Source organism: Budorcas taxicolor, chromosome 18 (assembly GCF_023091745.1).
Source record: "Budorcas taxicolor isolate Tak-1 chromosome 18, Takin1.1, whole genome shotgun sequence".
Taxonomy (NCBI): domain Eukaryota; kingdom Metazoa; phylum Chordata; class Mammalia; order Artiodactyla; family Bovidae; genus Budorcas; species Budorcas taxicolor.
The window spans coordinates 52936399-53076140 of NC_068927.1; the positions used below are offsets into that span (position 1 = coordinate 52936399).

Sequence of the window (139742 nt, forward strand, 5' to 3'; positions counted from 1 at the left end):
AGCCGGACATGACTGAGCGACTTTCACTTTAACCCCTAGGAAGTACCTGTGATGATCTTCATTTTACAAAATGAGGCACAGTGGCTCACAAAGGTAAAGTCACCTGCCCAAATCCACATAGGAAATAAACAAAGAATACAAACTAGATCTCTCCACCTCAAACTCCACATTCATCCTCTTCCTTTACCTAATCTAAAGGAAGGTTTCCCAGCTTGCGCTAGTGGTGAAGAACCGACCTGCCAATGCAGGACACCTGAGTTTGATCCCTGGGTCAGAAAGATCCCCTGGAAGGGGCATGGCAACCCACTCCAGTATTCTTGCCTGGAGAATTCCATGAACAGAGGATGCTAAGGTCACATAGAGATGGACACAAATGAAGCGACTTAGCATGCACGCAACCTAAAGCAAACCAAGGAGAGACACGATTCTAGCATAAAAATAATTCTGATTCAGCCCACTGGAAATCCCTCATGATATGGATCAAAGCAATTAGGATTACAATAGACTAATCACTGAATTTATGCTGATGATAGAAATGTCAGAGGGAGGGTGGAGAGTTGGAAAAAATAACAGGCGTATGGGGGCAGATGAAAAGCCTGCAAAAAAAAATAATAATAAAGATTAAAGCTAAGAGTGAGGAGAGGAAATGTCCAGCTGGCTAAATTTTTCCCCAGTCTGTTGCTGACACACCATCTAACTGGGTCCCAGTGCTCATCAACATCACCTCTGCCATGGGATTGAAATTATACACTTTTCCATCTTATCCACTAGGGTCCAGTGCTGTGATGGAAGAAATTTTCACATATTGAGATTCCAGGAACTCATTCTGGCTTATATATGAGCTAACAAACTTTCTCTTTTTTTGGCCTCGCTGCTCGACATGTGGAATCTTAGTTCCCCCACCAGGTATCAAACCCAGACCTTCAGCAGTGAAAGCGCAGAATTCTAACCACTGGACCACCAGGGAATTCCCAAGCTAACTTAAATTTTATGCTAATTAGAACAGCAAGTTTTGTGGCGTATCAGAAGAAGTTCATCTGCTTTAACCATGAAAGACAATGCATTTAAAAATTCAAATGGAAAAAAATAAATAAATAAAATAAAATAAAATAAAAATTCAAATGGGGTAACTTTGGTTCAGTCATTCAAAATGGAGCTGAGTGGCCATTGCGGATGTGGTTTCAGACACATTCCTGCATCACTTGAGAACTTGCGTTTTCTGAACTGTACCGGATTTGAGGATACCACCAGCCGTTTTCAAAACAATATCTGCTAGCAGCTGCCAGCTGCAACCTTATGGTCTCAAGAACTCCCGTTGTAACTAAGCAACCCACTGTGGATCCCAACCAATCCTTGCTTAAACAGCACCCTTACTTCTCGCCAGCTCCAGTCCTGACTCTTGACAAACAATTTATGTAATTTTGTGGTTTTTGCTTTTACAAGCCTCCCTCTTTTTGTAGTCTAGTGGAACACAATTCAAGTGCTTCTTGAATCTGTGTCTCCTGAGCTATTGCTCTGTTTGGCTCAAACAAAAACTCAAAATTTTCTATTCCTATTAACAGTTTGTTTATTGCTTATGTCCATTGACAGCTGTAATAATGGGAAGTTTTATGTCTGAAGCTGTTCATACAACGGCCACAGCACTCAAAGAGCACCGAGAAATTGAATTTACATTTTTTATTTAATTGTAATGATTTAAAGTTAAATGTAGGGACAGGACTTCCCTGAATCTGCCTGCCAATTTGTGGGTCACGGGTTCGATCCCTGGTCCATGAAGATCCCACATGCCTCACCACAACTAAGCCCAAGCGCCACAGCTACGGACCCCATGCTCTGCAACAGGAGAAGCTGCCGCAATCAGAAGCTGGAGCACAGGGGCTAGAGAGGAACTCCCGCTCAACCGCAACTAGAGAAAGCCCACTGGCCGCAATGAAGACCTGGCACAGCCAAAATAAAGTTTTAAAAGAACAGGAAGTGGAAACCAAAAAAAAGTTAGATATATGTAGCACATGTGGCTGGTGGCTACCGTCTTGAACAGCACAGCACTAAATGGCAAGATGCAGAAGTTAGGGCAGGGCTTTCCCATTTGCGTCCCCCAAAACCTAACGTGTGAACCATTTGTTTAAGGGGCACCGTCTGAGGTCAGACTCCCTGGGTCCAAATCTCTGTTCTGGGAAACTTTGAGGAAGCACTTAATCTTGTTTGTACCTCAGTGTTTGCATCTGTAACATATATATATATATAATGAAGTATTACTCAGCCATAAAAAGAATGAAATAATGCCATTTGCAGCAGCATGGATGGAGCTAGAAATTATCATATTAAAGTGAAGTAAGTTAGAGAAAGACAAATATCATATGATATCATATTCTGGCTATTGTAAATAGCCCCAGTGAATACTGGGGTGCATGTATCTTTTTGAATTATGATTTTTTCCGGATATATGCCCAGGAGTGAGATTGCTGGGTTATAGGATAGTTCTATTTTTAGCTCTTTAAGGAACCTCCATACTGTTCTCCACAGTGGCTGTACCAATTTAGAGTCCCACCAACAGTGTAGGAGGGTTAAATCCACTGGTTTAAACCCATATGTTTTTTCCCAACACTACAAGCAAGTAACTCAATTCTGACACTATCTACTGAGAGATAGCATCGGATTCCACAGGTTAAAAGCTCAGTCCAGGCCTCCCGCCACCCACTACAGATGTCAATCACAACTCCAGGTTGTCACCTGTGCTTCTGACTGATGGGCTATAGCTCAGAGGTTGCCACAACCCTCTCCTTGGTGTTGGTTAATTTGCTCGAGCAACTCAAGGAACTCAGAGAGGGACTTCCCTGGTGGTCCAGTGGTTAAGACTCCTCTATCCCAACGCAGGGAGCCTGAGTTTGATCCCTGGTAGGGGAACAAAGATCCTGCATGCTGTGTTGCCAAAATAGAAGAAGGGGGAGGGGGAGATAATGTCTTGAACTGAATAAAATGAAAATACAACATAATCAACTTTAAAAAAAATTTTTTAATAAATAACTCAGAAAGACATTTTACTTACTGGATTACTGCTGCTACTGCTGCTAAGTCGCTTCAGTCGTGTCGGACTCTGTGTGACCCCACAGACAGCAGCCCACTAGGCTCCTCTGTCTCTGGGATTCTCCAGGCAAGAATACTGGCGTGTGGTGCCATTGGCTTCTCCAATGCATGAAAGTGAAAAGCGAAAGTGAAGTTGCTCAGTCGTGTCCGACTCTTTGCGACCTCATGGACTGCAGCCTACCAGGCTCCTCCGTCCATGGAACTTTCCAGGCAAGAGTACTGGAGTGGGGTGCCATTGCCTTCTCCGACTGGATTACTGGTTTATTACAAAAAGATGTAACTCAGAAACAGCCAGAAGGAGGAGATGTACAAGGCAAGATACCAGGAGGGGGCAGGGGAGTTCCAGACACTCCATCCTCCTAGCACCTCTACAATTCATTGACCCAGAAGCTCTCTGAACCCCATCTTTTTGGGGGTTTTGGTGGAGGCTTTTGGGGTTTTGGGTGGATGCTTCATTACCTAGACATGACTGATTAAATCATTGGCCACTGGTGATTGATTTCAACCTCCAGCCCCTCTCTCTTCCTGGGAGGTGGGGGTTGGGAGGGCCTGAAAATTCCAACCTCTCTAATTACATGGTTGATTCCCCAGGTAACCAGCCCCCATCCTTAGGTGCTTTCCAAAAGTCACCTCATAAGCATAAACTCAGGTGTGGTTGAAAGGGGTTTATTATAAATATCAAGACTCTTTTACCACTCTTACCACTTAGGAATTTCCAAGCGTTTTAGGAGCTCTGTGTCAGAAACCAGGATGAAGACAAATATAGGTTTCTTATTATAAATCACAATATCACAGTATCTATGGTTGAATCTTGCTTGAATTGTCATTATAAAGGTTGTCAAATGGTGACCTTTACAATGATAATTATTCTTCTACATCATTCTTTAATTTGTAACTCTAAGAATGTGCTTTTGCTCCTTTTTATTTTAAATCAGTCTGTAGTCATGAATTCTTGTTTATTTAGTAGATTATAATCCTTTTTTTGTTGCTGTTGTTTAGTGGCTAAATTGTGTCCAGCTCTTTTGTGACCCCATGGACTGGAACCTGCTGGGCTCCTCTGTCCATGGGATTTCCCAGCCAAGAATACTGGAGTCGGTTGCCATTTCCTTCTCCAGGGGAAACTTCCCAACCCAAGGATCAACCTCAAGTCTCCTGCATTGGTAGGTGGATTCTTTACCACCACGCACCAGGGAAGCCCGATAATCCTTTACTATCTTTATTTAATCTGACGTTCAATTTGTTCCAGATTTGGTCATAAGAAGCCTCTTTAAGATGTCTTTCTGCGTCCTTCTGACATCCCCAACATTCTCTGAGTATTTCCTTACTTCTAGATTGCTTTTCTTTTAAAGATGGAGAAACTGAGGCACAGGGAAGTTGAATAATTTGCCCAAGTGGTCCTGATGTTAGTTGGCAGGACCAAGATTTAAACGCAAGCAGTGTGGTTCCAGAATCCAAGCTCTTAACCACTCAACCATATTCCACCTCACAGGGGCAGGAATCGTGACTTTTTCTTGTAGCTAGCTCCCTGACCAGGGACTGAACCCTGGATGCCAGCAGTGAGAGTGTGGTGCCCTAACCACTGGACAGCCAGGGAAGTCCCCTTAATATATACACAAAGTGGGCTTCCCAGGTGGCTCTGTGGTAAAGAATCCGCCTGCCAATGCAGGAGATGCGGGTTTGATCCCTGGGTCAGGAAGATCCCCTGAAGGAAGAAATGGCAACCTGCTCCAGTATTCTTGCTAGAGAAGAAAATCCCATGGACAGAGGAGCTTGGTGAGCTACAGTCCATGGGGTTGCAAAGAGTCAGATAATAGCAGAGCAACCAAGCACATACTCGCACATAGATGTTAAGTATGCATGCTTGGATTTATTCTGGTATTCTTTTTTTTTTAACTGAAGCATAGTCGATTTACAATGTTGTGATAGTTTCAAGTGTGCAGCGATGTGATTCAGATACATACATATCTATATCTATATTCTTTTTCAGGTAAACCATGACTTCTTGTTCAAAGCTATATCCACACCACTCAGCATGATGCCTTACCCATGGTAAGTATTAACTATAAATATGTTAAAAATGAAAGTGATGAAAGTGACAGAGAAGAGTGAAAAAGTTGGCTTAAAGCTCAACATTCAGAAAACGAAGATCATGGCATCTGGTCCCATCACTTCATGGGAAATAGATGGGGAAACAGTGTTAACAGTGTCAGACTTTATTTTTGGGGGCTCCAAAATCACTGCAGATGGTGACTGCAGCCATGAAATTAAAAGACACTCCTTGGAAGGAAAGTTATGACCAACCTAGATAGCATATTGAAAAGCAGAGCATTACTTTGCCAAAAAGGTGCGTCTTGTCAAGGCTATGGTTTTTCCTGTGGTCATGTATGGATGTGAGAGTTGGACTGTGAAGAAGGCTGAGCGCCGAAGAATTGATGCTTTTGAACTGTGGTGTTGGAGAAGACTCTTGAGAGTCCCTTGGACTGCAAGGAGATCCAACCAGTCCATTCTGAGGAGATCAGCCCTGGGATTTCTTTGGAAGGAATAATGCTAAAGCTGAAACTCCAGTACTTTGGCCACCTCATGCGAAGAGTTGACTCATTGGAAAAGACTCTGATGCTGGGAGGGATTGGGAGCAGGAGGAGAAGGGGACGACAGAGGATGAGATGGCTGGATGGCATCATTGACTCGATGGACGTGAGTCTGAGTGAACTCGGGAGTTGGTGATGGACAGGGAGGCCTGGCGTGCTGCGATTCATGGAGTTGCAAAGAGTCGGACACGACTGAGCGACTGAACTGAACTGAACTGAACTGATAGACCAGATAGAAGTATATTTAGTCAACAAAAGAAAGAATGCTGAAGTTTCTCTGGCAGTCCAGTGGTTAAGACTGTTCACCTTCCAGTGTAGGGGTTTGGGTTTCATCCCTGGTCGGGGAACTAAGAAACCACATGCCTAGTGGCAAAAAAAAAAAAAAAAAAAAGAAAAGAAAAACAGAAAACAGAAACAATATTGAAACAAATCGAATAAATACTTTTTAAAAAATGGTCCACATAAAAAGACTCTTTAAAAAATGAGATTCAGAATGAATTCTTCTCTTACAGAGTGATAAAACCTTACTCTCTGGGGCTTTATTGTTTCCTGGGCAGAAGTCATTCTGTCAGAAATTATTTTCTTTACCAAACAAAAATTATTTGCAATGGTCCGAACTGTGAGTCAATAAATTTCTGTTATCTTAATCACTAAAGGTCCAGTGGTTAAGGCTTTGCTTTTCAATGCATCAGGGGAGCAGGATGCAGTTCTTAGTCAAGGAACTAAGACCCACATGCCTTGCAGCCAAAACACTAAGACATAAAGCAGAAGCAATATTGCAACAAATTCAATAAAGACTTTAAAAATGGCCCACATCAAAACAACTGAAAAAAATTCAACTATGATAGTAATACTAAAATGATATAAACTGATAACAATGCAAATATTCCTGCCTGGCAGATTGTAGTTGACTATTTCTCTCTGGATACTGACCAGTTCTTTTAGCATTCCCGATCGCCTATATGCATGTGCTCTTGGAATTCTCCTTTGAACTGGTTGCAACATTTTACATAAGGGTCTCATTCATAAATGAGTTAAATAAAATCTTGGACATCCTGGATCTGTGTAAGAGCTGATTTTACTTTTTGAAAAATAGTATCCATCAGCACCCACTTCTCAAATTTGGAACTTCCTCCAAAAATTAGGAAACTCCCACCCCCACAGAATGAGAGGTGATAAAAGGATGATTTCCAGTCTCAACACCCTCAGAAACCCAGGAGTCCTCTGACTTATACCACTTAGATTGCAAAATACAGACTCAGAGTTACCTCTAAAGAGTGTAACACGCTGCTTAGCAGGTGTTGCTCATCAAAGCAAAAGTCACACAGGTTACATTAACAATCTTCATTCCAAGGTGTTCCAGGGCTTCCTTCTTGACTCAGCGGTAAACAATCCGCCTGCCAATGCAGAGGATGTGGGTTTCATCCCTGACCTGGGAAGATCTCACACGCCATGGAGCAACTGAGCCAGGGAGCTACAAATATCAATCCCGGGCTGGAGCCACAACTACTGAGCACACGTGCCCTAGAGCCCATGCTCAGCAACAAAAGAGGCCACAGCAACAGGAAGCCCAAGCCCTGCAATGAAGGATAGCCCCCTCTCGCGCAACTAGAGAAAGCCGACATTCAGCAACAGAGACCCAATGCAGCCAAATACAAAAATAAATAAAATCAGATAACAGTAACAAAAAAAAAAAAGATGTTCCAATAAGGTGGACTTCCCTGGTGGTCCAGTGGTTAAGACACAGTAAGGAACACGGTTTCCACTGCAAGGAACACGGTTTAAGCCCTGGTCCGGGAACAAAGATCCCACATGCCTCCCAGCATGGCCGAAAAATAGAAGGAAAAAAAAAAAAAAGGCATTCCAGTTAAGAGACAGGCTAGAATTCAGTCTGAACTCAACTTGGCTGAAACACAGGCAGTTGAGTTTTTAAGAACTGGGGTGGGAAGTCGGGGTGGCAGGTCATCTCTGTTTGCTAATTGTCTTCACCCAAGGGAAAAGGAAACGGTCTTGCAACATCAGGACGAGGAGCAGTGTCACAGCTTGGACTGAAGTCAGGAAACTGGGAGACAGACGTACTGTCTCCTGTGATGTTTATATTTCAAAGAGATAGATCCCAGCTCCTTTCGAATGACAGTTCCTGGGTTGTAAAACTGGCAAGAGGCTTTTAGAGATTTATATGCAAACCCACTCCAGTATTCTTGACTGGAGAATCCCTTGGACAGAGGAGCCTGGCAGGTTAAAGTCCATAGCGTTGCAAAGAGTCAGACTTGAATGAAGGGACTTAGCACGCACGCATACATCTCAAAAGGGCAAAGAATTTATGATGACAAGTCTTCTAAAGTACATGCTCTAAGAAACAGGAGGTCAGGGCATCTGTGGTTAGGCTGTCTGGATTCTGGAAGGGATGAGGGTGATAGGGAGTACAGTGGTTTAGAGGCAGGAAAAGTCTATCTAAAGTTTAGTTAAGCTGAGGGAAAATTTACAGTGCTTGTGATCATGCTCTATAAAGCTGATCAGCCTGGGTTCAAACTTGAACTCCATTGCTTATTAGCTGGGTGACATGAGGTAAGTTACTCAACCTCTCTGGGCCTAGTTTCCTCATCTTATAAAAAGCAGATGATTACTACTTAATTCATTAATATTTAGTTCAAAAAGCAGAGATATCACTTTGCCAATGAAGGTCCATATAGTCAAAGCTATGGTTTTTCCAGTAGTCATGTACAGATGTGAGAGTTGAACCATAAAGAAGGTTGAGCACCAATAAACTGATGCTTTCAAACTGTGCTGCTGGAGAAGACCCTTGAGAGTCCCTTGGACTGCAAGGAAATCAAACCAGTCAATCCTAAAGGAAATCAACCCTGAATATTCATTGGAAGGACTGATGTTGAAGCTGAAGCTCCAATACTTTGTCCACCTGATGTGAAGAGCCAACTCATTGAAAAAAGCCATTATTCTAGGGAAGATTGAAGGCAGGAGGAGAAGGGGATGACCAGAGGACGAGATGGTTAGATGGTGTCACGGAATCAATGGACATGAGTTTGAGCAAGCACTGGGAGATGGTGAGGGACAGGGAAACCTGGTGTGCTGCAATCCATGGGTTCACAAAGAGTTGGACATGACTTATCAACTGAATGACAACAATACTTAATTCACAGGATGGTTGGTTAGATTAAATATGTTAATCCGAGTACAACCCTTAAACCACTATCTGGTACATAATAAATATATGACTTGCTGTGGGTTAAATTACTTTGCCATTCTTAGGCTGCATTTCCCCAAACCATGCCATCTAAGAATTATATGGAAAATTAAATGAGAAAATGGATGCACACAACCTTAGCCCAAGCCTGGCATCTGGTAAGACTCTTTTAAAGGACCAGTATTCCCGTAACTATAGTTACCATTACTGATACTTGTATTATTTGTTGCTCAGGCTCTTATTCCCTGTTTTGTTGCAACAATCACTATTTACTATTATTATTATCTCGCATATTCCCTGTTATGAATGGTAATATCAGCAATATTACTTTTTTTTTTTTTTAGCCACCCCAAACTGCTTATGGGATCTTAATTCCCCCACCAGGGATTGAACCCTGGCCCTCTGTAGTGAAAGCACAGAGTCCTTAGGACTTCCCTCGGGGTCCAGTGATTAAGACTCTGCACTCCCAATGAGAGGGCACAGGTTCATTCCCCAGTGGGGGAACTAAGATCCCACATGCCATGCAGCGCAGTCAGAGAAAAGAAAGAAAGAAAGCACAGAGTTCTAACCGCAGGACTGCCAGCGAATTCCCAGTATTACTATCTCACTATTCCGCACATCTGGTCCCCCTCTTCAGGCAGTCCAGAAGCCTGCCAGGGTTTCTCCTTCCCAAGCCAGGCTTTCCCTCGCTGGCCCCTCAACCCTTCATCTGATGGGAGAAGGCGGTGGTGAGGCTCAGGCCCCAAGTTCCCAACAGGAAGCAAAGACTGACAGCAGCACCTGCCAGCCCTTCGGACACGTGGGATGCCATGACCGAGCCACTGAATGATTCTTTTTTTCTTTTCATCGTGAAGCTAGGCTATTTTTTCCTATATAATTTTTAAAGGTTACTTTCCATTTACAGTTACTAAAAAAACACTGGCTATAGTCCCCGTGCTGTGCAATAATTCTTAAGAAACCAGATAGATAGCAAGGCAGGTAAACCCATGAAACAAAACTCCCCTCTGCTCCCAAGCATTGCTAAGAGTCCCATTCACCCCTCCACATTGCTCAGAGGTCTCCCCTGGTCTCCCTCTCACCGGGTGGGACAGCCCACGTGCGCCGTTCAACTCAGGAGGTGAATGGTGTTCAAGTGCGACTTCCCCCGGGAGCTGTAACTCTGGATCTCAGTTTCTCTATCTCGGTCTTGGCATTCCCATCCTAGGTCTACTTCCCACGAGTCTGGTGTCAGCAGTGAACTAGGAATAACTCCTATAAAACACTACACAGGACTTCCCTGGTGGTCCAGTGGCTAAGACTCCACACACTTAGACTCCTTCAAGGCAGAGGGCCCAGGTTTGACCCTTGGTCAGGAAACTAGATTCCCACGTGCCGAAACTCAAACATCCCTCACAACTAAGACTGGGCACGGTCAAATAAAGAAATAAATATTTTTTTTAAATTTTAAAACAAAACACTATACAAAGTAATCAAACTTTTATTGAAGCCTTTATGTGCCAGACACGGCACAGGCCCTGCTCTTGAGGAGCTCACAGTCTAGAAAAGAGAAGATGCCAAAAAAATGATTCCCACAAAGATGGAGGGGCCTGGGGAGCGGGGGGCAAAGCCATCAACACCACCGCCTCTCCTATTCCAGGTTGGCTGGAACAGAGAACAGAGAGCTTATCAGCGTCTCTCCCTCCTTCCCTGGGACGGCTCTGACTTCCCACTGTCCTAAGTATCAGGAGGACACCAGGGAGAGACAAAGATGCGGGGGATACAGCTGCTGCCCTCAAAAAGCTAGAACATCCCGGCAGGATATATATATACATATACAACGGTAACTTTGTGTCCCAAAGCCGCAAACCAGTGCAGCAAAAGCTGGGGAGAACAGGGGCTGGGCCAGCCCAGTCCAGGGGGGTGGGAAAAGAAGTAATGGAAAGGCAGATATCCAGGGCCCAGGAAGTAGGGCAAGAGGTGGAGAAGCTCATAGTAGGGCACCAGCAGCCACAGCCAACAGAAGAGTCACCCATCCCGCCCAAGGAGCTGCAGAGCCTTTACTAGGGGTCACATATTTTACGGGGTACTGCCCCATATTTCTGCGGTCCTGGTGGCCACTAGCACCTCCAGCCAAGCTAGCTTCCTCTTCCTGGAAGGTCTCATGCCCCACCTCTTGCGGAGACGTCTGGTTGGTCCGAGCTGGGGTGATGGGTTTGGAGGTGGACCGGGTGGTGGTGGGGACTGGGGTAGCTTTGGTGGTGACGGTGGAGGATGGGGCTGAGGTGGAAGTACTGACAGATTTGGTTGGGGCCAGGGTGGTGGACCGAGGTGGGGGCAGCAAGATGAGAGGTGGGAATTGAGGGGAGAAGTAGGTCTTGTTGCGGAGGTCTGAGTTACAGCGGGACCCCTGGCAGCAGGAGCCGCTGAGCGTGAACCCTGGGCCTGTCGCCGAATCCCGGGTGCAGAACTCGTCTTGGACGCAGCCCCGGACAGGCAAGGACACGGTCACATTGGCTGCAGGAGAGAAACACGGGTAGGTCCATGGTTGGGGGTAGGCGGTAGGCACAGCCAGAACGAAACTTAGGGGCAACACGAGGTCAAGAACATCCAAAACAGGGGACGGAAGGGCTCTGCATCCATTAATCCCTATGTCTCCATTTGGGCCCCACTTTGAGAAACACTGTCCCGTTGTTTTTTGTATTCACTAGACCACATTTCCCATAGGACTTAAGAGGAAAAATGTGTAGAATGAACTACAAGTTCCACAATGCTTTGGAAGAAAGGTTTGAACTGGTATACACCACCTCTCAACAGGATGAAAGAGAAGAGCATTGCCTCCCTCTTCCTCCCGTGACTCCACCGTTGCCAAAATTCAGTCTTAGAGTCAGAACTCAGTTCAGTCACTCAGTAGTGTCTGACTCTTTGCAACCCCATGGACTGCAGCATGCCAGGCCTCCCTGTCCATCACCAACTCCCAGAGTGTACTCAAACTCATGTCCATTGAGTCGGTGATGCCATCTAACCATCTCATCCTCTGTTATCCCCTTCTCCCACCTTCAATCTTGTCCAGCATCAGGGTCTTCATCTCCCATAATACACCCCGCAGAGGATGGGATTTCAAGAACTCATGGTTCCCTGAGGCAGAGACCTGGAGGCTGAACCACATCTCTTCTAATACTTTGGGGTGGGACAAAGTATTAGGAGACACTAACCTTTGAGTTTTAAGGACCAGATTCCCCACGATGCCTGGGCAGAATCTTAGAGACTTAAATACATTTCCCGTTGCACATCCTCCCATTCTGCACCTGGCAAGCCTCTGTGAAAACATATTTCCTCCAAAACTCTGGGGCAAAAGTATTCCTATTCCCGTGCTATCCTGGGAATAGGACTGCATTTCTCATGACGCTCTAGGACAAGCCACCAACTTAGGCCTACGGTTCCCAGAGGGCACGGGAAGGTGAGGGAATCCTTTGGGTAAAGGGGTACTATTACCTACCACCCATGAGGCCTCAGAAAAGGCTACCAAGACCCGTGCAGGCCAGGTGCTTTGGAGCTCCTCTCACCTGCTGTCAAGGTGACATTGCCGTCGAAACAGCCCTTGTAGAAATGGTCGCTGGCGTTGTAGCAGCTCACGACGGGAGGCGCCCTGCCCTGGCACTCCTTGCGGCTCAGTCCCACGCAGCTGTAGCACTCGACGCCGTTGGGCTGGTAGGCACTCTCATTGCCTGCGAGGAGGGCGAGGAGGAAGGAAGCGGTCCAGGGGGTTCAAGAAGCCCTGACCTGCTCGTCGTCCCTCAAGTCCACGTCTCCGCCCCTCGACGGACACGCAGCTCCGCCTCTAACCCCGCCCCCAGGGTGTGACCCCGCCCCCAGCCCTTGAGGATTTTTCCCCGCCTCCGGCTGGCGGCCGCCCCAGGCCCAGGCGTGGCTCCGCCCTCCAGAGCTGTGGCTCCGCCCCCACCGACCTGCGGGGTTGAGCGCTCGCGAGGTGAGGTTGAGTTTCGCGTTGCAGCGGTCCTGGGGACACTGCTGCAGCTGGATGAAGGCCAGAATCCCGTAAAGGTCCAGTCCGCGGTCATTCTTGCCGGGGATTCCCGAACCGCAGCCCCGCACTGCCACCGAGAATTGCCCGTGGACTGCGAAGAGGGGAGGGGGCGGGGTCAGAGGGGCGTGGCATCTGGGCGGGGCCTCGAATAGATCGGCCCAGAAGATAGGCAGGCCAAGGTGGGAGCACCGGGGAGAGGGGGTTCAGAAAGAGCAGATCCGAGGGGAAAGAACAACAGACTTGAGAGATCTGAGTATGAGGGGACAGAGAAGCTGACAGGTACTGTACACAAAAGCTGGGACGGGGTAAGAGTGATAAGAAGGGGCACGACCACAGGGAGTCTCACCCGGAAAGCAACATCAGAAAGAACTGAGACTGACGAAGAAGGCACAGGCTCAGAGATAGATGGAGCCTCCTAGGAGCTGTGACCTCAGACAAGGGCGGGTCAGAGGGACCCGAAGCCTCAGCCTTGGGACCCTAGGGTGGGTCTCCATCACCAAAGGCCCCATTGGATGGGGGAGGCTTGGTTGGGTGGAGAGGATTTTGGAAGGGTCAGAAGGCGATAGCGAGATCTCAGTGAGCCAGGCTGTGCCCTTGAAGGAGACGAGGTCCCAGGTCTGGATTCTCCCAGGTCACCTCACCCCTGCGCAGCGCTCAGTCTTCACCTCTCTAAGCCCTAAGGGCGTGGGTGTGTTGAAAGGCCCAGGCCCTTGCAGACTGAAAGGGAAGAATGGGGATGCGTTGGAGTGAGTGTGGCCAAAGTCAGACGGAGGGGCTGGACTATAGGGAGGCGGGGCCCGGATGGAGAAGCTGGAAGCTAGTACGCGAGGGCCAGGAGGTTCCACTCACTAGTCTCCACGGCCCCCACAGCTTCTGTGCAGACTTCCACGCCTGGTGCACACTTCACCGTCTTCATCTTCTGCGGCGAGCACCCGTCATCTGCGTTCTGCACGCAGCTGTAACACTCCAGGGCCTTCGCTCCTGGGGGTGCAGAGGCATGTAGAACTGAGCGATCCCAACTGAAGTCTCCTCCCCAAAGAAGAAATAGTCCTTCCCACTCCCTCCACCCCTGTGCAACTAACTGTACCGCACATCCTTTTCCAGGGCAGGGAGATAAGGAAATGTGTGCGCGCTAAGTCGTTTCAGTCGTGTCCAACTCTTTGCTACCCTTTGGACTGTAGCCCGCCAGGCTCCTCTGTCCAAGGGATTCTCCAAGCAAGAATACTGGAGTGGATTGCATGCCCTCCTCAGGGACAAGGAAAACGTAGCCGCAAATCTGAGGCCAGGAGATACACTGTGTCCCTTTCATGCCTACAGTGGGAGTATCTTTTTCACAGACCCTTATGCCCAAGGTGGGGGATCCCTGACTTAAATGGGGGGACTCCTTCTTTCAGTTCTCCACTTAGGATGGGGGAATTTTACCCACAGTCAAGTCATTCGGTGAGACTTCCCTCCCCACCACTCACCCCCAGATGTCTACTCAGGATGGAAGAAAGTTTCCACAGTCCCTTCTGCCCAGGGTAGCAAATCCTTCCTAGAGCACCCCCTCCACCACCGAAGCAGGTGATCTTTCCCACAATCCCCCTGTTCCAAGTGGAAGAATTTTCCCCACAGCTCCTTCTGCTCTGGACAGGAGATTCTTCCCGCAGCCCTCTCCATTGAGGGGTGGCAGGGTGGGGGCAGATTCTTCCTTAGACCTCCCACTGTGCCCCCTCTGCTCCCTTCTGGCAACAGACTCACTTTCTGGAAGCAGCAGCGACAGCAGGAGCAGCCAGCCAATAGTCCAGATCGCTGCCCAGGAGCCTGCTCTCCTGGCGGGGTCCATGGTTCCGTCCTGCTCTCTCGGCTTCCCCCCTAGGTGTGCCGGCTCCCAACCCAGGCCCTCTTACCTGAGCCCAGGATGAGTAACCTCCCCCCAGGCAACCCTGGCCTTGCCCAACCGGGCCAAATCAGCGTCCGCTGTGGGGCGTGACACCCGCCCCTGGGTGCGTCGTCACCCACAGCTGCCAAGGAGGGAAAGGGCGGGAGTCATGGTTCCCTGGCAGTTCCCAGGAGAAAGTCTGTGTGTTTGGGGTCTGAGACGGGGGAGAGAGGGGAGGACTGAGGCTCACAGAAGGGGTCTACTCAACGCTCAGCATCCAGTAAATATTGAATGAGTGCAGGTTTGGGGTCGGGTGATGCTGGAGACTAAACAGAACCAGTGCTGGTCCTCCCAGAGGTCACTTTCTGATGGGGGAGAAAGATATGAATTAAATAATCATCCAAACTGTCATTTCCAGCCAAGACAATGAAGGAAGAAAAGGAGGGAGCCAAAGGGAGGTGTGGCGTCTAGAAGTAGGGGGCTGATCAGTGCAGCATCCCTGGAGATGCAGATCACTGAGTTGCCTGATAACCTTAAAGACTTGGAGGTTTAAACAGTGAAGCAGGTCGGGATGGGGGCAGAGCACAGGGCAAAGCCCTCGGTGGGAAGCAACACGGACCATTCAAACACAGAGAGGAGAGCAGTGCCCCTGGAGCTCAGAGGGTGAGGGGACTGAGAGGGAAACTGAGGCACAGGAGCCAGGCAGGGGTCACACTGTTCCAGGCATGCCAAGCCCTGCGGAGAGATCTGAACTAACTTTGAGAAAGATGGAGAATGTCTCTGGGGGTCTACATCTGGGGGACACAATCAGATTTGCTTTTTGATCTGTCAGTCTGGCACCTGATGCAAAAACTTCTCAAGAAACGAATTCACTAAACCCAAGGAATTATGCAGCAATGAAAATGGGCCAACTACTGGCCTGGGCAGCAACGTGAATCTCAAAACCTTTATGTGGAGCTCAAGAAGTCTTAAACAAATGAAAGATACCATGTGGCTCCATTTCTATGAAAGTTCTAGAACAGGCAAAGCTAATCAGTGGTGATAGAAATCGGGGTCATTTTAGCAAGGTATTGCCCCAAAAGAGTAATAGTAAGTAGCCCCTCCTGTCTTCATCTGGGTGGTAGTTACACATGTAACTACAAATATGTAAAAAATCACCAAACCATATGCTGTATATTTATGCACTTTACTGTATGTACACGATTCTTACAAAAAGAAAGGGGAGGGTCTTTTTTGACAGTACAGTGGTTAAGACTTTGCCTTCCTATGCAAGGAGTGTGGGTTCGATCCCTGATTGAGGAGCTAAGATCTCACACATCTCATGGCCAAAATACCAAAACAGAAAACAGAAACAATATTGTAACAAATTCAATAAAGACTTTAAAATGGTCCACATCGAAAAAATCTTAAAAAAAAAAAAACTGTATTAAAAAAAAGGTTAAAAAGAAAAGTGAAGTCACTCAGTCGTGTCCGACTGTTTGCAACCCCATTGACTGTCACCCACCAGGCTCCGCGGTCCATGGGATTCTCCAGGCATGAATACTGGAGTGGGTTGCCATTTCCTTCTCCAGTATTAAAAAAAAGAAAGGGATAAAGGCAGGGTGGAATGCCACTGTGGCCTCTGTAAAAAACGGAAAAGACTATAGCAGGGGCGAGAAAAGGAGGGCAGGAGACGAGGGAGGGAGCAGGGCAGTCTCCCGGGTGAGAAAGACAGCAACAAGCCTGATGACTGGGAGTTGGAGGCCTGTGTGCTCCATTCCACCCCTGCACCAACACAGATGAGGCCCGCACTGTGACCGTGATGGAGTGAGACACAGTCAGGACCACTGCCTCCCATGTCCGAACACAGAAACAAATAAGAACTCGGGGCAAACCACAAAGTGACTAAACATCCCCGTATATAAACTAATATAAGTGACTATGTATATTATATATTATTTATATTCTATTATTATTTAAAGCTACAGCTGTAATCTTACTTTGTTTCTCCTGACTAATAGATGATGAGATTTACCTGTGGCAGGAAAATAGCGGCTGTGTTCATAAAAATTTTATCCGTTCCCTGGACCCCATGGGGTACCTCCCCACACACACACTGCCAACAATGACTAGCACCTCAGTCACCTAGGCTGGGTCACTTGGCATCATGCCGCAGCTCAGAGAGAGAAAGTGAGTGACTGTGAAGTCATTCAACACTGCCTTCTACCTTCCTGCCTCTCAGCCTTGGAATCTCAGCCCCACTTATGGTTTGCTCTGTGACCCTACCTAAGCGTCTTCACCTCTCTGAGCCTCTGAGGTGTCTTATAATAAAGAGAGAAGAGTCTTTTGTGGTGGATTGAGGCAGTGGACAAAATTTCAAGTTTGGAGTCGGACAGACTAAAATTTTACCCCCGCCTCTGCCATCCTCTCGCTCTGTGACCTCCGGCCACACCTTCTCCCTCTCTGAATTTCAGCTGCCTCCTTTGCCAAATGGGTCTGAAACCCCCTATCTCCTGAGGGATGGAGTGAGGCAGGGTGACAATACAAGTATTATTGTGCGCTCCAGAGCAGGAGGCCCTACAGGCCCCAGCTGCGTGGGAGAGTTTCAGGGAGGAACCCCAACTGGCCAGACCAGAAGAGCTGGCGTCTTGGGAGGGAGTGGGACCCAGGGTGGGGAGTCTCCTCTTGCTCAGGCCTGCCCGCATCCTGGGTGCTGACAGCCTGCCCCCCCGCCCCACCACCCCTGCAACATGGCCTGTGACCGGAGAACACAGCGAGGTTTAAATGCAGGGTCTATGCTTATAACTACTCTATGACTCTCCCCACTGCCCTGCACAGGGGTCAATGCAAACAGGTTTAGAATCGGTTCCCCAGAGATGAACAGAGGGGTCAGTGTGGAGGCACCAGGTCCGCAGCCCCGGAGGTCGTGCCAGGGTGTCAGACAAGCCTGGGGCCATCTGCACTATGGATTTCCTGTCCCCTGGGGAAGGGTAGGCTCTGGGGCCGGTGATGTTCCCAGCCTCCCTCAGACCCACTCCCTCTGGGATGTGTCAGAGAAGGGGAGGGGTCAGAGCCAGGGCCAGCTACATAATTTGCTGGGCCCAGGGCAAAATGAAAATATGGGGACCTGATTCAAAGGGCAGGAAAGAGTGTAATGAAAGGTATTAGAGTAGAAATGCTGGGGACTTCCCTGGCAGTCCAGTCCAGACCCTGAGCTTCTACTGCAAGGGGTGTCGTGGGTTCCATCCTTGATCTGGGAACTAAGATCCCACATGACGCATCGCATGGCCAAAGAAAAAAATAATTTTAATAAATGCTACTTTCCTTTCTTTCTCCGTCTCTCCCAACCTCACATGTCATGTCCCCTTGGTCTAATGTCTAATGTCATGTTCCCTTGTGCACAGGGATACTCATGGGACAAGCACAGACCCTCACAGGTGTTCAGAGACCCTGCCCCACAACTAAACCATTCTGGTTGCTGGGTTCCCCTTCCATCAGTTGCCTGCTGTTGTGCCCACCTGAGATGCTAGGAGGCATAAGTATCTGACTCTCCTGTGGGCTTTCAGGCCCCTGCCAGGGCTTGTGGACGGCAGAGGTCACAGGGCAGGAGCGAGGAGGGGAAGGCAGACAGAACCTATCCCAGGGAGGTGGGAGATGACAGATGTGGGACTTTGTTTGAGCCGAGGCCCCAATCCCCCCAGATCAAGCTCCATGTCCCTTCAGACTTCACTTCCAAAATGCAAATTCAAATGCAAAATTAGGAATTTCCAGATGGCAATCGCAGATGATTAAATCCAAGAGGGCTCTTCTGAACGCAGGGACCTGTCAACCCCATGAGTCACATGCCTGGGAAGCTGGTTCCTGTAAGGAGACCCAGTTTGCAGAGGGGCTGAGGGATGAAATAATCCAAAGATCCAGATATCTCATACCTGGAGGTAGAGGCCAAGGAACAGTTGGGGTCCCCAAAGGCTTGGTGTTTGGGTTGTTTGCATTCTGGGGCTTCAGGAGGACAACTAGATCCTTAAGGAATCCTGGGACAGGACACCCAGGACTAGAGGTGATGGGAACCAGAGGAATTGAATGCCTAGTTCCAGAGAAGTTTAAGGGAGGAAAAGGCCTGTTCCACACAGAGACAGCTTAAAGGGGTCAAGGTTATATCTGGGAAGCTCAAGGGACTGTGGAAGCCCACCAGGGATCAAGGAGAGCCTCCTGGAGGAGGGGACACCTTGTTGCTGCTGTTGTAGTTGTTTACTCACTCAGTTGTGTCTGACTCTTTGCGTACCATGAACTGCAGCACACCAGGCTTCCCTGTCCTTCACTATCTCCTGGAGTTTGCTCAGACCCATTTCTATTGACTCGGTGACGACATCCAACCATTTCATCCTCTGTCGCTCCCTCCTCCTCCCACCCTCAATCTTTCCCAGCATCGGGGTCTTTTCCAAGGGGACACCTTGGGTGAGCCCTAAACGGTAAAAAGTTCTGTCTGTCCTGTTCACCACCACCCCATCCTCAGCATCTCTCTCATCAATTTATTCAACCATCAGACATTGCCTCAGCACCTACTTTGCAGACGGGCCCTTTGTTGTGTGCCAAGGACTCAGTAGTGATGGAAACAGTCCAACCTCTGCCTCCTGGAGCCCCCGCCCAGCACATAAAACACTCATCAGCACGGATGACCCAGAGTAGTCAAGGCTCCAGGGGGAAGCTGCAGGCAGAATGATCAGGGCTGGGACGGGAAGCCCTGAGGAAACAGCTGACTCAGAAGAATCAGGGAAGGCTTCCTAGAGAAGGAACCATCTAAGTTTTGACCTAAATGATGAGTAGGGTGGAGTGGGGAAAGGTAACTTAGCAAAGGGAACATTGGGTATATTATTTACCAAGACTGAGAGATGAAAGGATAACTTTTTTTCCCCTTTCATGGAATGAAATGTGCCCTATGGTGCTGGAAATACAGCCATGACCAGGCCAGCCCTGGCTCTGCCTTCTTGGAGCTCCCAGTCTGTCGGGACATTGATCCATCACCAATGATGACCCAGGATGCTCAGGAATGGACCATGTGTGCGTGACTGCTAAGTTGCTTCAGTCGTGTCCAACTCTTTGTGACCCAATGGACTGTAGCCCAGGGGAGCTCAAAGGAGAGGGTGTGTTTGATCCAGGTGGGGGAGTCAGGAAAGGTTGCCTGTAGGAGGCGACAATCCAAGAACAAGGAGCTAGCCGGTTAAGGGAAGGGCAGAGGGAATCACATGTGCCAAGGCCTGGAAGGCAGGAACCTAGGAGTTCCTAGAAATTGCCAATTGCCTAGAAATTGCCCAGTCAGGTCCCAAAGGGTGGAAGCAGGCGGACCCACAAAGTGAAAAAACAAAATTGCCACATGCCTCTCTACACCCACCCCCTGCTCCCATCCAAGACCATGGGGTTGAAGAAGACCTCCATTCCTTATGGGAAGAATCAGCTGAGGGATGGTTGGTTGGTTGTTTTGGGTACCCGTAACTCAGATGCCTTGCCTAGGGGTCGAGGGGTCCCGTACGTCTGTGCTGGGAACCTCAGAAAACTGTTTTCTTCCATGTTTAATTCGGTATCACAGGAGCAACAATAAATAGTTCCTTCCCGCCCCCGCAATTTTTCTCCAGCCGGGGGCAGAGCCCGAGGGGCTGGCTTCCCATCTGGAGAAGGCACCTGCAGCCCGGAAAAGTCGTGGCTCAGACCAGCCGAGCCATCAAACCCACAAAATTCCCTGGAGAGTTACAAAGGGGCGGGGCCAGGCTTCCCGACAGTGGGCGTGGCTTCGAGACTGCGCGGGGGCGGAGCTTCACTGAGATCCCCCCCTCAGAGAGTGTGGTCAATCAGGGGGCGTGGTTCTCATCAGCCGCTGTAACGATGACGTCCATCCAAATACGCACCGCCTCTGGGCTCGGAGCCACCATGTAGAAAAGGCGTTCGTAGGTTTTGACACAGAACGTTAGGCGAGGGTTCGGGCTCTGGAATAAGTAGTGGAGTGGAGGTGGTTAACAGAACAGATATGACTCCACCGTAGTTCAAATTCCAGCCTTGCTGTTTACAGGATGTGTAGAGTTGGGCAAGTAATTTAAACTCCCCGAATGTATGCGTATCTGTCCTCCTAAATGATGCTGCCTACTTCTATGGGTTATGAGGGTTAAATGAATTAACACAGGAAGGCGCCGAGAATTATGGGAGCAAGAGGAATTTAAAGGAAGGACCCATGTCCCAATCCCCCAGCTCTACCTTCTGCTGTATTAGAAATTGTTGCTGTTGTTCAGTCGCTAAGTTTTGTCTAACTCTTTTGTGATCCCACGGACTGTAGCCTGCCAGGCTCAGCTCCTCGTCCAGGGATTTCCCAGGCAAGAATATTGGAGTGGGTTGCCATTTCCTCCTCCAGGGAGTCTTCCCGACCCAGGAATCTGAACTTGTGTCTCCTGCGTCTCCTGCACTGCAGGCGGATCCTTTACCACTGAGAGCCCTGTGCCATGCTTAGTTGCTAAGTCATGTCCGACTGTTTGCCAGCCATTGACTGTAGCCTGCCAGGCTCCCTGTCCACGGGGATTCTCCAGGCAAGAATATTGAAGTGAGTGGCCATGCCCTCTTCTGGGGGATCTTCCCAACCCAGGGATCAAACCTAGGTCTCCTGCATTGCAGGCGGAGCCACAATGAGCCACAGGGAAGCCCTATTGAGTCCCCTAGGAAGTCCATATATTAGAAATACAAGCATTCAAATTTCCCCTCTTCCTAATCTAGGTCTCCCTGGTTTGTAACTGGGAAAAATTTAGTCTACAACCTATTTATTGAGTACCTACTTGCCAACCCCAAATTAAGCAAAGCCTTTATGTCCATTTTCTGTCTTTAACCTCAACTCTGGAGACATGGGTTTAAGAGTGCCCATTCTGCAGGTGAAAACACTGAGGCTGGAGACTGGAAGTCACTTTTCTGATGTCCCACACCTGGGATTCCAACCTAAGCTCTAGAGACACAGTTACTCTCCAGAGCTTTCTAAACATTGTATCAGTTTCTGGCACTGCACTTTTATAAATGTTCCAATTCCAGAATTCTCTGGGGAAAAATAAATCTGATATGACACCACAGGACCCATTCCCATTTGGCAACTGTGAGAAGATGCTAAGAAATGATCCTCTCCTTTTGATGCTCCCAGGCGGCCTCAGTCCCCACCTTGCCCAATTCAGTCATTCATTCTTGATTTGGCATCTGAGTTTCCCAAATTTCTGCTCTCAAACTTTTGTTCCAAGAAAAATAACTGTGGCTGAGAGCCGGAGACTGAACTCTTAATTTCTGGCCCCTGCAGTGAAATGACCTGTTTGGGTTTCGGGTGCTGGATGGAGTACCCTGACAATAGGGGCTGTGGGTGGCCCTTCCCCAGGGCATAAGCTAAGATTTGACTGGCGGGGCTCCAACCATGAGGGCAGGGCAGCACCCAACAGGGGCTTCACCTTGAAGGCACAGCGTAAGTGGTCGTAGTAGACTTCCTCGATAGCCTGGAAGTAGATGACACCTTTGAGCTTGGTCTCTTCCTTGTCTGATGGAGGGGGTGAGGGAGAAACAGAGCCAGTGAGAGATGGGTTGGGGTTGGAGGGGAGGGTACCAAGGGGGAGAGGAGTCTCTGAGCCCAAGTCCAGAGACTGGGATTGGGGTGAGGAGCATGGTGATAGAATCTGAAGGTCCCTAAAGTGCTGTGGTTAGGAGGTGAGTGAATGTCGATGGGAGACTGGTGTAGTGAATGGATAAGGCTGGGAGGTGGAGTCTGGGGAGCTGGAATCCTAGGTCCCCAAGTCTTTTGGCCCCTGAGAAGGGCAGAGACTCAAGGAGAGGTCCAGAATCATCGATTACCCTAGAGAGGAAGGAGGAGAGGCTTGGAACCCTAGATCTGGGGGCTAGGCACTGATAATGCTCCCCCTGGGTATGGGGAAACTGGGGTCTGGGCACACAAGTGATACCCAATGAGGGCTGGGTCGCTGAAGGAGGAAGCAAATAGGGGGTCCAGGCACATACATGGACCTAAGAGAGGAGAGACCTGGGGGTGGGGCTGCTATGTCTTTGGGGTGAAGGTCTGGAGTGGTCTCTTTCACAGACTTGGAGGCCCAGGCACCTCAGGCAGAGGGGCTGGGCTTACCTGCATAGTAGGCCAGGCGGCGGGCCTGGCGGTCAAAGCAGAACCATCGCTTCCTCCAGGTCTTGATACGGCCACCCATCTTCACCAGGGGTCCGCGGCAGCAGCCTCCGGAAACCTGTAAGTGTGGGCAGTTTTCCGGATTGTGGCCCCAGCGCTCCAGGTGCTGCCGGAGATCCAAGACCCGAGGGCCAGCAGGACTGGATGGCGGCATGGGCGGGGCCTGGGGAGGGAAGAGAAGGGGGCTGTGACATCACAGGGTCAAGAGCTGGGAGGGAAGTCTATAGCCTGGACCCGCGAGGGGAGCCCGTCGCAGTAGCTGAAGTGTAAGGACCAGCACAGCCTTTAACTTTGGCAATGACGATTAAGGTGGTATTTCTGACAGCTACTCCGATTGACTGACACACTGCCCAGGGCTTTACCAGCATCCATTCCTCAACTCCCCTCAATGGCCACTCTTGGCTCAAGGCTACTATAAGTCCCGTTTTTCAGATGAGCACACTGAGGTACAGAGAGAAATAATCCACCTGAGGTCACACAGAGCTTCTAAGTGACAGAGCAGGGATGTGAAGCCAGGTCTTCCTGACCTTAGTGCTCACCCTGAAACACCAGAGATGTGTTAGAAAAGTGATAAACCCCAGTAAGCCCTCATCTACTGTATCTGTAAAACAGGAACCAGATGGTGAGTGGTTATAATGAGAGTGCTGATTCCATTATTATTATTGTTGTAGATAGCATTCTTGCTGTGATGAAATTGGTGATCATTACCTGTGCTAAAACACACACACACTTTATAATCTCTTTGCCCCCCTTCTCCTCAGGAGGTGGGAACGTCATTGTCCCCATTTTACAGATGTGGAAACCAAGATTCAGAGAGGTTAAGTCACAGGCCCAAGTCACACAGCCAGAGCTGACGAGCCAGAACTCCCCAGGCAGAGTGGTCATCTCAGGTGGCCATAAAGTGGAGCACAATGGAGGCCATCAAAGCATCTACTGTTACAAGGTCTAGCCTGATCAAACCTATTCTTCCCGAAAGCTTCCTGCAAAGAATGGTATATGATCCCCAAGGTCACACTGAGGCCTCAGACTCCAGCATGCAAGCAGACCCCTAAGGGATTTTGCTAAAATGCAGACTAGGATTCAGTTCAGGGATGCTGATGCTGCTGGTCCATGGACCACTCTATGAGTACTGAGGGTTGAAAACACTGAAGTAAGGCCAAAGCAAGAAAGGATGAGAATAGAGGTGAGACTAACTGCATGGAGACAAGGGAGAGTGAGGAGGGGGTGGGGGGAGGAGCTGGGGAACGCACAGGAGGGGAAGGGGTGGTTAAAAGGGCACCCACTGGGCATCCTGCCAACTCCACACAGTAACACTAAGTGATCACCATGTACTGGAGGTCTGCTCTGCGGCCAGCACTGTGGCAAGTGATCACCTCTCTGCTTCTCCAAAGCAACCCATTGTTGTCCCCATTTCACAGAGGTGGAAACTGAGGCTCTTAAAGAGGAAGTGACTCACCAAGGTCGCCCAGGTAGGACACGGTGGAGCCAGGCCCCAGTCAAGGAGCGCAGGGATGGGCTTGGGACTGGCAACTCCCCCACTGCCCACCCGTGTCACCTCCAGGGAACGCCTGCCCCTCTCCAAGTCTTGGTTTTCCTCATCCCAGCACCCTCCTCACGGGGCTGTTTCCTGGATGAGCTTGCTGTTGTCACCTGGTGAGTCCACCCCCAGGCGCAAACCCCAGGGACATGCTTGGCTCACGGATGCGAGAAGGCAGCTCGAGGTGTGAGGGGGTGGGGATGGGGGACAATGCAGTCAGCAGGGGACTGGTTAATAAATGATGGTGCTACACAGCAGGTGTGTTTCATTTTTAATGAGGCAGAGCTTATGTCTGACAACCCGGAAGGCTCCACCAGCCTTCCTGCTTTAGTTTATTCCCGGCTCTTACCAGCACCTGACATGCTACTTATGTTACTTACTGATGCTGCTTTCTGTCTCTCTCCCCTGCTAAAGGCCAGCTTCCAAAAGGCAGGGATTGCCACTCTGCTGTCACCCAGGGTCTACCACACAGGGCGTGCTCAGTCACTCAGTCACGTCCGACTCTCTGCGGCCCCATGGACCGTAGCCCACCAGGCTCCTCTGTCCGTGGGATTCTCCAGGCAAGAATGCTGCCTGCCCTCCTCCAGGGGATCTTCCCCACCCAGTGATGGAGCCCGCATCTCCTCCATCCTCTGCATTGACAGGCGGATTCTTTATCACTGAGCCACTTGAGAAGGCCACCATAAATAGACACTCCATAAACACTGGGTTGAAATGAATAAGGAAAGGCCTAATGTTTGAGAGAACCAGAAATGGGTTGGGAACCATGTACTTGTTTGTGAGGAACATAAACTCACCAAATGCAGGCTGATCGGTGAATGTGGAAAAGCATAAACACAGATTTGAAGTCTCCTCCACGACAGAAAACACTTGCGCCTCCAGGCTGGGAGAACTTCACTTTCCCAAATTCTAAAGTGTTTGCTCTAGGGGCTTCCCTGGTGGTCTAGGGGCTGGCACTCTGCACTCCCTCTGCAGAGGGCATGGGTTCAATACCTGGCTGGGGAACTAAAATCCCACAGGCCACATGGGGAGGCCACAAAGATAAATAAATACAGTGTATGTTGTAACAAAAAAGTATTCATATTCTTAGTATAGGTAGAAATAAAAGCTTAATGAGGAGCTGTCAGCTAAACTCAGAGTAGGAGAAATTCTACAAGATAAAGGACTTTTCCACCCAATAAATGGCTTTTTTTTTTTTTAAGCAGGGAGGGAGGACTCAATCTGAGAGATTTAAGACATTTTTACTAAAGGCGCTGTGTGTGCTTTGTTTGGATCCAGATTTGAATAACCAACTATCAAAATCTATTTTGGAGACAATTGGAAGACAATTAGGGATTTTGTTAAAATGCAGACTGGGATTCAGTCATTCCAGGGTGGGGGTCTGGAGGGGAATGAAGTTCACGGATCCGATGCTGCTGGTCCATGGACCACACTATGAGTATTGAGGGTTGAAAACATTGAAGTAAGGCCAAAGCAAGAAAGGATGAGAAATAGAGGTGAGACGAATTGCATGGAGACAAGGAAGAGTGAGGAGGGGGTTGGGGGAGGAGCTGGGGAACGCACAGGAGGGGGAGGGGTGGTTAAAAGGGCAGCCACTGGGTCATCCTGCCAACTCCACACAGTAACACTAAGTGATCACCATGTACTGGAGGTCTGCTCTGCCGCCAGCACTGTGCCAAATGATCAACTCCCTGCCTCTCCAAAATAGCCCATTATTGTCCCCATTTCACAGAGGAGGCAACTGAGGCTTCTAGAGAGGAAGTGCTCACCAGATGTTAATATGGACCATGTATTAGAATGCTACAAAATTAGTAATAATTTCATAAGCTATGACAGTGGAACTTATGTTAATATATATACAGATAGAAGGTACATAGTGATGTATGGAGGGAATGATAAACTATGTGGAATTGGCTTTAAAATGTTCTGCTGCAGAATGGGAAGTAGGTGCGGGTCCAGAACAACAAAGTCAGTAAGTAAAATAAGATTCAATATTGATAACCAGCGGAGCAACATGGAGGGCTTCCCTGGTAGCTCAGCGGTAAAGAACCTGCCTGCGAATGCAGGAGTCGAGGGTTCAGTCCCTGTGTCGGGAAGATCCCCTGGAGAAGGAAATGGCAACCCACTGCAGGATTCTTGCCTGGAGAATCCCGTGGACAGAGGAGCCTGGCGGGCTACAGTCCATGGGGTCACAAAAGAGCCGGACATGACCAACCAATGAAACAACGGTCATGAGCTGCATGGTGGGCACATGGGAGGTTATTAATCTAGTCAACCTTTGAACAATATGTTTGAATATTTCTTAAGCAAAAAGATTGTTTTTATTTTTTTTAAGAATCAAACAAATAAAATTTTAAATACTATTTAAAAGCCCCAGCTTGTGGTTACCCTCATACTGCAGTAACTGCTGACACCGGCACCCACTTACAGAAGAGGAAACCGAGGCACAGAGAACTGAGTGTGTCACATACCATGGATTCAGATGACCCTGATGGGAACAGAAACTAGGTCTTCAGAGTTCCCCTTCCCTTGCCAAGCCCAGGACACTTTGGAGAACAGGAGAGGGTGAGATGTCAAAGGGCAGAGGCCAGGGGAAGTGAGGGCAGGGGCGAGACTCACCATGATGGCAGGTACAGGGGGGCCTGAGGGACCTTCCTTGCTTCTTCTTGTCCCTTCCTGTGGGTGCAGAAAGAAAGTGTCAACAAGACTGGAAACCAATAAGAAGTGGGGGAAATGTACTGCGTTCCTGGGTCTGGGGGAGGAGGGGCTGGGGGTCTGGACTCCTGGGTCTGGGGGAGGAGGGGCTGGGTCTCACCCTGGCCCGAAGCAGGCGCTCCCTCTCCGCCACAGCCTGCTGCAGGAGCTGCTCCATTCGGGCGATGTCTGGGTAGAGGCCCCTGCAGCTGGGAGCAGGGAAGAGAGACGGGGCCGGTGAGAGGAGCCCAGTCTCTTCCCCCCATCTTCCCATTTCTCCCTGACATCTCACCTATTCCCGGGGCCGCAGTTTAGCAGCTGATAGAGAGGGTGCCTCCCGGAGTCTCTAGCTTCAGGCGGGAGGGCCGAGGCCTCCAGGGATCCTGGGGGGAGAAGGGCCAGGGCAATGGGCTGGGATGCTTCCTGGTCTAAGCCTCTCCCTCTCTCCCCCAATGAGGGCATCCAGGTTTCTCCATCCTGTGTGCAGGGAGAGTGGTGATGGGAGAAGAGGGTATGTGGTGTGAAGCTGGTACTCACCGGCACAATGGAGCGACAGAGGCCGGGGACATCCTCTCTGACTGGCTCTCTCTCCCCTCTTCCGGGACAGGCTTCCAGTCCTCTGGAGGCCAATGGAGCCCTGAAACACACACAGCCCAGGCACACAGGAAAAGATGCTCAGTCTCCACCATTAGATCGGAGAACCGCCAAGGAAAACCACCATCTTGAGACTGCCCAGGTGGTCCAAGGGTGAAGACTTGGAGCTCCCCATGCAAGGGGCCGGGGTTCGATCCCTGGTCAGGGATCCCACATGCTGCAACTAAGAGTTTGCAGGTGGCAACTAAAGATCCTGCATGCCCCAGTGAAGACTGAAGATCCCCGAGCCACCCGGCGCAGTCAAATAAACAAATATTTTTTTCAAAAAAAGAAACCACCATCTCATTGGCACAGATCAGAGAGCCACTGTAAACACAATGCTGAGTGAATGAGTAGTCATAAAGGGCCACACAGTGTACTGATCAGAATGGGCAAATCCAGAGAGACAGTGGTTGCCAGGGGCTGAGAGGAGAGGGGAATTGAGGGGTGATAGCTCAAGGGTAGAGGGTTTCTTTGTGCATGCGTGCTAAGTCACTTCAGTCGTGTCCGACTCTTTGCGACCTCATGGACTGTCACCCACCAGGCTCCTCTGTCCATGGGGATTCTCCAGGCGAGAACACTCGAGTGGGTGGTCATTCCCTCCTGAATATTCTCTAAAATTGCTGATGGTAATGTTTGCACAACTCTGTGACTACACTGAAAACCAATGAAAAACACTTAATGGGTGAATTGTAGGCTAGGTGAATTATAGACCTACATAAAACTGTTTTTTTAAAGCTCACTGTATTGGTAGAGAAGTGGGAAACCCAGACGTTCTCCCACAGGGCTGCTGCTGCTGCTAAGTCGCTTCAGTCGTGTCCAACTCTGTGCGACCCCATGGACTGCAGCCCACCAAGCTCCACCGTCCATGGGATTTTCCAGGCAAGAGTACTGGAGTGAAGTGCCATTGCCTTCTCCGCCCACAAGGCTGAGGGCTGTTTTATTGGAAAAAATTTATGGAGGTCCGTTTGGCTCTTATTAAAAGATTAAAATGGTAAAAAAGAAAAATAAAATGAATTTTAAAAAAGAAAGGAAATAAAATCAAAATGACAAATGTATAAACCTTTCGAGCCCCAACTCCATTTCTAGGACTTGTGGGTACACTCAGACATGTGCAAGATGGCCTGAGTTCAAGGTTAATTCCCACAGATGCCTGGAGGCCACCTAGTTAGTTAGTTAGTATTAGTCGCTCAGTTGTGTCCAACTCTTTGCAACCCCATGGACTGGAGCCCACCAGGCTCCTCTGTCCACGGGATTTCCCAGGCAAGAATCCTGGAGTGGGTAGCCATTCCCTTCTCCAGGGGATCTTCCCGACCCAGAAGTCAAACCTGAGTCTCTTGCACCTCCTGCACTGCAGGCAGATTCCCTACCTAAGTAAGGAAGAGACCACCTAGGAGACCGCCTAAGTGCCCATCAAAAGGAGACAGGCTCGATAACCCTGAGATCATCCACGTGGAGGAAAACCCCAAAGCAGATAAAAGGCAAAGGATGCTGTTTATATCAGCTAGAAAATAATGTTTAACGTATAAGCAAGTACAGAGAGTGCAAAGAGGATACCACCTACCCATAAAAAGAGGGGGAGAGTGTATACATGCCTGACTGTTTCAGTACAGAGTATTGGGACTTCCCTGGGGGTCCATTGGCTAAGACTCTGACCTCCCAATGGAGGCGGCCCGGGTTCCATCCCTGGTCAGGGAACCTGATCCCGAATGTGGCAACTAAGGCCATCATAGCCAGATAAGTAAATATCCAGTGTACAGTGAAAGCCGTTCAGTCGTGTTCGACTCTTTGCAACCCCATTGACTATACAGTCCATGGAATTCTCCAGGCCAAAATACCGGAGTGGGTAGCCTTTCCCTTCTCCAGGGGATCTTCCCAACCCAGGGATCGAACCCAGGTCTCCCGCATTGCAGGCAGATTCTTTACCAGCTGAGCTATCGGGGAAGCCCAAATAAGTAAAAATAAATACTTTTTAAAAAACACAGTACATCTCTGGGAAGACAGGAGACACTGGTAACCCTGGCTACCCCTGGGAAGTGAATTGAGTGGATGGAAACAGCGGCAAAGATCTTTTCTCTGAATGTCCTCCCTTTGAACTCAGAACAAGAGGAATATTCTTTTTTAAAATAATAAAATAAACATGACAACCAAGTGCAACCTGCGTTCCTGGACCAGAAAAAACAATTTTTTTGTTGTTGTTTTTTGCTAACAAAAAAACATTTGTGGGACAACTGACAAAAATATGAATAACAAGAGCTTCCCTGGTGGCTCAGTGGTAAAGAATCTGCCTGCTAATAATGCAGGAGACATGGGTTCCAGCCCTGGTCCAGGAAAACCCCACATGCCAGGGAACAACTAAGCCTGTGTGCCACCGTCATTGAGATCCAGAGCCCGGGAGCTGCAACTACGGAGCCCTCCGGCCACAGCTACTGAAGCCCATGTGCCCTAGAACCCGTGCTCTGCTGCAAGAGAAGCCACTGCAACGAGAAGACCGCAGCTGCAGAGCAACCCCCTCACCACGGCTAGAGAAAACCAAGAGCAGCCACGAAGACCCAGCACAGCCAAAATTAGATAATTTATATATGAATAACATTGTGGACTTGAATAGCATTGTCTCAATGTTAGCTTCCTGAATGTGACTGCTGTACTGTGGTTGCGTCTGGGAATGGCCTTGACCTCAGATGATAAAAAGTAGAAGCATTTAGGGATAAAGGGGAATCATGCTTCAGAAAAGAAGAATAAACGGTGTGTGTGCGTGTGGGTGTGTGTGTACAGAGAGTGATACAGCAAATGCCAAATGTGGTAAACTGTTAGTCACACAATCTGGGTGACAGGTAGACAGGAATTCTTTCTGCTCTTCCTGCAGTTTTCCTATAAGTCTTAAATCATTTCAAAATAAAATAATAAAAAAACTACCCCCAAAATGAAAATAAACTTATTTGAGAGTAACAAAGAAAGCAAACTAAAATCATTTCTTTTAAAAAAAAAACAGCAAAAACTCTGCTTGGATAACAAAAGATAATAAGAATAAATAAGTTGTATAATTTGAGCACCAACACATATCGTGCATGCCAAGCTGCTTCAGTCGAATAAGACTCTTTGGCAACCGCATGGTCTGTGGCCGCCAGCTCCTCTGCCCATGGGATTCTCCAGGCAAGAATACTAGAGTGAGTTGCCAGGCCCTCCTCCTGGCCCAGGGATCAAACCCAGGTCTCCTGCATATCCAGCATTTCCGGCAGATTCTGCACCAAGGAGCAACCAGGAAAGCCCATCAATATGTATGCTCACTGCTAAAGATCTTAACTCATCAAATATATGTAATTCAAAGAAAAATCGAATTGGTCACCAAAAGAACCAACTCTTTATTTTGAAGGTAGGTGAATGAAGTGAAATTGTCAAGCACTTTCTTTTCCTACAAAAACTATATCCCTGGGTAACCAAATAATCAATAAAGGCAAGTCCCTCTTTAGAAAAAATTGTCAATCAATAAACGAAGAAGGAGGACTTCCCTGGCAATCCAGCGGTTAAGACTCTGCACTTCCAGTGCAGGGGGTGGAGGTTCCATTTCTGGTCAGGGAAGTAAGACCCCACATGCTGAGCAGGCAGCCAAAAAATAATAACTGCTTTTTTTGTTTTAAGATTTCTTTAACTACATTAAAGAACAAAAAACAATAAAAATAAATGAAGTAATGACAGATGGGATTTTCCCACTCATGACCTCCAGGGAATCAATCAATGGATGCCGCAAAAAAAGAGACACATGCTCCCAGGATGACTCGCCAAAATGCCAATCATGCAACTGCTCAGCCTCCCACACCCAACTTTACAGGAAAAAGAGAGGCAGAGCAAGGTGGTGTTGACCCCCACAGATGCAATCAGCAAACCCTGCCTGCGAAACTACAGAGCAACTGCCTGGTTTCTTCAAACATATTTCAAGAGGGACAATAGAAAAATGGGAGTCTGTGGATTCTGCTGCTGCTAAGTCGCGTCAGTCGTGTCCTACTGGAGTGGTTTGTCATTTCCCTCTCCAGTGCACGAAAGTGAAAAGTGAAAGTGAAGTCGCTCAGTCGTGTCCGACTCTCCGACTCTTTGCGACCCAAGGACTGCAGCCTACCAGGCTCCTCCGTCCATGAGATTTCCCAGGCAAGAGTACTGGGGTGGGTTGCCATTGCTTTCTCTGTGGATTCTAGGAGATTTAAAAGAGATGTGCTGTGCTTAGTCGCTCAGTCTTATTCGACTCTTTGCGACCCCATGGACTGTAGCCCTCCAGGCTCCTCTGTCCATGGGGATTCTCCAGGCAAGAATACCGGAGTGGGTTGCCATGCCCTCCTTCAGGGGATTTTCCCAACCCAGTGGTCAGACCCAGGTCTCCCGCACTGCAGGTGGATTCTTTACCGTCTGAGCCACCAGGGAAGCCCGTAGGCACACATACACAAAGTTCAAACTATAGCGTTTAGCGATAGACACTGAACTGATGGAACTTGCAAATGTAAGAAGACTAGGATAAACGTCAGGCTAGTGGTCATTCTCCGGGAGACCGATAGGGGTCACCGTTGAGCGGGGGTATGTTGTGACCTGACACCTGGGGCCGTCACCCCGAGTGTTCCCATTAATAATTATTAAGCTGTGCGTGTGGTCGATGTGATTCTCTATATCCGTATTATTTTAAAACGTTTTTTAAAATAGTAACCATGGGACTCCTGGGCTTCCCAGGTTGCTCAGTGGTTAAGAACCTGCCTGTCAATGTAGGAGACGTGGGTTTGATCCCTGAGTCCCGAAGACCTCCTGAAGTAGGAAATGGCAACCCACTCCAGTATTATTACCTGGAAAATTCTATGAACAGAGGAGCGTGGCGGGCTACAGTCCATGGGGTCGCAAAGAGCCGGGCACAGCTAAGCGCGCGCGCGCACACACACACACACACACACACACACACACAAACACAAAACCATGGGACTCCCCTGGCGGTCTAGTGGTTAAGACTCCACACTTCCACTACAGGGGATGCAGGTTTAATCCCTGGTTTGAGAATAAGATTCTACATGCCACGCAGCTTCATTCAGAAGATTAAAAAAAATAAAAATAATAACCAGTATTTACCAAGTGCTCAGTCTTTGCCTAAGACTGTCTGTGGCACATCACAGACCCATTTAAGCTTCCAGAAGCCCTGGGAGTCAGGAAAAGTTCAAACCACTTCAAAAAGATGAAAATGAGCCCCAAGTTCCTGTGGCTCTTCACTCTTCCCTTCCCTCAACTGATATTCCCAGCACTTTCCAGCTGAGACATTGTTGGCGCTGAGGAAGCACGTAGGTAAGAGAGACTCGGTCTTTCCTGGTGGCTCAGACCATAAAGAATCTGCCTGCCAACGCAGGAGACCAGAGTTCCATCCCTGGTTTGGGAAGGTTCCCTGGAGAAGGGAATGGCAACCCACTCCAATATTCTTGCCTGGGAGAATTCCATGGACAGAGAAGCCTGGCAGGCTACTAACACACACTGGCAAGAGAGCTCCAAGTCTTGTCTGCATGGAGCTGACACTGTAGGGACTGAGTGACGTGTGTATGTGTGTGTGTTCAGTCGTGTCAGACTCTTTGCAACTCCATGGACTGTAGCCTGCCAGGCTCCTCTGTCTGTGGAATTTTCCAGGCAAGAATACAGGAGTGGGTTGCCATTTCCTACTCCAGGGGATCTTCCCAACCCAGGGGTTGAACCCAGGTCTCTTGCATCTCCTGAACTGGCAGGTGGATTCTTTACCACCTCACCACCTGGGAAGCCCCAAGGAACTGAACAAGTCATCATTCAAGATGCGTATCATCTGACATTGCTGTGAGTGAAGGGTGTTAAAAAGAGTGTTATAAACGGGTATTATAAAAAAGGCTCACCTGCAACTGGAAGACCAGGAACAGCCTTCTGGACACTGACCCTGAGGCCCAAAGGATGAGAGTTGGCCAGGGTTGCCTGAGGCGAAGGGTGTTCCGGGTGGCAGGATCGGCAAGTGCAAAGGCCCTGAGGCAGGAGCCAGCATGGTGTGCTGGGGGGGGGGGGGTTAGTGGGGGGCCCCTGCAGCTGAACAGAGTCAGTACAGGGAGGGGGATGGTGAGAGGTGGGCAGGGGTCAGGCCACACCAAGGAGCCTGGGGGAACCATGGAAGGCTTTTGGAGGGAAGAGCTGAAAAGTAGGAGGGATGAAGATCACTCTGGCTATTGTTTGGGAGCCAAAAACTAAGGTGGAGAAAGTCACTGAGGAGGGTGGTAGAAGGTCGAGAAAACCAGAAATGAGGGTGGTAAAAGGTCGAGAAAACCAGAAATGAGGGTGGCAGTGGGTGGAATAAGAATTATAATAATTATAACAATATCAATCAAGGACCGCCCTGGTGGTCCAATGGTTAAGAATCCACCTTCCAATACAGGGGACATGGATTCAATCCCTGGTCAGAGAGCTAAGATCCCACATGCTGCAGGGCAACTAAGCCTATAAGCCACAACTAGAGAGAAGCCAGCGTACTGTAACTAACTAGCCCGATGCAGCCAAAAATGAATTTTTTTTAAAAAAGCTAGTCTTCCCTCATTAAAAAATATAATACTAATCATTATATAACCAGAATAACAGGTGCCCACATTTACTAAGCAGCTGCTATGTGCCAGACATCACACCAAGCACTTTAATGCATTAGCCAATGAATGCTGCTATTATTCTCATTTCGCAGCTAAGTAAACTGAGGCACAGAGCTGTATTTCAGGTCAACCAGCTAGTAAGCGGCACAACAGGTACTGGAATCCGAGCAGAGTCAGTACTCTTAGGCATCACATGATCCTGGAAAGAAGGGGTGGGATTTGAGAAGGATTCAATAGGACCTGGAGGGAGAGACGGGCAGGGGCAAGGGGGAGTGATTTGATAATCCCTGCATTCATCTGCTTGTCTACTGTTTCTCTGGCTGCGTAAACAAAGACTCCCTGTGTTCTTTGTGGGGCTTTCCCCTATGGCTCAGGGGTTAAAGAACCTGCCTACAATACAGGAGACTCAGGAGATATAGGTTCGATCCCCTGGAGGAGGCCATAGCAACCTACTCCGTTATTTCTGCCTGGAGAATCCCATGGACTGAGGAGCCTGGCAGGCTACAGTCCATAGGGTTGAACAAAGTCAGACACAACTGAAGCAGCCTTAGCAAGCACGCACATACAACCTCATCCCTGAGGTCCCTCGTCACTGCTTATGCGCTCGTGTTAACCAGGTGCCCACTTGGGTTCTGAAGTTTCCTTGAGAAACTCTCGTCTCTGAAAGGCACAGGCTGAGGAATCGGGCAGCTTTGGTTCACACCAAGCTCTGCCACTTAGTTGGGTGTGTGACTTTAGCAAGTCACGGCTCTTCTCAGGGCAACTCCCCGTCTGTAAAGTGAGCAAGGTCCTGCCGCCCTGCCGTAGCTGATGCAAAGATTCATACACTGACCTCATGCAAAACACACAGAAGAGTGCCTGGCACGGCCACCAGTGTCCAAGGGCCAGACACTTGGTGACACCCGCATGCAAGGTGGGTGTGGGGTCCACGCTGGTGGGTACAGGGTCCACCTGGCCTTAGAGGCTCTGTGTCCACAGAAGCCACTAACTCAGGTAAGGACTCCATAGGAATGGCCCAGGCTTCCCACCAAGTCTTTACAGATATACAATTTAATTATAAGGGTCATATTTACCCGAAGGCACATTCGTTGCCTGGCAACAGAGCTGACAATCCACCTTTATCAGCCTTCTAGCTAGAAAGTTACAAAGGCTCTGCTAACCCTTTACCTGGACAATAATAGGACCCAATGCTACAGTTTCTTCTGACCAAAAATAAAATTTCATATTAGGTCCATTTGCAATTTCATACATATATAACATATATTATTGAATTATATATTCAAGAAACATAATTTTAATATAAAATATATTAAGTTGAAGCATGTCAAACTGTCAGTATTTGACTGTTTCTCACCTTCAAATGGGCTTTCCTGGTGACACAGATGGTAAAGAAGCCTGCAGTGTGGGAGATTGGGGTTTGATCCCTGGATCAGGAAGATCCCCTGGAGAGGGGAATGGTAACCCACTCCAGTATTCTTGCCTGGAGAATTCCATGGACAGAGGAGCCAGAAATTATATGTTTCATGAATATATAATTCAATAATATATGTTATATATGTATGAAATTGTATATGCACCTAATATAAAATTTTATTTTGGGGTAGAAGGAACTGGCTTTGCATCCATGGGGTCGCAAAGAGTCGGACACAACTGAGCGACTTTCACCCTCAAATAATAGCAATTCCAGGTGGTTCAAAGTGATAAGATGGCTTTGAGCAGATCCTGGACTATATTAAGCTCTTAAATATTAATATCAATTACTATTTTAGCAATAGTTAATAATATATTAATATCATATTGTTATTATTAAGATACGTTGTGTATAATATAATATAATCAACAGGTAAATATTATAATATACGATATAATTAATTTATTAATGTTAACTTTTGAGCTTCCCTGGTGGCTCAGACAGTAAAGAATCTGCCTGCACTGCAGGAGGCCCACGTTTGTTCAATCCCTGGGTTGGGAAGATCCCTTGGAGAAGGAAATGGCAACCCACTCCAGTACTCTTGCCTGGGAAATCCCATGGACAGAGGAACCTGGTGGGCTACCGTCCGTGGGTCACAAGGAGTTGGATATGACCAAGTAACTAACAACTGCAACAACAATATTATGTTATTATTGTGGGTACAAAGACAGACAGACATGGATCTTCATAACATCATTGCTTAAACCGCACGAAACTCCATCTGCCATCCTCAGAGAGAGGAGCTCCAGGCACCCACACAGAACTGTGTGCGCACAGAAGCTCAGAGTGGTTCAGAGTGTGGGCTCTGAACACAGAGTGCTGAGTTCAAATCCCAGCCTTGCTGTATATTCGCTGACTAAGAAACCTCAGCTGCCTCAGTTTCTTCCCTATAAAACGATAAGAAGAACCCAGCTTGTAGAGCTGTTGCAACGACTAAATGAGTAGACCCACATAAGCATTTAAAACAGTGCCTGGGGACTTCCCAGGTGGCCCAGTGGTTAAGAACCCACCTTCCAAGGCAGGGGACGAGGGGGGCCCGGCGCCTAAGATCCTACAGTCTTGGGGCAACTAAGCCCACACCCAGCAACTACTGAGCCTGTGGACCACAGGAAAGATCCAGCACAGCCAAAAGAAAAAAAAATTATTTTAATTGATAAAATAAAACAGTGCCTGGCACACTATAAAGACTCCACCAAAAAAAAAAAAAAAAAGGCTTCACAAATTTTAGCAGTCTTTATGATTCTTGCTGTTTATATCATTATTACAGAGCCATTGAAAAGGAAGAGGCACCTCTAAATGTATCGAAAGAAAAAATCTCCACCACAGTCTTGAGCTAGAAAAAAAAAAAAGCCAACTAGCAGCTAATACACATGTTTTTGAAAGAACATTTATGTGGTAGAACAACCGCTCACTCTTTCTAAGCGCTGACCCCATATCCATACAACAGCCCTACCTCCGGGTACAGCACGCTGCCACTGTCTACTCTATTTCATTTAAAGTTGCTAGCAACATATTCAATAAATGTTTTAACCCATTCATAAATTGGAACCCCCATTTTTCAGAAAATCTGGAAGAAAGAAACAAATAGCTACCAGGACCTCCCTGGTGGCCCACTGGCTAAGACTCCGCGCTCCCAATGCAGGGGGCCCCGGGTTTGATCCCTGGTCAGGGAACTAGATCCCACATGCTGCAACTAAGACCAGGTATAGCCAAATAAATAAATACAAGTACTAAAAAAGAAAAACAAATAGCTGCCCGGTTCGGAGGAAGAGGGCCAGGGCTCATTGGGCTGGGGAGAGAAGGACTGATTATCAATGTGCTCTGTTGGGTGGCTTTTAAAATTTACATCTGGGGGCCTCCCTGGTGGTTTAGTGGTTGAGAATCCACCCACCAGGGCAGGAGACACAGGTTCATTCCCTGGTCCAGGAAGATCCCACATGCCAAGGAGCAGCTGAGCCCACGTGCCACAACTGCTGAAGCGCATGCACCCTAGAGACGTTGGCCGGCAACAAGGGAAGCCACTGCGATGAGAAGCCCAGGCACCGCAGTGAAAGGCAGCCCCCGCTCACCGCAACTAGAGGAAAGCCCGAGCGCCACCATGGAGGCTCAGCACAGCCAAAAATTAATAAACAAACACGTCTTTTAAAAACTAACTAAATAAAATTAACACCTGGGCGGGCCCGGTTCCATTTCTCCAGGGGAGGGGAGGTAAGATGTTAGGCAGAAGAAAGAAAAAGAGTAATGAAGCTGGAGCTTGGTGAAAGTTAAAAATGCGGCTTGATCAGCCGCCCCTCTCCCTCCCTCCCTCCCCCATGCCCGAAGCAGAGAAAGCCACGGTGACCAGCGAGACCCCTGGGTGATGAGGTATTTGTGGGAGGGGAGGCACCTGGAGGGAGCTGTGAACAGAGAAGAGGCAGGAAGAGGTGGCGGCGGCTGTGTGGGCAGTGGGATCCTGGAGAACCAGCAACTGGTGGTCTGTCTTCTGGGTGAAGAGGAGCTGCAGGAGAAGGGGTGGGGTGGAGGGCCACTGCCAGGATGCTCTGGCCTCCAGAGCATGGGTGCCCACTGCCAGGATGCTCTGGCCCAGGCCTCCAGAGCATGGATGCCCGCTGCAAGGATGCTCTGGCTCAGGCCTCCAGAGCCAGCCCATTTCTTGGATGGAGAAGGAAAGGCTCAAGGCCCCAAGATAGTGGGGATGCGGTCTCAGGGAAGGAAGACTTCTGTGCAGAGACTGCTGGTTCTCTGAGGAGGAAGCTCTGGAGGTCTGCACTCCTGAGGCCCAGGGTGAAAAGGGATTAGGGGTTGAGAATGGTGGATCCCAAGGGAGAATGGAGGTGGCGGACCTAGATTCCTGGGTCTCAGGGAGAAGGGGGCTGAAAGACACACGAAATCTCCATACCTTGGTGAGAGCCTGGTTGGGCTCAGAGAAGTCCCCGCCAGGGGTTCCCTGAAGGCAGTTAAGCTCAAGCAGTCGGCTCCGTTCCTGGGGAGGGCAAGACATGAGCAACTCCTACACCTCAGGGGACATATGGGGTGCAGGCGAGGCAAGGGTATGCCCCAGCAGGAAGTGGGGATGTAAGACAGGTGTGGGCGGTGAACTGACCTGCGTCAGGGCCTGAAGGGCCTCCTCCTTCTTCCGGCTCAGCCCCCGGCTCTCAGCGGCCATCTGCTCCCCCAGCGACTTGAGCTGCTCCTCCAAGACCTGGATCCGGCGCTGCGGGGCACCCGCCAAGGCCCGGGTTACTCAGCTGCCCACAGGTCCCCAGCTGGTACCCCCAGAACCAGGCCCTCCTTGAGAGCCTGGGGTTTGCTCCACCCCATAACAGAGACCCTGGCATCTGGATGCCTGGGAGGGCATGGGGGACACAGAGTTAACCTTCGCTAGTGCCCTTCTCCCCTTTGAGGGCCTAGAAGAGACCTCGGGTGAGCTGGAGGGGTGGAGGTTCCCATATCCAGAGGCTGAGGAAGACAGAGACCCAGAGAAAGTCGACATTGCCAGAACAGAGAGAGAGAGGGACTTTCCTGGTGGTAGAATGGCTAAGACACTGGGTTCGCAATGCAAGGGGCCCGGGTTTGATCCCTGGTCAGGGAACTAGATCCCACATGCCAGAGCTAAAAAGATCTTACGTGCTGCAATGAAGATCGAAGATCCTGCATGCCCCCACTAAGACCCAGCACAGCCAACTAAATAATAAATATTAAAAAAAAAACAGAAAAAGGGAAAGACAAAGAGAGAAACTGGAAAAGATACAGAATAAAAGAGCCAAGACAGAAGGAGAACAGACACAGAGCCCGTGAGACAGGAATGGAAAAAGAGCGACAGGGAAAACGTCCAGAAATAGAGGTGGGGAAAGGAGGCCCACATCAGAACTTTCTAATTCAAAACTCTGGGAACCTTTGTATTAAATACAGTCAAAAGTTGAAAGTTAGTCACACAGTCGTGTCCAACTCTTTGCGATCCCATGGACTGTAGCCCATCCATGGAATTCTCCAGGCAAGAGTGCTGGAGTGGGTTGCCATTTCCTTCTCCAAAATACAGTCAAACTTGTGGCTTTTTCCAGCAGGACTTTCAGACCCTTGAAAGTGAAGCTCCCAGAAAGGACTGGTGGGAGCATCGTTTGAGATGAGGGCTGAGACATGGGGAGTGTAGCGGCGAAGACCTAGCAGGTTCAGATCCCAGTTCAATCCTTTGGGAACAAAGTGACCTTGGAAAAAATAACTTGAGCACCTTGACCTTGAGTTTCTTCATTTAGAAAATGTGGGAAAAGATATGAAGACCTGTCTCCCAGGACTGTTGTAAGGATTCGATCACTTAAGATTCATTAAATGTTTAGGATCGTGCCCGGCCCCTGGTCAATGCTCAATAAACATCAGCGACCATCATGACTGTTTTGAAGAACATGACAGGGAGGACACCAGGACAGAGAAGGGACGAGACAATGAGTGGAGGAGCCAGAGGGCAGCGGTGAGGGAGGCAGGCGAGCCCAGGCCGACTCACCCTGTGCTGCGCCACACTGGCCTGGAGCTCCTGAACCTGGCGGTCTGGCGCCCCAGCCCCAGGGCTGTCCCGATCTTCTTCCTCCTGCCGGCTCTCGCGCTCCAGCTGCTGGAACTCCAGGTCCTCATAGGCACGCTGGGCCACGTCCAGCTGTTCCCTCATCTGTGGAGGGGACACAAAAGGACTGGAGGCCTGGACCTCTAAGAACCAGGAGGGTGGAGGGCTGGAGCCACGACTCCTGGACAAGGAGGGAGGAGGGGCTGTGGGATCTAGACTCTGGCGTCCTGCGGGTTAGGGGCTTGGGGCCTGAGCTCCTAGGTGGGTGGGAGAGGAGGGGACTGAGGGCCCAGATGGCTGGGTCCTGAGTGGCCTGGATACCGGGTCCCCTTACCTCCTGCATTCCCTGCAGAAGCCGCTCACGCTGGTCTTCGGGCTGCGAGTCGAGCTGCTCCTGGGCCTCCTGGAGTCTTTGGCGAAGATCCTCCACACGATCCCGCTCCTGGCTCAGCCGCCTCTGTTCCTGCATCAACAGCAACCAGACTCTTAGCCTCAGCCTGAGCACAGGGAGGGAAACAGGCCAGCTGGGGCTAAGGCCAGCCAGATCTCAAGCTCCTTCTCGCCTGGGGAGTCGCCCCTCTCCAAGTCTGGGGTGTTGGCTCTATGAGGGCAGGGAGCCTGTCTCTCTGGTTCATGCTGTACAGGCCCACCCAGAGCAGACCAAGTAAACAGCTTTATAAGAAATGAAGGAGGGGACAGTTGAATGGATACAGATATGGTGCACATACACAATGGAATATTACTCGGCCATGGAAAAGAACGAAACAATGCCATCTGCAGCAACATGGATGGAATTGGAGATTAGCATACCAAGCGAAGTAAGTCAGAAGGAGAAAGATAAATACCATAGAATGATAATCATATGTGCCATCTAAGATTTGACACAAATTAACTAATCTATGTAACAAACAAACTCACAGTCATACAGAACAGGCTTGTTAGCACAGGGAACTATATTCAATATCCTGTGATAAACTGTAACGGAAAAGAATATGAGGGGTCTTCCCCTCGGTCCAGTGGTTAAGACAGTGTACTTCCACTGCAGGGGCCATGGGTTAGATCCCTGATCAGGGAACTAAGACCCCACATGCTGAGCTGCATGGCAAAAAAAAAAAGAATGTATATCTATATATAACTGAATCACTTTGCTGTACAGCAGAAGTTAACACAACATTGTAAATCAACTATTCTCCAATAAAGTTTTAAAAAAGAAACAAATGAGGGAATGAATGCTAAACATATCCAGACTTGGTGATTGATGCTGGGGTCCCAGAAGGGGGTCAGACCTGGGCCCTGTACTCCAGCAGGGGACACAGCCAGTTACAGCCTGGGACAATCAGGGCGGTGAAATGCAGATTCTGTGGGAACCAGAATGGGGGGAACAATTTCTACCAGGGTAAGCCTAGGCTTCCTGGATGTGAAGATTTTAAGGTGAGCCACAAAAACCAGGGAGCATTGAGACCTGGGGAGCTGTAGAGGGCTGGAAGGGCTTTCTGGACTGAGGAGACAGCATGGTGCAAATGAATGGAAGTTGGACAGTACAGGAGGGACTTTCCTGGTGGTCCACTGGCTAAGACTCTGAGCTCCCAATGTAGGGGACCTGGGCTTGATCCCTGCTCAGGACTCTAGATCCCGCATGCACGAGGGAGAGCCTGCAGGCCTGCTGCGTGCTCAGCTGCATCAGTCGTGTCCGACTCTTTGCAGCCCCGTGGACCGTTAGCCCGCCAGGCTCCTCTGTCCATGGGATTTCCCAGGCAAGAATACTGGAGTGGGTTGCCATTTCCTCCTCCAGGAGATCTCCCTGACCCAGGGATCAAACCAGTTTCTCCTGGGGCTCCTGCATTGCAGGCAGATTCTTTACCACTTGAGCCACCAGGGAAGCCCAAGAGTTTGCATATCACAACTGAAACATTCCGCATGCCACAATGAAGACTGAAAATCCCACGTGCCCCGACTAAGACTCAGCAGAGCCAAATAAATAAATAAAAATAAATACTTGATAAAAGAGAAGAGAAAAGTAAAGGAAGTGTAAGGGCAGACTGCGGTCAAGAAGAAAGAAGGTGGGATGGAGGGAAGAGAGGGGGAATACAGGTGAGAGATGACAGTGGAAAGGCAGACAAGACGGAGCTCGGGTGTGGTTTGGACCGCCGGGCTGAGGAACATGAATCCGGGGTCACTGGGGAGTCACGGCAAGATTGAGAGGCTGGGGTAGGATCTGGGTGTGGAACCATCCCTCTGGGAGACAGGTTCGAGGGGTTGAGACCAGCTCCTTCCTGAGTCCTCTGGGCAACAAGAAGGAGACCTTAGACTTCCCTGGTGGTCCTGTGGTTAAGAATCCACCTGCCAACACAGAGGACATGAGTTCAATCCCTGGTCTGGGGAGATCCCACATGCCACAGGCCAACTACTGAAGCCTGAACTCTGGAGCCCAAGTACCGCAACAAGAGAAGCCACAGCAACAAGAAGCCCCAGCACTACAACCAGAGAGCAGCCCCCGCCCACCGCAACTAGAGAAAGCCTGCACGCAGCAACGAAGACCGAGTCCAGCCAAAAATTAGTAACTAATGAAAATTAGAAAAAAGAATGTGACCTCACCCGAGGTCTAGCCAGGGCAGATATAAAGGAGATAAACTAGCAAGAGAGATTCAGGGCGCACAAAGAACAGGACGTGGTGACTGACAGACTTGGGGTGAGAGATAAGGAGGCGTGCAGAGCGAGGCTCAGGACTCTGGCCTGGTGACCAAAGGGACAGTGAGACAGGGACGGTGTGGAAAAGGGAGTTGCTGAGGTCAGCACAGGATATGGTGAATGAGAAGGGACCAGACTCCTGGATCTAAGGCAGGAGGGGCTGGGGACCTGGATTCCTGGGTCTCAGGGAGGAGGGGCTGGGGGTCTGGACTCCTGGATCCAAGGCAGGAGGGGCTGGGGACCTGGATTCCTGGGTCTGAGGGAGGAAGGGCTGGGGGTCTGGACTCCTGGATCCAAGGCAGGAGGGGCTGGGGACCTGGATTCTTGGATCTAACGCAGGAGGGGCTGGGGTCTGGAAACCCAGGTCCTAGGGGAAGAAGGAGCATCTAGGAACCAATGTCCTAGAAATCAGGACACATAGGTCTAGATTTTGAGAGGGAAATCAGGGCTGGGAGAAATACAGGCTCTTTGAGGTAACTGAAGACTCAGGATCCAATGCAAGGATATTCCAATATGTAAGATAAGGGCAAAGAGAGAGACTGATAGAATTACAAAGTTACCATTTTCCAACAGGCAGCACTCTCCCGTCAAGCAATGACCAACAATGGATGTTAAAGCCTTTAGGTAAGTAACTATTAGGAAGGGATCAGAGTGACCTCACTGAGGTCTGGAGAATCAGAGAGAACATCCCCCAGGCCCAGTGCCCCAAATGCACCACAGCACATCCGAATCTGATCCATCTTATACATTTAATCGACCACCTGCTTCCAGGAAGCGAAACGAGATAAAGGACACCCCCGGCGTCCAACTGGTCACATACTGACCATGGGACAGAGGACTTGGTTTCTTCAACAAAGAGGAGAAACAACACAGGCAAGACATTGCAACCCATTACGATAACCCGATTCAAACAGCCAACTGTTAGCCATTGTTTTTGAGACAGTCTGGGACCCATGGAAACTGACTGGAGATGAGACAGTAATTCTTCAGATGTGATAATGACATAGGGGTGATGTTTTCTTAAAAGAGTTCTTAAAGAACTGAAGTATTCACTGTCAACATGATGTCTGGTACTGGATTTCAAATCTAGGGACAGGGAAGCCAACTGGAGGACATGAAACAGGAACGGAGGATTCATCGCAGCTAAACTGGGGAGTACACCACATGGCAACAGTCTATTTTTTGTTGGTTTGACATTTTTCACAAAACGACATTTAGAGAGCACAGAGAAATGGGGCAAGGGAACACGCCCCAGTGAGTCAGGCCCCAAAGTCATACAGGAGAGAGGGAGGAGGGAAACAGACAGGCATAGGTCCCCGCTGCTGCCCACCCCCAGCCCCAGTATCATGGCTTGGGCAACAGGGGGTGCAACCCCGGCCCCAGGTCCCAGAAGCACCACAGGAATGTCTGTCCAACAAGGAAGAGAACCGACGATGAAGGTCCGGCCGGGCAAACACACCTGTTCCCGCTGCTCCTGGCCGCCCTTCTCTGAGTCCACCTGCTGCCCTAGCAGCTCGCGAAGCTGCTCCTCCTCCCGCCGAGCGGCCACTCGCTCCCCAGCCAGCTCACCCCGCAGCAGGGCCACCTCCACCTCCATCTGCAGAGAGAAGGCAAGAGCTGGGGCCCAGAGGCCTGGGTCTGAGAGCAAGGAAGGGGTGGTGGCGCGTGGACGCCTGCTTGGGTCTGATCGAAGGACCTGGGAATCCGAACTCCTGGATTCGAAGAGAATATGGGACAGGAGGCCCGAGACTCGGCTCCCACGGTTGTGAAGGACTGGGGGCCTGGCCTGACGGGGCTCCCCACGAGTTGGGGCCAGACTTCCCAAGGGGTCTGCAGCCTCACCTCGATCCTCAGTTCCTTCCTCTGACGCTGTAGCTCTTTCACTCGCTGCTCCATTAAAGCCACGCGAGTCAGGGCCTCCAGCTGCTGCGCGCGAAGCCGCCGCGCCGCCCCTCGCACCCCTTCTCCAGACAGAGCTGGTGCGGGGGGCGTGGCCGGGGTCTGAACTGGAGACGGAGCCTCCGCCTGAGGTTGAAGAGGGCTAGTCAGTTGGGGAGGACTCGCCCCCTGCCGTCACTAAATAGGTCCCTGGGGCGGGGGGTGGGGGTGGGAGTCTGAGTGAGCGACCCTCAGCCACCAAGCTCTTTTATCGGAGGCGGGGAGGGTGCAGGACCGATGACCGCTCGGCGCCAGGAGGTGGCTCAGGGACTCGCAGTCCGGGGAGGGGGCACAACGCTGACTCAAGGATGCTGTTTCCCATTGTCTTGGCCTCACGTCTTCGAAGGTTCTGCATCTCTTTCTCTCTCCCCGGGTCTCCGAGCCTTTCCCCCTTTTCTCTGGGCTTCATCTTCCTGACTCAGTAAGTCTTCTGTCTCTGAATCGCTGTTTCTTTCTCCCTCGGAGTATCTCCCTGTCTCAAGGTTTCTCTGTCTCTCTTTCTGCTTCTCTGAGCATCAGTTTCTGGGTTTCTGTCTGTGCCTATCCTCAACTCTCTGAGTCTCTAGTCTCTGCTCTCGCAGTGTCCCTTGACCCCTTTGGATCTTGGTCTCCCAGTGTCCCCGTCTCTCGGTCTCTATCTGGTCTCCCTATACCTGGCTCTCTGTGTCTCTGTCGCCCGCTTGGGTCTGCTCCTCTGGGTCCCCCCCACCCAGTGACTCTCGCCCCCCGGGTCCCTCACCGCATCGTGGCTGCTTTCGGTGCTGCTGCCTTCTCCCACTTCTTCCTCTTCCTTCGCCTGCTGCTCAGCTCCTTGGCCGCTCGGAAGCTCTGCCGGGGCCTCGGGCGCCTCCCGCTCGCGGGAGTCTTTGGGGTGCCCCCGGGGCTTGGAGGCCCCTTGAGATCGGACCTCTGTGTCGCACTCCGGGACCGCCGCCGGCGGGGTCCCCAGGTCCGGGCTGCTCCGCGTCCCCATGGCCGCTGAGAATTCCCGTCGCGTGGGCGGGGCCTGGGGTTACGGAGGAGGTGGGGGCGTGGCCCAGAGGGCTGGCGCTTCCCGCCCGAAAGCTCCGGAGAGCGCTCCAGAGGCGGGGCCTGAGAGTTCAAAGGATGGGACTGAACATTCCAGAGGCGGGGCCTGGAGCTTCTAGGGGCGGGGCTCGTGGCTCCTAGGGCGTCACGCCCCAAGAGGCGGGACCGGAATTTGAGTCCGGGTCCTAGTACGCCCCCTACCGGCGTCTCCCTGCTATCCAGGTGTCGAGCCTTGTACTTTCCCACCCGCCCCCAACTATCCCCTTGGACCACTTTAGAGCGACCCCATCACCATCTGCTTCGCGGACTCAGGAGCTGGGTTCCGCTCTGTCCTCTCTGGAGCCCCGTAGTCTCAGCTCTGACCCCCCTGTGTAAGGGAGCCGTGCCCCTGCCGCCTCACCCAGGGATCGGAGAGTCGGGTCTCCTGGTCTCCCTCTCCTGACAAACCAGGAGCCTTGAGTCCTCGGCTCCTCGAGAGCGAGATTCCAGAACTCCAGCCCCCGCGACCCCCACAGCCCCCGGCCCCCTCACCGGCTCAGGCTTCGGCGCGCTCCGTTCTGCGCTCCGGCGCAGCAGTTTCTGCCCACTGGACAGGTGGCTGGGGAAGAGGGAGGAGAGACAGGCTGCTCGGTCCCCCTCCCCAGCAGCCCGGAAGTGGAGTGGGGGACAGCAGGTCCAACAGCTCTCGAGGGAGGAGGGAGCGACCGGCTTGCCCCGCCCGCAGCCCCGGCATCGGGCCATCCTGGCCCCACCGGCCCCACCCTAGGAAAACCCAGCATGACGACCCCCCCCCCCCCCCCCCCCGGCTCTGCCTCCAGCGCCCCCAGTCCTGCCCCCGGGGGGCCAGGCGCCTTGGTCACCTGTGTAAAAGCGCCTCCCTAATGCCCAGACTCTGAGAATCCTGAGAGGAAGAGGGGAATGGAGGTAGGGGCCTCTCCCCTCTAATGAGCACTTTAGAAGGGCCCCAACCGGTTTGGGGAGCTGGACAAGAGGAGGGGGTGCCCTGAGCTGAGTCAGAGGCCCGCCCAGAGACAGCGGGAAGTGTGGCCCCCCCACCTTGCTATGGGTGGAGGGCAGAGGTTAAAGGTCTCAGCCAGACCCTTTCCTCTCTGAGCAAAAACAGGAAAATAACTGCTATGTGAGAAAGGATTTTTGGATGTCAGGAGCTGCCTATATAAAGTATAAACATTTTATACACATTAAATTATTTGATCTTTACAGCAGCTTACAGAGAAATTACTATCTCCATTTTATAGTCAGGAAACTGAGGCTGAGGGGGGCAAGCGTACCCAGAGTCTACACATGTTGTTAATGTGAGCAACATATCTGTTCTCTGGAAAATCCATAGTCTTTATCTATCTTTACTGTCATTCAAGCCAGGAAGTCCCTGAGAGATCATTCGAAAAGATAGTAACAACAATAGCTAACACTGATAGGAAATCTGCAGTGTAGGCAGTGTGCCAAGCACTTCATGTATATGAACTCATTGGATCATCACAAGACCCTATTATTATTTCTATTATTCCCATTTTACAGATGAGGAAACTGAGGCTGGGAGAATTGAAGCACTTTATTCTGGGTCTCACAGGGCAAGTGGTTTAAATTCAAGACTGTTCTAATCCAAGGAGCTGAGAAACCCTGCCCCACATATTTGCTTCTCTCTTATGAGTTACAAAAATCTCCTCCTTCCAGGCTCCCAGGACCTTTATCCTGCCTTGCTCCCTGACCTCTCCAGGGACCAGAACTAACCGCAGATACCTCAGCCCAGAAACTCACTGGTTCCCCAAGAAAACAGAAGTCAGATTCAGAGAAAAAAGATTTTTATTTAAGAAGCTTGAGGGGGCTAGTAAGGGAGGGGAAGAGGAGAGAGGCCCAGTGATGGCACGGCTCCCCTCACCCCACCTAGTGCATTCTTAACGGATATGAGCTGTGGCCTGAGAGGCAGGGTCGGTCAGGAAGGGGGTGTCTGGATCCCACAGCGCATGTTAGCTGGAACAGCAAAGTCTGAAACGAAGAAGCTAAGAGTGAAACAAAGGGGCCCAAGCAGACCATCTGTCTTCCCCTCTGCCCCACTGGGGACCCAGACATCCCAATAGCTCTTCTTCTTTGAGAAGAGTCCAGACCCTCAGCACCTCCTCCCTCAGACCCAGGTGTCCAGACCCCCAGCTCCTTCCCTCAGATCCAGGAGTCCAGATCCTCAGCCACTCACCTATCTGCTGAGGTTTAGGCAGGTTCAGTTTGTTCATGACCTTGACAAACTCCTCACAGCTGAGGGTGAGCCGAGGGTTCAGAGTCCGTTCCTCCTCCACAGTGGACACTGTAAGCCCTAATGGCCAAGGGCGTGGGGAGGAATGTCAAATTGTCTAGTGCGTCTGGCCTCCCAGAACTACATTTCCCAGGAGGCCTCAGGGTACATTTCTGGCCCAGGACTAACAGATTGCTTTCCCCCTAACCAATAGGCACTATGGGAAATGTAGTTTCCCAGTTCCTTACGTTCTATAAGGAAGTCCCAGGAAAGCCTATGCCTTCCGGAATTCTAGGCATTATATTTTCTACATCTACCCTCAGTATACCTCAGCACTTGATCTTTTTGGCCAGAGGAATTCCTGGGACTTGTAGTCCGAGAGCCACACGAGGATGACAGCAGTTCAGTGCTCCCTCTCAAAAGCTAAATTATGTACATCCCACAACTCCTCCAGGAAGCCCTCACCGTGGTAATCATGAGCAGGGTAGATCAGACAGTTTCCTGGAAGAGTGAAGATCTTTTCATGAACTGAGTGGTACAAGGTCTTAGCACAGCCTGGGGAAGGAAAAGTCAGAGGTCAGTGGAACAACAGGTTGAGAGAAGCTCCCAAACTGCTTCCCTTCAGGAAAAAGACAGGAGGATAAAAATCACTGTAGCTAAACCTTCTCCCTCATTTTCTGCCAGTAGCCCTTTGGGTAGAGAAGGAGAGGGAAGGGAATTCTAGGTCAGTGGAACAGCACATGCAAAGACTTGGGGAATGGTAAGAATTCAGCATGACTGTAAAGAAGGTTGGGATAGGACCCTGAAGCACCGAGTTCCCTCGCTCTGGGGGTGCTAAGGAAGGATTCTGGGCAGGGAAAGTGGACTAGAAGGTAAGACATTGAAGACATGAGGCAAAGGAGGATAGAGCCATAGTTTTGGCAAGAAGCTCTGAGTCCTAAATTAGGACAGGAGCAAACCTCTCAGAATGTTCTGCCATCTTTTCTTTCATCTTTTCTTTGATCTCATGACTGTGTTGGATGAATAAATGGAAGATTAGGAGCTTCAGAGAGAAAAAGACAGAGACCAAGATGGAAAGATAAGGAAAGAGGAAGCAAGAAGCAGCCTGGGGACGTGGCTACCCACAGCCAGCTCACTGAGGCTCTTTTCTCTCATCCAGCCTCACCCTGCAAGGTGGCTGAATCCTCCCAATCTAGTGTCCACCCCGTTCACACACATACTCAAAGGGCAGCTGACCCCTGACACTGTGAAACTAAACACCTTTCCCACAGTGAAACTCCTTAACGTAATTGCCCCCAGCAGCTAAACCCCAAATGTAACATTGTGCATGCTCAGTCACTCAGTGGTGTCCAACTCTTTGCAACCCCATGGACTGTAGCCTGTCAAGTTCCTCTGCCTATGGGATTTTTCAGGCAAGAATATTGGAGTGGATTGCAATTTCCTCCTCCAGGGGATCTTCCCGACCCAGGGATCAAACCAGCATCTCCTGAGTCTCCTGAATTGGCAGGAAGATTCTTTACTTACTTTCCCTCCAGGGAAGCCCAAGGTAACATCACACCTTAGCAATTAAACCACTGGACCTAACCACCTCCTAGCAGCTAAACTCCTTGAGTCTAATCCTGATCCCCTAAAAATCTAACATTCATTCATTCATTCGTACAATGGACACTTAAAATCCTGGCATTCACGTAACCATACTAAAATCTTGTGTCAGGGAAAAGGGCCTGTGACCTTGCTGGAAGTCTGTCCGCCCACACCCTCGGATAAGCAGGGCGTCTCCAGTGAAGGCCATGCTGTGGTCATTCAAGACGAAGGTGACACAGCCAGGGGTGTGGCCAGGGCTGGCCCGAGTCTCCAAGGCCTGGCAGAGAAGGAAAGTACAAAGAGTCACCAATAAGCCTATGGTTTTACACTCATGGTAAAACTGGCCTCAGATGCTCCCACCTCATCCCAGGGTCACATTTAGATAATGTGTACTTTTTTACTAAAAAAAAAAAAAAGTCAGTTAGATCCTAGACTCAGACATCACTCCAGAGTAAACCCCCAATGAATTACAAACTTAAAACAAGGAAATAAAATCATAAAACTAGAAAAACAACAAACATACAAAGAAATAATAGGTTGGCCAAGAAGTTCATTCATGAAGTTTTTAGCCAACCTGATATATGATCTCTGGTTAGAGAAGAACATTCATCTTAAAAGGCATAAATCATGAAGGGAAAGATCAGTGGTTTGAATTTTAATAAATTTGAGGTTTCAGAATGGCAACAACATCATAAACAAAATTTAAAGGAAATCAACACGCTGGCAAAATATTTTTGTAGCACATACATACCAGACGGTAGTCAGGATACTTTATGTACAAAAGGATCTTGCATATCAGTAAGAAAAAGATAAGCACACTAATAAATATGAAATACCAAACAGACATTTAAAATTATGTCATTGAAATAAAATTTAATGATGCTATACACGAATATTCAATGGCATGAAAAGATATTTACTAGCCAGTAAGTGCAAAAAAACAGGTTACAAAGCAACTAAAACAATGCCTATTTTAAAAAATGTATTAATTAGCTCAAAATATTTTTTCTTTAGACTCCTCCTATATTATCTTTCTGTTTTACAGTGAACATGCCATTTTGTAATCAAAAATAAAACAAAAAATTCAGGATAAACTAAATAAATACCAAAAAAAACACACCAAAATTCTAGAAGGAAATATAAAAAAATAGATCTATATTTACAGATACATATTATATTAATGTTTATATAACATTATGCATTTTATATATATAATATAATATATATGTATATACATAAAATCTTGAGATAGAAATCCTGAGGCCACAAGGAAAAACAGGGACCACACAGTTTAACTTCCTTATAGAAAAGGAAAATCAGAGTGACAAAACAAAAAAACTCAGAGACAATGTTAGCAGCATGTATAAGAAAGTGTTATAAAACCAGAATATCTGAACAGCTTCTAAACATCAAGAACCTCCAAAGAAAAATGGCCGAATAAAAGAACAGGCAATTCAGGGAAGAGGGAACAAACATCTGAAAAGATGTTTGATCCCCTTTAAAAAAGGGCAGGGAGAGAGAGATCTAAATTTTAAAACCTTTATTTTTCATTTATCAGATTGGCAACTGTCAGAGTTGCTCAGGGTGTTTGAGACAAACCCTTTCATCCTCTGGGATGTGAGTACAACTCAGAAAAGCCATTTTAGACGGCAGCTAAGCAGCGTCTCGGAGAAGGCGATGGCACCCCACTCCAGTACTCTTGCCTGGAAAATCCCATGGACGGAGGAGCCTGGTGGGCTGCAGTCCATGGGGTCGCTAAGAGTCGGACACGATTGAGTGACTTCACTTTCACTTTTCATTTTCATGCACTGGAGAAGGAAATGGCAATCCACTCCAGTGTTCTGGCCTGGAGAATCCCAGGGACGGGGGAGCCTGGTGGGCTGCCGTCTCTGGGGTCGCACAGAGTTGGACATGACTGAAGTGACTTAGCAGCAGCTGCAAGCAGCTTCTAGCAACATCTCAAAGGCACATATTTTCTGAGCTCTCAAAGCCACTACTAAGGCTCTGCTGTTAAGAACAACCGACACATGAGCACAAAAACACCACCCAGGGAGCCCTGATTATCTAAATTCCCACATTCAGTTCAGTGAAGCAACTGTCAGAAAAACAATTATTACCCCAGTGATCTAACAATCACTTATGAGATTAGTTTCCACTCAATATCACTCCTCCTCTCTTAATAGAGGCTCCTCCCACCAGTTAGCATCCTTGTCCAGGGCAGTCATCTGCTAATTATCAAAGGACACTATGTGCAGACTCTATATCCACAGCCGATACCTGTTTTAACCTTCCCCACTCACAGATCTTCAGTTTGGTTTGGGGCATCAGTGTGCCCAGCAGAAGCACTTTCCCAGTCTCCCTGACAGCTTGGGTGGCCTCTGGCACAGTTCTCTGGCCAATAAGACCTCAGCAAGTATCCTGAGAAATTCTGGGAAAGCTTTTCCCTTCCTGATAAAAAGGGACTGGCACTTGCCCTTTCCACTTCATCTGGCTCTGAACACAAGATGTGATGGCTGGAGTTGCAGCAGCTATCTTGCAACCATGAAGGAAAAAAAGCCAAGATAATCAACCCCACAAATGATGGTGATGCCAAATCAGAGAATAACTACCTTCTTCTAAATTTCCTGTTATAGGAAAAAGTGAAACTGTTAGTTCAAGCCACTGTATGGTTTTTTCAGTTACTATCTGCCAAACACCTTCTTAGCTCATCTGCACTAGGGTACATGGGCAATGCAAAACAAGTGCAAAGGGAAATCACAAATCTTGCAAAATCTTGTTGGAAAAATCACATCCCCTGACCCCTCAAATTAATATTGCCCTTTGGTAGTGGAGGGATGATATTTCACTTTTTATTTTGTATGTTTCCATACTCTCTGAATTTTTTAAACAAAAAGCATGGAAATTTTTGAACTAAAAAAGGGGACGGATATTCAGGAGAAATGTTCAAAATATTTAACTTTGGTTATAACAAAGCTATGACAAACCTAGACAGTGTGTTAAAAAGCAAAGACATTACTTTGCTGGAAAAGGTCCATATGGTCAAGGCTACGGTGTTTCCATTAGTCATGTACAGATGTGAGAGCTGAACAATAAAGAATTGATGCTTTTGAACTGTGGTGTCGGAGAACTCTTGAGAGTCCCTTGGACTGCAAGGAGATCAAACCAGTCAATCTTAAAGGAAATCAACCCTGAATACTCTTTGGAAGGTCTGATGCTGAAGCTGAAGCTTCAATACCTTGTCTACCTGATGCAAAGAGCTGACTTATTAGAAAAGACCCTGATGCTGGGAAAGATTGAAGGCAGAAGGAGGTGAGGGTGACAGAGGATGAGATAGCTCGATGGTATCACTGATTCAATGGACACGGACTTGAGTAAACTCTGGGAGATGGTGAGAGATAGGGAAGCCTGGCGTGCTGCAATCCGTGGGGCCACAAAGAGTCGTACATGACTTGGCAACTGAACAACAACAGCAAATAACATGGGTATTGGCCAATCAGAAGGGCGTCAGTTGTAAACAACCCGTAATTAGAGTATATAGGGGCTTCCCTGGTGGCTTAGCCGTAAAGAATCCGCCTGCAATGCAGCAGAACTGGGTTCAATCCCTGGGTCGGGAAGATTCCCTGGAGAAGGAAATGGCAACCCACTCCAGTATTCTTGCCTGGGAAAGCCCATGGACAGAGGAGCCTGGCTGGGTCCACAGGGTTGCAAAAGAATCAGAGCGACTAAACAACAGTTAGAGCGTGTACGGTTGACCCTTGAACAACTCAGATTTGAACTGTGCAAGTCCATATATAGGAGGATGTTTTTTCCGTAGTAAATACTACGGTACTACCCAACCTGGCTTAGTGAATCCATGGATGTGGAAAAAACACAGATAGAAGGACCGACTGTATCAAGATATACCCCGATTTTTGAATGTGGGGAGGGTCAGTGGCCCTAACTCCCTGAGTTGTTCAAGGGTCAACAGTATATGGCATATTAATTATGTGATGTGTATAAATTAAACAAAATTTTAATATAAATTGAACACAATCCTGCCTGCCACAGGGATCAAAACCTCCCAGGCCCTTAATGACTAAGTGTGTGTCACAGGTGGCTTTGCTAATGGTCTGCTGCTAAGTGCTAAGTCACTTCAGTCGTGTCCGACTCTGTGTGACCCCATAGATGGAAGCCTACCAGGCTCCCCTATCCCTGGGATTCTCCAGGCAAGAACACTGGAGTGGGTTGCCATTGCCTCCCTATTTATCTTTCCCTTCTCTGGAATATCTAGAATTTACCTTCTCTATCAACCCCCATAATCCTGTCCATCCCAGGCCTCACCTGCTTGGGCCAACCACCAGCCTCCTCCCTGGCCTACCAGCCTCCAGTCTACCTCCTACATGACCTGAGGGGGCTTTTCTACCACCCAGATCCCATTTTGTCCCTGCTCAAAACCCTTCCTAGGGGAGGGGGGTTCAAGAGGGAGGGGACACATATGTTCCTATGGCTGATTCATGTTGATATATGGCAGAAATGAATACCATATTGTAAAGCAATTATCCTCCAATTAAAAATAAATAATTTTTTTCAATCCAACAATTAAAAAAACAAAAAACCTTTCCCAGGCTCCCAGTGGCCCCAGGACAGTTCCAGCTCTCCAGCCCTGCTCTGGTGCCTGCTCACGTTTCCAGCCCCATGTCCTATGACATCCTCCTTTCTCCAGCTACTTTGAATCCCAGAGTTATTACCAGAAAACACCGGGCTTCGCCACACTTTTTTGCCCCTGCAATTCCCTCTTCTCCCATCAGTCTGGTCTGCCTACTTTTTACGGGCCTGATTGACTCCTTTTCCTTTGTCAAGACTCTCTTCTAAGGACTTGACATGACGGAACTCATTCAGACCTCCCTCACACATCCTTACTCCGTAAGTACCATTCCTGTCCCCACTCTACAGATGAGGAAACTGAGGCACAGGATGAGAATGAACGAACGACACATGACGATATGGATGAATCTCACAGACACAACCATGAGCCAAAACAAAGAAGTGGGGCAGACATAAAGAGTGACGCGGAGAGGGAGAGGATAAAGTGGGAAATTTCAGAGTGCCTGGTGCACAGGAAGGTAAGTGGTATTTCATGAAGCTGAGGTTTCAGTGCTGACCCCAGATGTAAAATATTTCTCTCTCAGTGAAAGCGCATGGCTTAGTGGTTAAGAGCAGTCCCTGGAGCCATATGACATGGGCTCTAAATCTGGTTCTGCTTTTACCAGCTGTGTGACCTTGGGCAAGGCTACTTCACCTCTCTGGGCTTCTCTGCTCATTTGTAAAATGCGGATAATAATTGTCCCCACTTCATAGGGCTATTATAAAGATTAAATTATTTCACGTGTGTAAAGCATTTTAAAAATGCTCAGGAAATTCCCTGACAGTCCTGTGGATAGGACCCCACGCCCTCACTGCCAAGGGCCGGGGTTTGACCCCTGGTCAGGGAACTAAGATCCTATAAGCCAAGTGGCACAGCCAAAAAATAAAAACGCCTGGCATACAATAATTCTGTATTATAAATAATAATAATGTTTTAAAATTCTAAAATACTGATCTAGCGAAACCACCAAGCCTCCTGGGTTCAAATCCTGGCTCGGACAACTTTCTCAGGATAACTTTTGGGCAAGTCACTTTTCCTCTCTGCACTCCCTTCTCTGTAAAATGGGAAAATACTTCTGATCTCACTACAGGGATGTTGTTGTTTAGTCACCAAGTTGTGTCTGTCTCTTTGCGACCCCATGGACTGTAGCCCCCACCAGGCTCCTCTGTCCATGGGATTTCCCAGGCAAGAATACTGAATTGGGTTGCCATTTCCTTCTCCTAGGGGATCTTCCTGACTCAGGGATCTAACTTGGATCTCCTGCATTGCAGGTGGCTTCTTTACCCCTGAGCCATCAGGGAATCCCTACTACGTGGTTAGGAAGGTTTAATGAGATTTATTTGTCAGAGAAGACACAGTGGAGGGTCAAGAACCAAGTTCAGCCATAGTAACGCTTCGTCTGGACTGCTCAGTATTTATTAAAAGTCTGAATTTGCTGTTGACTCTTATGTTTCGGAGGATTTCTCAAAAATGTATATTAATAGCTTCTAATTTTAAAAAAAGACTGAGAGAAGGGCTTCCCTGGTGGCCTCCTGCATCGGCGGGAGACATGAGTTCAATTCCTCATCCAGGAAGATCCCACAGGCCATGGACCCCTTGGGCCACAACTACTGAGCCTATGAGTCGCTCAGAGCCTGGGAGTCACAACCATTGAGCCCATGTGCAGCGACCACTGAAACCCTCGCGTCTAGAGCCCCTGCTCTGCAAACAAGAGAAGCCGCTGCAATGGGAAGCCGAGCGCTGAAACTAGAGGACGGCCCATGCGGCAACGAAGACCCAGCACAGCCAAAAATAAGTCAACTTTTCAAAAAAGAAGAAGGCTTGACAGTAGACAGACTACTGCCTGAAGCATGAATAATCAAGTTGATTATGCAGTGGGTATTCTCCATAAACAGAGCTGCTGCTGCAGCTGCTAAGTCACTTCAGTCATGTCTGACTCTGTGAGACACCATAGACGGCAGCTCACCAGGCTCCCCCGTCCCTGGGATTCTCCAGGCAAGAATGCTGGAGTGGGTTGCCATTGCCTTCTCCAATGCATGAAAGTGAAAAGTGAAAGTGAAGTCGCTCAGTCGTGTCCGACTCCCAGCGACCCCAGGGACTGCAGCCCACCAGGCTCCTCCATCCATAGGATTTTCCAGGCAAGAGTACTGGAGTGGGGTGCCATTGCCTTCTCCCTCAACACCTGCTTCCAGGAAGCGGAATATATGATTCCCAAAGTCTTGTGAGCTACACACTGAGAATGTACTTCCAGAGCTTAGCACAATGCTAAGTGAGAAACAAACACTCAATCTTTATTAACTATTATTAAGTTATTCATTATTATTACCATCCAGTTAGGACCTCCCTAGTGGCTCAGCTGGTAAAGAATCCACCTGCAACGTGGGAGACCCAGGTTCGATCCCTGGGTTGGGAAGACACCCTGGAGAAGGGAAAGGCTACCCACTTCAGTATTCTGGCCTGGAGAATTCCCTGAACTGTATAGTCCACGGGGTCGCAAAGAGTCCAACACAACTGAGCGACTTTCACTTCACTTCACATCATCCAATACAGAAATAATCTGCATTTAACTTCAGTTAATAGCAAAGGGAAGTTATTGAAGAACAAGTTAAATGACACCAGGAAGCAACAACCAGACACACCCAGAAAGTGGGCTATTCTGCAAGACAACACCCTGGGAGCTTCAGAAGTCAGTGTCCGGGGTTCCCCTGGGGGTCCAGTAGTTAAGAAGTCACCTGTCAATGCAGGGAATACAGGTTTGATCCCTGCTCTGGGGAGATTCCACATACCGAGGGCCAATTAAGCCTGTGATCCACAATTACTGAGCCCACACTCTAAAGCCCAAGTTTCGCAACTAGAGAGTAGCCCCTGCTCACTGCAACTAGAGAAAGTTCACGCCCAGCAAGGAAGACCCATTGCAGCCCAAACTAATTAATCAATTTATTTTAAAAGTCAATGTCATGGGGCAGAAAGGGTATTAAACTGTTCTAGACTTGTTCAGTCACTTAGTCGTGTCCACCTCTTTGAGACCCCATGGACTGCAGCACACCAGGCTTCCCTGTCCTTCACTATCTCATAGAGTTTGCTCAAACTCATGCACATTGAGTTCTAGACTAAAACAGACTAAATACACATACCAGCCAAATGCCATGTATGAACTTTGATTGGGTCCTATTTAATAAAAGGATAGCTATAAAAATAATGCTTTTGAACTGTGGTGTTGGAGCTCTTGAGAGTCCCTTGGACTACAAGGAGATCCAACCAGTCCATCCTAAAGATCAGTCCTGGGTGTTCACTGGAAGGACTGATGTTGAAGCTGAAACTCTAATACTTTGGCCACTTGATGCAAAGTGCTGACTGATTTGAAAAGACCCTGATGTTAGGAAAGATTGAGGGCAGGAGGAGAAGGGGACGACAGAGGATAAGATGGATGGATGGCATCACCGACTCAATGGATGTGGGTTTGGGTGGACTCCAGGAGTTGGTGATGGACAGGGAGGCCTGGTGTGCTGCAGTTCAGAGGGTCGCAAAAAGTCGGACATGACTGAGCGACTGAACTGAACTGATAAAAATGATTCCTGAGAAACTGGGGAAATTTGAACATGGGCTAGATTTCAGAACTATTTAAGAATTTAAGAACATGTCTATGTTGCTAGACATGACAGAGATTTTTTTTAAAAAGAATGGTTCTCAAGGTGGTGTCGTAGAGGGAACCCTGAGGGTCTGCAAGATCAAAACTATTAAACTATTTTCATAATGGTGTGAAGAGGCCTTCTGTCCTTTTTCACTCCCATGAGAATTCAGTGGAGTTTTCCAGAAGCTACATAACCTGTGATAATGTCATAACTCTGACAGCTGGATGCTTGTGCATTCTTGTGCTTTAAAAAAAGTCTCAGTTTCAACTTTTGATACAGTAAATGTTTTTTGCATATCAGAATACTTATGTTTTCTTTTTAAAACAGATATGATTGACATCTAACCAATACAGTAAATATTAACAGACAGAATCCAGGTAAACAAGAGCTTTTTAGGGTCCTCCATAAACCTCATGAACTGTAGCCCACCAGTCTCCTCTGACCACGAGATTTCCCAGGCAAGAATACTGGAGTGGGTAGCCATTCCCTTCTCCAGGGAGTCTTCCCAACCTAGGGATCAAACCCCCATCTCTCACAATGCAGGCAGATTTTTTACCATCTGAGCCACCAGGGAGGCCCTTTATAACTTTTAAGAGGGTTAAGGAATCCTCAGATCAAAACGTTTGAGTTTGAGAACTGCTGATATAGGAAAACAATCTTAGAAGTCTTTAGGGGGGAAAAGTCTGCAACTTAGTTTTTGACTACAAAAGGAGGAAAAAAGTATTAATATATACACAAGAGAGAGAAATAAAGCAAACGTAGTAAAAAATGTCAGCAACCGGTAAACATCAGAGAAAAGATATGAGACTGTTAACTGTACCATTCTTTTGATTTACTACAGTTTTGGAAACACTAAAAATAAAAAGTTGTGGGTGGGAGCAGCTAACATGGTGACCTAGCCCAGCCTCGCCTGTTCCTGAAACCTGAGTAATCCTCTGCAGGGATTCTGTGGGACCTGCCTAACCCCACATTCTTTTCAAAAATTTATTCTTCCCATTCATGATGCATCAAGGGCGTAATACAGCTCCACAGCTGCCCTCTCGCCTATTTCCTGCAGAAATGTGCCTGCTAAGTCGGCTTCAGGCATGTCTGACTCTTTGCGACCTTACGGACTGCAACCGCCAGGCTCCTCTGTCCATGGAATTCTCTAGGCAAGAAAACTGGAGTGGGTTGCCATGCCCTTCTCCAGGGGATCTTCTCCACCCAGGGATCCAATCCACATCTCTTATGCCTCCTGCACCAGCAGGCAGGTTCTTTACCATTGCGCCACCAACTGCCTGTTACGACCTAGCCTCTGAAGTCAGGCAGGATCACACCTGGGAAGTCCCCTTCAGCGAAACTCAACACAAGAGATGCACGCAAGCACGAGGCTCCTTCGCCGGGCAGTTCCCATGGCCCGCACTGCCCCCTGGTGGCAAGTAAACGCTAGCCTTTTCCCACTTCGTTCCCAAGTTCATGGCTCTGCTCCATTATTTAAAAAGCACTTGGACATGGTATAACTAACTGCTGTTTCTATACTCGCTAAACTTGAAGATCTAAAGTGTCATTTTCCACTGTAGCTAAATACTCTGAAATTTCATCAGCTAAACTTACTTTCTTTTGCGAAAAAAATTAAATTTATTTGTTCTGCTTAGGGGGACGAGGTACTTAAAAATGCATCAAAAAATAAGATGGACGCTGTGTTGTACCCATGAAACTAACAAGATACTGTAAACCAACTACACTTCAATTAAAAAAATAAGATTAAGTGATGCATAGATAGAGGTATATGCTGTCAATGTTTTTTCAACTTTTATGTATGCTGAGAGTTTTTCATAAAAATGTTGGTGGGGGGTTTAGACTTGTTCTGGGGCTTCCTGGTAGCTCAGCTGGTAAAGAATCCACCTGCAATGCAGGAGGCTCCAGTTTGATTCCTGGGTTGGGAAGATCCCCTGGAGAATACCCACTCCAGTATTCTTGGGCTTCCCTGATGGCTCAGAAGGTAGAGAATCCACCTGCAGTGTGGGAGACCTGGGTTTGATCTCTAGGTTGAGAAGTTCCCCTGGAGGAAGGCATGGCAACCCACTGAAGTATTCTTACCTGGAGAATCCCATGGACAGAGGAGCCTGGCAGGCTACAGTCCATGAGATCGCAGAGTCGGACACGACTGAGCGACTCAGCACAGAACACCACAGAGACTTGTTCTACAATATTTCATTCCAAATAGGAAGAACCACTGAAATCCTCAGGTGGGCCAAATGAGAATCGCCTGTGAGGTTTTAAAGTATACTGATTTCTGGTGTCTGCCTCAAACAATTAAATCAGAATCTCTTAAGTGGGACCTGGGGATTAGCATCTTGAGCAGCACCCTTTCTGCATCAATATGTGAAAGTCACTCAGTCGTGTCTGACTCTTTGCAACCCCATGGGCTTCTCCAAGCCAGAATCCTGGAGTGGGTAGTCTTTCCCTTCTCCAGGGAATCTTCCCAACTCAGGGATCAAACCCAGGTCTCCCACACTGCAGGCGGATTCTTTACCAGCTGACCCACCAGGGAAGCCCAAGAATACTGGAGTGGGTAGCCTACCCCTTCTCCAGCAGATCTTCCTGACCCAGGAATCAGACCGGGGTTTCCTGCATTGCAGGTGGATTCTCTACCAACTGAGCTACCAGGGAAGCTACATCAATATATGTAACAGGAAAGACTAACTTGGAATCTGCCACCCCTCATGGGAGCTGCTGGAAGGTTTACGTCTCAATCATTGCTTAATAAAACAGAAAGTCCATTCTACAATGAAACCATCCAAATGTGGTCCACTGTGAACACAAAATCTACAGCCAGTTCAAAAAAACTGGTGGTTTCTACTAAAGTTAAATATGTGTCAGTTCTAAGACCCAGCAAGTCCACTCCCTGGAATTGAGGGTAATGCCCACCATTACCATTGAGGGTGATGTTCAAGAATCTTCAAAGCACTGTTATACATAATAGGCCAAAACTGAAATCAACCATCCAAAGGATATATAAACTGTCATCAATTCACATGATAAAATGCTCTACAGCAAGGGCTGGCAAACTATGCGCCACATTTGGCCTGCCACTTGCTTTTATAAGCCCTGGGAACTAAGAATGGTTTTTCTTTTTGATGGTTGGAAAAAAAAAAAAATCAAAACAAGAATGGCATTTCATGACACTTGGAAATTATTGAAATCAAATTTTCAGGGGCCATAAATAAGGTTTTTGTGGAGCCCAGCCGTGCTCATTCACGCCTGCACTGTCTGCGACTGCTTTCACGGCAGCAGGAGAATTAAGTAGTTACAACAGGGATCATGTGGCCTGCAAAACCAAAAAGATTCACTATCTGGTCTTGGGCAGAAACAGTGTGCCGGCTACTGCTATACAACACAAAAGGAAAAAACTACAATTATATAGAAGCATATGCAGAGTGAAGGAAGCAGACACAAAGAGCACACACAGATCCCTGTTTATCAAGTCCAGCACAGACAGAACCAGTCTGATTAAATAAGTCAGAACGGTCCCTTCGTGTGACTGTCAATGGCCAGGAAGGGGGACACGGAAGACTTTTGGACCAGTGGGCATGATTTGGATCTGGGCGGTGGATACTCCAGTATAGACATATGTAAAAAATTACCAGGCTGCACGTGTATAATATGAGCCCTTGTTATTATAATATGCATGTTACAATGAAACTTTTTAAAGTGGAGGGGAGGGAAGTGAGAGGGGAAGAAAAGTGCCCATCTCCAAAGGTTTATAAAGAACTCAGATGAAAAACAAACAAAAATGCTGAATAATCATAAAGACAGATAATAAAAAGTGTTGGCGAGGATGTGGAGGAACTGCAACCTTCACACAGGTGATGGGAACATAAGATGGTACAGCCAGGACTTCCCCGGTGGTCCAGTGGTTAAGAATCTGCCTGCTGATGCAGAGCACGTGGGTTTGATCCCTGGTCGGGGAACTAAGCTCCCATATGCCTCCAGGCAGCTACGCTCGTGCACCACCGCTAGTGAGCCTGTGAGCTCCAGAGCACACACGCCACACCTAGAGAGAAGCCTGTGGCCATAATGAAAGACCCCACATGCCTCAACTAAGACCCAACACAGCCAAATAAACAAATATTTTTTAAAATGTTTATTTAAGGGCTTCCCTGGTGGCCCAGATGGCAAAGAACCTGCCTGAAACGCAGGCGACCCAGGTTCGGCTGTGGGTTGGGAAGATCCCCTGGAGAAGGGAACGGCAACCCACTCCAGTATTCTTGCCTGAAGAATTCCATGGAGCCAGGTGGGCTACTCAGTCCATGGGGTCGCAAAGAGTTGGACATGACTGCGAGACTAACACACACACACATTTTTTTTTAAAGATCAATTTGAAAAAAATAAAATTGTATAGACACTTTGGGTAACAGTTTTTTTGTTTTTTGGCTGCACTGGATCTTGGTTGAGGCGTGTGAACTCTTAGTTATGGCATGTGGGATTTAGGTCCTTGACTAGGGATCGAACCTGTGCCGTCTGCATTGGTAATGCAGAGTCTTAGCCAGTGGACCACCAGGGAAGCCCTAGGTAACAGTTTCTGATAAAAATTTCTCAAACTGTTAAACAAAGTTAGCATATGATCCAGCAATTACATCCCATGTATACACCCAAAAGAGATGAAAACACACATCCACACAAAACTTATACATGAATATTCATAGCAGCATTATTCATAATACCCTCAAAGTGGAAACAATTTAACTGCCCATCTACTGAGGAATAAATAAAATGTGATATATCCATACAATGGAATACTATTCAGTAAAAAAAAGAAATGAAACACTGGATACATGTTACAACACGGATGAACCCTGACAAATTATGGTAAGTGTTACAGTCACAAAGACCACATATTAGATGATACCATTTCTATGGAATATCCAGAATAAGCAAATCTATAGAGACTGAAAGGAGATTAGTGGTTGCCTACAGCCATGGGAGTGAAAGAAGGGCACACTGGGGTGACAGCTGAGGGGTGTAGAATCTTTCTGGAGTGAGGAAAATATTCTAAAATGAATTGTGGTGAAGGATGTGCAACTCTGAATATACTAAGTCACTGAATATGTATTTTAAATGGGTGAACTGGGTGGTATGTGAACTATATCAATAAAGCTGTTTAAAAAAACCAAGCACTGAGAGTTCCCTGGTGGCCCAGTGGACTGGACTCCATGCTTCCACTGCTGTGAAGGGTGAAAGTAAAACTGACTCAGTCATGTCCGATTCTCTGTGACCCCATGGGACTATACAGTCCTTGGAATTCTCCAGGTTAGAATACTGGAGCGGGTAGGTAGCCTTTCCCTTCTCCAGGGAATCTTCCCAACCCAGGGATGGAAACCCAGGTCTCCCACATTGCTGGTGGATTCTTTACCAGCTGAGCCACAAGGCAAGCCCAGTGCCGTGGCCCCAGTTTAATCCCTGATCAGGGAACTAAGACCCTGCAAGCTGCTCCACACAACCAAAAAAAGGAAAGCACTAAAACAATCTTCCATAGCTAAAGCCTTCCACACTGATTAACTGAAAACATCACTCATCCAATATAACCAAGGGCTCCCCTTGACACATAACTCCAACTGTTTCTAACACCTCTAATGCTTGTTAGAACCTGCCTATTAAACACAGTGTACATCAATGTCCAATGCATTTTCTTCTTACTTCCTTCCAGGAAAAGACTTGAGCTGTGACCAGTGGAGCTAAATCCTTTGATCCCAAATTAGGAGTCTGGGATTAACATATACACACCACTATACAGGGGTCGCAAAGAGTCGGACACGACTGAACGACTGAACTGAACTGAACTGATACAGAAAATAGATAACCAACAAAGACCTACTGCATAGCACAGGGAACCTTATTCAATATTTTGTCATAACTCGATACGGGAAAAGAATCTGGAAAGAATGGTTCACTGAGTCACTTTGCTGTACACCTGAAACTAACACAACATTGTAAATCAACGAAACGCCAATATAAAATAAAAATTAAATTTAAAAAGTAATGATAAACCTTCCGATCCCACACCCAGACCTCATGTCCACAAAATCTTCTGACTCAGATAAACTGATCTCGTTTAGCAAAACCTGGAGACAAAGTCCTCACCCTGTCATCTAACATTCTGTCTACAAAGCCAGCCAAACTCTCTTCTGTGTTTCGAAACTCTGATCAGAAATGAGTTCTGCCAGCTGTTTCCCCTTTCCCCTGAGGGCAACTCCCCCTAGCACCCTCCTCACCCATCATATTGCCCTGGGTTAAAATTCTGGCTGGAACCCTGCTGATATTGCTGGTTGCAAGAAAAAGGAGGTAGGAACCTTCAGACCGTTGCTGTGTGAGGCAACAGCGGGGCTGGAGTTAGGGTGAGGCAAGCAGGCTCCTAAAGGGGCGCAATATTTAAGGAGGCACCCACTCGAAGGTACCAGCCCTGTCGTTTCACCGACGTGAGAATGAGCGCCTCCTTAAGTGTTGCGCCCGAGGCACCTCACTTGCCTCACCCTAGTTAGTCCTTGCTCTGGGGCTACTGGATGCACCTTCTTCCATCTATGACCTTGGAATTCCAGCTCCCAGTCAAATATTATGAGACTCCAACGGCAAAGGAGTTGCCACAAGGTTACAGAAAACTCTTTTAAGTTTTGTTGACTTAAGGGGTTCGGTCAGAGACACACCTGCCAGAGACTCTTGGCCCACTTTTCCACCTGGGTTTATGGTGCCCTCCTCCCAGAGACAGAAACTCCTCCCAGAGACAGACAGGAACTCAGGCCTGGCCGCCCCTCCTACCCCAGGTCTCAGAAGCCCAGGCCTCCATCCCCCCTTCCCTTTAGCACAGGAAGTCCAGGCCACCTCCCTCTTAGGCCCAGCATCCAACTCACGAAGCGCCCGAACCGGATGGAGTCTCCATCCTCAATGTGCCAGTCAGCCTGGGCCCCGCTAAGGCGGGAGATGACAGACTGGCAGCCGGGAAGTAGGGACCGGAGCAGCCCGGAGCCGGTAATGTGGTCCGCATGGCAGTGGGTATTCACTGGGAGAGAGAGGAGGGCCAGGTCCAGGAGGGCACAGAGAGGACCCGGGATTCCAGCCCCCAGCGCCCGTCGCCGCCCGCCCTGAGACCCAGGAGTCCGGGTCTCCGGCTTCCCGCTCCAAGCTGCGGCCCCGCGCCCTCAGACCCTAGGAGCTCCGCACTGACCCGCATACAGCAGCCGCAGCCCCAGCTCCTTGACCAACTGGGCATCTCGTTGCGCTGTCTCCAGAACCGGGTCGATCAGAACCGCCTCTCGGGACTCTCGGTCCCCCAGAAGATAAGTATACGTGCAGCTCTTGGACTCAAACATCTGGGAAGCGGGGCGGGTACAGCTAAGAGCGCAGAATCGGACTTCCACTCATTGCAGGCCCAGGAGTCCAGGCCTCAACTCAAGTGTCTTCCTAAGATCTCGGCCCAGAAACTCCAGACCCGTTTTACTGTCTAAACCAAAGAATTCCAACATCCATCCGTCCCCAAATTTGGGTCCCCATCACCCATTCTGAAATAGAGGCAGGTTGCCGGCCCCAAGCCCGGGGGATTCCAGAACCAACCCCCCCACCCCCACCCCCCCACCACCTTTAAAGGGCTCAAGAGTCTAGCCCCACACCACTTCCTCCAAGATCTAGGATTGGGGCCAGGGTATCTTTCCGGATTTAAAGGACCCAGGAGTTCCGCCCTTGCACCCGCTCAGGACCCAGTAATCTTGCTCCCGGGTCCAGCCACAGCGAACCTGCCGTAGGAGAACGGGGGCTCCAGACCCTGTGTGTTGACTGAGCCGTCGGCCGGCGACCTTCAGTGCAGACCCCGCCATGGTGCCCGAGGCAGAGTAGGGACGGAGCGGAGGACGAATGCCGGCGGAAGCCGGCTGCTCCGCTGGCTGACCCCGGAGGGGCAGGGCGGGGGCGGGGCCGCCTTAAAGGAGCCGCGACTGCGCGGACCGAGGGCGGGGCTGAGCAGAGCGAGGCTGGCGAGTTTGGAAAGACTGAAGAGAGGAGACAGCAAGACCCGGAGAAACAAAGAACGGTCACCTCACACCGGCCTGAATGGCCATCATCAAAAGTCTGTGAACAATAAATGATAGAGAAGGTGGGAGAAAAGGGAACCCTCCTACACTGTTGGAAGAGTTACAACCGCTATGTGGAGAACAGTAAGCGGCTAAGTCGCTTCAGTCGTGTCCGCCTCTGTGCGACCCCACAGACGGCAGCCCACCAGGCTCCCCCGTCCCCGGGATTCTCCAGGCAAGAACACTGGAGTGGGTTGCCATTTCCTTCTCCAATGCATGAAAGTGAAAAGTGAAAGTGAAGTCGCTCAGTCGTGTCCGACTCCCAGCGACCCCATGGACTGCAGCCTTCCAGGCTCCTCCGTCCATGGGATCTTCCAGGCAAGAGTACTGGAGTGGGGTGCCATTGCCTTCTCCGGGAGAACAGTATAAAGGTTCCTTAGAAGAAAAAAAGCGTCTGCCTACAACGTGGAAGACCTGGATTCGATCCCTGGGTGGGGAAGATCCCCTGGAGAAGGAAATGGCAACCCACTCAAGTACTCTTGCCTGGAAAATCCCGTGGACGGAGGAGCCTGGTACGGTACAGTCCATGGGGTCACAAAGAGTGGGACACGACTGAGCGACTTCACTTCACTTCTTCACTTCAAAAAAATAAATAAGCAAAAATAGAACTACCATATGATCCAGCATTCCCCCTCCAGGGGCACATATCCAGAGAAAAGCACAATTTGAAAAGACGTATGCACTCCAGCATTCCCTGCAGCACTCTGGACCACAGCCAAAACAGGAAGTAATCTAAATGTCCATCAGCTGGGGGAATGGATAAAGAAAGTGTGGTACATAAATGAGAGGGAATATTACTCAACCATTAAAAATGAAATAATGCACCATGAATAGACCTGGAGATCATCCTACCACCTGAAGTAAGTCAGAGAGAAAGATGAATACCATGTGCTATCACTTATACGTGGAATCTTAAAAAATGATACAAATGAACTTATTTACAAAACAGAAACAGAGTCACAGACTTTGAAAAACAAATGTATGCTTACCAAAGGGGACAGGTTGAGGGGAGGGATAAATTAGGGATTAACATACACACACTGCTACATATAAAACAGAGAAACAACAAGGTCCTCCTGTACAGCACAGGGAACTCTACTCGGCATTCTGTAATAAGCTGTATAAGAGAAGAACCTGAAAAGAACGGACGTGTGTATACGCATAAATGAATCACTTTGCTGTACACCTGAAACTAACACAACATTGTAAATCAACGCTACTCCAATATAAAATAAAAAATGAATTTTTTAAAAAATCAGAAAAACAAAACACAGGAAGATACTCAAAGGTCAAGGGAGGTGCATTGGGAGAAGCACAGACTTCTTTCTCTGGAGAAGTAGAAATCCAATAAGAGACCCCAATACACTCATAGCTCTGGGCCCATTTTATAGGAAAACCAGGCAGTTGGACACTCATTTTTAGAAAAAAAAAAAGTTTGGTGCAATGTCATTAGTGTCTCGAGGGGCTGTTGGATGGGTGCCTGGTTCTAGAACAACATATTATCCAATTAAAGTTTATTTTAAATTCACTTAAATATTTTATCAGGAATGTTTATCTCTTCCCAGGAAAAAATCATTAAAAAAATAATTTTCCAGAATTCCCTGGGCGTTCAGTGGTTAAGACTTGGCACTTTCACTATTGACAGGTCTAAGATCCCACAAGCCATTAGGTGCAGCTAAATAAATAAATAAATGCTTGCTAAGTTTCTTCAGTCATGTCTGACTCTTTGCAACACTATGGACTGGCTCCTGTGTCCATGGGATTCTCCAGGCAAGAATACTGGAGTGGGTTGCCATTTCCTTCTCCAGGGGATCTTCCCCACCCAGGGATCAAATCCTCATCTCTTAGTCTCCTGCATTGGCAGGCAGGTTCTTTACCATTAGTGCCACCTGGAAAGCCCCACAGAAATAAATAATTTTCCATGATGCCTTGCAAAATCTGGTTTGGAATCATTTGGCTTCTTTTGGAATGTGAACCTCTAAAAATGGCTTTTGTTAATTTACACCAAGGACCTAGAGTTGAAACATGTCTAGTCATGGGCAGCCTGAAAGTTTACTCTTTGGAATCATATAAATAGCGAGAATAGGGCACCCCACCCTCACCTAGAGCGTCAGAGATTCAGAGGTCAACTGTATCACATCATTTTATATGAGATGCGTTAGCATTCCCCATTCTGTAGCCAAGAGGGGTCCTGAACTAACCACTCCCACCCCATCCCGTGGATACTGAATTCATGTTCACGCTCAGTAGTTTCAGTCCTGTCCTACGCTTCATGAGCCTGTGGACTGTAGCCCACCACGTTCCTCTATCAGTGGGATTCTCCAGGCAAGAATACTGAAGTGGGCTGCCATGCCCTCCTCCAGGGGAACTTCCCGACCTAGGGATCGAACCAGCATCTTCTGTGTCTCCAGGACTGCAGGCGGCTTCTTTAACTGCTGAGCCACTGGGAAAGCCTGTGGATGCTGAGGGATGACTGTAATTCTTCCTATGTTTGGGGAGACAGCCAGTGCTCCGTCTTTGGTCCTCTCCCCTTAGCCAGCTTTGCCAGACTCCCAGTGTGTTTCTGATGGACTTTATGAGGGGAGAGACTCAGAGACAAAGAAGATGCAGAGACTCAGTGATATTAAGAGATAGAGAGAGAGATCTGGAGAGTTTCAGGGATACATGGAGAGGCATAGAGTTGAAATGGGATGTGAGTCAAAAGGAATATGGTCACAAAGATATACCTGGAAGGACTTTACTGGCTGTCCAGGGGTTAAGACTCTGTGCTTTCACTGCACAGGTTTGATCCCTCGTCAGGCTCAGTTGGTAAAGAATCTGCCTGCAATGCAGGAGACCCCAGTTCGATTTCTGGGTTTGGAAGATCCCCTGGAGAAGGGATAGGCTACCCACTCCAGTATTCTTGGGCTTCCCTTGTTCCTCAGCTGTTAAAGAATCCACCTGCAATGTGGGAGACCTGGGTTTGATTCCTGGGTTGGGAAGATCCCCTGGAGAAAGAAAAGGCTACCCACGTCAGTATTCTGGCCTGGAGAATTCCATGGACTGTATAGTCCATGAGGTTGCAAAGAGTCAGACACAACTGAGCGACTTTCACTTTCTCTCAGGGAATAAGATCATGAATGCAACATGGCACAGCCAAAACAAAACAAAAAAAGATATGCTTGGAGATGCTAGAAGATTGTGGGGATGGAAAGAGATGTGGGGAGCAGGGAACATTAGAGCTGGGAGAGAGGTACAGGAAGGAGAGCCTGTCAGAACAGAGAAACACCCAGAGAATGGAGAAACAGGCAGAAAGACAGGCTCAGACTCAAGGAGAGAACTCGGTTCAGTTATCCTCACACTGAGGTGTCCTGAACGTTTGGCTCAAGCTGGGTGAAGTTGGAGACGCAGAGGTGAGTCCTCAGTCTGGTTGGTGGAGAAAGAGGAGCAGACATCAGGCCTAAAACAAGGAGAGGTACAGGGATGGCCAGGAGCTCAGGGGAGAGAGAGGCCAGGAAAGCAGGGACCCTCAGGCACTTGACTGTGAGGATCCCCCAAATAAAACCTCCTCAGCCCTAGGGTCCATTCCTAACTGTTCTGGCAGGATCTCTACCTGTCCCTTGAAGGCATGCACGCCCTCTGGGGGATTTGTAGAGTTAGCTGTGAGGCATCCTAAGAGTTAGAAACTACCATCATTCTTCCCAACTGTGTGACCTCAGGCTCAAAACTTAACCTCTTCTGGGCTTCTGTTTTCTCATCTGTAAATTGTGGCTGAAAATAGTTCCTCCCTCACTGTGAAGATCTAAGAAAAGATAACAAGCCTCCCAATGTTCACAGCAGCATTATTTACAATTGCCAAGATATGGAAGCCACATAAGTGAACAGCCACAGAGGAATGGCTAAGGAAGATGTGATGTATATATACAATGGAATACGATTCAGCCATAAAAAAAGAACAAAATTTTGCTGTTTGCAGCAACATGGATTGACTTGAAGGGCATTCTGCCAAGTGAAATAAATCAGACAGAAAAAGGCAAAAACTGCAATGATATCACTTGTATGTGGAATCTAAAAAATACAACAAGCTACTAACAAAACAGGAAACAAAAGCAGCAGCAGCAGACTCACAGAGAAGTACAAACTGGTGGTTACCAGTGGGGAGGGGCATTACATGGGTAGAGAATTAAGAGGTATAAACTATTAGGTGTAAAATAGGCTACAAGGATATACAGTGCAAATGGGGAATATAGCCAATATTTCATAACAACTCTAAATGGAATATTACCTTTATAGTCAATAAACTGAATCACTAGACTATACACTCGTGATTTATATACTATTGTCAGCAACTATATTTCCATTTAGAAAAAAATCAAATGAGTGCATGCTTGCAAAAAGTTTGGCAGATCACCTGGCTCAGAACCATTTCTAGGCGTTTTCCTCCCAGGGAGGTGGCTCTGCTTATTTCATCATCCTTGACTCCTTCCCCCTTTTACTACTACCTCTCCATTCGTGACTAAGCCCTGTTGAATTAACCTCTCCAATCAGATCACTTTTCCATTATCATGCCCTCTGCCCCAGTCACAGAGGCAGCAAAGCAAGAACATAAATGACATGAATTCCAGGGTTAGGCTGCAAGGGTTCAAATCCTGGCCCTGCTTCTTTCTGCTTGAGTCAGTCTTAGTGCCTCTTTTTTTCTTTCGGCTGTTCTGGGTCTTAGTTGCCGTATACACGATCTTCAGCTGTGGCTTGCAGACTCTTAGCTGTAGCATGTCGGATCTAGTTCCCTGACCGGGGTTTGATCCTGAGCCTCCTGCATTGGGAGCATGGTGTTTAAGCCACGGGATCACCAGGGAAGTCCCAGTGCCTCATTTTTTAAAAAGAAATTATTTTTATTTTTGGCTGTGCTGTATCTTCCTTGGGGTGCCTGAGGTCCTCGTTCCTGTGCACGGGCTTTCTGTAGTTGCAGCCAGTGGAGGCTACTTTCTAGTTGCCAGCGCACAGGCTCTAGCGGGCCTGCTTCCTAGTTGCGGCACATGGCCTTAGCTGTCTCACCGCAATGAAGAAAGATGTGAGGTCTTCCCGGACCAGGGATGGACACCATGCCCTCTGGATTGGCAGGCAGATTTTTAATCACTAGACCACTAGACCAGGGAAGTCCCATTGTGCATCATTTTTATCATAGTAGCGCCTCCTCTCGAGAAAACTGCTGTCAGGATTAAATGAATGAACATCTATAAAGCACTCAGGACAATTTCTGATATAAAAGATCAGATGCTGTAATGATAATATAACTATTACAAAATTATATTATTTTAATAGGTAATAATATAATTAATATATAACAGCCGCCTCATTGACTTGTCTTCCACTCTGCTTCCGATGATCCATTTTCCATGCAGTAACCTTTTAAATGAACCTTTAAAAATGTTAAAGAGGAGACTGAAGACTCACAGCAAACAAATCCAACGTGTGGATCTTGTTTAACTACTGATTCAAACAAACCAAGCATAATAAAAATATTTTTATGGAATAGGCCTGGTATATAGCTTCAAAAATCACCTGGGAGGAGTGGGTGGGGAAATGAGCCCAAATAATCCTTCCTTATAACTCCCGTGACTGCCAGGGCTTGCCAGATCTTGTGGATTATCAAACTGAAGACCCACCCATGCGGGGGTAGTTTATGGGCACTTCATGATCATTCCTGTGCGGGGCGGGAAGGTGCACCGTCACGCAATGGTGCCAAGCAAGCAGTGGGCCTAGGCATCAGGAGCTCCAGCCAGGAACGCGGGGGCCCGGGAAACGTGGACACTGTCGCCCTCCTTGCCCCAGGGCCTTAGCATTGGGGTTCGAGGGGCTAAGAATCCTGAATCACCCAACGGCGAAAAGTGCCGGGCGCTGTACAAATAACGTGACTTTCACTGGGCATCAGCTCCCTCTGCGCCTGGAGTCCCCCTTCCGTCCTCTCTCGAGGAAATGGCTACCCTTTCCTTGCCAATCCCTTGAACGGGAGAATAGGAGGCGGGTTCTTGAAACTGATTCGCGAGCCGGAACTCAAGCTCCCAGCGGAATTCTCGAAAAGCAGCAGAACAGAACAAGAGAAGGCTGTCTCAGTGATCTCCGAGTTAGGTTTCCCCGCGTTAACTCCTGCACGTGCTTGACCCCAGTCAGCCACCGTAGGCCCCGCAAGCCGCAGGACACTTTCCTCCGGTCCTTCGGCCTGTTTAGCTCTGCGCCTGCTCGCCAACTCGTTGGCCTGGCGCACCCACCCACTCCTTCCTTTCCATCTCCTCCGCAGCAGCCCCCGCGAGCCGCGACTGCGCATGCGAACTGACGCCCCCACCGGCTCGGCGTGGGAGGAGGGGATGGAAATAAGGCTGGGCCCAGCAGCTCGCGCGCGCTCCCTCCTTTTCCCTTCCGTCGCTGGGCGCGCGCCGGGTGGTGCAGCTCCCCAGCATCCGAAGGCAGGGCTGCAGTGGCCACGGCCGCCGAGGGAGGGGCCCGGAGCCCCGCCCCCAGGGAGGGGCCGTCCGCAGGTGAGGGGGCAGGGGTTCGGACCCAGACACCTGGGTCTTCGGGAAGTGGAGTGGGGCCTGGACGCCACAGTTCCCGGAGAAGGACCCATTGGGGTCCTGATGCATAGGTTCCGGAGGGGCTGCATTGGCGCCTGAGCCTTGGGAGGGTGCATTGATGCCCGAATGCCATGATCCCAAGGGTAGCGTGAAGGCTCGGACGCTTGGACCTCGAGGGAGAAGTCCATTATGGGTCTCTGGATCGCAACACACGAGCCACGCTCTATCTGTGTCTTCCTCCAGGTCTCCCCTCTCCTCTTCACGTCTCCAGCACCACTCCGGGGTTAAAAGGCAGTGCACGCGGCGTCAATGGACTGAGACTGAGCCAAGAGCCGGGTAAAGCTACCTATTGGGTGTGAATTCCAGCACACTGAGCTCGTAGGCCCCTCCCCTGGGACAGAGTTGCTGAGCAACCGACTTCGGGTCGTAACTGTATAGCTCCACCCATCCGCGGCCGGCCCCGCCCACCCTGGGCTTAGGCCCCGCCTGCTCCGCTCCCGGGGCGGCTGGGAGTTAAAGTTGTAGAGGCCCCGCCCACTTCGCTGGAAGGCTCAATCGCAGGGACTAGGTTCCAAACAGACTGCTTCTGGGTCGGGTTTGCGTAACCCCGCCCACTGCACCCTTAGGCTCCACCCACCCTCGCCTTCTAGGACCCGACGTGATAGCCCCTGCTCCTGAACAAATTAAGCCCTGAATATGGGCTCTCAGTCCTATCCCCAACAACCTGATAACCCCCGGCGTCGCCCCTCTCCCGGCTAGGTCCTCCCTCTAGGTTTCTGGGCCAGCAAGATGCTGGAGCGAGAGGCGGAGTCTGCGGCCGGGGGCGCCGAGCCTAGTCCCACTGACAAGGAGCCTGTGACCAAAGGAGAAGGTGAGGGCGTCTCCCCCGGGGTAGGGGGCGTTCTCCAGGAATTGGGGCCAAGAGAGTCACGTATTGTGGGAACCTTAGGGTGACAGTTTGAGGGCCCAGGGTGATAACCATTTCGGATCCCCAAAGTGCAACGTTCTGGGGAATCCTCCAGGTTGTCTTTGGGGGACCTCAGTGATCCTCTGTAAGGATTTCAGGGTTATCACTTGGGAGGATACTGGAAACGGACACTTCAGTGGCTTTGGGATAGCTTAGCTCTGGGGTTCCAGAGACGTAACTCTTTGGAGCCTGCCTTAGGAGGATGCATGGCAGTGGGTGAGGAGCAGGATCAAGCCATTTGGGGAACCTCAGTATGACCCTGGAGGTGTCCAGATATACTAGAATGTCAAGGTCTAGGGGGAGTCTGGTCTAGATTCAGGGCGTTGGCTGCTTTCTGGAGCCCACGAACCCTCCTGTCCCCTAGCTCCCGACCAGGGCCCGCCGCAGAAGCCCAGCCAGTCTGTTCCAGAGCCCGCTGCCTCCACGGGGGCGCCTTCCCGACCCCGCCGGCGACCCCCGCCCCAGCGCCCGCACCGCTGCCCCGACTGCGACAAGGCCTTCTCGTACCCGTCCAAGCTGGCCACACACCGGTTGGCACACGGCGGCGCCCGCCCCCACCCGTGTCCCGACTGCCCCAAAGCCTTCTCCTACCCCTCCAAGCTGGCCGCCCACCGCCTCACGCACAGCGGCGCCCGCCCGCACCCGTGCCCGCACTGCCCAAAGGCCTTCGGCCACCGCTCCAAGCTGGCAGCCCACCTCTGGACCCACGCGCCCACCCGCCCCTACCCATGCCCCGACTGCCCCAAGTCCTTCTGCTACCCCTCCAAGCTGGCGGCCCACCGCCACACGCACCATGCCACCGACGCCCGCCCCTATCCTTGCCCACACTGCCCCAAGGCTTTTTCATTCCCCTCCAAACTGGCGGCCCATCGCCTGTGCCACGACCCCCCGACCGCGCCGGGCAGCCAGGCCACGGCGCGGCACCGCTGCTCCAGCTGCAGTCAGGCGTTTGGCCAGAGACGCCTTCTACTCGTTCACCAGCGCAGCCACCAGGCGGAGAGCCCCGGGGAGCGGGAGTGAGCGCTCCTCTTGGCTCTGTGGCTCCTTCTTCTGCCAGCCCCGGTCAATAAAAAGGTGGCATCTCTAAGCCAGGCTGTATGGACTTGCCTCTTCCAGGTAGACAGAAGGGAAGTTGCCCCCGCATTGGGCTCAAACTTAGAGGCGGAGGAATCCTTTGTTTGGGGGAAAGGAAAGTGTCATCCATGAATTTGCACTGAGTCCCAAACCATGGACCTGGAGGTGTGGTTAGAAAGGTCTTGGCTCTAGTTTCCCCCCCACCTATTCATATGGCAAAGGTTAAACTGCTGCTAGCATCGTGTGCTGGTGAGGAGTGTGGAGACAAGCTCTCCTTGTTGTTGTGAGTTTAAATTAGTGCCTCCGCTTTGGCCATTGACTGTGTATGTGTGTGTTAGTCAGTCGTGTCCGACTCTTTTCGACCCCATGGATCCCTGTAGCCCCCCAAGCTCTTCTGTCTATGGAATTCTCCAGGCAAGAATACTAGAGTGGGTAGCCATTCCTTTCTCTAGGGGATCTTCTTGACCCAGAGATTGAACCCGGGTCTCCTGCACTGTGGGCAGATTCTTTACCATCTGAGCCACCAGGGAACCCCCGACTATAGGTATAAAGAACTTCAAATGCATCTATGTTCATGTCAGCTATTCCATGTCTAAGAATTTATCCTAGCACTTGGCGGGAGGGGGGGGGGGGGGGGGCAGGGAGGATGTAAGATTAAGGATGTTCACTGCAGTACAATGGCAGTGCCAAAGATGAGAAATAACCTGAGTGCCCATTGATAGGGGACCAACTAAGGAATTGCAGTACAGCCACAGAATGGAAGATGTAGCTGCAGGGGGGAAAGTCAGCTCTACATGTATTGACATGTAGAATTCCCAAGGCACACTAAATCATAAAAGCAAGCACAGAGGGTGTACCACCAGTAGCATAAAAATTTTTCTAAAGCCCAAGCTTTGGAGCCATCTTTGACCCACTACTTAAGAGCCTCAGGGGCTCAGACAAGTTTTGTGATTTTTCTGGACTCAGATGCGTTATCTATAAAATGGGTTTTTTTTTAATTTTGGCCACACTGCACAACTTTCGCAATCTTAGTTACCCAACCAGGGACTGAACCCAGGCTGCTGGAGTGAAGTGCTGAGTCCTAACCACTGGACTGCCAGAGAATTTCCAAATGGGAGTATTATAAGGCCTTTACAAGCACCTTTTCGGGCAAAGATGGTTCCCCTTTTGGAGCCCGTTTCTCCTGCTATAAAACAAGGATGACTGAGCTAACAGTGGACTGCTCTTCATTCTACAGACATGTATTAGGCAGGTACTGTGAGCTGGGCCCTGCACAGGGTGTTAGGAACAGGGCAGTGGATAAGACAGACCTGGTCTAGTGAGGGGGTGGACACCAGCCAGAGTTGCAAAAACAAGAGAAAGAAGCCAAGGAACTTCTCTGGTGCTCCGGTGGCTAAGACTCCATGTGTCCAATGCAGAGTGCCCAGGTTTGGTCCCTGGTCAGAGAACTAGATCCCACCAGCTGCAATGAAGATCAATGAAGATCCCATGTGCTGCAACTAAGACCTGGTTGTCCTTCAGTGGCTAAGTCGTATCCTACTCTTTGTGACCCTGTGGACTGCAGCACGCTAGGCTTCCCTGTCCTCCACTATCTCCTGGTGTAGCCAAATAAATATTGTCTAGAAATAGTACTGTACAACATATAGGTTAAAAAAAGATAAAGAAGCCAAGCCCACTTTAAACAAGTAGGGGAGCCTCACCTCCCCCCATTGGAAGAATTATTACACAGCTGTCATGAGGCTGGTGATGTTGGCTTGGGAACAGGCTGGAGGGCGGGCACTGGGAGCTCAGAAACAGACCTGTGCTTACAAGATCCTGTCAGGAGATGCTCCCCACTGTACACTCAGAGGCTGGCAAATTTCTTCTGTAAAGGGCCGGGCAGTAGATCTTATTAGGTTTTGCAGGCCATACAGGGTCTGCCACTACTACCCAGCTCTGCTGCTGTGCTGCAAAGGCAGACAAACACATTAGGATATAAGGATGGCCGTGTTCTGATAAAATGTTATTTACAAACAGCCGGTGGGCAGATTCAGCCCATGGACTGTAGTTTGCCAGTCCCAACCATAGACAAGCCGGGGCAGGATAGCTAATCAGCAAATGAGCTGAGAGAAAAGAGAAGAAAAATAAATGAGACCCTGTGGTCGGCAGAATAATGGTCCCCCAAAGACGTCCACGTCCTAATCCCTGGAACCTGGGTTTGTGTTGGCTTCCACATGGCAGAGGGGGCTTGGCATACATGACGAAGGATCTCATCTTGAGATGGGAGATTATTCTGATTATTCCAGTGGGCCCAGTGTAATCACAAGGGTCCTTACATGGGAAAGAGGGAGGCAGAGGAGCCAGAGATGTGGCAATGGAAGCAAAGACTGGAGAGAATGGGGGCCAGGAGTCAAGGAGCGCAGGCAGCTTCTCGAGGCTAGAAAAGGCGAGGAAATGGATTCTCCCCTAGAACTTCCAGAAGAAACACAACAAAATACAATTTTAAATACATAAATAAAATGAAAAATAAATTTTAAAAGACAGAAGGAACACAACCCAGACATCACCACGCTTTTACCCCAACTTAGACTGACTTTGGTTTACTGACCCCCAGAACTGTAAGAGAATAAAGTTGTATTGTTTAAATCCTGTGACCTTGGTAATTTGTTACAGCAGTGTAGAAATGAATACAGCTCTCCACCTTACAGCATACACAAAAATTAAGTTGCTAGTGATTTAAGATCTAAGTTTGAGACACAAGACTCTGGAGCATTTAGATGGGAATAAAAGAATATCTTAGTAACCTCAGAGACAGAGAAACTGACACAAAAAGTATAAATTGTAGAGGGAAAGACTGGTGACTCTGATCATAAGCAAACCAAGTTACAGCTATGATAAAGATACATAAGGGTTGGGTTTTTTTTTCTTTTGGGCCCCACCATATGGCGTGTGGGATTTTAGTTCCCTGTCCAGGGATCAAACCCATGCCCTCTGCTTTGGGGATGCAGTCCTAACTGCTGGACCAGGAGGGAAGTCCAAAGATACAGTATTATGAGTATATGCATGCTAAGTTGCTTCAGTCGTGTCTGACTCTTTGCAACCCCATGGACTGTTCCCTGCCTGGCTCCACTGTCTGTAGGATTCTCCAAGCAAGAATACTGGAGTGGGTTGCCATGCCCTTCTCCAAGGGATCTTCCCAGGGATCAAACCCACGTCTCTATGTCTCCTGCATTGCAGGCGCATTCTTTAGCAGCTGAACTATCAGGGAAGCTCATTATGAGTGTATACCTGGCATATGCTGTTAGATACAGAGAGTTAGGAAAGGTCTTCTTGAGGAGCTATTATTTGAGCTCAGATCTGAAAGGTGGGGAGGATGGAATGTGAGGTGGTTTGTGGAATCTCCAGCATCAGGCTCCAGACAAATGAAAACCAGAGGCCGCAGGATGGCAGGCTGCTCAGCAAGGCCCTGGGGGAGGGACAGCCAAGGGGCAGGATCTCTCCTCTGAAGTCAGCAGTATGGCCTGTGCCCAAGCTTACCATGGGGCTTGTCTTGGCAGATCTCCTCGGAAGCAACCACACCACTATCCGAGTCTCAAGGACACAAGCTCATTTGGGATGTGTCCATCTGGTCCAACCTTAGCTTGTCTAGATCAGAAAACTGACTCCTGGAGAGACGGGATTTGGCCGTACCCAGGCTTCCCAGGTAGTGCTAGTGGTGAAGAACCCGGCCTGCCAATTCAGGAGACGCAGGATAAGCGGGTTTGACCCCTGGGTGGGGAAGATCCCCTGGAGGAGGGCATGGCAACCCACTCCAGTATTCTTGCCTGGAAAATCCCATGGACAGAGGAGCCTGGCGGGCTACAGTCCATGGCATCAGAGAGTCGGAAAGGGCTCATGCCCCTGATGCTGGCGATTCCACAAACCACCTTGCATTCCATCCTCCCCACCTTTCAGATCTGAGCTCAAACAGTAGCTCCTCAAGGCCTAACTCTCAAACAGGACTGTATGCGCACACAAACCAGGGGACAGTGCTGAGTCTGGGTGGGCCCTGTTTCCCTGCCTTCCCGACGCCCTGCTGCTCCGTGCATGTGCTCCTGCCTTGCTTTTCCTCTGCCTGGGATGGTTCCCCCAGACCCTCCCTTGCTTCTCCCGAGTCCCTGCCGACAGGTGAGTGTTCTGAGATGCCTTCCCCATGACCTGTTGCTCTCATCACTGGATAACCCCTCCCAGCCTTTTCTGCTCACACAGGGCTTATCGCCACGCTGCAACACTCGCCGTCTCTGACCCCAGCAGAATGTCAGCGCCATGAGAGCAGGGACTCATGTCTCATTTGGCACACCAGAGCCCCGGTGTCTTACACATGGTGGGTGTGGCTGGCACAGTGATAACCCCTCAAAGACACCCACAGCCTAATCCCTGGAACCTCTGGATATGCTACATGGCAAAGGTGAATTAACAGTGCATGATGGGGCTTCCCTGATGGCTCAGTGGTAAAGAATCCACCTGCCAGTGCAGGAAACACAGGTTCGACCCCTGACCTGGGAAGATCCCACAGGCCTCAGAGCAACTAAGCCTGGGCACCACAGCTATTGAGCCCATGTGCCCCAGCTATTGAAGCCCGCCTGTGCTCAGCCATGAGAGAAGCCACCACAATGAGAAGGCCGGGCAACTCAACTAGAGTAGTCCCCGCTTGGTGCAACAAGGAAAGCCCACACAGCAACGAAGACCTAGCACAATCAGAAATAAATAAAACATTTAAAGACAGCATAAGGAAGGAAGGTTGCTAACTGGCTGACTTTAAAACCGGAAAATTATCCCAGGTTATCCAGGTGGGTGCAGCATAACCCCAAGAAGTCAGCGTCAGAGTGACACAGCGTGAGAAAGACTCCACCGGCCATTGCTGGCTTTGAAGACAGAAGGGGCATGGGTCGTGGGCTGCAAGTTGGGAAAGATAAGGACACAGACTCTCTCCCAGAGCCCCAGGAGGAGCAGAGCCCTGCCTGCGCCTTGATGGTTAGCCAGGCGAGACCCATTTTGGACCTCAAATCTAGGTTATAACCTTTAAGACACCAAGTTTGTGGTCATTTGCTCCCCAGCTCTGACCCTGCCCTTTGCCCTCCCTAGGATGAAGTTCGAGCTTCTAGGCTGCCGTCCACTGCACTGCAGGGCTGCCCTACCCGCTCTCCACAGTGAGGGAAGGCTCTCCGTCGGCACTGTGCAGACCAGCAGCCGGCGGGCACTGGGAGTGCGGCCACTGTGGCTGAGCAAGTGAATTGTTCGTTTCACTGTTGCTAAGTTTTGGTTTCGTTTTTGCCACACCGAATGGCATGCAGGACCTCAGTTCCCTGACCAGGGACTGAACCCATCTTCCCTGCAGTGGCACTGCGCAGTCCTAACCACTGGACCACGAGAGAAGTCCTAAAGGCGGTTGTTTATTTTGTTTAGTAATTTTTGGCTGTGCTACCTGGCATGCTGGATCTCCCCCAACCAGGGACTGAACCCATGCCCCTGCATTGGGAGCACGGAGTCTTAACCACTGGACCACCAGATAAGTCCCCTATCCCACCCCCACCTTCTACCCTGATTCTCTAACACCCAGGTCAGGTCCCACCTTAAATATGGTGGAGCCTTAAAAGGGGTCTGGGATTTGTGGAGGGTAATTTAAATGCCCCTTCCCTAGCTCTCCCTCCCAAATGAGGTGATGTCAAACCAGGCTGGGGATGGTTTCACAGCTACTTCTGAGCCCTGGAGAAAGGGAGATGTCCTTGGCCCAGGGGAGCTCAGACTTCGAGGGGGGCCACCCCATGAGCATCCCAACCCGCAGCCCAGGACCCCCAGAGGGACAACTGAGATACGGGAATGGGCTCCAGGGATCCAAACCAGCTGAGGGGTGTGTGCTGAGTGTCAGATTCCCAATCCCCTGCCACCTGCTGCCAAAGCGGGGAGGCACCAGGGAGAGTAACAAGGAGCTCCTTCCCAACCAGGCCCCGGACAGAGAGCCAGCCGGTCGTTCTTCCGCAGACCCCAGGACAGGAGTCATCAGGTGGCCCAAAGACCCGGCCTTCAGAGGCGAGTGGAACCAAACCTGAGACAGAAGGCAGGGAGCCTGCTGGGGGTTCTCAGAGACGCGAGCAGGAGGGGCAGCTGCTCCAAGCCAAGTCTCCTTTATTAAACTCGTGTGGGTGTGTGTATGCGTGCACGTGTGTGTATGCGTCCATGTGTGTCCACACACATTTCACGCCTGGGGCACCACCCCGTAGAGCTGGTGGGGAAGTAACTTCTGCTTCTCATTGCAACTGTAGATCCAGCGGGGGCGGACGAACACCAGGGAGGGGTTGTCCGTCAGGGCCTGCAAGGGGCGGGGGGCAGTGGGAAGGGTACGGGCAGGAACATGAGCCAGGAGGGGCTGGGGGATGTGCTGGGGCAGGCTGGGCCTCCCTCTCCTGCCCCTCCAGGACTCACCTCCTCAAAGCTGGGGTCCCACTCCTGCGCGGTGATCACAAACTGGACCCGCTCACTCATGTAGTCCTCAAGCTCCCTGGCGGGGGATGCGAAGAGGCGGAGAATTGGCGCCCCGTCTCTTGACGCCCTCCTCCCCAAGCACCCTCAGAGGCCGTACTCTCTTCACCCCCACCCACGTCCCCTGTGGGCCACCCGTGGGCCCCCCACTCCCACGTGCCAGGCTCGCCGTATCCATGAAACAGCCAGCTCCTGCCAGCACCAATCCTTTCAGAAGGGCGGTGAGGAGCCTCATTTTAGAGAAGAGGAAGTGGGGGGTGAAAGGGTCGGGGACGGGGAGTTTCGGGGTGTGGTGTGGGAAGCTATGCGTCCAGGGCCCTAGCACAGTTAGCAGGGCTGGCACGGAGCTCCACAGCCTGTCTCGACCCTCAGGGTACATCCCTTCTCCATCCTCCCCATGACCTTCCACCCCCACCTCCTGCCCCTGGAGACTGACCCGTTGAAGGCTGTGACATAGCGGCTGAGTGTCCGCCGCTCGTCTCCTGGGAACTCCCCGTAAAGGAAGAAGCGTTTGCCCTGGAAGAAGTCTGCAGGGGAGAGATGAGGCGGGGAGAGCCAACATGAACCCCTGGAGTCCCGGGGTGCCAGCCAGGAGCCACGGGACATTCGCAGACTGGACAAGAAGGCAGGCACAGCGGCTGGACAAGAAGGAAGGCACAGTTCCTTCACTTGGTCTGGGCTGGAAACTTCACATCCTGCCACTTCCTCCACTGGCTAGCCCACTCCTTTTAACCAGTGCCTTCTCTGGCGCTGACCTTCAGGGTGGCTCTTTGTTCCAGTTTAACATGATTTTCTGTTAAGTTGCCAAGGTCACATTTGGGGCTCTGGAGGATCAGAGTATGTTCCTGCCCATCACTTGTGAGGAACCGGGTGGAAATAGCTTTTTCCGGAGACCACAGACCCTCGCCTCCACTCAGAGCCTCTGACTGGTCCAGCTCGCCTTTCATTCTCTTTCGGCTGCGCCACGCCACAGGTGGGATCTTAGCTCCTTGACCAGGGATCAAACCTGAGCCCCCTGCACAGGGAGCCTGGAATCTTAACCACTGGACCACCCGGGGAGTCCCTCTCCTTTCATTCTTGACCAGAAGAGGCTCTGACGCCTGCCCCCATGTCTGGGGTGATGGATAGCAAGGCGGGTCCCAACGGAGATCGGCGCAGCTGTATTCCCTGAGCCCCACCTCCACCGACAAAGCTGAACCCGGGGGTGTAGCTGGGGTACCTGCAGATTCTTAAAGCCCCCGGGTCGGTCTCGAAGCCGAGGGAGTGGGAGGCCCCCGTCGTCAGGGGGTGAAAAGCTAAACGGGGTCTGGCAGGGGGCTGGGCTGTGAGGGAGGTGGTCACAGCGGAAGTCAGGACGGGACAGGCAAGGATGCTGACAGGAAGGGAACAGGCCTGAGAGGATACAGAGGTGGCAAAGGTCAGGGAGGAGGGTGAGGAGCCTGGGAGACAAGTCAGAGTGGGCAGCGGCCATCCGGGGGGGCCTGGGGCAAGTCACCTTAGACAAGTGACAGGGCAAACCCCACATTAGGAGGGAGGGGTTCCCACCTGGGAGCTCGGGAATTGGCAGGTCGGGAGACTCCGGGGGGCCCTCGTGGTCCGTGTTCTCATCTGTGGATCCTGCGTACGGGTCCTCGCCATTCTCCTCCTGACCAGGGGGCTGCCTTTCTTCCTTCTGCTCGGCCACCCTGGAGAGGCCAAGAAGGGTGGGGAAGGAGTGTGCAGACCGGCTTCCCCTCCACCCAAGGCTGGGGCCACCCTAGCCACCCAGCCCCACCCTACCTTCTCAGCTCGTCCTCGGTGTCCCCAGAGTCTTCTGCCCCGTTGTCCCGTCCTTCTGTGAGCAGACACTTAGTCAGCTCGAGGCCCCTACCTCCCAGCCTCACACCTGAGCATAGGTGGGGTGTCTCAACCCCCAACCCAATCGCTCCCCAGATCCAGTTGGGGGTGAGGGGGCAGCCTCCCTCCACCCCCTAGGTCCACTGTCTAGGATCCAGCCCCATCTCGCTGGACCCAGGAGCTCAGACTTGGAACTCCTTCCCCTTTTAGATGAGGGAGTCTGGGTCTTCAGCCGCTCTTCCCTCAGACTCTGACCTGACTGCTCCGCCTCAGTGTCGTCATTATCTTCCTGGGCCCCTGGTGAGGCTGGTTTGGTCTCTTCTGGGGTTGGGGGTCTCTGGGGTGAGCTAGGTCCTGCTGCCTGAGGGGGCTTGGCTTTGGTCTGGGGGCGCTGAGGAGGGAGGGTGGGTCAGGGAGGAGGGAAGGGGCAATGAGGGTGTGAATGTGTGCCCGCAGGAGACAGGAGTAGGGAGTTTGGGGTACCATGTCCCCCCGACTCCACCCTCCCCCGTGGCGGGCAGGGGGCATGGACCTTTCGGGGAGCCTTGGGGGCTTCATTCCCACTGCTGCCGCTGTGAGAGCCCCCCTCGTCCTCGCTGCTCGAGCCTGACCCAGCCATGAGGTACCTGGAGGAGGGATCGGGCCTCAGACCAACAGCAGACGCATCCTCCAGGGGAGGTGGGGAGGGGGCTTAAGAAGCAGCAGGCGCTTGCATTTACTATCAATAAATAAATCCTCAGGGTACAGACGTGGTCTCCCTCCTGGTCTACCCCTTCTCCCAGCTCCAGAAGGGCCCCGTGGACCTTCAGCCACCCACACCATAGACCACAGCAATCCCTGGCTTCCCCTCCAGGGGAAACAAACAAACAAAACAAACACCACCCCATTTCAGAAACAAACAAACAAAAAAAATCAGAAATAATTCTCTCCGGCAAGCATCAAAGTCAGTTTCTCATTAGGAGAATGCCTACTGATCAAGGGAAAAATCTCGAAAGCAAATTTCCTACGTGCCAGGCACTGCTGTGAACACTTGACAGGTTCAGAGTCGCTGAATCCTGAGGCGGGTGCTATTTTCAGCCCCGTTTTACAGAAGAGGAAATGGAGGCCCAGAGAGATGAATCAAGTGGCCCCAAAAGACAGGGCAGAGTGCGTACGCAGCAGAAGCGAGTGAACCTGCTGGGGATGCTGCCCTGGCCCCCACGTTAAGACCCTTCCGCACGTGATATGGTTGCTTCTAACCTGGTGACGCCCTTTTCGGGAAAGTCACTCTCACCGTAGAACCAGGGCTCGTGGGAAAACTCAGAAGGCTTAAAGTGCTGGGGGCCTTCCCCAGTGGTCCAGGGGCTCAGACTGCTAAAGGAGGCCCGCCTCCCAACAGACACCAGGCTGAGCCAGCCTCGGCTCCTCTGCCTCCGCTCAGCCTGGCGAACCTCTTCTCCTTGAAGAACCCTGGCTCACTGCAGTTCTCCCTGTGGGCCCTCCTCCAAAGTATTTCACAATAAGTCTGGCCCCTCATCAAAGTCAGAGGCTCTCGAAAGGAGGGACTGATGTCTGGGGCCCAGCGGTGGGCAGCCCAGCCTGACACCACACAGGGGTTTCAGACGAATGAATGTCAACAGGTCGCAACACTTCATTCTCCGCCCTGAGCCTTTGTGAACGCTGTTTCTCCATCCTGCAGCCTTTTCCTTTGCTAAGCAGACTTCCCAGAGCCCTCCTGGGACCCCTGGGGACACCCTCCCTCTCCTCCCCATCTCCCAGCCCTGCCCCTCCTCCTCTGGGAAGTCGGCTGACTCCCGAGCTGGCAGGCCACAGCCTGATTTCTCCCCAGATCCCTGGCGCTGCCCGGCACGGGGATGAGGGGCAGGGTCGGGGTGGGGTGTGCATGTGTAAAGCACACGTGTGCAGAGAGGCCTCACCTCCGCGAGGGCAGCCGCCGCCGCATGCGGTGACAGTCCAGCACCCACTCTTTGCGCACGATTCGGCCTCCGAGCCCAAGGACCTGGCTGTACTTGGGGGTGTTGGCAAAGGCGCAGCTGGTGGGGAGCAGAACGGAGGGCGGACTGAGCGGCAAAGGCAAAGAGACAAGGGGCATGGGAGAGAGACAGAAGGGCGGAGGGAGGAAAAGAAAGGGAACGAGAGGCAGAGGATACGGAGAGGCGAGGTGACAGAGAGCGAGCAAGACGGAGCAGGTGGAAGAAGTCGGAGAAGGCGCAGCGGGGAGTGAGGGAGGGGACGCCGGCCTACATGAGGTGCGTGCTGTCTGGAGTCCAGTCCGGTCGATACTTGGCCCCCAGCTCGAGGGCCTTGTCCCGGAGCTCCGAGCGGAAGGGGTTCTGGAAGCCACTCAGCACCACCACCACACCCTGGAGGATCTTCCCCAGCTCCTGCGGGCCTGCGCGGGGGGCCTTGGGCTCAGCGCCTTCTCCTCGGAGCTTCTCTGGTGCCGCCCCTCGTGCTGGGGCAGGGGTGGGGGGAGTGGCTGGGGTACGGGGGGGAGCTGGCACTGGGGAAGCCAAGACAGTGGATTCAATTAGAAAATGTAGGGCTACACGCCCACCTCTCCTGTCTCAGAACCAGGAGTTCAGGCTCCCCAGCCCCTCCTCTCTCAGACCCAGGAGTTCAGACCCCCAGGCCCTCTTCCCTCAGACCCAGGATCCCTGCCCCTCCACCCCTGGACCCTCTGTGGGAACAAGGAATCCAGTTTGCTCACATTTGGGTCTTTTGAGGGCAGGTACTGAGGGCTGAGCTGATGGTTTGCTGGGGGTCTTCTTTTCTTCTTGGTTCAAATCCAGCTTCCTCTTGCCTTTGGGGGACTCCTGAGGCTGAGGGGGTGGGTTGTGCTGAGGCCTCCAGCTCCTCTCCTCCTTTTCTGCCCCCCCAGGGTCTGGTGATCTCACCTTGAAGGTGCTGCCTGCTGCCTTGGCGGCTGGGGAGGCGGCACTGGAGGCGGCACTGGAGGCCTGCAGCGTGGCCGCTGCATAGCTGGGTCCTGCCGGGTCACTGGCTGCCACTGCAGAGGGGGAGAGTGGATCCAGGATGAGGGGGCTGGACCCTCAGGCCTTCAGGCTCCTTTCTATCCATGGGTCACAAAGTGTTGTTCCCAAGACCCAGCAGTGACCCAGGGGTCCAGGCCCCAGCCCCCACTCCCTCAGGCCCAGGATCCAGGCCCCCAGCCTTTACTTGCTCAGGACCCAGGCTTTCTGTCCTCACCTGGGGGTGTCTTGTTGATACGACTGAAGAAGAGAGCCCCGGGTTTCAGGGAGCTGGCACTTTCATCCTCCTCCTTCACACGGAACTGGCCGAGCTTGGTCACCTTCTAAAGTCCCACAAGGTCAGTGCAGTGGGAGGGCTGTTGGCAGGTGAGGGTGAAGAGGTGGGGAGAAGGCTCGGGGCAAGGGCAGGGGCAGGCAGAGCTTACCTGGGATGAGGCCTCGGCCTCGTCTTTGTCTGGGGGGCTGTGAAACCGTACAAAACTCAGGCCATAGGGGGCATCCTGGGAGAGGAGAGGTGGGAATCAGGGAGTCTGGCCAAGGACAAAGGCTTGGCCCCATCCCTTTCGTTTAGAGAAACCCCTTCCTGACTCTTTCCCTCCAATGGATACACACATCTGGGGAGCTGCCCGGTTGATCATGACAAGAATAATAACCACACGCTGTCACTGAGCCCTAACTTGGGGTCAGGCTCGGCACAAAGCCCTTTATGTGCTCAGCCCTTGAGCCTCAGAGCAACTGGCAAAGGCTGCAGGGTCTAGGCAAATCCACTCTGCCTGCCAATTTTCTGCCCGTGGAATGCGAAGGGGGGCCGTGTGCCACTTCCGTGACTCAGAAATGCTCCCGGCTCTTTCCTCCTCTGCTAGGTGGATGCGGAACCATGAGATGGAAGGAACCTGGGTCCCAGGATGGCCAGAAAGGTGAAGTCACCAGCCCGAGATCACAGAGCTAAGGAGTGCAGCAGCCAGGCTTTAAACCAGTGTTCTGATTCCAGATCTCATGATACTAACTCTGAGGCCCCGCTGTAAGAAGCCACACATCTCCCACAAGTCAGCAGATCCCCCTCCCAATTCCCGTGAGATCCTGCAGGTCACCCTTCCCAATCTCCCTCCAGGAAACCAAGATTCCTATATGGGAAGGACGGAAAACCAATTTCAGAGAATGCAGGGGCCTAGCCTCCTTGTAATTCCCCGGGGAGGCGGACTGTCCGGCCCTCCCAGCCCTCGGGGACTCAATATCAGCCTCTCGCCTCTCCCGTGGCGCGGGACCAAGGACCCCGCTCCCACCCTGGGTACCTTGCTGTAGGGCTGGCTGCAGACAATTTTGACTCGGTCCCAGCGCTTCTCTGCTGCTGCCCGGACCAGCTTGTCAGGCCCAAAGATACGAACGCGGTTGGAGTTTGAGCCACTGCGACTCTCGGCAGGGGACATGAAAGACGAGGTGACCAGAAGGACCTGGGGAAAGGCAGAGTGGCTAAGGTCCAGGCCTGGCTGGTGGCAGTGACGCCTCCTAGGGACTGGAAGAGCGCAGGGGCCTGAGCAGAGTCTAAGGGTTCTCCAGATCCAGCTCTACCTCAGCGCTCCTCAAGGCTTCTAGACGCTTCTCTTCTTCCTGGGTGTCCTGTCAGTCCTTCCCTGACACAGGGCCCAGAGGGATCCTTCTACTCCCAGACCTGAACCACCCTTCTCTAAATTCTTCCAGAGTCTTCCATATCTGGACATGCAGAGGGCTGCACAGCCTTGGGAACCCTCCCAGATCGGTGGGCTCCCAGCAGAGGATATTTACAATTACTTTTCAGAAATTCACGACTGAGTGAGCAGAAGGGAAGTGTTAGGGCCCGAAGGAACAGCCCAGAAACCAAAGAGATAGGGGAGACACACCCACTGTTAATTGACTGTCTCTGGACTTCCCTGGCAGCCCAGAGGCTAAGACTGCATTCCCAATGCAGGGGGCCTGGGTTCGATCCCTGGTCAGGGAACTGGATCCCACATACTGTAATGAAGATTGAAGATCTTAGTGTGTCTCGACTAAGACCTGGCACAGCCGAATAAATAAATTAATTAATTAAAAAATTTTTTGACTGTTTCTCAGTTCAGACCCATCTTTGAAAAATAAAAAAGCAAATAAATAAAATAATAAAGGAATATAATGGAAAAAATAAAAAAGAAGAAAAAATTTTTAAAACTTTTATATATATATATATATATAAAATTCCACACTGGTGGCTCAGCTCTGGGATGCTGGGGACATTTCTAATTGCCAGCTGCTCCTTGTCAGGCTCCGCCAGCAGGGGGAGCTAGAGAGAGAGGCTGCAAGGCTGGAGAAGGGAGGCGGATTGTTGCAGATCAGGTCGGCAACATCTTAGGTGTGCTTTGCTGCCGCTTGGGCAGCAGTTCTTCCAAAGAGGAAGTAGGGGGCGGTGCGGGGAGTTGCGCAGGCGGATCCAGTTTGCAGTGTCCCAGGACCTGCAGAACTAGCCTCACCGCACGTTCTCAGGCTAAGACCAGAATCAGCTGCGGATCACCCCCTCCTTAGGATCTGAGTTTCAGCCCCAGGGGTTCACCTCCTAGCTTCAACACCCACATTTCAACAATTCCAACCTCTTCCTTTTGTTCCTCCAGCCCTAAGGGTGGTGGCTGCTCCCAGCAGGTGCTTCTGTGTTCTACCTGCGTCTTCTGTCCTCTTTAGTTCAATACTTAGTTACTAATTCTTTACATTAATTCTCTCTAATTATTTACATTAATTCTCTCTGTTAAACTAATTGGTGTGATTTCAGCCTCCGGCTGGGACCCTGACTGATACAGTGGGTGGCACTGATGTTGGTGTCTGCCTTGTTACCGACTTCAGGGGACACAGAGCCTGACTGAATCAAAGGGTTCTACGCGGCAGGAATACTTTGGCCACTTGATAGAAACCGCCAACTCAGTGGAAAAGACCTTGATGCTGGGAAAGACTGAGGGCAAGTGGAGAAGTGGGTGACAGAGGATGAGATGGTTGGATGGCATCACCAACTCAATGGACGAGAGTTTGAGCAATCTCTGGGAGACAGTGAAGGACAGGGAAGCCTGGCGTGCTGCAGTCCATAGGGTTGAAAAGAGACGGGCCTTAGTGACTGAACAACAACATGATGTAAGCAGGGAGAACGGGGAGTTCAAAGCGTGAGCTCCAACTCAGGAAGAAAGGCATCTCAGGAGACACCCCTGTGCAGAGAGCTGGACCTTCCTTCCATGAGTAAATTAGGGAGAAACATGTCTGGTGGGGAGAGTCAGTGGGAGCCCTTAGCTCTGGCCAGAGCTCTCTCCCAGCAGAGAAAAGATGAAAAATTATCTTTAGAGACTCCTATCCCCAGATGGGTTTCCCTGGTAGCTCTGAGGTAAAGAATCTGCCTGCAATGTAGGAGGCCTAGGTTCAATCCCCAGGTCGGGAAGACGCCCTGGAGAACAGAATGGCAACCCACTACAGTATTCTTGCCTGAGATCTCTACTCTCAAGGATTTGGAGCAAAAGTCCACACTAGTTATCGGAATGGGAAAACCCAAGTTGAAAATGTAAGTGGTCCCATGTATGTAGTATCACCTGGTGCTGGCTGGAGCAAATCCTCTTTGGAGGAATGTACTTCAAACCAGGCCCTCATAGAACTTCCACCTATATATTACCCAAGAGTGGAATTAACACACACACATACACATACACACACACCATTAGGCATGAGGAAATAGGCTGCCATGATTTAAGGTCAGCAAAAACCACACACTGCAGACTCAGACACACAAGGAGTGCATACATTGATGGGGAAATCCGGAAAGAGGGACAGACTGTATTTTCTTGGGCTCCAAAATCACTGTGGACGGTGACTGAAGCCATGAAACTAAAAGACACTTGCTCCTTGAAAGAAAAGCTATGACAAACCCACACATCGTATTCAAAAGCAGAGACATCACTTTGCTGACAAAGGTCTGTATAGTGAAAGCTATGGTTTTTCCAGTAGTCATTAATGAATGTGAGCATTGGACCAAAAAGAAGGCACTCAGCCAAAGAACTGATGCTTTCAAATTGTGGTGCTGGAGAAGACTCTTGAGAGTCCCTTGGACAGCAAGGAAATCAAACCAGTCAGTCCTAAAGGAAACCAACCCTGACTACTCACTGGAAGGACTGAGGCTGAAGGTGAAGCTCCAATACTTTGGCCAGCTGATGGGAAGAGCTGACTCATTGGAAGAGACCCTGCTGGGAAAGATTGAGGGCAGGAGAAGGAAGCGACAGAGGATGAGATGGTTGGATGGTATCACCTACTCAATGGACATGAGTTTGAGCAAACTCTGGGAGACAGTGAAGGACAGGGGAGCCTGGTGGGCTGCAGCCCATGGGATTACAAAGAGACAGACAGGACTTAGCAGCTGAACAACAACAAATTGATATTATCAAACACACAACACACAAGTAAGTGTGCACCTTCCCTGGTGGTCCAGTGGTTAAGAACCTACCTGCCAGTGCAGGGGTCATGGTTTCGATCCCAGGTCTGGGAAGATTCACACGTCTCAGGGCAACTGAGCCCCAGGAGCGCAATTACTGAGCCCGTGCACCAGTAGAGTAAACCCCACTCGGTGCAACTAGAGAAAGCCCACGCACAGCGATGAAGACACAGTGCCACCAAAACTGATGAATAAATTATAAAATTAAAAAAACCAAAAACCTCAAGGGAATGGGAGACTATTGATATATAGGTTTCCAGACTCTGCAGACATAAAGCCCTGAGCTGACCATTCTACTTTTCTAGGTAGATAAGAGGTTCACAATAAAGATCCACATGCCAGATTAGATACAGTTTTAGCAAAAAATGCACTGGCTCTTCTCATAATTAAAAAGTGGAATTTTGATCTGAATCTGTTTGCCAAGAAGAAGAGACAACTTTTTTTTTAATTGCCCCAAAGATGGTTGATTTTATGTAAAATTTTAAACAAGGAGGCCATTAGACTGGGTACTCTAAAGCCTTAGGTAGCTTCAGTAAATCAATCAAAATTTAAGCAAGAGTTGATGAACTCCAATCTAAGAAAATAAAATCAACTATTCAGGCACAGCCGAGTCCCTCGATTTTCCCAAGTAAGAAAATCGTTTCAGGTCCAGGGAGGTGGGATGGAGTGGGACACTGGAACTAACACGCATATACTCCTGACACCCTGTCAGGCAGAGATGGCTGATGAGAACCTGCTGTACAGCCCGGGGCGCTGCACTCCGGGCTCTGTGCTGACCTAAATGGGGAGGAAACCCAGGAGTGAGAGGACATGTGTGTACACGCAGCTGATTCACTTTGCTGCCCAGTGGCAACTAAGCTAACACAACATTGTAAAGCAACTATACTCTAAAAAAAACATTAGTTAAAAAAAAGTTCAAACTCTAGTCCATTAAATAACTGCTCTGCTCTGCTTTCCTGTTTCTCTCTAAACACCTCTGTCCTAGCCCACCCACAAAGCACCTCTAATCATTTTTCAGTTTTGGCTACCTAGTTTTGGATTCAAGTTGTCTGCTTAAATAAACTCTTTAAAACATAATGTGCCATCAATTTGCCTTTTCGCAACTTATGAAACCTTCATTTTATTATTATTATTTTTCGTCACACTGCACCACCTGTGGGATTTTAGTTCCCCAACCAGAGACTGATTGAATCTGGGCTCCTGGCAATGACAGTGGCGTCGTAAACACTGGACCGCCGTGTGTGCATGCTAGCTAAGGGACTTCAGTCATGTCCGACTCTTCCGTGATCCTATGGACTGTAGCCTTCAAGTCTCCTCTGTCCATCCACGGGACTCTCCAGGCAAGAATACTGGAGTGGGTTGCCATGCCCTCCTATCCTAACCACTGGACCACCAGGGAATCCCCTAGAACCTGTAGAATAAGAATGTGTGTTCAAGGAAAACCTCATTGGTTGGAATGCACCTTCTATGATGGAAAACGTACTTGATAAAATTCAACACACATATTCATTTAAAAGACTGGCAGGCCCTCACTGGTGATCCAGTGGCTAGGACTCTGCACTTCCAATGCGAGGAGCCTGGGTTTGATCCCTGGTCAAGGAACTAGATCCTGCATGCCGCATATGACTGGGAGCTGACTGTGGCTCAGACCATGAACCCCTTATTGCCAAATTCAGACTTGAATTGAAGAAAGTAGGGAAAACCACTAGACCATTCAGGTATGACCTAAATCAAATCCCTTATGATTATACAGTGGAAGTGAGAAATAGATTTAAGGGACCAGATCTGATAGATAGAGTGCCTGATGTACTATGGACTGAGAGTGCCTGATGTACTATGGACTGAGGTTCATGACATTGTACAGGAGACAGGGATCAAGACCATCCCCATGGAAAAGAAAAGCAAAAAAGCAATATGGCTGTCTGGGGAGGCCTTACAAATAGCTGTGAAAAGAAGAGAAGTGAAAAGCAAAGGAGAAAAGGAAAGATATAAGCATCTGAATGCAGAGTTCCAAAGAATACCAAGAAGAGATAAGAAAGCCTTCTTCAGTGATCAATGCAAAGAAATAGAGGAAAAGAACAGAATGGGAAAGACTAGAGATCTCTTTAAGAAAATTAGAGATACCAAGGGAACATTTCATGCAAAGATGGGCTCGATAAAGGACAGAAATGGTATGGATCTAACAGAAGCAGAAGATATTAAGAAGAGGTGGCAAGAATACACGGAAGAACTGTACAAAAAAGATCTTCATGACCCAGATAATCACAATGGTGTGATCACTCACCTAGAGCCAGACATCCTGGAATGTGAAGTCAAGTGGGCCTTAGAAACCATTACTACGAACAAAGCTAGTGGAGGTGATGGAATTCCAGTGGAGCTATTTCAAATCCTGAAAGATGATACTGTGAAAGTGCTGCACTCAATATGCCAGCAAATTTGGAAAACTCCGCAGTGGCCACAGGACTGGAAAAGGTCAGTTTTCATTCCAATCCCAAAGAAAGGCAATGCCAAAGAATGCTCAAACTACCGCACAATTGCACTCATCTCACATGCTAGTAAAGTAATGCTCAAAATTCTCCAAGCCAGGCTTCAGCAATACGTGAACTGTGAACTTCCAGATGTTCAAGCTGGTTTTAGAAAAGGCAGAGGAACCAGAGATCAAATTGCCAACATCCGCTGGATCATGGAAAAAGCAAGAGAGTTCCAGAAACACATCTATTTCTGCTTTATTGACTATGCCAAAGCCTTTGACTGTGTGGATCACAATCAACTGTGGAAAATTATGAAAGAGATGGGCATACCAGACCACCTGACCTGCCTCTTGAGAAACCTATATGCAGGTCAGGAAGCAACAGTTAGAACTGGACATGGAACATCAGACTGGTTCGAAATAGGAAAAGGAGTATGTCAAAGCTCTATATTTCACCCTGCTTATTTAACTTATATGCAGAGTACATCATGAGAAATGCTGGGCTGGAAGAAGCACAAGCTGGAATCAAGATTGCCAGGAGAAATATCAATAACTTCAGATATGCAGATGACACCACCCTTATGGCAGAAAGTGAACTAAAAAGCCTCCTGATGAAAGTGAAAGAGGAGAATGAAAAAGCTGGCTTAAAGCTCAACATTCAGAAAACAGAGATCATGGCATCTGGTCCCATGACTTCATGGGAAATAGATGGGGAAACAGTGGAAACAGGGGGTCAGACTTTATTTTTGGGGGTCCAAAATCACTACAGATGGTGACTGCAGCCATGAAATTAAAAGACGCCTACTCCTTGGAAGAAAAGTTATGACCAACCTAGACAGCATATTGAAAAGCAGAGACATTACTTTGCCGACTAAGGTCCGTCTAGTCAAGGCTATGGTTTTTCCAGTGGTCATGTATGGATGTGAGAGTTGGACTGTGAAGAAAGCTGAGTGCCGAAGAATTGATGCTTTTGAACTGTGGTGTTGGAGAAGACTCTTGAGAGTCCCTTGGACTGCAAGGAGATCCAACCAGTCCATTCTGAAGGAGATCAGCCCTGGGATTTCTTTGGAAGGAATGATGTTAAAGCTGAAACTCCAGTACTTTGGGCATGTCATGTGAAGAGTTGACTCATTGGAAAAGACTCTGATGCTGGGAGGGATTGGGGGCAGGAGGAGAAGGGGACAACCGAGGATGAGATGGCTGGATGGCATCACTGACTCGATGGACATGAGTGAACTCTGGGAGTTGGTGATGGACAGGGAGGCCTGGCGTGCTACAATTCATGGGGTTGCAAAGAGTCAGACACGACTGAGCAACTGAACTGAACTGAACTGAAGACCTGGCCCAGCGAAATAAATAAAGACTGGCAACATCAAGTATAATAACGGTGTGGAGCTCATATACTGCTGAAGGGAATGTAAAATGGAATAATCCACTCTGGAAAACTATCCATTTCTAATCAGGCTGGAGAAGGAAATGGCAACCCACTCCAGTATTCTTGCCTGGAAAATCCCATGGACAGAGGAACCTAGCAGGCTACAGTCCATAGGGTAGCAAGAGTTCAGACAAGACTTTAGTGACTAAACCACCACAATACTAGAAACTCTAGTTTGGGCTTCCCTGGTGGCTCAGACGGTAAAGTGTCTGTCTGCAATGCAGGAGACTGGCTTCGATTCTTGGGTCGGGAAGATCCCCTGGAGAAGGAAATGGCAGCCCACTCCAGTATTCTTGCCTGGAAAATCCAATGGACTGCGGAGCCTGGTAGGCTACCGTCCATGGGGTCACAAAGAGTCGGACACAACTGAGCGACTTCACTTTTGCTTTTCTAAAAAGGTTAAAACAGAGATCTACCTGAAGACACTGCAATTCAACTCTTTTAAGTATTTACCCCAAAGAGATCTCTATACAGAGGCTTGTACAAGAAGGTTCTCAGCAGTTGTGTTCATAATAATCAAAAAGCGGCGGGGAGTTCCCTGGCACTCTAGTGTTGAGAGGACTTTGCACTTTCACTCCCTTGCACTTTGACTGCTGGGGTCTGCGTTCAATCCCTCCTTGGAGAACTAAGATCCTGAAAGCCTCGAGGTGCGGACAAAAACAGCCACCGAAAAGTGGCAACAGTCCAGAGGCCCGTCAACAAGAGAATGGAGGAACACGTTGAGATCTCCACTTCCAGTGAAGCTTCCTAGCAACAAGGTGGAACAGACCGCTAACGCACACACAGTATGTTAGACCCTCAAAACCCAGTGTAGAGTAAAAGAAGCCAGCCACACACACAGCCACACACACGCTGAAAACCGCATACTGTAACACCATTTATATGTAATTCTAGGAAAGGCAAAACTAGTCTGTAGTGACAGAAAAGGGGTAGTGCTGGCCTGAGCTGAGGGTGACCCCAAGTGACATGAGGGAGCTTGCAGGGAGGCCAGTGATGCTCTATGTCATTTTTTTTCCTTTTTTTGGGGCCACACTCTAAAGTATGTGGGGCCTTAGTTCCCCTACCAGGGATCGAACCCAGGACTTCCGCATTGGAAGGCAGAGCCTGAACAACTGAACACCAGGGAAGTCCAGTGTTTTATGCCTCGATCTGGGGGATGGTTACCCAGGTATGCGCAACTGTCAGAACGATGACCTGTGCGTTTTACTACACGTAAAATATACCTCAATTAAAAACAATTTCTCACTGTGAGGAAAAAACCATTTCTTGTAGAAAACAGATTCATTCACTTAAAATTATAAACTCTTTTCCACAATATGTTTATTTTTCACCAAAACATTTGGCTGACTCACCAGCTGGCTCACTATGATCTCCCCAGTCCTGCTTGCATTAATTCAACTGGTTTTTAAAAAACGGATTGGGTCAACATTTAAAATATTTGTATTACAGCAAGAGACTCATACACATCTGTCACAAATCAAATAGCTCACAGAGGCGCCCCAAGCAATTTGGAATGTCAATTTTCCGGGACATCTTGAAGTTCTGGGACCAGATAAAAGCAGTTTTGCTCTCAAGCAGGGAAAGGCAAAGTGTTAGTTGCTCGGTCCTGTCCGACTCTCTGCGACCCCATGGACTGTAACCCGCCAGGCTCCTCTGTCCATGGGATTCTCCAGGCAGGAATACTGGAGTGGGTTGCCATGCCCTCCTCCAGGGTATCTTCCCAATCCAGGGATTTAACCTGGGTCTCCTGCATTGCAGGCAGATTCTTTACCACTGAGCCCCCTGGGAAGCCCAATACTGGAGTGGGTTGCCATTCCCTTCTCCAGGGGATCTTCTCGACCCAGGAATTGAACCTGGGTCTCCTGCATTGCAGACATACTCTTTACCACTGAGCCCCCTGGGAAGCCCAAGAATACTGGAGTGGGCTGCCATGCCCTCCTCCAGGGGATCTTCTCAACCCAGGGACTGAACCTGGGCCTCCTGCATTGCAGGCAGATTCTTTACCAGCTGAGCCACTAAGACGCCCGAGTCGTAAAACACAGAGGTGCCTTCTGTCCTTTCTGCAACTGTGATGCTGTTTCGGCACACAGCTTATCACCTGGGTCAGCTCTTCATCTCTTCGAGCCCTGGGCTCCTCTGAAGGGCTGAGGTGGCCCAGGGGCTAGGAAACCCTGGGGCGGCAATGGGGGCATCTGGGCAGGGATCAGCAGGGGGCCCAGCTCACCTCATAGTCCTGCTCCCCGGCCCCTCCGGCCGAGCTGCCCACCAGCACCTCCACGAAGGCCGAGCCGTCATTCCCGATGTCCACGCTGTGGATCTGTTCCTCCTTCTCCAACTGCAGGGGAGGCAAGGCCCAGGTCAGTGCTGCTCTGCCCTGTGCCCCACCTGGCTTCCTTGTGGGACCTCAGAAGGCAGACGACCCCCATCCGGGCCACCTCGTCTCGTTGCCAAGTGAACTCGGTAACAGAGCGGGCAGGGCGGCAGGCTGCCACCGTGTCCCCTGTACACCGCACAGGATGTGGAGTCAGAGTTGGAAAACAGACACTGACCGATCGCCTACGCCCCGGCACCCACGTTCCCGGCTCCACCAGACTCTGCCTGACTGGCTTCTAACCCGGCGCTCTAACCACGGAGCTCTCCTTGGCGGCGCTATGCAGACAAAAGGCACACCTGCCCGCAATCACACAGGATCCCATGGATGCTCCCTGAGGGTAGGGGCCTGGTCTGGTTTGGCTCACCACGGACTCTGGGTTTGAGTCCCATCTCTGCCACTCCCTAGCTACAGGGCCTTGTCAGCTCAGCTCTTGGAGCCTCAGTTTCCTCATCTGTAAAGTGGGGATGATCACCCTATGTAGGATAATGCACATAAATACCACGTTCACAGGGCATGACATGCAGCAGGCACCCTGTGGCTACCAGTCAGGAAGTGTTATTAGTTACCACTCGATGATTATTTGTTGAAAGAAGGAAAGAGCTGAATTTCCCTGGTGGCTCGGGGGATAAGAGTCCGCCTGCCAGTGCAGGGGACAGGGGTTTGACCCCTGGTTCGGGAAGATTCCACATGCCACCGAGCAACTAAGCCCACGAGCCAGAACTGCTGAGCCTGTGCTCTAGAGCCTTTGAGCTGCAACTACTGACCCACGTGCCGTAACTACGGAAGCCTGTGTCCCGTGCTGCGGAACAGAAGCCACTGCACTGAGAAGCCCACAACTGCAATCAGAGGTGGCCCCTGCTCGACGCAACTAGAGGAAGCCCACGCTAAAGCAACGAGGACCCAGCACGGCCAAAAATAAGAACTGGCCGCAGGAAGTCTTCCCCCAAAGTCTCTGACGTAAACGTAGAAAGTCATGCGGGGGTGGTAGGCAGCTGCGGGGGCTAAAGCAATCTCCTACTTTCCATCCTGGGGCTTTTATTATGATGATTTATTTATCTGGCTAACTCGGGTCTCAGTTGCGACACTGGGGATCTTCGTTGCAGGATCCTTTGTTTGGATGACTGAGCTTAGTTACCCCAGGCACGTGGGATCTCAGATCCCTGACTAGGGATCACACCTGAAGCCCCTGTATCGCAAGAAGGATTCTTAACCACTGGACCACCTGGAAAGTTTCTGGGGTTGTTTGATTTGGCTCACAGAATGACAAGTGACTGTGACCCCCAAAGGTTTCTAGTCCGCCACCCCACACAGCCTGGAACATCTGATGGCCCAATTTGCAATGTCACCTCCCGGCTGGGAGGTGGCCTGGAGACTCTGCTGGCACACTGCTACAGACAAGAAGGTCCCCACAGCGGAGGAAGGAGCCTGGGCTTGTGAGGAAACCAGCCCAAGTCCAAATCCAGCCCTGCCAGTGCCAAGCTGTGCAGCCCTGGGTGACATAAAACCTCTCTGAGCCGCAGTATCCTCATGCTCTGCACTTCTGAAAGGAGCTGACGGGACACAGAATGCTAACCATGGCAACGCACAGCCACTGTGGCGGCGCCCAAGTGTAAAGAGTGCGGCAGACCTGTAACTCCTGTAAGACCACCGACACCTCTGGGAGCCGGGGACTATCTTTATCTCCACTTCACAGGCGAGCCATTGAGACAGGAAGCAGCTGTGTAACTTCCCAGAGGTCACGAGGCTGGGCTAAAGCCAGCGACAGCTGGGCTGCGTTCCTTCTAGACGTTCTGGGGGAGAATCGTTCCCTCATCTTGTCTGCAGCTTCGAGAGCCCCCTGCCCTCCTGGGCGGCGGCCCCTTCCTCCAGCTCCAGAGCCAGCAGTGGCACCGCTCCAGCCTCTGCTTCCATGCCCACAGCTCCTCTCTGGTTCTCCAGTCGCCCTCCTTCCCTGATAAGGACCCTTGTGATGACACTGTTTCCCCCCAAATCATCCAGGCCCATCTCCCCTCCTCGAGATCCTTACAGGGACTTCCCTGGTGGTGCAGTGGCTAAGACTCTGCCCTCCCAACGCAGAGGGCTTGGATTTGAACCCTGGTCGGGGAACCTGATCCCACAGGCTGCCGCTAAGAGTTCACATGCTCCAGCTAAAGGACTGCGCACACCACAACGAAGAAGGAAGATCCCGCATGCCCCAGCTAAGACTCAGTGCCGCCAGGTAAGTAAGTATTTTTAAAATCCTCACAAAGTCCCCTTCTCCACGTAAAGGACACATGCACAGGCTCTGGGGATTAGGATGCAGACAACTTGTGTGTGTGTGCGCACTCAGCTGGCCAGTCATGTCCAGCTCTTTGCCACCCCAGGGACTGGAGCCCACTGGGCTGCTCTGTCCATGCAACATTCCTGGCAAGAATACTGGAGCGGGTTGCTCTTTCCTTCTCCAGGGGATCTTCCCGACCCAGGGATGGAACCTGTTTCCTGCATCAGCAGGCAGATTCTTCACCACTGAGTCACCAGCGAAGGCTGTGACACCTTTAGGGGCTGCTATTCTGTCTACCACGCTGAGCAAAGCTCTTCCTGGGCTGGGCATCACTGAATCCTCACCACCACACTGGGAGGAAGGGTCTGTTAACTCCCCCAGCCTTACAGATGGGGAAACCCAGATGCAGGCAGGAAAATCAATGGCTCACGTGTCACACACAGGTAATGCCTGGCACAGAAACTCAGACCAACTGCCAGACTACACGCCACCAGTACTCTCCAACTCCACAATTTCAATCCTTCTGGTAAAACCTCAACATCTTGGGACTTCCTTGGTGGTCCAGGGGCTGAGGCTCCACATTCCCAAGAGAGGGGACCCAAGTTCTATCCCTGGTCAGGGAACTAGATCCCACATCCCACAACTAAAGGACACTGCACGCCACCACTAAGACCCAACTCAGCCAAATAAATAAATGAATGTATCTATTTTTAAAGTCAAAACACTCCTTGCCCCTGCCTCCTCTCCCACTGGAGACACTCCTCCTTCCTCCTGACTGTGTAATATCCTCCCCAGCACTCGTCATCTGACATACGTTTGACTTATTGGTCTGTCAGTCTTTCCTTGCAAATATCAAGTCTCCACAGGTCACATATGTTTGTCTTGTGATGTCTGCGGCACTGTGTGCCTGCAACAGCACTGGGCCTACAGAAGGTGCTGCGATGCAGGAAGGAACAAATGAATCCACCTAATCTCAAGTCTCCAGGGCCTGTCTCTGTGCTGACAACTCCTACAGCTCTGTCTCCGGCTCCAGGCCCAATCCCTACCGGTCCCTTGGAAACTGTTCCTCGTGTGTCCCACGGCAAAGCTGGCATCCCAACCAGCTGGCCCCCCGCTCTAAGTCCTGTGATTTCCTGACAGTTGCCATGTCCCCGTCAGTCTCCCAGGCCAGAGAAGCCTGAGCCTCCGCTGGCTCCTCTGGCTCTCTCACTCCCCACTTCCGGTCGTTCTTGGCCCCACTCCAACAGCGGTGCAGAATTAAACAGGATGCCCCAGATCATAAAAGAGCCCAGCAAGACCATCCAGTAACACACACGTGAGTCCCCGCTTTACACACACACCTGCGTGCTGACACGGCACTTCTGCAAACACTGTCACCGGATTGTCACGGTGACCCTGGGCGCCCAGCACATTATCCTCCATGGACAGGTGAGAAGACAGCTTCTGAGACATGGAACCATTGCCTGAGGTCACAGGGAGAGTGAGAGCGGGAGATGGCCCTTGAGTTCCACCTGAGGCTGACCTGTCAGCCACCTGCACCTCTCTCTCAGCTGGGAATACTGCCTCTAGGCAATGTCTGCTCGCTCTGGGCCTCGTTTCTGCATCACACAGGGGACAGTAATAGTGAGGTGCTGGGATTTTTATGAGGATTCAATGAACTAACCCATAGGAGGCATTCAGAATGGTAACTGGCAGGGCTTTTTTTTTTCTGAGGTGGGGGGCATTTTCCCAAGTTGGGCATTAAACCTGGGCCTCGTGGCATGGAGTGGAATCCTAACCACTGGCCCACCAGGCTATTCCCAAACAGTTGTAACTGTGAATAAACTCTTAGCTCTCATTATTCTGACTATACTACCTTAGGGAACTATGAAACAGTAAAAGTTCAAAAATCATTCACAAAATCCTGAGACTTTGTGTATAATTCCTGGGAGAAGAATTCTTAGCTTCTCTCTAATTTGCAAAAAGGTCTATGAAACAAAACATTTAAGAACCACTGGGTAAGACAGACAATAATAAATTTAACACAATCCGGCAGGCCTTGCCCCAGCATCCCTCCCCAAACACCCTTACATTGGACGGATGAATGTGGCCAAAATCCAGAAGTGGAGGACTTCCCTGGTGGTCCAGTGGTTAAGAATCCGTGCCGCCAATGGGGCAGGGGGCTGGGGGCAGGTTCAATCCCTGGCTGAGGAACTAACGCCCCAAAGTGTCATCTGGTGTGGCCAAAAATTAAAAATAAAACAGACAGAGACTTCTCAGGAGATCCATGAGCTACAACTCCATGCTCCCAGTGCAGGGTGCCCAGGTTCCCAACACTGGCCAGGTAACTAGATCCCACATGCTGCAACTAAGACCCAATGCAGCCAAATATGAATCAATGTAAAAAAAAAAGTTAAGTCAACATATAGACACAAAGAAAGAAGAAAGAGATGGCTAGAGCACCCACACTGGGTTCAACTCGCAGCACCGCCATGCATGAGGGGTGATAACAGCTCCACCACCATTCGACTCCCTGGAGAGCCAGATCACGCAGGGTAACACCCAGGCAGCCCTGGGAACTCACTAGCTCGCTTCTCCCACCAGTTCCTTGTGCCTGATGGGAACAGCCTGTTGGGAAGTCTGTCACCATCCTGGGTCAAACTGCCCTTTTCCCTTTGCTGCCTCCAACTTCACCAAGCATGTACCACAGCACTCTGCATTCCACAATGGTCACTAAGACTGGCCACTTCACTTTGGCCCTTCCTAGGCCTCAGTTTCTCCATCTTTAAAATGAGGTTGATTGGCTTAGATATGAGACACCTTCCAGTCCTAAGCCCAGGGCCTTCAGAAGGCAGAATGCGTGGCAATGGTTTACTCTCTCCCAAATGAGGATGATAAGGCTCTGAAAAGAGCAGCAACCTACCTGGACCACACACGAATTCATTCCTGGCCTAGTCTTTGCATCACCTCTCTCCTCTGCTAAGGGCACAGGGACCACACTGCTCATTGTCCAGGTGAGGTGGTGGGGACCAAAGAGAAAGTGCCTCAGCTCACTGCCAGTTAACTCCAGAGTAGAGTGTGGACCCTGGACCTACAGATTTCTATTAAGGAGATGGAGGGAGGGGGACTTCTCTGGGGGCCCAGAGGTTAAGACTCTGAGCTTCCAGAGCAAGGGGCTCCAGTTCCATTCATGGTCAGAGAACTAATATCCCACATGCCACCCAGCAGAGAGGGGAAAAAAAAAGATGGCGGGGGAGGAGGTGGCAGCTGGCAGAATCACCTGGAGCACCACAGAGATGGTCTTCTCACCCGCCTTGGCTGCTCGCCATTTACGGTAAGTGTCTGCCTTGAGAAGGTTTTCTGCACAGTAGGTCTGGAGAGAAGAGTAGAAAAGGAAATGTTAGGGTTCAGAGGTGAGGGCTATGTCCCCAGCTCTCATATTAGTCTGAGAGTTCTCTCAAGCCATCTGACATCACCCAGGTTTCAGTTTCCTTATCAATCCCCCCACACTCTGGGGTTTGAGGAAGAATGGAGACATGGATATGCATGTCTGAGTCCCTTTGCTGTTCACCTGAAACTATCCCAACATTGTTATCTGTCTATACCCCAATACAAAACCTTCTAGTGTTAAAATAATAAATCCCTCCACACTCTGCCTGGAGTCCCCTCCAACATTTTCCCCTAGAAATTCACCACTGCTCCTTCCCAGGAAGCAAAGCACCCTACTTTTTCTCGGCAAATTTCTCTATCCCACATCTCTCCAAAATTCCCTATGGCCTCCCAGAAATTCTCCCATGACCCTCCTAGAATTACACAAAGTCCCCTTTGTGAAAGGAAAACCAAAATGAAGTCCGCATTGCTAAAAGTGTTCTCAAAGATTGATTGGGGGGCTACGGAGGAATTCTGACCAAGCGGGCCGCAGCTACAGTGGAATCTGGCCTTTTGACCACATATTGTATTCACACAGGCATCCAGAATATGTGCCAGAAACTCAAGGTACTTATCAGACCCTTACCCTCCGGTAACTCAGAACAGCGTCTTCTTTAAAGCCAAATATTTCTTTCCGTGTATCACAATCAATTAGAATTCTCTCCACACGACTGTAATAACCTGCGACCTCTGTCCTCATAAGCGCCTGATTCCCGCTGCCAACACTCCGTTCAACGGAATCTGTCTCCCAAACTGCAATTCGTAAGAACCCCAAGCTCTTTCTTGGCACCCCGCATACGGATTATTTTTCAACACCTCTGAGACTCCAAAAGTTCCAGAGCCCGCTGACGAATTCCTTCACTTCTTCCACCCTCCCCCACGCCAGTCCCTCACCGAGTCCTGGCTACTGCAGGACACCACATGGCGGAGGCGGATCTCCGGCATGTCAACGTCGAGAGGGCTTCGCCCGACCCAAAAGATGCACGAAAGTCTGACTTTGGGGAGCTCACAGGGGGTGCGCCCCGTGCGGCCTTCACTGCGCAAGCGCACGAGGCTCGGGCCTTTCAAACCGCGGCGCGCCGGCGGTTACGTCACCACTGCGCATGCCTAGTGCGTCTCCCCGGAGAGCGCCGAGAGGCGCCGAGTTCCCTAGCAACGAGCTTTTCCCGCCTGGCTCTGGCCAAACGGCTCTCTCGCCCCTCCTCCCAGTCACTTTCACACCAGGCTTTCCTAGCAACCGGCTTGACCTGCAGGATTGGTCCCCAGCAGAAATTCGCCATCCTCAGCGCCCTAACTGAAGCCTGGAAAGCAAGAGGCCAGCAATCTTGAGTCGATTTTTTCAGGAAGCCGGGAGCCTACCGCAACAGGATCCCCTCCATGGCTGGCTGGCTGGCTACCCTCCCCACACCAACACACAGACACACATCCCCAAGAAAATCTCTGATCCCTGAAGATCAGGCCTGAGGCAGAGACAGTGTGTAAAGGACCTTAATAAACCACAAAGTATGTGCCCAAACCAGACACACACCCAGCCTTCCTTTTCCAATGGGAACTCGGCATCTGTCTACTACCATCCCCATGCCCTGAACAAGCAGCCCTCTGTTCCGTCTCCGAGAGACCCATGTGCATCCTGGGGTGGGGTCGGAGATGGAGACAGACCAAACACAGAAAAGGGAGCCAAGCATGCCTGGGCAAAACAAGCCTGGACTTGCTGGGTGCTCACAGGTAGGGCCTCACCCACACTGGGCACCTCCTTGGGGAAGGAGAGAAGGGGGACGGTACCTGATCCCTATCAGCTGCTCTACCCTACAGGAAACAAAATGACCTGATTCCGATCTTGGGCTTCACATTAGGAAAAAAGGTGGTGAGGGCCGGGGCGGTGGGACCTGATGGAAGAGAGTGTTGGAAGCCCAGACGCCTGGGGCTGCATGGAGGAGGGGGCTGGGCACAAGATGCCCCTGCTCCTTTTGGATTCTGGTTCCCTCTCCCCCACTCAGAGCTGGAGAGACCTACCCCCAGGGCTTACCTCATCATTTCTTAGCCTAGGGGTAACGTAGGTCCAGACCCGCCCCTTCCCAGCTTCCTATAAGAAGAGCTGGGGACCCAGGCCTGCAGGGTCACTCATCCAGCCATCATGAAGCCTTCCATGAAATCCGAGACCTTCCTGCTGGCCTCCGCTCTGCTCTGCACCCTCCTGGGTCTGGGTAAGTGACTAGGGCTCTGCAGTCCTGGAACCCTTAATACAAGGGGTATGAGAGAACATTCTGCCAGGTCCTCAAGGGAGAAGGGAAAGAGAAGGTGTCCTGGGAATTGAAATTCATGGAGAAGGCAGAGGGTAAAGGAGAGAAAGCCTGGGTCCCCAAGGGAGGAAAGCTAAAAAACATATGTGGGTTTAAATCTCTGAGAAAAGAAGGGTTTGGATGGGTTCTGCTCCCTGTATCCCAGACAGTGTCTCAAAATAGACACCTGAATTCTAGAAAATCAGATGAGAGTATGATTAGTATTTTTCATTAGTATGAAAAAAATGAGGCGACGTCGAGAGACTTCCTTTCTCCCAGGACTCTCAGCAGTTCAGGTCCCCGGTGTCCTCCTCCCTTCGATGTAGGGGTTCAGGCAGCTCCACTTTCCCCAGGACCCGGGTGCCTTGTGTCTGGGCCCCTCCTCTGAGGGGCCGCTCCTCTGGCCCCTGAGTTGCCTCTTCTCTCAGGACCAAGGAGTCCAGGTGCTTATCCTCTTAGTCCTCAATCTTTCTTCTTGACCTGGGATGCAGATCTCCTCTCAGGGACCCCTGCCTGAGCACCCACTGCCTACCGGACTTAGACAGCCCGGTACCCACAAGGAAGTTGATCCCACTTCCAAAACCAGCTGGACATGAAGGTTCACGCAGGCCCATGAAGGAGTTCCCTAGTGGTTCAGTGCAGAATCTGCCTGCCAAAGCTGGGGACATGGGTGCAATCCCTGGTCCAGGAAGCATCTACAGGCACTGGGTCAACTAAGACCCTTCACCACAACTACTGAGCTCAGGCTCTAGAGCCTGTGCTCTGCAAGCGGAGAAACCAGCACAAATGAGAAACCGCAAACCGCAAGTAGGAAGCAGCATCTACTCGCTACAGCTAGACAAAAACCAACAGGAAGCAGGAACCCAGCACAGCCAACAATAGAAAAAAGAAAATTAATAATATAAAAAGTATTTTTAAAGTTCATGGTATCTTCAGCAGGATCCCTCAAGGTTTATCAGGGGATCTACCATCCAAAGTCCCCAGCCTTGTAATTTGATAAACTTGCTCCCTGATCGGAGTTGCTTTCTGCCCTGCCCCAGAGAGCAGCTTTGCTCCCAGCACCATGGCATCCCTGCTGAGCTTCAGACAGATCTCTGTTCAGCAGCCAGTGTCCTCCCCCTGAATAATTAGGGAGAAACCAGTCCTTCTTCCTTCAGACCCCTCCACCCCATCCCCGTCTGGATTGGGGAGTCATGGCCCACAGACTACAGCACCATTCACTAGAGCCCCGCTCTCTAACTGCAGGGTATCCACTGAGCTGTGAGGTGTGTGTCAGTGACGGTCCCAGTTGCACTGGGAAACTGCAGCCTTGTGCCCCAGATGAGGACTCCTGCGTCGTTGTCGTGACCGAGACCAACAGAAGTAAGAGGGCAGGGGCTGGAATCACATGCTGGGGAGGCGGGGGGGCGGGGGGTGCCTTCAGGATGGCAGAATCCGCCACGGGCTGGGTGAACCTTTGAGTGATGATTATCAGGAAGGAGGGAAAGGCAACCTCGAGGTGGGTGGTGGAGGGAGAATCCGGTGCAACGACAGGAACCACTGTTGCCAAGGGTTTCTGAAGATGAGACTCCAAAGAGAGGGTGGGGAAGCGCAGACACAGACTCTCTCGCCAAAGAAGGGATTAGCAAGCAACGGACACAGGGGAAGAGTGGGATCCAGAGAAGGGGGAAATCTAATAGGTACAAGGTGAAGGGGTGGGCGTAAAAAGGACTTGGGTGACTTGCAAAGAAAGTGATCAGGTTGATTCTCTGGAGCTGGGAGGGGTCTCCCAGAGATGCGGTCTGCAAGAGACTGTTCCTGACATGAGAAAGCGGGAGATACTGGCGCTGGTTGAGTTGGGTGAGAGCTCAGTTGTGTCTCAGTCTTTGCGACCCCATGGAGTGTAACCCTTCAGGCTCCTCTGTCCTGGGATTTTCCAGGCAAGAATACTGGAGAGGCTTGCCATTGCCTCCTCCAGGGGATCTTCCCCACCCAGGGATGGAACCCGCGTCTCTTGCATCTCCTACATTGGCACGGGGGTTCTTTACCACTGCACCACCTGGGAAGTCCCAATACTGTCATAGAGAGAGAGACGTCTAAGGACAGATGATCACCAGGCTTGCTCCATTAAGTCGCAAAGAATCAGGCACAACTGAGCACCCACACACCCAAGCACGGGGGGTAAAGAGCAGAAACCCTAGGCCTGGAGGAGCCCACCCCGGCTATGGTGGGGAAGGGGAAGGCCAGGGAGACTGGAAGACACCACTTTAGGAAGACCTGAGAGAAGCCAAGGAGGGCAGCAAGAGACCACAGCCAGGAAGTCTGGGGAGTGATCCTGGGAAATCTGGAAGCCTCTACCTTAGGTGGAGAAGGAAGTGGGTGTTACAGCAGGTGGGGATGGCAGCCCCATCCCAGCATTTGGTGAAAGGAATTCCAGGGGTGAGGGGAAGGCTGAAGACTGGAAGAGACCATTCACACAGGCATAGGGGTAGTCACAGGTGGTCTGGAAAAGACCACTGCAGGTGGGAGCCCTGCAGGATGGCAGTGGGGTGGCCCAGGGGCTGAAAGGGCTACCCTGGAGAGTCCAGCACAGCCTGGGGGCTGCAGGAGGATGGGTTGCATACGTAATGAACCATTCAGAGATGCCCCAGGCAGAATAGAGGTCTAAACTGGGGAGGTGGAAGAGACCTGTCTAGACAGCAGTGGGCTGGGGCAACTCTAAGGTGGGGGAGACACCCCAGGGCAAGGGTCCAGACTGGGGCCAATGAGCCCCCTGCCCACGGTCATCCTGCAGAGGCCTCCTTGGTGGTGACCAGCTACAAGGGGTGTGTGAAATCCAGCGAGTGTGATTCCAGATTCTTCGGCATCACCGTGAACCCTGAGAACTACATGGGTTCCAAGAGGCGCTGCTGCCAGAAGGATGGCTGCAACCAGGACCCCCTGCCTGGTAAGCCCCAGCTGAGCCCGATGGCTGGAGTCCCGCCCTGCCCACCCCTCCCCCCCAGAGCCAGCTCTGAGCGCCTGTCTCTGACCTGCGCTGTCACGGGGCAAGCGTCTTCCTGGCGCTGAGCCTTGGTCTCTTCTCCTGTAAACTGCAGTGTCCAGGGACGTCCCTGGTGGTCCACTGACTAAGCCTCCATGCTCTCTCTGCAGGGGTTGGATCTCTGGTCAGGGAACTCGATTCCACAGGCCGCAACTAAGATCCAACACAGCCAAATAGACATTGTTTTCTGAAAATGCAGTGTCTGTTACCAACTGCTGTCCCCTGACGGATTGGGAGGTTGGGAAAGGGACTCGCGTCTCCGATTACCTGACCCTCCACCCTCCCCTTCAGCGTTCGTGAGAAACCAAACAGAGAATGGCCTTCGCTGTCCTTCCTGCATCGCTGCCTTTACGGAAACATGCACTGCCAGTGAGGAAGCGCTCTGCGTTGGCGAGGAAACCCGCTGTGTCATCGTGTCTGGCCTCATGCAACCTGGTAAGGGGCACCTGGAATTCGGGAGGAGGGACAGGGGTTCCAGACAGTCCCAGAACTGGAGCCTCATGCTTCCAGATTCTAAGGGAGAGAGTGGCTCCAAAGATCTGGGGGAGAAGGTGGCTGGGGCCTATGACCCTGGACTAGGAGGAGGGAGGCTGGCGATCCTGACTGTGGTCTAAAATCCCTTGCAGCAGGTGTCAGATTTGCTGCCCGGGGCTGTGGTATGGAGACCGCCTGCCACACCAAGCCCGGAACCCTGGTGCCCTCAGGCGCTCGTTTGTTCACCATCAAGAAGACCAGCTGTCTTTGAACCCCCAGGCTTATGGCAAGGCTGAGTGAAGAACTGAGGCCCATGTGGTGTTTGTTGTCCATTCCTTCTCAGCTACGGTTCTAGAAATTGCTACGGTTCCCATGTGTCTATAAATTAAACAAGTTAACAATCCTGAGTCTGTGATGTGCTGTATTTCGGGGAGATGGGATGCAAGAAGCAGGCCTCTGAACCCTTGGGAACCGTCTCTTTGCAAGAAAGAAAGGGAAGTTGCTACCTTTTCTTAAGGGCTTACTTCCTGCCTGGTCCCCATGCTAAGTGTTTTCCATGCGGTACCTCATTTCATAATCACAACTCAGTGACGCTGAAAGTATTGCCCCCATTTTACAGAGGAACACACTGAGGCACGGATTGTGGTGTCACTTGCCTTCGGTCAAACAGTTGGGAGGGTCAGACTCCAGAGTCCATGATCAGCTCTCCTAGTTAACCTGTTTTTGCCCCAGAGTTCATGTTCATCAATGTGGATATAATAGCTATAACTTCAAAGGGCTGTCTTAAGAGTCAAATGAAAGAAAACGAGAAAAGGACTTAGTGCAGTGCCTAGCACCTTTCAGGGGCTTCCCTGCTGTCTCAGACAGGAATCTGCCTTCCAATGTGGGAGTCACGGGTTCGAGGCCTGGGTGTGTAAGATCCTCTGGAGAAGGGCCTGGCAACCCACTCCATTATTTTTGCCTGGAGCATCCCCCGGACAGAGGAGTCTGACAGGCTGCAGTCCATGGAGTCACAAAGAGTCAGAGCCCACTCAGTGGCTGAGCGCACTGCACTAGCGCCTTTAAGACAGTGTCAGTTCTGGAGACAATGTGTCTGGCCAATACTTACCACCCTAATAGCTACTACTTACTCAGTAGTCATGTGTGGCAGATGCTGCTGTTGCTGCTGCCAAGTTGCTTCAGTCGTGTCCGACTCTGTGCGACACCATAGACGGCAGGCCACCAGGCTCCCCTGTCCCTGGAATTCTCCAGGCAAGAACCCTGGAGTGGGTTGCCATTTCCTTCTCCAATGAATGAAAGTGAAAAGTGAAAGTGAAGTTGCTCAGTCGTATCCAACTCTTAGCGTCCCCATGGACTGCAGCCTGGCAGTCTCCTCCGTCCATGGGATTTTCCAGGCAAGAGTACTGGAGTGGGTTGCCATTGCCTTCTCCGGTGGCAGATGCTAGACCTCGGCACCTATCAGGATACTCCGGATTATGCTACAGTAACGAGCAAGTCCCTAAACTCAGTCTTTAAAACAACAAAGTTGTATTAGTCTGTTGATGCTGTAGTAATGTTGTGTAACAAACCACGCCCAAATTGAGACTTGTAAAAAGAAACATTCTGCTTCCTAAGGGTTTGTAGGTATCTGGGGCGGCTCTGTTTCTGGCTGTGCACTGGTGGGTTTGCCTCCAGTTTGGTAGGGGTCTCTAGTTCTCCTCCGTGGGGTTCCAGAGCCTTCTGGGATTGTGACTCCCTGGTTAACGTCCTTCTCATGACAGATGACAGGGGCACAGAACCCAAGTGCACCAAAGGTCCCTGCGTAGGTTTGGGGGTGACCAGGAGACCATCCTGCACACGACCCCAGCATCCCTCCTCTCCAGGGACACTGGAGTCCTCACCCTGGATCCCTCCTCCCTCAGACCCAGAAGTCTAGGCTTCCAGCTCACAGAGTCCCAAGCATCTTCCACCCCCCTGAAACCTCAAACAACAGACACACAACAGAATTTCTACTTTTTTATTCACTCCTCTTAAAAACACCACAGGCAAACCGCCCCTGGGGCTTCATGGTTCCCTACCTCAGTGGACACACATGCATCGTTATCCAGACTGGAAGAAATTCAGCTAAGCTGATGAGGCTTTTGGACCTCCTCTGCTTCTGCCAGTGGCAACACTGAATTTCTTTCCTTGAATTTCTGCCTTCAAGGGCCTGCCAGCCTGCAGATGCCACGTAGATTCAACCTGAGGTCAGCCAGTGATCCCTCCACAAGGGAGTCTTCGGTCTTTTCTGTTTGGACGCTCCCAGAGACAGATGCCTCCCTAGCAACTTGCAGACGGAATTCCTATTCCCCAAGAGGGACCAAAGGGTCTCCAGTTCTCTCACACAGACCCCAGTTCCCTCCTCTCCATGGAGACCTTTCACCAGCCATGAATTACGAAGCAAGGACCACAGCCCTCTGGGAAGCCAGGAGTTCTGAGACTCCAAGAACTGTCCTTCTCCCAAAGAAGATTTAAAGCCCTCTTTGGATGCAGGCCTATCCCCAACCCCGGAAACCTACATCGTATACCCTATGTGGCTCAGAAGCCTAAGGATTCCAGCTCCCTGGGGAACCCAGAGCCCCCTCCTTCATGTCAGAATCCCCAGTGTGAAGGAGACCACCTTTGTCAGGAATCGGGGTGTCCAATTCCTGCTCTGCAGGGGGACTAGACACCTATTAGATCTACTTTCTACTCTTAGAGACCAAGATAGCCTCATTCCAGGAGTCCAACCCCTCAACTCCCTTGAGGAGTTCCATAGTCTAATGTCCCCAGAGAAATAAGGAATTCCATCCCTAAAACTCTTATTTCCCTTCAGGACCTAGGAATCCTGGAGACTATATATCACCCACTCCAGCCCCTGGTCAGAACCCTCATTCCCTTCAAGCACCCAGGATTCTGACAGCCGACCCTTCAATCTGCGATCTCTCAGGCCCAGACATCCCATGTTAAGAGTCTGGACCCCGTGCCCTCTCCCTCTCACCGGGTCTTGAGTCCTCAGCCCCAGCCAGGCAGCTAGGGCCCTGGGCACACGCGGAAGCCCCGGCCCTCAGCCCAGCTCTCACTGCATGGGCACCTGCGGCGCCAGCACTGCTTTGGCGACCGCGCGCATCTCGACCAGCACCTGCTGCAGGGCCACGCCGCGCGCCGTGGATGCTGTGGGATGCTGCTGCTGCTAGGTCGCTTCAGTCGTGTGTGACTCTGCGCGACCCCATAGACGGCAGCCCATCAGGCTCTTCCGTCCCTGGGATTCTCCAGGCAAGAACACTGGAGTGGGTTGCCATTTCCTTCTCCAATGCAGGAATCTGAAAAGTGAAAGTGAAGTTGCTCAGTCGTGTCCGACTCTTAGCGACCCCATGGACTGCAGCCTGCCAGTCTCCTCCGTCCATGGGATTTTCCAGGCAAGAGTACTGTAGTGGGGTGCCATTGCCTTCTCTGGTGGGATGCTGGCACAACACTAATCTCCAGCTGCTCCTCGACAGGCTCCGCCAGCAGGGGGAGCCAGAGAGAGAGAGAGAGAGCACCTGGGCTGCTGCAAGGCTGGTGAAGGGAGGCAGGATCGTGCAGGTCACGTGTTCAGCACCCCAGATGTGCTTTGAGGCCGCTTTGGTAGGGGGAGGGGGGGTGGGTCTGGGAGGGGTCGCGCAGGTGAGTCCAGGTTGCAGTGTCCCAGGACCTGCAGAACTAGCCTCACCGCACGTTCTCAGGCTAAGACCAGAATCAGCTGGGGATCACCCCCTCCTCAGGATCTGAGTTTCGGCCCCAAGGGTTCACCTCCAAGCTTCCAAACACCCTCATTTCTGTAATTCCAACCTCTTCCTTTTCCTCCTCCAGCCCTAAGGGTGGCGGCTGCTCCCAGCACTTGCTTCTGTGTTCTACCCGCGTCTTCTGTCCTCTTTAGTCAATGGTGGTGCTTTAGTCACCAAGTCGCGTCCGGCTCTTTGCGACCCCGTGGAATGTAGCCCGCCAGGCTCCGCAGTCCATGCAGTTCTCCACGCAAGAATATTGGACCCCACTCAGTGGCTGCCCTTTCCTCCTCCTGGAGATCTTCCCGCACCAGGAATCCAACTTGTATCCCCTGCATTGAAGGCAGATTCTTCACTGACTGAGCCACCTCCTTACTAGTTCTTTATATTAATTCTCTGATAAACTAACTGCTGTGATTTCCGCCTGCTGGTGGGACCCTGACTGACACAATGGGTGGCACTGATGTTGGTGTCTGCCTTGTCAGTGATTCCAAGTGGCACAGAGCTTGCTTTTCAAAGGGCTCTAGGTGGCGGGAATACTTTGGCCATAGGATGTGAAGATCTGACTCACTGGGGAAGTCCCTGATGCTGGGATAGGTTGTGGCAAGAGGAGAAGGGGGTGACAGAGGATGAGATGGTTGGATGGAATCACCGACTCAACAGACATGAATTTGAGCAGACTCTGGGATATAGTGAAGAAGCGGGAAGCCTGGCGCGCTGCGGTCCATGGCGTCTCAAGGAGGTGGACAGGACTTAGCGACTGAAAGACAATGTGGCAGAAGCAGGACGGGAAGGGAAACAGAGCATGAGCGCCACTCAAGAAGACAGGCCTCTCAGGAGCTGCCCTGGACTCTCGGAGCGCAGAGCGGAGCTCTCCTGCTGCGGGTAAATGAAGGAGAAATGTGCCTTGTGGGGGAGTCCGTGGGCGGCCTTAGCTCTGCGGGGACAAGAGACAAAACATGAAAACTTCTCTCTGCCTCTCTGCAGACTCCTAGCCAATACTGGCTTCCCTTGGGCTCTGATGGTAAAGAATCTGCCTGCAATGCAGGAGACCTGGATTGGATCCCTAGGTCCGGAAGACCCCCTGGAGAAGGGAACGGCAACCCACTGCAGTATACTCATCCATGATCTCTACTGTCAACGATTTGGAGCAAAAATCCTAACTAGTTGTCAGTGCGGAAAGATCCAAGTTGAAAACTCTAAGTGGTGCTGTATACGTAGTACCACCTGGCGCCAGGGCAGATCCTCTTTAGAGGAATGTACTTCAAACCAGCCCCTCAAAGAATTTCCACCAATATATTACCCTAAGTGGAACTAACACACACACACACACACACACCCCATTCAGTTCAGTTCAGTTCAGTCACTCAGTCGTGTCTGACTCCTCGCGACCCCATGAATCGCAGCACGCCAGGCCTCCCTGTCCATCACCAACTCCCAGAGTTCACTCAGACTCACGTCCATCGAGTCCGTGATGCCATCCAGCCATCTCATCCTCGGTCGTCCCCTTCTCCTTCTGCCCCCAATCCCTCCCAGCATCAGAGTCTTTTCCAATGAGTCAACTCTTCACATGACATGCCCAAAGTACTGGAGTTTCAGCTTTAGCATCATTCCTTCCAAAGAAATCCCAGGGTTGATCTCCTTCAGAATGGACTGGTTGGATCTCCTTGCAGTCCAAGGAACTCTCAAGAGTCTTCTCCAACACCACAGTTCAAAAGCATCAATTCTTCGGCGCTCAGCCTTCTTCACAGTCCAACTCTCACATCCATACATGACCACAGGAAAAACCATAGCCTTGACTAGACAGACCTTAGTCGGCAAAGTAATGTCCCTGCTTTTGAATATGCTATCTAGGTTGGTCATAACTTTTCTTCCAAGGAGTAAGTGTCTTTTAATTTCATGGCTGCAGTCACCATCTGCAGTGATTTTGGAGTCCAAAAAAATAAAATCTGACACTGTTTCCATTGTTTCCCCATCTATTTCCCATGAAGTGATGGGACCGGATGCCATGATCTTCGTTTTCTGAATGTTGAGCTTTAAGCCAACTTTTTCACTCTCCTCTTTAACTGTCATCAAGAGGCTTTTTAGTTTCTCTTCACTTTCTGCCATAAGGGTGGTGTCATCTGCATATCTGAGGTTACTGATAGGCTGCCATGATTAACGGTCAGTAGAAACCACAAGAAGCAGACTCAGACACAGAAAGATCGCAGATATTGATTGTGGAAACCCGGAAAGAGTGACAGACTGTATTTTCTTGGGCTCCAAAATTGCTGGGACAGTGACTGCAGCCATGAAACTAAAAGACCCTTGCTCCTTGGAAGAAAAGCTAGGACAAACCTACACATTGTATTCAAAAGCAGAGACATCACTTTGCTGACAAAAGTCTGTATAGTGAAAGGTATGGTTTTTCCAGTAGTCATGTACGGACATGCTTTCAAAGTGTGGTGCTGGGAAGACTCCAAGGAGATCAATCCAGTCCATCCTAAAGTAAATCAACCCTGAATATTCATTGGAAGGACTGATGCTGAAGCCCCCATACTGTGGCCACCTGACGTGAAGAGCTGACTCATTCGAAAAGACCCTGATGTTAGGAGGGTGTCCTTGGTGGTCAGATGATAAAGCAACCACCTGCAACGTGGGAGACCTGGGTTCGATCTCTGGGGTGGGAAGATCCCCTGCAGAAGGGAATGGCTGCCCACTCCAGTATTCTGGCCTGGAGAGTTCCACAAGCAGTCAGCGGGCTTGGAAAGCATCAGACACACCTGAGCGACTTCCACTTTCACTGATGCTGGGAAAGAGTGACGGCAGAAGGCGAACAGGGCAGCAGAGGCTGAGAGTAGATGGCATCGTGGGCTCACTGACTCAATGGACATGATTCTGATTAAACTCCAGGAGGTGAAGCACAGGGAAGCCTGGCGTGCTGCAGTCCATGGGGTGGCAGAGCCGGCCACGACTAAGGTACTGAACAACAAACTGATATTATGAAACACACAACATACAAGTAAGTGGGTAAGAATCCCCCTCCAGTGCAGGGCTCTCAGTTTCCATCCCAGGTCTGGGAAGATTCCACATGCCTCAGGGCAACTGAGTCTAAGCCCCACAACTACTGACTCCAGGCACCAAAGGCCTGTGCTCCGCAGTAAGCAAAGCCTTTGTATGAGAAGCCTGTGCACAGCAATGAGAGTAAACTCCACTCGCTGCCACGAGAGAAAGCGCACGCTCAGCAATGAAGACCTGGTGCAGCCAAAAGTGATAAATAAAGTGTAGTAATTGGAAAGAATGACGCTGAAGCTGAAACGCCAGTACTTTGGCCACCTCATGCGAATAGTTGACTCACTGGAAAAGACTGATGCTGGGAGGGATTGGGGGCAGGAGGAAAAGGGGACGACAGAGGATGAGATGGTTGGATGGCACCAAACTCCATGGATGTGAGTTTGCGTGAACTCTGGGAGTTGGTGATGGACAGGGAGGCCTGGCGTGCTGCGATTCATGGGGTCCCAAAGAGTCGGACACGACTGAGCGACTGAACTGAGCTGAACTGAATAATAATTTTAAAAAACCTCAAGGGAATGAGGAACTACTGACATAAGCATTTCCAGCCTCTGCAAACGTAAAGTCCTGAGCTGACCATTCCACATTTTAGGTAGATAAGAGGTGAATAATAAAGATCCACATACCAGATTAGATACAGTTTTAGTCAAAAATGCATTGACTCTTCTCATAATTAAAAGGTGGAATTTTGATCTGAATCTCTTTGCCAGGAAGTTTTTTTTCTTTTTAATTGCCCCAAGACGGTTGATTTTATGTAAAATTTTAATCAAGGAGGCCATTAGACTGGGTGACTCTAAAGTCTTAGGTAGCTTTAGTAAACCAATCAAAATTTAAGCCAGAGTTGATGAACTCCAATCTAAGAAAATGAAATCAACTAGACATGAACAGCCAAGTCCCTTGATTTTCCCAAGTAAGAAATCGTTTCAGGTCCAGGGAGGTGGGATGGACTGGGACATTGGGACTGACACGTGTATACTCCTGATACCCTGTTGGGCAGAGATGGCTGATGAGAACCTGCTGTACGGCGCAGGGCGCTGCACTCAGGGCTTTGTGCTGACCTAAATGGGAAGGAAATCCAGGAGTGAGGGGATATGTGTGTACCAGCAGCTGATTCACCTTGCTGCCCAGTGGAGACCAACACAACACTGTAAAGGAACTATATCCCAATAAAATAGATTAATTTGAAAAGTTCAAGCTCAAGCCCATTAAATAACTGCTCCGCTTCCATGTTTTCTCTCTGAAATCTTCTGTCCTCCTACCCACAAAGCACCTCTAATCATTTTTCAGTTCTGGCTGTCTGATTTGAATTGTCTGCCTAAATGAACTCTTCAAAATATAATGTGCCGCAGTTTACCTTTTACAACTGATAGGACCTTTATTTTATTATTACCAATCTTTTTGGTCACACTGCACAGCTTGTGGGATTTTAGTTCCCCAATTAGGGACTGACTGAACCTGGGCCCCTGGCAATGAGAGAGTGGCGTCCTAACCACTGCACCGCCAGGGAATTCCCTAAGACCTTTAGAATAAGAATGTGCATTCAAGGAAAACCTCATTGGTTAGAATGTACTTTGTAAGGTGGAAAAAGGGCTGGTTAAAATTCAACGCACGTCATAACTGACTCGTGGGTGTTCCATGGGGGCCCAGTGGCTAGAGTCTGCACTTCCTTGCAGGGGCCTGGGCCCAATCCCTGGTCAGTGAACTAGACCCTGCTGCCATGTGCAGCTGCACCTAAGGCCTGGCCCAGCGAAATAAAGACATGAGGCCTGGCGATGCCAAGGGTCAGTGAGGGCGTGACGCTCACAGACTGCTGAAGGAAACATGACGTGGAACAACCACTTTGGAAACCAGTCCATTTCTAATAGGAAAGCAAATCTGCCTGCATGCTAAGTCAGTTCAGTTGTCTCCAACTCTTTGTGACCCTATGGACTGTAGCCCACCAGGCTCCTCTGTCCATGGGGCTCTCTAGGCAACAACACTGGAGTGGATAGCCATGCCCTCCTCCAGGGCATCTTCCCAACCCAGGGATCAAACCTGCCTCTCCTGTGTCTCCTGCCTTGCAGGCAGATTCTTTACCACTGAGCCAACAGGCAAGTAAGTCTTAGACCTAAGGACTGAAGACCCTGCAATTTGACTCTTTTAGACAGTTACCCCAAGGATATCTCTGTACAGAGCCTTTACAAGAAGGCTCACAGCAGCTGTGTTCATAGTAGTCAAAAAGTGGTGGGCAGTTCCCTGGCGGTCTAGTGGTGAGGGCTTTTCACTTGCACTGCTGGGGTCTGGGTTTAGTCCCTGCCTGGAGAACTAAGATCCTGAAAGCCGGGAGGTACGGACAGATACAGCCACCAAAACGTGGCAACAGTCCAGAGGCCTGACATCGAGATCTCCGCTTCCAGTGAAGCTTCTCAGCAACAAGGTGGAACAGACCACTAACGTACACACAATATGTGAGACCCCATGTTCCGAGCTCCACCAGACTCTGCTGAACAGGCTTCCAACCTGGCACCACAAGCTCTCCTTGATGGCGCTATGACAAATTGTATATCTGTCACCCCTGTCTGCAATCACATAGGACTCTGTGGACGTTCCCTAAGGGTCGGGGCCTGGTTTGGTTTTGTTCACTACTGGTTCCTGAGCTTGGGCCCAGCTCTGCTGTACACTGGCTATAGCACCTTGAAGGCTGAGCTTTCGGAGCCTCAGTTTCTTTGTCTGTAAATTGGGGATGATCATCCTATGTAGGATATGCTTTACAGATGGGGAACCGAGATGCAGACAGGAAAATCAACAGCTTGCATGTCACACACAGGTAATGACTGGCAGAGAAATTCAGACCAACTGCCGGACTACACGCCAACAGTGCTCTCCAACTCCACAACTTCAATCCTTGTGGTAAAACCTCCACATCTTGGCACTTCCCTGGTGGCCCAGGGTTAGGACTCCCAGCTTCCACCGCAGGGGGCCTGGGTTCAATCCCTGGTCAGGGAACTAAGATCCCACTGCCACATGGCACGTCCAAAAAAAATCAAGACTCAACACCTCTGCCTGGCCCAAAGTAAAAGCATGGGACCCTCCAACCAGTAGGACATATACCTTTGTATTTTAATGACTAATTCGGATTTCACATACGACTACTTCTACTTTTAACACACACAGATGCTCCCTTGTCTGTCTTTCTTATGAGAGACAAAAATTTCAGATTAAAAAATATGGAAACAACCCAAATGTCCATATGAATGGACATACAGTGCATATAGTGTATGTTCCCTACAATGGAACAGTGAAAAGGCAAGTATTAGTCACTCAGTCAGGTCCCACGCTTTGTGACCCCCATGGACTGTAGCCCGCCAGGCTCCTCTGTTCATGGGATCTCCAGGCAAGAATACTGGAATGGGGAGCTACTCCCTTGCCCAGGGGATCTTCCCGACCCAGGGAACGAACCCTGGTCTCCTGCATTGCAGGCAGATTGTTCACCATCTGAGCTAATGGAACGGTATTCTGCTATAAACAGGAATGAAGCTCTGATGCAAGTTACGACATGGAGGAAACCCGAAAACTACGTGAAAGGAGCCAGACACAACAGGGAGCATATTGCAGGGTCTTATTTATAGGAAACGTTCAGGACAGACAAATTCGGAGAGACAGAAAGCACATCAGCGGTACATACACACACTAGTATCAAGTAAATAACCAAAAGGACCTGCTGTGTAACACAGAGAATGACACGCAATATTTTGTAATAACCTATAAGGGAAGAGAATCGGAAAACAATATATAACACATACATGTATAAATACGAATCACTGCTATACACCTGAAAGTACCACCACACTGTAAACCAACTCTACCTCAAGCTTTTTACAAAATCAGAGAGAGAAGTTCAGAAAAATAATCATATAGTTTTTAAAATACAGGATGTAAATATTAGGATTTAAATATTAAAAATGTTAATATCAAATGTTGTTAAATATGCAACAGCAATGTTAAATTCAGATTACTTCAATAAATTCATTTGAGTGAAAAACAAAAAATTAACAACTGAATTTCATGTTTTTTGCTTTTTTAAAAACGTACATCAGCAGTTGCTAAGGGCAACTGCGGGAAGAGGGTAAGGGAATGACCATTTAATGGTTCTGGGTTTTTTTCTGGCGGGAGGTGATGAAACTGTTCTGGATTAGACGCTGTAATGAATGCTGCATGCTGTGAATATACCAAATCCCCTGAATCACACACTTTCAATGGTTAAAGTAATGAATTTATGTTACATGAATTTCATCTCACGAAGAAAGAAGAGAGTGTTGGGTAACTATCAGCCGTTAGGAGAAATGCCTAAGCGCAGGAGACTCATCTGGGCCCAGGTCTGTGTGCACCTGTCTCAGGAAGACAGGATTCACGACAGTGGCATAAATTAGACATGCAAGGTCTGCAGACACTGAGACATCTTGTTAAAACAACTTTTCCAAGACAAATATCATATGATATTGTCTCTATACGAAATCTAAAAAAAAAAAAATTATACAAAAGAACTTATCTACAAAACAGAAAAAGACACAGAGACTCAAGAGAAGGAATTTATGGTTATCAGGGCGAATGCAGAGGCGGGGGAGGAACAGATAGGGAGCTCAGGATCCACATGTACACAGAGTTATATTTAAAATAGATAACCAACAAGAACCTACTGTACAACACAGGGAACTCTACTCAGTATTCTGTGAGAACCTGGGTGGGAAATAACTTTGACAAAGCATAGATACATGTATATGCATCGCCGAATGACTTTGCTGTACACTTGAAATTAACACAACATCGTTAATCAACTCTAACTCTACCTCAACATAAAATAAAAATTAAAGGGCCTTCCCTGGTGATTCAGTGGTTAAGACTCTGAGTTTCCACTGCCGGAGGCACAGGGTCGATCCCTGGTTGGGGAACTAAGATCCTGCATGCCCCCCACTGTGGCCAACAAATTAAAAAATTAAATTAAAATTTTAAAACAAGGTTCCACATCCATGAAAGGCAATGTTATGCACCATTCCAAAGAATAAGGTAGAACTTGATGTCATGACAGTGGACCTCTAAGATATGGTTTCTTGGAAACAGCAAGGGTGATGACCATGTACATAATACGTACTTTAAAAAAGGGGGTTCAGGTGAATCTATATGCTTGTATGTGGACAGAGGGACCTGGGGAACCACATGGGAAACTGCTCACAACGACTGCCACAGGAAGGAAGACCTGGCAGCAGGCATGGGGGGATGGGGCAGGAGGGGCCGGAAGCAGGTGGCCTGTGATGAGGACTTCCTTTCCAGTGTGCACCCTCCCTTTTGTGCTTTTTTCAGTTATGGCCCACAAGAGCCTCCGCTGGCTCCTCTGGCTCTCTCACTCCCCACTTCCGGTCGTTCTTGGCCCCACTCCAACAGCGGTGCAGAATTAAACAGGATGCCCCAGATCATAAAAGAGCCCAGCAAGACCATCCAGTAACACACACGTGAGTCCCCGCTTTACACACACACCTGCGTGCTGACACGGCACTTCTGCAAACATGATGTCACCAGATTGTCACGGTGACCCTGGGCGCCCAGCACATTATCCTCCATGGACAGGTGAGAAGACAGCTTCTGAGACATGGAACCATTGCCTGAGGTCACAGGGAGAGTGAGAGCGGGAGATGGCCCTTGAGTTCCACCTGAGGCTGACCTGTCAGCCACCTGCACCTCTCTCTCAGCTGGGAATACTGCCTCTAGGCAATGTCTGCTCGCGCTGGGCCTCGTTTCTGCATCACACAGGGGACAGTAATAGTGAGGTGCTGGGATTTTTATGAGGATTCCATGAACTAACCCATAGGAGGCATTCAGAATGGTAACTGGCAGGGTTTTCTTTTCTGGGGTGGGGGGCATTTTCCCAAGTTGGGCATTGAACCTGGGCCTCGTGGCATGGAGTGGAATCCTAACCATGCCCTACCACAGTTTTCCCAAACAGTTGTAACTGTGAATAAACTGTTAGCTCTCATTATTCTGACTGTACTACCTTAGGGAACTATGAGATATGTAAAGTCCAAAAATCATTCACAAAATCTTGTGGCTTTGTGAATAATTCCCGGGAGGAGAATTCTCAGCTTCTCTCTAATTTGCAAAAAGGTCTATGAAACAAAACATTTTAAGAACCACTGGGTAAGACAGACAATAATAAATTTAACACAATCCGGCAGGCCTTGCCCCCAGCATCCCTCCCCAAACACCCTTACATTGGACGGATGAATGTGGCCAAAGTCCAGAAGTGGAGGACTTCCCTGGTGGTCCAGTGGTTAAGAATCCGTGCCTCCAACGGGGCAGGGGGCTGGGGGGCAGGTTCAATCCCTGGCTGAGGAACTAACGCCCCAAAGTGTCATGTGGTGTGGCCAAAAATTAAAAATAAAAAAAGACAGAGACTTCTCAGGAGATCCATGAGCTACAACTCCATGCTCCCAATGCAGGGTGCCCAGGTTCCCAACCCTGGCCAGGTAACTAGATCCCACATGCTGCAACTAAGACCCAATGCAGCCAAATATGAATCAATGTAAAAAACAAAGGAAGTCAACGTATGGACACAAAGAAGGAAGAAAAAGGCAGCTAGAGCACCCACACTGGGTTCAGCTCGCAGCACCGCCATGCATGAGGGGTGATAACAGCCCCACCACCATCCTACTCCCTGGAGAGCCGGATCATGCAGGGCAACACCCAGGCAGCCCTGGGAACTCACTAGCTCTCTTCTCTCACCAGTTCCTTGTGCCTGATGGGAACAGCCTGTTGGGAAGTCTGTCACCATCCTGGGTCAAACTGCCCTTTTCCCTTTGCTGCCTCCGACTTCACCAAGCATGTACCACAGCACTCTGCATTCCACAATGGCCACTAAGCTGGCCACTTCACTTTGGCCCTTCCTAGGCCTCAGCTTCCTCAACTTTAAAATGAGGTTGATTGGCTTAGATGGTATGAGACACCTTCCAGTCCTAAGCCCAGGGCCTTCAGAAGGCAGAATGCGTGGCAATGGTTTACTCTCTTCCAAATGAGGATGATAAGCCTCTGAAAAGAGCAGCAACCTACCTGGACCACACACGAATTCATTCCTGGCCTAGTCCCTGCATCACCTCCATCCTCTGCTAAGGGCACAGGGACCACACTGCTCATTGTCCAGGTGAGGTGGTGGGGACCAAAGAGAAAGTGCCTCAGCTCACTGCCAGTTAACTCCAGAGCAGAGTGTGGACCCTGGACCTACAGATTTCTATTAAGGAGATGGAGGGAGGGGGACTTCTCTGGGGGCCCAGAGGTTAAGACTCTGAGCTTCCAGGGCAGGGACTCCAGTTCCGTTCATGGTCAGAGAACTAAGATCCTTCAGGCCACCCAGAGACGGAGAATAAAACAAAGATGGCAGGGCGGGGGCGGGGGTGCCCGCTGGCAGAATCACCTGGAGTACTACAGAGATGGTCTTAGAGGCTGCCCACCATTTACGGTAAGTGTCTGCCTTGAGAAGGTTTTCTGCACAGTAGGTCTGGAGAGAAGAATAGAAAAGGGAATGTTAGGGTTCAGAGATGAGAGCTATGTCCCCAGCTCTCAGCTTAGTCTGAGAGTTCTCTCAAGCCCTCTGACATCACCCAGGTTTAACTTTCCTTATAATCCCCCCACACACTGGGGTGTGGGGAAGAATGGAGTCACGTATATGTATGTCTGAGTCCCCTGGCTGTTCATCTGAAACTATCCCAACTTTGTTATCTGGCTATGTTGCTGCTGCTGCTAAGTCCCTTCAGTCGTGTCCGACTCTGTGCGACCCCATAGACGGCAGCCCACCAGTCTCCCCTGTCCTTGGGATTCTCCAGGCAAGAACACTGGAGTGGGTTGCCATTGCCTTCTCTTTTCTGGCTATACCCCAATTCAAAAACCTTCTAGTGTTAAAATAATAACCCCACACACTACCTGGAGTCCACCCCAACATTTTCCCCTGGAAATTCACCTCTGCTCCTTCCCAGGAAGCAAAACACCCCCCTTTTCTCTCAGCAAATTCCTCTATCTCACATCTCTCCAGAATTCCCGAAGGCCTCCCAGAAATTCTCCCATGACCCTCCTTGCTGCTGCTGCTAAGTCCCTTCAGTCGTGTCCGACTCTGTGCGACCCGATAGACGGCAGCCCACCAGGCTCCCCCGTTCCTGGGACGACCCTCCTTAGAATTCCACAAAGTCCCCTTTGTGAAAGGAAAACCAAAACGAAGTGCGTATTGCTAAAAGTGTTCTCTAAGTCGACCGGGGGGCCACGGAGGAATTCTGACCAAGCGGGTCGCAGCTACAGTGGAATCTGACCTTTTGACCACATATTGTATTCACACAGGAATCCAGAATATATGCCAGGAACTCAAGGTACTTATCAGACCCTTATCCTTCAGTAACTCAGGACATCTTCTTCTTTAAAGCCAAATATTTCTTTCCGTGTATCACAGTCAATTAGAATTCTCTCCACACGACTTTAACAACCTGCTGACCTCTGTCCTCATAAGCCCCTGATTCCCTCTGCCATCACTGCGTTTACCGGAATCTGTGTCTCCCAAAGTGCAATTCTTAAGAACCCCAATAAAGCTCTTTCTTGGCACCCCGCATACGGATTAGCCTTCAACACCTCTGAGACTCCAGAAGTTCCAGAGCCCGCTGACGAATTCCTTCACTTCTTCCACCCTCCCCCACGCCAGTCCCTCACCGAGTCCTGCCTACTGCAGGACACCACAAGGCGGAGGCGGATCTCCGGCATGTCAACGCCGTGTGGGCTTCGCCCGACCCAAAAGATGCACAAAGCTCTGAGTTTGGGGGGCTCACAGTGGGTGCGCCCTGGGCGGCCTTCACTGCGCAAGCGCACGAGGCTGGGGCCTTTCAAACCCCGGCGCGCCGGCGGCTACGTCACCACTGCGCATGCCTACTGCGTCTCCCCGGAGACCTGCCAGACGCGCCGAGTTCCCTAGCAACGAGATTTTCCTGCCTGGCTCTGGCGAAACCGCTCTCTCGCCCCTCCTCCCAGTCACTTTCACACCAGGCTTGCCTAGCAACCGGCTTGGCCAGCAGGATTGGTCCCCAGCAGAAATTCGCCATCCTCAGCGCCCCAACTGAAAAAAGCAAGAGGCCAGCCAACTAGAGTCGTTTTTTTTTTCAGGAAGCCGGGAGCCTACCGCAACACGATCCCCTCCATAGCTGGCTGGCTGGCTACTCTCCTCACGCCCGACACACACAGACACACACATGGACACACACACGAGAAAATCTCTCATCCCTGAAGATCAGGCCTGAGGCAGAGCGAGTATGTAAAGGACCTCAATAAACCACAAAGTATATGCCCGAACCAGACACACACCCAGCCTTCCTTTTCCAGTGGGAACTCTGGGCATCTGTCCCCTACCATCCGCATGCCCTGAACAAGCAGCCCTCTGTTCAGTCTCCAAGAGACCCAAGTGAATCGTGGGGTGGGGTCGGAGATGGAGACAGACCAAACGCAGAAAAGGGAGTATGAGCCAAGCATGCCCCGGCAAAACCAGCCTGGATTTGCTGGGCGCTCACAGGTAGAGCCTCACCCACACTGGGCACCTCCTGGGGAAGGAGAGAAGGGGGAGGGTACCTGAGTCCTAGCAGCTGCTCTCCCCTACAGGAAGCAAAATGACCTGATTCTGATCTTGGGCTTCACGTTAGAAAAAAAGGGGGTGACGGCCAGTGCGGTGGGACCTGATGGAAGAGAGTGTTGGAAGCACAGACGCCTAGGGCTACATGGAGGAGGGGCGTGGGTACAAGATGCCACTGCTCCTTTTGGATTCTGGTTCCCTCTCCCCCACTCAGAGCTGTAGAGACCTACCCCCAGGGCTTACCTCATCATTTCTTAGCCTGGGGTAACGTAGGTCCAGACCCGCCCCTTCCCAGCTTCCTATAAGAACAGCTGGGGACCCGGGCCTGCAGGGTCACTCATCCAGCCATCATGAAGCCTTCCATGAAACCTGAGACCTTCCTGCTGGCCACAACGCTGCTCTGCACCCTCCTGGGTCTGGGTAAGTGACTAGGGCTCTGGAGTCCTGGGACCCTCAAAACAAGAAGTATGAGAGAACATTCTGCCAGGTCCTCAAGGAAGAAGCAAAAGAGGAGGTGTCCTGGGAATTGAAATTCATGGAGAAGGCAGAGGGTAAAGGAGAGAAAGCCTGGGTCCCCAAGGGAGAAAGTGCTAAAAAACCTGTGGGTTTAAATCTCTGAGATAGGAGGGGTTTGGATGGGCTCTGCTCCCTGTATCTCAGGAGGTGTCTCAAAATAAGACACCTGAATACTAGAAAGTCACATGAGAGTATGATTAGTATTTTTCATTAGTATGAAAAAAATGAGGCGAGGTCGAGAGACTTCCTTTCTCCCGGACTCTAAGCAGTTCAGGTCCCCCGTGTCCTCCTCCCTTAGCTGTAGGGGTTCAGGCAGCTCCACTTTCCCCAGGACCCAGGTGCCTTGTGTCTGGGCCCCCAGTTGCCTCCTCTCTCAGGACCAAGGAATCCAGGCCCTTATCCGCTTAGTCCTCGATCTTTCTTCCTGACCTGGGATGTAGATCTCCTCTCGGGTACCCCTGCCTGAGCGCCCACTGCCTACCAGACTTAGACAGCCTGGTACCCACAAGGAAGCTGATCCCACTTCCGAGAACCAGCTGCACTGAAGGTTCACAGAAGTCCGTGAAGGACTTCCCCGTGGTTCAGTGCACAATCTGCCTGCTGAAGCCGGGGACAGGGGTGCAATCCCTGGTCCAGGAAGCATCTACATGCACTGGGTCAACTAAGACCCTTCACCACAACTACTGAGCTCAGGCTCTAGAGCCTGTGCTCTGCAAGCGGAGAAACCAGCACAAATGAGAAACCCCACACCACAACTAGGGAGTAGCGTCTACTCACTACAGCTAGAGAAAACCAACAGGAAGCAGGAACCCAGCAGAGCCAACAATAGGAAAAAGAAAATTAAAACTATAAAAAAAACTTGGAAAGCTTCAGCAGGACCACTCAAGGTCCCCAAGATGTATCAGGGGGTCTAGCATCCAAAGTCCCCAGCCATGTGATTAGATAAACTTGCTCCCTGATTGGAGTTGCTTTCTGCCGCGCCCCAGAGAGCAGCTTAGCTCCCAGCCCCATGGCATCCCTGCCGAGCTTCAGACAGATCCCTGTTTAGCGGCCAGTGTCCCGCCCGTGAATATGCAGGGAGACCCCAGTCCTTCTTCCTTCAGACCCCTCCACCCCATCTCCATCCGGATTCGGGAGTCTCGACCAACAGACTACGGCACCTTTCACTAGAGCCCCGCTCTCTAACTGCAGGGTATCCACTGAGCTGTGAGGTGTGTGTCGGTGACGGTCCCAGCTGCACTGGGAAACTGCAGCCTTGTGCCCCGGATGAGGACTCCTGCGTCGTTGTCGTGACCGCGACCAACAGAAGTAAGAGGGCACGGGCTGGAATCACATGCTGGGGAGGCGGGGGGTGCCTTCAGGATGGCAGAATCCGCCACGGGCTGGGTGAACCTTTGAGTGATGATTATCAGGAAAGAGGGAAAGGCAACCTCGAGAGGTGGGTGGTGGAGAGAGAATCCGGTGGAATAACAGAAACCACTGTTGCCAAGGGTTTCTGAAGATGAGACTCCAAAGAGAGGATGGGGAAGCGCAGATACAGACTCTCTCACCAAAGAAGGAATTAGCAAGCAACGGACACAGGGGAAGAGTGAAATCCAGAGAAGGGGGAAATCTAATAGGTACAAGGTGAAGGGGTGGGTGTAAAGCGGACTTGGTTGAGTTGAAAGGAATGTGATCAGGTTGATTCTCGGGGGCTGCGAGGGGTCTCCCAGAGATGCGGTCTGCAAGAGACTGTTCCTGACAAGAGAAAGCGGGAGATACTGGCGCTGGTTGAGTTGGGTGAGAGCTCAGTTGTGTCTCAGTCTTTGCGACCCCATGGAGTGTAACCCTTCAGGCTCCTCTGTCCTGGGATTTTCGAGGCAAGAATACTGGAGAGGCTTGCCATTGCCTCCTCCAGGGGATCTTCCCCACCCAGGGATGGAACCCGCGTCTCTTGTATCTCCTACATTGGCAAGGGGGTTCTTTACCACTGCACCACCTGGGAAGTCCCAATACTGTCATAGAGAAAGAGACGTCTAAGGACAGATGATCCCCGGGCACACTCCATGAAGTCGCAAAGAATCAGGCACAACTGAGCACCCACACACCCAAGCACGGGGGGTAAAGAGCAGAAACCCTAGGCCTGGAGGAGCCCACCCCGGCTATGGTGGGGAAGGGGAAGGCCAGGGAGACTGGAAGACACCACTTTAGGAAGACCTGAGAGAAGCCAAGGAGGGCAGCAAGAGACCATAGCCAGGAAGTCTGGGGAGTGACCCTGGGAATCTGGAAGCCTCTACCTTAGGTGGAGAAGGAAATGGGTGTTACAGCAGGTGGGGATGGCAGCCCCATCCCAGCATTTGGTGAAAGGATTTCCAGGGGTGAGGGGAAGGCTGAAGACTGGAAGAGACCATTCACACAGGCATGGGGGTAGTCACAGGTGGTCTGGAAAAGACCACTGCAGGTGGGAGCCCTGCAGGACGGCAGTGGGGTGGCCCAGGGGCTGAAAGGGCTACCCTGGAGAGTCCAGCACAGCCTGGGGGCTGCGGGAGGATGGGTTGCATACGGAATGAACCATTCAGACGATGCTTCAGGCAGAAAAGGGGTCTAAATTTGGGGAGGTGGAAGAGACCTGTCTAGACAGCAGTGGGCTGGGGCAACTCTAAGGTGGGGGAGACACCCCAGGGCAAGGGTCCAGACTGAGCCCCCTGCCCATGGCCATACTGCAGAGGCCTCCTTGGCGGCGACCAGCTACAAGGGGTGTGCGAAATCCAGCGAGTGTGATTCTGGATTCTTCGGCATCACTGTGAACCCTGAGAACTACATGGGCTCCAGGAGGCGCTGCTGCCAGCAGGATGGCTGCAACCAGGACCCCCTGCCCGGTAAGCCCCAGCTGATCCCGAGCACCTGACCTGCGCTGTCACGGGGCAAGCGTCTTCCTGGCGCTGAGCCTTGGTTTCTTCTCCTCTAAACTGCAGTGTCCAGGGACATCCCTGGTGGTCCACTGACTAAGCCTCCATGCTCCCTATGCAGGCGTTGGATCCCTGGTCAGGGAACTCGATTCCACAGGCCGCAACTAAGATCCAACACAGCCAAATAGACATTGTTTTCTGAAAATGCAGTGTCTGTTACCAACAGCTGTCCGCTGAGGGGTTGGGAGGTTGGGAAAGGGACTCGCGTCTCTGATTACCTGACCCTCCACCCTCCTCTTCAGCGTTTGTGAGAAACCATACAGAGAATGGCCTTCGCTGTCCCTCCTGCATCGCTGCCTTTACGGAAACATGCACTGCGAGTGAGGAAGCGCTCTGCGTTGGCGAGGAAACCCACTGTGTTGCCGTGTCTGGCCTCGTGCAGCCTGGTAAGGGGCACCTGGAATTCGGGAGGAGGGACAGGGGTTCCAGACAGGCCCAGAACTAAAGCCTCATGCTTCCAGATTCTAAGGGAGAGAGTGGCTCCAATGATCTGGGGGAGAAGGTATTTGGGGCCTATGACCCTGGACTAGGAGGAGGGAGGCTGGCGATCCTGACTGTAGTCTAAAATCCCTTGCAGCAGGTGTCAAATTTGCTGTCCAGGGCTGTGGTATGGAGACCGCCTGCCACACCAAGCCTGGGACCCTGGTGCCCTCAGGCGCTCGTTTGTTCACCATCAAGAAGACCAGCTGTCTTTGAAGCCCCCAGGCTTCTGGCAAGTCTGGGTGAAGAACTGAGGCCCATGTGGTGTTTGGCATCCATTTCTTCTCAGCCACGGTTCTAGAAATTGCTACGGTTCCCATATGTCTATAAATTAAACAAGTTAACAATCCTGAGTCTGTGATGTGCTGTATTTTGGGGAGATGGGATGCAAGAAGCAGGGGTATGAACCCTTGGGAACCGTCTCTTTGGAAGAAAGAAAGGGAAGATGCTACCTTTTCTTAAGGGCTTACTTCCTGCCTGGTCCCCATGCTAAGTGTTTTCCATGTGGTACCTCATTTCATAATCACAACTCAGTGATGCAGAAAGTATTGCCCCCATTTTACAGAGCAACACACTGAGGCACGGATTGTGGTGTCACTTACCTTCGGTCAAACCGCTGGGAGGGTCAGACTCCAGAATCCATGATCACCTCTCCTAGTTAACCTGTTTTTGCCCCAGAGTTCATGTTCATCAATGTGGATATAATAGCTATAACTTCAAAGGGCTGTCTTAAGAGTCAAATGAAAGAAAAGAAAAAAATACTTAGTGCCGTGCCTAGCACCTTTCAGGGGCTTCCCTGGTGGCTCAGAGAGGGAAGTATCTTCCTGCCAATGTGGGAGACGTGGGTTCGATGCCTGGGTGTGTAAGATCCTCTGGAGAAGGGCCTGGCAACCCACTCCATTATTTTTGCCTGGAGCATCCCCCGGACAGAGGAGTCTGACAGGCTGCAGTCCATGGAGTCACAGAGAGTCAGAAACCACTCAGTGGCTGAGCACACTGCACTGGCGCGTTTAAGACAGTGTCAGTTCTGGAGACAATGTGTCTGGCCAAACAGTTACCACCCTAAGCCTACTACTTACTCAGTAGCCATGTGTGGCAGATGCTAGACCTTGGCATCTATCAGGATAATCCGGATTATGCTACAGTAACAAGCAAGTCCCTAAACTCAGTGGTTAAAACAACAAAGTTGTATTAGTCTGTTGATGCTGTAGTAATGTTGTGTAACAAACCACGCCCAAATTGAGACTTGTAAAAAGAAACATTCTGCTTCCTAAGGGTTTGTAGGTATCTGGGGCGGCTCTGTTTCTGGCTGTGCGCTGGTAGGTTTGGCTCCAGTTTGGGAGGGGTCTCTATTCTCCTCCGTCGGGTTCCAGAGCCTTCTGGGATCTGTGACTCCCTTGTTACCATCCTTCTCATGGCAGCTGACAGGGGCACAGAACCCAAGTGCACCAAAGGTCCCTGCGGAGGTTTGGGGGTGAGCAGGAGTTCTATCCTGCACACGACCCCAGCATCCCTCCTCTCCAGGGACACTGGAGTCCTCACCCTGGATCCCTCCTTCCTCAGACCCAGCAGTCTTGGCTTCCAGCTCACAGAATCCCAAGCATCTTCCACCCCCCTCAAACCCCAAAGACAGACCCACAACACAATTTCTTTTTTATTCAGTCTTGCAAAAACATCACAGGCAAACCCAACCTTGATTCCGGGGCTTCATGGTTCCCTACCTCAATGGACACAGATGTATCGTTATCCAGACAAGGAGGAAATACAGCTAAGCTGATGTGGCTTTTGGAACTCCTCTGCTTCTGCCAGCGGCAACACTGTATTTCTTTCGTGAAATTCTGCCTTCAAGGGCCTGCCAAGCCTGCAGGTGGCCCATAGACTCACTCTGAGGTCAGCCAGTGATCCCTCCACTAGGGAGTCTTCAGTCTTTTCTGTTTGGATGCTCCCAGAGACAGATGCCTCCCTACCAACTTGCTGCCTCCAGAGCCTAAAACTCAATCCTTTTAAAAGTCATGATTTAAAATGCAACCATTCCAAAATATTGTCGTGACACCCAAGAGTGTCAATATACAGCTGTGTGAACGAGATCAGCACAATGGACAGTGACACAGGAAAACAAAACTGGGTCTTGCTTTCTGAGATTTGATCCAGGCAGGAGGCCCCTTGGCAGGAGGGTAGACGGAATTTGGACCAGAAAAGTGCAGGGTGGAGATGTCAGATAGGGCCAAGTCAGAGATGGTGTCAGAGAGAAGGGCACCCTGAGCCAAGGCAAACGGTGAGACTAAAGTTTGAGCTCCCGAGTTCCGGGCTTCCATGAGGGGTTGCAAGTCTATTACTGTGCACGAGAGAGAATGCAGATACAAGTGAGCCTACATGGAATGTTCACGATAACTCTGCAGGTAGATGCCATTTTTAGGCCACTTGTAAAAGGCCACCCCTAATGTCAAAGGGCTGTCTGGCCCTAAGGCAACGCAGACGGAATTCCTATTCCCCAAGAGGGACCAAAGGGTCTCCAGTTCTCTCACACAGACCCCAGTTCCCTCGTCGCCATGGAGACCTTCCACCAGCCATGAATTAAGAAGCAAGGACCACAGCCCTCTGGGGAGCCAGGAGTTCTGAGACTCCAGAGAACCGTCCTTCCCGCAATGAAGATTCAAAGCCAACACTGCATGCAGATCTATCCCCCACCCCCAGAAACCTACATCTTATATCCTTTGTGGCTCAGAAGCCCAACAATTCCAGTTCCTTGGAGAACCCAGAGGCCCCTCCTTCATGTCAGAATCCCCAGTGTGAAGGAGACTGCCTTCATCAGCAATCAGGGCCTCCACCTCTTCCTCTGCAGGGGCACTAGACACCTATTACATCTAGTTTCTACTCTTGAGAGTCCACGATAGCCCCACTCCAGGAGTCCAAACCCTCAACTCCCTTGAGCAGTTCCATACTGTGATAGTCCCCAGAGAAATCAGGAATTCCGTCCCTAGAACTCGATTTCCCTTCAGGACCCAGGAATCCTAGAGACCAGAGGTCACCCACTCCAGGCCCTAGTCAGAGCCCTCAGCCCTTCAAGCTCTCAGGATTCTGACTGGTGGACCCCTCGCTCTGCGATCTCTCAGGCCCAGACATCCCATGCTAGAGTCTGGACCCCGTGCCCTCTCCCTCTAACTGGGTCTTGAGTCTTTGGCCCGTGGCAGAGCCAGGCAACTGGGACTGTAGGCACACGCGGCAGCCCCGGCCCTCAGCCCAGCTCTCACTGCGCGGGTACCTGCGGCGCCAGCACTGCCTCGGTGTCCGCGCGCATATCGACCAGCGTCTGCACCAGGACTGTGATCGCTGAGCGCCATGGATGCTGTGGGATGCCAGCACAACTCTAATCTCCAGCTGCTCCTCGACAGGCTCCGCCAGCAGGGGGAGCGAGCGAGCAAGAGTGTCCTGGTGGCTGCAAGAGGGAGGCGGGACCCTGCATGTCAGGTGAGCAGCACCTCAGGTGTGCTTTGAGGCCGCTTTGGTGGGGGGATGTTGCACAGGTGGATCCAGTTTGCAGTGTCCCAGGACCTGCAGAACTAGCCTCACCGAACGTTCTCAGGCTAAGACCAGAATCAGCTGGGGATCACCCCCTCCTCAGGATCTGAGTTTCGGCCCCAAGGGTTCACCTCCAAGCTTCCAAACACCCTCATTTCTGTAACTGCAACCTCTTCCTTTTCCTCCTCCAGCCCTAAGGGTGGCGGCTGCTCCCAGCACTTGCTTCTGTGTTCTACCCGCGTCTTCTCTCCTCTTTAGTCAATGGTGGTGCTTTAGTCACCAAGCCGTGTCCGACTCTTTGCGACCCCATGGAATGTAGCCCGCCAGGCTCCTCGGTCCATGGAATTCTCCACGCAAGAATACTGGACCCCACTCAGTGGCTGCCCTTTCCTCCTCCAGGATCTCTTCCCACACCAGGAATCCAACTGGTGTCCCCTGCACTGAAGGCAGATTCTTTACTGACTGAGCCACTTCCTTACTAGTTCTTTATATTAACTCTCTGGTAAACTAACTGCTGTGGTTTCAGCCTCCTGGTGGGACCCTGACTGATACAATGGATGGCACTGACGTTGGTATCTGCCTTGTCAACTGATTCCAGGTGGCACAGGGCTTGATTTTCAAAGGGCTCCAGGTGGTGGGAATACTCTGGCTATCGGATGTGAAGAGCTGACTCACTGGGAAAGCTCCTGATGCTGGGAAAGCCTTAGGTAGTTTCAGTAAACCAATTAAAATTTAAGCCAGAATTGATGAACTACAATCTAAGCAAATGAAATCAACTATTTGTGAACAGCCTAGTCCCTTGATTTTCCCAAGTTAGAAAATCCTTTAAGCTCCAGGGAGGTGGGGTGGACTGGACATCTGGACTGACAAGCGAATACTCCTGATGATACCCTGTCGGGCAGAGACGGCTGATGAGATCCTGCTGTACAGCAGGGGGCGCTGCACTCAGGGTTCTGTGCTGACCGAAATGGGGAGGAAATCCAGGAGTGAGAGGACATGTGTATACGTAGAGCTGATTCACCTTGCTACCCAGTGGAAACTAACACAACATTGTAAAGGAACTATACTCCCAATACAATTGATTAATTTAAATAGTTCAAGCTCAAGCCCATTAAATAATTGCTCTGCTTCCATATTTTCTCTCTAAAATCCTCTGTCCTCCTACCCACAAAGCACGTCTACTCATTTTTCAGTTTTCGCTGTCTGATTTGAATTGTCTGATAAATGAACTCTTCAAACTATAATGTGCCGCAGTTTACCTTTTACAACTGATAGGACCTTTATCTTATTATTATCATTCTTTTTGGTCACACTGCACAGCTTGTGGGATTCTAGTTCCCCAACCAGGGACTGATTGAATCTGGGCCCCTGGCAATGAGAGAGTGGCGTCCTAACCACAGCACCGCCAGGGGATTCCCTAGGACCTTTAGAATAAGAATGTGCATTCAAGGAAAACCTCATTGGTTAGAATGGACTTTGTAAGGTGGAACAAGCACTGTTTAATATTCAACGCACGTCAGTTAAAAGACTCGTGGGACCTCCCTGGCTGCCAGTGGCTGGGACTCCGCACCTCCAGTGTAGGGCCCCAGGCCCGATCCCTGGTCAGTGAACTAGACCCTGCTGCCAAGTGCAGCTGCACCTAAGGCCTGGCCCAGCGAAATCAACACATGAGGCCTGGTGATGTCAAGGGTCAGTGAGGGCGTGACGCTCACAGACTGCTGAAGGAAACGTGACGTGGAACAACCACTTTGGAAACCAGTCCATTTCTAATAGGAAAGCAAATCTGCCTGCATGCTAAGTCAGTTCAGTCGTCTCCAACTCTTTGTGACCCTATGGACTGTAGCCCACCAGGCTCCTCTGTCCATGGGGCTCTCTAGGCAAGAATACTGGAGTGGGTTGCCATGCCCTCCTCCAGGGGATCTTCCTAACCCAGGGATCGAACCCGCCTCTCCTGTGTCTCCTGCCTTGCAGGCAGATTCTTTACCATTAGCTAACAGGCAAGGCCTAGATCTAACTGAAGACCCTGCAATTTGACTCTTTTAGACAGTTACCCCAAAGAGAGCTCTATACAGGGGCTTGTACAAGAAGGCTCACAGCAGCTGTGTTCGTAATAGTCAAAAAGTGGTGGGCAGTTCCCTGGCTGTCTAGTGATGAGGGCTTTTCACTTTCGCTGCTGGGGTCTGGGTTCAGTCCCTGTTTGGAGAACTAAGATCCTGAAAGCTGTGAGGTGTGGACAGAAACAGCCACCAAAACGTGGCAACAGTCCAGGGGCCCGTCAACAAGAGAATGGAGGAACACATCGAGATCTCTGCTTCCGGTGAAGCTTCTCAGCGACAAAGTGGAACAGACCGCTAACACACATGCAATATGTTAGACCCTGTGTTCCCGGCTCCACCAGGCTCTGCTGGACGGGCTTCCAACCTGGCACCACAAGCTCTCCTTGATGGCACTATGACAAATTGCCTATCTGTCTCCCCTGCCTGCAATCACATAGGACTCTGTGGACGCTCCCTGAGGGTGGGCCTGGTTTGGTTTTGTTCACTACTGGTTCCTGAGGTTGAGCCCAGCTCTGCTCCATACTAGCTTTAGCACCTTGTGGGCTCAACTTTTGGAGCCTCAGTTTCCTCATCTGTAAATTGGGGATGCTCACCCTATGTAGGATTTATGCACATAAATACCACGGCCACAGGGCACAGCTCATGGAGGGCACCCGGTCACTGCCAGTCAGGAGGTCGCTGCTCAATTACTGTGTTGAAAGAAGAAAAGAGCTGGACTCTCCTTATCACAAGGTGGATTAGAATCTTCCTGCCAGTGCAGGGGACAGGGGTTTGATACCTGGTCTGGGGAGATTCCACATGCTACTGAGCAACTCAGCCCATGAGCCAAAACTACTGCGCTTGTTCTCTGGAGCCCTTGAGCTGCAACGACTTGGTGCACATGCCAAGCTACTGAAGACCATGTCCCATGCTCTGCACCAAGAGAAGCCCACGCCCTGGGACTGGAGCGTAGCCCCCACTCCCTGCAACTAGAGAAAGCCGATGGAAAAGCAGTGAAGACCCAGCACAGGCAAAAGTAAGTAAAGGGATGACTGTAGGAAGGCTTCTGCCAAAGCATCCGCTTCTGTCTGACACAAAGGCACAGAAGGCCACGTGGGGGTGGAAGGCAGTTACAGGGGCCGAAGCACTCTGTGGCTCTTTCTCTGAATTTATTTATTTGGCTGTCTTGGATCTCAGTTGCAACACTCGGGATCTTTGTTGCAGGATCTTTCATTTGGGTGACTGGGCTTAGTTGATCCCAGGCATGTGGGATATTATTTCCCTGACCAGGGATCAAATCCATGTCCCCTGCATTGCAAGAAGGATTCTTAACCACTGGACGACCTGGAAAATTCCCTAGGACTCTTTTATTTGGCTCTCAGAATGACAAATGACTGTGACCCCCAAAGGTTCCTAGTCCGCCACCCCACACAGCCAGGAACATCCGATGACCCGATCTGCAATGTCACCTCCCGGCTGGGAGGTGGCCTGGAGACTCTGCTGGCACACTGCTACAGACAAGAAGGTCCCCACAGCAGAGGAAGGAGCCTGGGCTTGTGAGGAGACCAGCCCGAGTTCAAATCTAGCCCTGCCAGTGCCAAGCTGTGCAGCCCTGGGTGACATAAAACCTCTCTGAGCCGCGGTATCCTCATGAGTGAAGGGGGGGCTCCGCACTTCTGAAAGGAGCTGACGGGACACAGAATGCTAACCATGGCAATGCACAGCCACTGTGGCGGCGCCCAAGTGTAAACAGTGCGGCAGACCTGTAACTCCTGTAAGACCACCGACACCTCTGGGAGCCGGGGACTATCTTTATCTCCATTTCACAGGCGAGCCATTGAGACAGGAAGCAGCTGTGTAACTTCCCAGAGGTCACAAGGCTGGGCTAAAGCCAGTGACAGCTGGGCTGCGTTCCTTCTAGACGTTCTGGGGGAGAATCGTTTCGTCATCTTGTCTGAGCTTCTAGAGCCCCCTGCCCTCCTGGGCGGCGGCCCCTTCCTCCAGCTCCAGAGCCAGCAGTGGCACCGCTCCAGCCTCTGCTTCCATGCCCACAGCTCCTCTGACTGGTTCTCCAGTCGCCCTCCTTCCCTGATAAGGAGCCTTGTGATAACACTGCTGCTGCTGCTAAGTCGCTTCAGTCGTGTCAGACTCTGTGCGACCCCAGACAGAGATGGCAGCCCACCAGGCTCCCCTGTCCCTGGGATTCTCCAGGCAAGAACACTGGAATGCGTTGCCATTTCCTTCGCCAGTGCACAAAACTGAAAAGTGAAAGTGAATTCGCTCAGTGTCGGACTCTTTGTGACCCCATGGACGGCAGCCTACCAAGCTCCTCCGCCCATGGAATTTTCCAGGCAAGAGTACTGGAATGGGGTGCTATCGCCTTCTCCGTGTGATGACACGGCTTCCCCCCAAATCATCCAGGCCCATCTCCCCTCCTCGAGATCCTTACAGGGACTTCCCTGGTGGTGCAGTGGCTAAGACTCCGCCATCCCAATGGAAGCAGTCAGAGTTCGATCCCTGGTGGGGGAACTAGATCCCACAATCTGCAGCTAAGAGTCTGCACGCAACAACAAAATATCCTGCATGCCACAACTAAGCCTCAGTGTGGCGAAATAAATGAATAAAAATGAATAAGTATTTTTAAAAAAATCCTCAAAAGTCCTTTTCTCCATGTAAAGGACACATGTACAGGTTCTGGGGATGCAGACAACTTTTTTGTGTTTGTGTATGTGGTGGTGGCTCAGCTGCGTCCAACTGTTTACGACCCCACGGACTATAGTCCACCAGCCTCCTCCGTCCATGGGATTTCTGAGGCAAGGCTACTGGATGGGTTGCCATTTCCTCCTCCAGGGGATCTTCCCGACCCAGAGATTGAATCCACTGTCTCCTGCACTGGTAAGTGGATTCCTTACTGTTGAGCCACCAGGGAAGCCTGTGACACCTTCAGGGGTCCATTATTCTGTCTACCATGCTTTGCAAGTTCTTCCTCAGACAGGCATCAGTCAATCATCACGACCACATTGGGAGGAAGGCTCAGTAATTCTCCCGGCTTTACAGATGGGGAAACTAAGTCCGAGACAGGAAAATCAATGGTTCACACGTCACACACAGCTAATGACTGGCAGAGAAGTTCAGACCCAACTGCCTGAGTACAAGCCAAGACTGCTTTCTAAGCCCACAATTTCAATCCTTTGGTAAAATCTCAACATCTTGGAACTTTCCTGGTGGTACAGTGCCTAGGACTCCAAGCTTCTACTGCGGCGGCCCAGGTTGAATCCCTGGATAGCGTACTAGGATTCTACTGCTACATGGCACGACCTAAAAAGAAAACAAAACTCAACACCTCTGCCTCTCCCACATTATAAAGCATGGGGCCCTTCATCTGGTAGGACATGTACATTCATATTTTAATGACTGTTTCTTATTTCACACATGGGCTCCCTTGTCTTCCTTTTTGATAAACAGAAAATTTCTGATTAAAAACATGGAAACAACCCAAATGTCCATATGAATGGATAAATATTTTATGATATTTATACTACAATGGAATGGTGAAAGTGTTAGTTGCTCAGGCCTGTCCATCTCTCAGACCGCATGGACTGTAGCCAACCAGGCTCCTCTGTCCATGGAATTCTCCCAACAATGCTGGAGTGGGTTGCCATTCCATTCTCCAGGGGATCTTCCAGACCTAGGGACAGAACCCAGGTCTCTCCCACTGCAGGCACATCCTTTCCCATCTGAGACAATGGAACAGTATTCAGCTGTAAAAAGGAACGAAAGACTGATTCAACTTTCAATGCGGAGGAACCCTGAAAATCCGACGCTAAGTGAAAGCAGTCAGACACAAAAGGCGGCATATTGTATGATCTTGAGTGAAGTCGCTCAGTCGTGTCCGACTCTTTGTGACCCCATGGACTGTAGCCTACCAGGCTTCTCCGTCCATGGGATGTTCCAGGCAAGGGTACTGGACTGGGTTGCCATTTCCTTCTCCAGGGGATCTTCCCGAGCCAGGAATCGAACCCGGGTCTCCTGCATTGCAGGCAGACGCTTTACCCTCTGAACCAGCAGGGAAGCTCCTGTATGATCTTATTTACATGAAATGTCCAGGACAGACAAATTCGTAGAGACAAGAAAGTACGTCAGTGGTACACACACACACTAGTATACAAAGCAGACCATCCAAGGAACTACTGTGTAGCACAGGGAACTTGTTAGGGTCCACAAGGGGCTCAGAACTTAAAAATGCCCCATTGTGGTGACCTGACACACAAGGGATGAAGTCACCGTGGCCACATTGCCCAGGTAGCATCCTGTTTTTTCCTTAAGGCAATACCTTGTTTTTCCCTGCTGGTGCCAGTTTCTCAAGACTACCTGACTACCTGACCATGAGACCCTCCGACTACAGGATCATAAGACTCCAGTTGCAGGTTACAGATAAACTAAGACACTCCCCCTTCAGGGCACAACTTCCCAACAATAGGGTGTAAGAAGTGTTGGCTGTAAAGGGACAGCACTGGTTTCTCTCTAAAGCCCGTCATTTTCTCTCTTCCTATAATAAATCTTTCTCTTCCTGAATGCCCAGCTTGCTCTCTTTTTCTCTGTGCTCCTTACAAAGTATACTCAATATTTTGTAATAACCTGTTTGGGCAGAGAATCTGAAAAAGAATACATATAAACACATGTAAGGTATACATAAACGAATTACTGCTGTGTACTTGAAATGAACACAACATTGTTGAATCAACTCTACTCCAACATAAAATAAAAATTAAAGGGACTTCCCTGGCAGTCCAGCAGTTAAAACTCCTGGAGCTTCCACTGGGGTGGGCACAGGTTCGATCCCCCTGGTCAGGCAACTAAGATCCTACATGCCTTTCAGGGCAGCCAAAAAATTTAAATAATACAAAAAGGTTCCACATCCATGAAAGGCAATGAATCATTTGAAAGAATAAGGTAGACCCTGACGCCATAACAATAGACCTCTAAGATAAGGTTACCTGGAAAAAAAGCAAGGGAGAGAACCGTGTACACACAACGTACTTTCCAAAGTGGGGTAGGGGTGAATATATATGCTTCCCTGCGGACAGAGTGACTTGAGGGACCCCCTGAGAAGGGGCTCACAGTGAGTGCCACTGTGAAGACCTGGGTAGCAGGAAGGGGAGGGGAAAGGCAGGTGGGGACTGAAGCAGCTGCTGGTGATGAGGACATCCTTTTCAGTGTGTACTCTCCCTTTTGTGCCTTTCTGAGTTAAGCACTATATTCACATAACACTCATTTGAAAAGTAAAGCTAATAAAGCCACAGTACTTATCTCCGACAATGGAATCCTATGCAGAAATGAGAATGAACCCTCTAGAGCCACACCCAGCGAGGAAGATGAAACAGAATGAACCTAACACACAACGCTGGCAAAGAACAAACCAGCCCGG

General features: G+C 50.4%; 7 protein-coding genes across 11 annotated transcripts; 3 read left to right on the forward strand and 4 right to left on the reverse strand.

The window, feature by feature from the left end:
• Positions 1-10840: 10840 nt before the first annotated feature.
• Positions 10841-14723, reverse strand: LYPD3 (LY6/PLAUR domain containing 3). The gene is made up of 5 exons (XM_052656930.1): positions 14639-14723; positions 13748-13879; positions 12819-12989; positions 12417-12578; positions 10841-11367 (listed from the first exon to the last, which is right to left on the reverse strand). Exons 1-5 carry the CDS (start codon positions 14721-14723, stop codon positions 10841-10843), a joined length of 1077 nt encoding a protein of 358 aa, XP_052512890.1.
• A 5636-nt stretch (positions 14724-20359) lies between these two features.
• Positions 20360-47023, reverse strand: PHLDB3 (pleckstrin homology like domain family B member 3). The gene is made up of 17 exons (XM_052656404.1): positions 46952-47023; positions 46623-46689; positions 45802-46068; positions 44967-45149; positions 44584-44721; positions 40771-40899; positions 40380-40541; positions 38985-39095; positions 38781-38864; positions 38268-38378; positions 27704-27803; positions 27459-27549; positions 27288-27375; positions 27092-27148; positions 22879-23098; positions 22199-22284; positions 20360-20716 (listed from the first exon to the last, which is right to left on the reverse strand). Exons 3-17 carry the CDS (start codon positions 46033-46035, stop codon positions 20582-20584), a joined length of 1929 nt encoding a protein of 642 aa, XP_052512364.1. The 5' UTR covers positions 46036-46068; positions 46623-46689; positions 46952-47023; the 3' UTR covers positions 20360-20581.
• An 871-nt stretch (positions 47024-47894) lies between these two features.
• On the reverse strand, positions 47895-66084 carry ETHE1 (ETHE1 persulfide dioxygenase). Of its 2 annotated transcripts, none has more exons than XM_052656267.1 (7): positions 65943-66084; positions 65378-65522; positions 65064-65212; positions 50068-50197; positions 48802-48891; positions 48301-48417; positions 47895-48095 (listed from the first exon to the last, which is right to left on the reverse strand). In XM_052656267.1, exons 1-7 carry the CDS (start codon positions 66021-66023, stop codon positions 48043-48045), a joined length of 765 nt encoding a protein of 254 aa, XP_052512227.1. In that variant the 5' UTR covers positions 66024-66084; the 3' UTR covers positions 47895-48042. The 2 variants fall into 2 exon arrangements, with proteins under 2 accessions (XP_052512227.1, XP_052512228.1); XM_052656268.1 differs by having other exon boundaries at positions 65378-65544; positions 65943-66025.
• Positions 66085-72350: 6266 nt separating this feature from the next.
• Positions 72351-74872, forward strand: ZNF575 (zinc finger protein 575). 2 transcript variants are annotated; one of them, XM_052656410.1, is made up of 5 exons: positions 72351-72378; positions 72556-72790; positions 73070-73162; positions 73586-73697; positions 74158-74872. In XM_052656410.1, exons 4-5 carry the CDS (start codon positions 73616-73618, stop codon positions 74811-74813), a joined length of 738 nt encoding a protein of 245 aa, XP_052512370.1. In that variant the 5' UTR covers positions 72351-72378; positions 72556-72790; positions 73070-73162; positions 73586-73615; the 3' UTR covers positions 74814-74872. The 2 variants fall into 2 exon arrangements, with proteins under 2 accessions (XP_052512370.1, XP_052512369.1); XM_052656409.1 differs by lacking the exon at positions 72351-72378 and having other exon boundaries at positions 72483-72790.
• A 6129-nt stretch (positions 74873-81001) lies between these two features.
• On the reverse strand, positions 81002-103656 carry XRCC1 (X-ray repair cross complementing 1). Of its 3 annotated transcripts, none has more exons than XM_052656046.1 (17): positions 103501-103656; positions 102458-102550; positions 96789-96899; positions 87487-87645; positions 86620-86694; positions 86412-86517; positions 86099-86211; positions 85912-86023; positions 85446-85704; positions 85118-85234; positions 83734-83827; positions 83457-83583; positions 83145-83199; positions 82911-83050; positions 81802-81892; positions 81309-81384; positions 81002-81195 (listed from the first exon to the last, which is right to left on the reverse strand). In XM_052656046.1, exons 1-17 carry the CDS (start codon positions 103549-103551, stop codon positions 81082-81084), a joined length of 1893 nt encoding a protein of 630 aa, XP_052512006.1. In that variant the 5' UTR covers positions 103552-103656; the 3' UTR covers positions 81002-81081. The 3 variants fall into 3 exon arrangements, with proteins under 3 accessions (XP_052512006.1, XP_052512003.1, XP_052512002.1); XM_052656043.1 differs by having other exon boundaries at positions 83145-83196; positions 83457-83592; XM_052656042.1 differs by having other exon boundaries at positions 83457-83592.
• A 1084-nt stretch (positions 103657-104740) lies between these two features.
• Positions 104741-108661, forward strand: LOC128063724 (phospholipase A2 inhibitor and Ly6/PLAUR domain-containing protein-like). Its single transcript, XM_052656537.1, has 5 exons — positions 104741-104810; positions 106131-106247; positions 107659-107811; positions 108199-108342; positions 108534-108661. The coding sequence occupies exons 1-5, from the start codon at positions 104741-104743 to the stop codon at positions 108650-108652; spliced, it is 603 nt and encodes a 200-aa protein (XP_052512497.1). The 3' UTR covers positions 108653-108661.
• A 16504-nt stretch (positions 108662-125165) lies between these two features.
• Positions 125166-128975, forward strand: LOC128063730 (phospholipase A2 inhibitor and Ly6/PLAUR domain-containing protein-like). The gene is made up of 5 exons (XM_052656542.1): positions 125166-125235; positions 126523-126639; positions 128037-128189; positions 128522-128665; positions 128857-128975. Exons 1-5 carry the CDS (start codon positions 125166-125168, stop codon positions 128973-128975), a joined length of 603 nt encoding a protein of 200 aa, XP_052512502.1.
• Positions 128976-139742: the final 10767 nt, after the last annotated feature.

Bases quoted from the DNA above. Each gene is read 5' to 3' on its own strand.
- LYPD3 (XM_052656930.1), bottom strand. From the start codon at position 14,723: ATGGACCCCGCCAGGAGAGCAGGCTCCTGGGCAGCGATCTGGACTATT. The intron at 13,880-14,638 runs GTGAGTCTGTTG...CTGCACCCCCAG, and splicing joins GTCGCTGCTGCTTCCAGAAA to GAGCGAAGGCCCTGGAGTGT. The intron at 11,368-12,416 runs GTGAGAGGAGCT...TCTCTCCTGCAG, and splicing joins CAATGTCACCTTGACAGCAG to CCAATGTGACCGTGTCCTTG.
- PHLDB3 (XM_052656404.1), bottom strand. From the start codon at position 46,035: ATGGGGACGCGGAGCAGCCCGGACCTGGGGACCCCGCCGGCGGCGGTC. The intron at 38,865-38,984 runs GTCAGTTCACCG...TGCCCTCCCCAG, and splicing joins CCCTTCAGGCCCTGACGCAG to GAACGGAGCCGACTGCTTGA. The intron at 27,804-38,267 runs GTGCCTCCCCTC...TGTGTGTTTCAG, and splicing joins CTGTTCACAGCTCCCTCCAG to GGCTCCATTGGCCTCCAGAG.
- ETHE1 (XM_052656267.1), bottom strand. From the start codon at position 66,023: ATGGCGGGGTCTGCACTGAAGGTCGCCGGCCGACGGCTCAGTCAACAC. The intron at 50,198-65,063 runs GTGAGTTGGATG...CTTCTCTGCCAG, and splicing joins CCATCCGGTTCGGGCGCTTC to GCCTTGGAGACTCGGGCCAG. The intron at 48,418-48,801 runs GTGAGGGCTTCC...CTTGGCCATTAG, and splicing joins CCCTGCTCATGATTACCACG to GGCTTACAGTGTCCACTGTG.
- ZNF575 (XM_052656410.1), top strand. From the start codon at position 73,616: ATGCTGGAGCGAGAGGCGGAGTCTGCGGCCGGGGGCGCCGAGCCTAGT. The intron at 73,698-74,157 runs GTGAGGGCGTCT...CCTGTCCCCTAG, and splicing joins GCCTGTGACCAAAGGAGAAG to CTCCCGACCAGGGCCCGCCG.
- XRCC1 (XM_052656042.1), bottom strand. From the start codon at position 103,551: ATGCCGGAGATCCGCCTCCGCCATGTGGTGTCCTGCAGTAGCCAGGAC. The intron at 102,551-103,500 runs GTGAGGGACTGG...TCTTCTCTCCAG, and splicing joins CCTGCAGTAGCCAGGACTCG to ACCTACTGTGCAGAAAACCT. The intron at 96,900-102,457 runs GTGATTCTGCCA...CCTCCCCTGCAG, and splicing joins CCATCTCTGTGGTGCTCCAG to TTGGAGAAGGAGGAACAGAT.
- LOC128063724 (XM_052656537.1), top strand. From the start codon at position 104,741: ATGAAGCCTTCCATGAAATCCGAGACCTTCCTGCTGGCCTCCGCTCTG. The intron at 104,811-106,130 runs GTAAGTGACTAG...CTCTAACTGCAG, and splicing joins CTGCACCCTCCTGGGTCTGG to GGTATCCACTGAGCTGTGAG. The intron at 107,812-108,198 runs GTAAGCCCCAGC...CCTCCCCTTCAG, and splicing joins CAACCAGGACCCCCTGCCTG to CGTTCGTGAGAAACCAAACA.
- LOC128063730 (XM_052656542.1), top strand. From the start codon at position 125,166: ATGAAGCCTTCCATGAAACCTGAGACCTTCCTGCTGGCCACAACGCTG. The intron at 126,640-128,036 runs GTAAGAGGGCAC...GCCATACTGCAG, and splicing joins CGTGACCGCGACCAACAGAA to AGGCCTCCTTGGCGGCGACC. The intron at 128,190-128,521 runs GTAAGCCCCAGC...CCTCCTCTTCAG, and splicing joins CAACCAGGACCCCCTGCCCG to CGTTTGTGAGAAACCATACA.